This window comes from Carica papaya, chromosome 3 (assembly GCF_054855325.1).
Source record: "Carica papaya isolate Zhongbai chromosome 3, ASM5485532v1, whole genome shotgun sequence".
NCBI classification, from domain to species: domain Eukaryota; kingdom Viridiplantae; phylum Streptophyta; class Magnoliopsida; order Brassicales; family Caricaceae; genus Carica; species Carica papaya.
Window position 1 is genome coordinate 13,412,500 of NC_142311.1, and position 144,179 is coordinate 13,556,678.

General features: G+C 36.0%; 9 protein-coding genes, 1 long non-coding RNA gene and 2 pseudogenes across 18 annotated transcripts; 2 read left to right on the forward strand and 10 right to left on the reverse strand.

The window, feature by feature from the left end:
• Positions 1–293: 293 nt before the first annotated feature.
• LOC110821683 (isoprene synthase, chloroplastic-like) lies at positions 294–42,602 on the reverse strand (the record flags this gene model as incomplete). The annotated part of the gene is given in 8 exon segments (XM_088216041.1): positions 294–598; positions 3,223–3,476; positions 3,603–3,737; positions 3,949–4,170; positions 4,285–4,586; positions 41,750–41,823; positions 42,162–42,417; positions 42,504–42,602. Coding segments are annotated over 8 exon segments (1,647 nt in total), but the record flags the coding sequence as incomplete, so codon positions are not given.
• Positions 42,603–43,032: 430 nt separating this feature from the next.
• Positions 43,033–48,384, reverse strand: PAC1 (20S proteasome alpha subunit C1). Of its 4 annotated transcripts, none has more exons than XM_022051632.2 (3): positions 48,192–48,324; positions 44,136–44,182; positions 43,033–43,990 (listed from the first exon to the last, which is right to left on the reverse strand). In XM_022051632.2, exon 3 carries the CDS (start codon positions 43,977–43,979, stop codon positions 43,227–43,229), a length of 753 nt encoding a protein of 250 aa, XP_021907324.2. In that variant the 5' UTR covers positions 43,980–43,990; positions 44,136–44,182; positions 48,192–48,324; the 3' UTR covers positions 43,033–43,226. The 4 variants fall into 4 exon arrangements, with proteins under 4 accessions (XP_021907324.2, XP_021907326.2, XP_021907325.2 ...); XM_022051634.2 differs by lacking the exon at positions 44,136–44,182 and adding an exon at positions 47,386–47,421 and having other exon boundaries at positions 48,192–48,314; XM_022051633.2 differs by lacking the exon at positions 48,192–48,324 and adding an exon at positions 44,292–44,497.
• A 987-nt stretch (positions 48,385–49,371) lies between these two features.
• On the reverse strand, positions 49,372–50,550 carry LOC110821823 (uncharacterized). The gene has a single exon (XM_022051773.2). It carries the CDS (start codon positions 50,501–50,503, stop codon positions 49,664–49,666), a length of 840 nt encoding a protein of 279 aa, XP_021907465.2. The 5' UTR covers positions 50,504–50,550; the 3' UTR covers positions 49,372–49,663.
• Positions 50,551–52,632: 2,082 nt separating this feature from the next.
• LOC110821803 (uncharacterized) lies at positions 52,633–54,462 on the reverse strand. 2 transcript variants are annotated; one of them, XM_088215985.1, is made up of 3 exons: positions 53,749–54,462; positions 52,973–53,611; positions 52,633–52,861 (listed from the first exon to the last, which is right to left on the reverse strand). In XM_088215985.1, exons 1-3 carry the CDS (start codon positions 53,813–53,815, stop codon positions 52,830–52,832), a joined length of 738 nt encoding a protein of 245 aa, XP_088072111.1. In that variant the 5' UTR covers positions 53,816–54,462; the 3' UTR covers positions 52,633–52,829. The 2 variants fall into 2 exon arrangements, with proteins under 2 accessions (XP_088072111.1, XP_088072110.1); XM_088215984.1 differs by having other exon boundaries at positions 53,698–54,459.
• A 361-nt stretch (positions 54,463–54,823) lies between these two features.
• Positions 54,824–60,591, reverse strand: LOC110821751 (kinetochore protein). Its single transcript, XM_088215983.1, has 11 exons — positions 60,269–60,591; positions 59,900–60,118; positions 59,389–59,479; positions 59,138–59,317; positions 58,245–58,334; positions 57,031–57,138; positions 56,746–56,799; positions 56,207–56,321; positions 55,960–56,117; positions 55,772–55,867; positions 54,824–55,088 (listed from the first exon to the last, which is right to left on the reverse strand). The coding sequence occupies exons 1-11, from the start codon at positions 60,430–60,432 to the stop codon at positions 55,020–55,022; spliced, it is 1,344 nt and encodes a 447-aa protein (XP_088072109.1). The 5' UTR covers positions 60,433–60,591; the 3' UTR covers positions 54,824–55,019.
• A 1,039-nt stretch (positions 60,592–61,630) lies between these two features.
• Positions 61,631–62,497, forward strand: LOC110821840 (uncharacterized). Its single transcript, XM_022051792.2, has one exon. The coding sequence runs from the start codon at positions 61,818–61,820 to the stop codon at positions 62,385–62,387; it is 570 nt and encodes a 189-aa protein (XP_021907484.2). The 5' UTR covers positions 61,631–61,817; the 3' UTR covers positions 62,388–62,497.
• LOC110821839 (UDP-glycosyltransferase 71K1 pseudogene) lies at positions 62,470–64,142 on the reverse strand (annotated as a pseudogene).
• A 1,434-nt stretch (positions 64,143–65,576) lies between these two features.
• LOC110821724 (Tetratricopeptide repeat (TPR)-like superfamily protein) lies at positions 65,577–70,733 on the forward strand. Of its 3 annotated transcripts, XM_022051653.2 has the most exons (4): positions 65,894–66,033; positions 66,140–68,604; positions 69,951–70,149; positions 70,401–70,733. In XM_022051653.2, the coding sequence occupies exon 2, from the start codon at positions 66,149–66,151 to the stop codon at positions 68,159–68,161; it is 2,013 nt and encodes a 670-aa protein (XP_021907345.2). In that variant the 5' UTR covers positions 65,894–66,033; positions 66,140–66,148; the 3' UTR covers positions 68,162–68,604; positions 69,951–70,149; positions 70,401–70,733. The 3 variants fall into 3 exon arrangements, with proteins under 3 accessions (XP_021907343.2, XP_021907344.2, XP_021907345.2); XM_022051651.2 differs by having other exon boundaries at positions 65,577–68,604; XM_022051652.2 differs by lacking the exon at positions 69,951–70,149 and having other exon boundaries at positions 65,577–68,604.
• Positions 70,734–70,810: 77 nt separating this feature from the next.
• On the reverse strand, positions 70,811–72,361 carry LOC110821758 (anthocyanidin 3-O-glucosyltransferase 2 pseudogene; annotated as a pseudogene).
• Positions 72,362–73,019: 658 nt separating this feature from the next.
• Positions 73,020–76,065, reverse strand: LOC148266732 (uncharacterized). Its single transcript, XR_015817827.1, has 2 exons — positions 75,195–76,065; positions 73,020–73,263 (listed from the first exon to the last, which is right to left on the reverse strand). It is a non-coding gene; the product is annotated as an uncharacterized LOC148266732 (long non-coding RNA).
• Positions 76,066–85,154: 9,089 nt separating this feature from the next.
• LOC110821686 (zinc transporter 5-like) lies at positions 85,155–86,591 on the reverse strand. 2 transcript variants are annotated; one of them, XM_088215986.1, is made up of 3 exons: positions 85,793–86,591; positions 85,510–85,584; positions 85,155–85,294 (listed from the first exon to the last, which is right to left on the reverse strand). In XM_088215986.1, exons 1-3 carry the CDS (start codon positions 86,372–86,374, stop codon positions 85,184–85,186), a joined length of 768 nt encoding a protein of 255 aa, XP_088072112.1. In that variant the 5' UTR covers positions 86,375–86,591; the 3' UTR covers positions 85,155–85,183. The 2 variants fall into 2 exon arrangements, with proteins under 2 accessions (XP_088072112.1, XP_021907297.2); XM_022051605.2 differs by having other exon boundaries at positions 85,510–85,596.
• A 53,463-nt stretch (positions 86,592–140,054) lies between these two features.
• LOC110821850 (zinc transporter 5-like) lies at positions 140,055–141,789 on the reverse strand. 2 transcript variants are annotated; one of them, XM_022051821.2, is made up of 3 exons: positions 140,933–141,789; positions 140,534–140,683; positions 140,055–140,365 (listed from the first exon to the last, which is right to left on the reverse strand). In XM_022051821.2, the coding sequence occupies exons 1-3, from the start codon at positions 141,527–141,529 to the stop codon at positions 140,261–140,263; spliced, it is 852 nt and encodes a 283-aa protein (XP_021907513.1). In that variant the 5' UTR covers positions 141,530–141,789; the 3' UTR covers positions 140,055–140,260. The 2 variants fall into 2 exon arrangements, with proteins under 2 accessions (XP_021907513.1, XP_021907512.1); XM_022051820.2 differs by having other exon boundaries at positions 140,055–140,426; positions 140,933–141,775.
• Positions 141,790–144,179: the final 2,390 nt, after the last annotated feature.

Genomic DNA, 144,179 nt, shown 5'->3' on the forward strand with positions numbered 1-144,179 from the left:
CTCTTTCATTAATCATTTCAGATCAAAAGGACCAAGATCCAGAGCCCGATCCACAAGAGAGTTGCGAGTAGGACATTTCGTTTGTTTACTTTTAATTTATTTCTTTGGTTATTAGTTGTTCTTTTACAATGATTATTCCTATAAGTCCTATTTGGTACTTTCAGTTATTGTGTAAGGAATGTAAACCCTAATTTATTATTTCACTTCCGCATTCAATTCATATTTATTTCCTTTCAAGTTCACGGGTCGTTACAAATATAATATAAGATAAGATGTCAATTAGTAAGTTAATGTTACGTCGTCTGATTAATTAAAATTTGTTCAATTACGAAAGAAGCAATCAATTTTTTGGATATACTATTGGGACTTCTGTGCCCATCCTCGTATTTGTAATGACAATGTGAAATCCGAACTAGGTTAACTGCAATCTCCATGAATGGTTTATTGAAAATGGAATGGTTTGATTGATCTTTGTTCATCTTCTTCCAGGTTTCATCAATCAATTTTATTATGTGTTCCCGAGCAGATTCCATTGTGACTCCAACTTCATTCATGTAGCAATGCAATGCATTCACAAGTTCCCCACTTTCCAATTCAGCTTGTAATACATCACATATAAATTATTCTTTTCATGTATAACTTTTTACCAAATTATTGTTTATATAATATGAAATTGATAGAGATAGACGCAGCTGATCAAATCATATTACACATTTCTATATATTTTGTTTAAGAGATTGTATTATGATTAGATTAAATATAACGACCCCGAAAATTTAAAAAAAGAAATGTATATAAAGAATATAAGTGCGGAAGTGAAATAAAAAGTTCTGGTTAATATCCCTTATACAATAACTTAAACGTACTAGCAATACTGAAAATAAGTCCCCTAAAGAAAAATACTGGAAATGAAAGATTATAAAAGAAACTAATAAACATCTAGGTATCTACTCGCCGTCTTCTTGTAGATCGGACTCGGGAACCAAGTCTTCCTGATCTGAAATGGTTAAGTAAGGAATGAGCTACACTAGTCCAGTAAAGACATCATACTATATCACTGTCATAGAAGTAAAGGTTGGTAGAAAACCAAAAACAACCAATGGAGCACAAGTTTCAAGTAAATTTATTTATCAATAATCAAACCATTTACCGTTCACTTACCTCAGTGGGATTTATAAAAACGACCCATGGAAATAATAACATCATAGATATCAAAAGTTTATACATAATCTGTAACATAGTACATATCATACTTTTATATTTCAATCATCACACAACAGTTGCCCCCTTTTTATCAGTCTACTAGTATCCGTGGAGATCCATAGGGGTCCCCGCTACCCGTGAACCATTCCCTTGATAAACTTAATTTCCAGGGCTGTCCCCATACCCCATCCGGTATGGGTGCCAAACAATAAACCTCAATACCCCGTCCGGTATAAGTGCCAAAACATTTAAAGTCTCCATACCCTGTCCGGTATGAGACAACGTTCCCGGTAAGGTTCCCTATGGACCCGGTTCGTCCACCATCTCCCAAGATATCTAGTGAGATTGTCAACTTATCCATTTATCAATTCACATACATTTTCTACTTTTTTTCTTAGTTTTTTGTTTCTCACATAAACATGAATACTTAACCAAGTAACGAGTATCCAACAAGACAAGCATATCATCATATTCATAAAATCAAGCTATAATGAAGTAAACAGTGATTCATGCATTCAAAAATCATAGAATAAATAAATCACATACCATACTGCATATAGACTGTAAAATAAATTAAACAAGAACTGACAGAAAAATATATCTGATTCGGGCTCCATTCGCAACCGTAATAATTATATATATCTATTTAATTCGTACAAATACAGTTTTATCATTTATTAGACTTTAATCCCGTGATAGGAAATAGGGTGAGGGGTCCTTACCTGATTCGAAGCCAAAAATTAGATTTTCACTGCGCCTACGGGCAGTCCCTAGGTTCCCTGAATTTTTTTCCAGAAACTGAAACGCGCTTACGGTACCTACACATGTCCCAAATAACTCAAAAATCATACTCAAGGCCTATTCGGCCAATTTTAGAATTTCGGCACGACGACTCCGCCGTGCTCCGGCGACGGCAATCCGCCTCGGGTTGGCTGTTTCTGACCGTTTTCGGCTGAATTTGGCCAAACTTATATTGGTTCCTATGAGAAAACACCCCTAGGGCCCTCGGTGGGCTGAAAAAATACCGAAAACCAAAATTTACTGGCGGCGGGGCTCTCTGGTGCGACGGCTCCTCTGGCTTGAGTCGCGATTTGGTGTTTTGCTCTGGTCAACCTGTAGAGGAAGGAACGTTGATCACAATGGTGTAAAAATTACATCGAACAGGAATCGAGATGGGCATCATCGGAGACAAAAATTGAAAAAACCTGTGGCAGCTGGGCTTTGACGGCATTTTCCGGCCAATTGGCCGGTGTTTTAGCTCTGATTTGGCCACAGGTGGGTTCAGCATTGAATTCTGAGCCAAGGAGAGAATTTTTATCTCGTTTGGCGGCCGAAAATTGCTACGATGCGGCGGCGGGTGGCGGCGGTCGGCTCTTCGACAGCTGGGCTGTTTTCTCCGGTGAGGGGCTCTGGCGGTTAGGGTTAGGGTTGAGGTGTGGATGAGATTATTTATAACCTTCCACTTTTAATCTGAGCCGTCCATCGCAATTTAATCTGGATCGTCCGATTGCGATTAAAAAAGAAATAAATCTGGACTGTTCATCGCGATACAATCTGGACCGTCTGTGCGCGTGCAATCTGGGCCGTCCGTGCGCGAGGGAACGGATCTCAGCCATTCGATCGCACGCACGCGGATCGCCCACGTGGCTCCCTTTCGCGTGGCCTTTTGCGTCAGCGTCTCTGTCACGCGGCACGTTCTGGTTGGCCGGGGCTGCTGACCGGGTAGCTGACGTAGTGCAATTTTTTTAAATTACATTTTGACCCCCGATTTTTAATTTTTTTTTTTAAAAAACACCTACAGAACCTAAATTTTCACCATTTTTTCCCAAAATTACTTTAAATTAAATCTCTAAAATAATTTTACCCCTTATTATTATTATTATTATTGTTATTTCTATTAAATTAAATTAAAACCATATAAAAATTCATATATTCATATAAAAATGACAAAAAATTAAAATAAAATAATATTAATAATAATAAAAATAATTGGGGTGTTACATTAAATGTGTTACCCACTCACCGAGGCAGTAGCTAAATCATTACAAAGTTGAAAAACTACAGATGGCCAACGAATGATAGAAGGATAGGATAACAAGGAATCAATTTCCTTCTTGGAAAAATCTGGAGTTATAAAAAAGTAAGAATGAATTAGGAAAAGGGGTCCTGAGGATGACAATCATGCATTTTCCAAGTAGTCTTCAAATATGGGTATGGACTTATTATAATTCCATTTTGCTTCTTGTAAGAATGCTTTACAGATATTAGCCCATTGAAGAAGACAATGTATCAACCAAAAGTTATATAAATGTATATGTGTATACACCCATATAAGTTATTGGTTTCAGAAATGAAAATATTTTTGAGAAAAATAAATTGATTCAGGTGGGTTAGGTACCGCTTTTGTGAGATAAGGAAGAACAATTTCTCCTTTCTCAAGAATTTCATAAACCACATCATTGATGGTGTTGTAGAGTACTAAGAAAAACAACTTCATGTAATCAGGAAGGTTTTCAACATTCTTCACATCCCATCTGAAATCAAATTATCACAACTTCAACAATACAAAAAGCTAGAAAAAACATGTAATCATTTTCACTATTAATTTGTTTATTTAATTTAATTATATAAATATCGTACATTAATAGATAAAAAAATTGTTAGATAACTAATTAAATCAATTCTTATAGAAACTTAAATTGATAAAAAAGTAATTAAATTATTTATATTTTAACAAGAATAAACCTATTAACTACGTATGTGAAAAGTTCAAGTTCATCTAACGTGCCATAAACATCATAAATATCATCGAAGATGGTGAGAAGAGTAGCTACTTTTGTAAGTGCTTTTCGACAATTGCTAAGTTGGGGCTCATCATCCGCCATTCCAAGCAACCTAAAGAAGCATTCCATTAATCTATCTCTTGCAAATGTAAATTTATTTGATATCCCCAAAGTAGTCCACCACCTAAACACAAACACACATACATATATAGTACGCTTAGAATATAGTAATTTCATAATTATTGACAATTCAAATTAAATTATTAGAAATTAAAATATCATAAGTAACATATCTGACCTTAACATGTCTCTCAGATTTTTTTGAAGAATTAATTGTGTCATATTGAAATCTAGATATACGAGTTGAAGTAAGTCTGGTTTTGCACCATGTCTCTTACAATAAGCTTCAATACTCCATCGAGCTTCCAACCTTTTCATCCTGTGGTTTAGTGGAGTTTCTAGTGCATGATTTACTTCATCTGCAACTATTTGGTTCATGCCTTCTTTTTCCCTAACTTTCTTGAGACGATTTCTTGTGAATTTCTTAGTCTCGTCCAACATACTTTCTCCTTCGTTTCCGAAATAAGAAGCTTCGTAGAGTGTAATACCCAAAAATTAATTTGTAATATTCAAATTAATATATATAATTTTTATTTTTATAATTATTATTTAATATAAAAATAGAGAAAATTAAATGAATGATGAAACTGAAAATAATTTTGAGAAAAATGGGTGAAAATTTGGATTCTGATGGTATTTTAAAAGAAAATTCAGAAACTGATGGTCAAAATATAATTTAAAAAAATTGTGCTATGTAGGATCCCCAGTCAGCCGTCGCGACTAACTGGAGCGCACCGCGTGGCAAGGGACGCTAACACAGTGCCATGCGGGAGGCCACACGGGTGATCCGCGTACCCGCGATAGGACAGTTCAGATTCGTTCCCGCGCACACGAACGGTACAGATCCATTTTCAATTTAAACACGATCAGACGGTCCAGATTAAATCACGATGAACAGTTCAGATTCACTCCCTATTTAATCGCGATCGGATGGTCCAGATCAAACGCAATGGATTGCCCAAATTAAAAAGAAACAGATATAAATAATCGTATTTGCACCAAACCCTAACCCTAGCCGCCAGACCCCCGCCCCCCCCCCCCCCCAATCGGAGAAAAAGACCCAGCCGCCGGAAGAGAAGCCGATCGCCGTCGTCGTCGCGCCAAAACGACTTTCGACTGCCAAAAGAGGTAAAATTTTTCTCTTCTGCTTAGAATTTGATTTTAAACACCCTCACGGTCAAATCAGAGTAAAAAGATCGGTGGATTGGCCGAAAATCGCGAGCAAAGTTCGGCAGCGCCATCGTAGAAAATTACAAAAAATGCATTCGATGAGGCCCTTTCTGATTCCCATTCTGCGTAATTCTTCCACCATTGTAATCACCGTTTCCTTATCTACAAGTTGACCAAAGCAAAACACGCAACCACAAAGGTGAGCCGGCGGAGCCGCCATACCGGAGAACCCCGCCGCTAGTGAGTTTTTATTTTTTTCTGCCAATTGAGACCCTTAACGTGTTTTCTTATAGGAATTGATACAAAACCAGTCGAAAACAACCGACTCGAGGCAAACCATCGCCGGAGCACGACGGAGCTGCCGTGCCAAAATTTCAGAATTGGCCAAAAAGGGGTCATAACAATGATTTTGGATTTTTTGGGATATTTCTAGATACTTGAATCACGTTTTAATCCTTGAAGAAAAATTCAGGAAATCTGGAGACCGCTAGTAGGCGCAGCCAACAAGTTTAGCATTTCAGACATCAATTTGAGTAAGAATCTCTCACATTATTCTCTATTATAGAATTAAAGTCCAATTAATAATAATAATACGGTATTTTGGACAATTTAAAAAATATCCATGATTAATTATAAGTCACTAATGGAGCTAGAACCATGAAATTATTCACTGTTGATTCTGTTAAGTTATTTTACAATTTGAATGCATAATAATATCTGATTGATTGATCTTATAGCTCGAATGCATGTATTACTTGCTTCATGTGATTATGGTTGAATTGAGAAATTAAAAATTAAAAGAAATAAAAAAACTGTTTGATTAAGTGAATGGATGAAACAACAGGCTTACTGGATATCCTGGGAGATGGTGGATGGACCGGGTACATAGGGAGCCCTACTGTGAAAGTTGCCTCATACTGGACAGGGTATCGAGGTTTGGTAATTTGGCGCTCATATCAGACGGGGTATGGGGATGGACCGTTTCACTTTCATACTAGATGGGGTATCGAGGTTTAGTAATTTAGCCCTCATATCGGATGGGGTATGAGGACGGCCCATTAATTGGAAATATTAAAGGAAAGGGTTCGCGCATTGTGGGGACATCCCTATGGACCCCAATGGATACCAGTATGCTGATAAAAGAGAAAATTGTTATTCCAACCGATTGCATATGAAATTATAAAATGTGCTCTGTTATTGTCTCTATAGGTTGTTTTTAAAAATCTCGCTACGGTAAGTAGGCGATAAATAATTTTATTTATGAGAAACGATTTTGCTTAATTAAGAGCTCTATTAGTTATTTTTATGATTCTACCAACCTTCATTTCTGTGTCGGTGAGTAGAGTGATATTCTTACTGGCTATTGTAGCTCATTTTTTCATTAACTATTTCAGATCAAGAGGACCAAGATCCAGAACCTGATCCATATGAGGATTACAAGTAGAACGTTCAGTCGTTTACTTTTAATTTATTTATTTGGTTATTAATCGTTCTTTTAGAAGGGTTATTCCTATAAGCCTTATTTGGTACTTTCAGTTATTGTGTAAGGAATGCAAACTCTAACTATTTATTTTGCTTATGCACTAAATTTATAATTTATTTCCTTTAGAATTTCTGAAGTCGTTACAGTTGGTATCAAAGCCGCGTTCCTCGGAACCGTTCCTTACACAAAATCCTTAGGAAACACCAAAAATAATGAATTATCACTCAACTATTCCTTGTGAAATGCAGGTATAGATAGATGAGGAGATGAAAAACCCCACTAAACCGAGCACCTCGGGAGGGTTCGCTTCGAGAGGATGTTGACAAGTTATTTGAGATGTTAGAGAGACTCATCGCTGCCCAGCAGGCTTGGGAGAAAAGGAGGGAGTTACCTGACCCTCCCCCACTGCCACAGGTTGAGCCACCCCTACAACGAGAGGATTCTGAGCCACCCAGATACGACCCTGTTCCTCCATAGTACCACCCAGCACCACCACAATATGATCCGGGCTCCAGCCATAGTACCACCCGACACCACCACAATATGGGCCTATCCCCCAACCATATCACCCAACACCATCACAATACAATCCGGTGCCCCCACCGTATCATCTAATACCATCGCAGGACCATCTAGTCCATCCTCAGCATAGTCAAGTCCCTCTTTCACAGGACCCAATTCCTCCTATGATGTACCTAGGCTACATTGAGAGGTATAAAAGACTGAATCTGTATATTTTTGCAGGAGGATATTCCTTTGAAGAGGCTAAATATTGGTTAGCTGAGAAATAGAAGACCTTCACGACTCTTGGGGTGACTCCCGAATAGAAGGTCATACTTGCCACCTACATGCTGGTGGGAGAGGCAGGTCGCTGATGGCAACTCAAGCAGGCCACCTTGTCCGTTCTAGTCACTTAGGAACAATTTTGACGGCTTTCAATACATAGTATCTTTCTGAGCATCTCCGACATCTGAAGAAAATAGAGTTTTCATATCTGGTCCAGGGTGACATGATTGTATTAGAATATGCTCGAAAGTTTTTAGAGTTGGACAGGTATTCCCCCAAGAGCCTGACGAATGAAGACAAGAAGGCGAGAAGGTTCTAATGGGGTCTCCGTCTTGAGATCAGACAGCAGTTATACGTGTTCGAACTCAGTACTTACTTGGCTATTCTGGTCAAGGCACAGTTAGTGGAGAGGAACCTCTGCATTTTTCCTCTAACAGTAGGGAACCTCAGGCCCTCGGCTCCACACCGCAGACCAACACCTACTGTACCTGTTCAACAGAACAAGAGACCCAGGCTGATGACTCAGGCTCCTTATCAGATTCCAGCAACAAGACATGGTAGGACCTGTCAGCACTGTGGCAAGGATCATGGGGACCGACTCTTATATCGCCTCAACAATACTTGTCGCATATGTGGGAGTGCCCAACATTATGCGATGGAGTGCCCAAGGAACCAGAACCAGGTCAAATCTCTTATTTAGAGCAGAGCTTACAACCTCATTCAGCAAGATGCAGAAGCCAATCCAGATGTGGTACAGGATACGTACACTATCTGTAATCATCTTGCACATATTTTGATTGATACTAGTGTCTCACATTCATTTGTTTTACATGTTTTTACATCAAACTTGAACGTATTACCTAAAAAACTTGATTCTGTGTTATTTGTATCTACTCTTGGGAATAGGACACTATTGGGGGAGGTTATATACAGAGTCTGTGTCATAGATATAGCAGATAGAAAATTGATTGTGGACCTAATAGAGATTGACACAGGAGACTTTAATGCAATTTTAGGAATAAACTGGCTAACAACATATCACGCCACCGTAGATTATTTTCATAAGAAGCTTGTGTTCAACCCTCCTAATGAAGAGTCATTTATAAATTAATAGAATTCTTTAATATTTGTTCCCTCATGGCAAATTTTTCTATTATCAAGTGCTTTAACCCGACTGTTTTCTCTAATTAGGCAAACTCAAGAAAGAAATTTGTATTCAAGAGATTCTGATAGTCGGAGACTTCCTAGATGTGTTATCGGATGAACTACTTAGACTGCTAGTGGACAAAGAAGTTGAATTCACCACAGACCTCCAGCCAACCACCCAGCCTATTTCGGTTGGCCCTTACCGCATGAGCCGTGTTGAGATGGAGGAGCTGAGGAAACAGATCAATGAATTACAGGCCAGTAGATTCATTCGACATAGTGTGTCTCCCTATGGTGCTAGAGTCACATTTGTAAGAAAGGGAGATGGAACGTTGAGGTTATATATTGACTATAGAGGTCTGAACAGGGTCACAATCAAGAACAAGTACCTCATCCCCATGATCGATGACCTTTTTGATCAATTGCAGGGTGCCCAGGTCTTCTCCAAGTTATACCTGTGTTCAGGTTACCATCAAATAAAGATCAGGGTAGAAGACATTTTTAAAACAACCTTTCGAACCAGGTACAGACACTATGAGTTCCTGGTCATGCAATTTGGACTAATCAACACTCCAGCCATCTTCATGGACTTGATGAATAAGGTTTTCAGATAATTCCTAGATCAGTTTATCATTGTGTTCATCAATGATATCTTAGTTTATTCAAAAACTAGAGAGGAACACGTACGCCATCTGACTCAGGTTTTACAAGTTCTTAGAGAGAAGAAATTGTATGCAAAATTGAGTAAGTGTGGATTCTGGCTTGAGCAGACTACCTTCCTAGGGCACATCATATCAAAGGATGGATCCTTTATCCTGTAATTCATTGATCTATTTCCTCAACTCTTCCATCTCAACACGGGTAATGCGGTAAGGAGCAACCGAAATAGGCTGGGTGCCTAACTGAAGGTCTATGGTGAATTTGATTTCTCTATCCACTAGGAGTTCAGGTAGTTCATCCGAGAATACATACGGAAAGTCTCAGACTACTGGATTCTCTTGAATATAAATTTTTTTATTGGGTTTTCCTAGTTAGAGAAAACAGTTGGGTTAAAGTATTTGATAATAAGAAAATTTGCCATGAGGGAGCAAATGTTAAAGAATTTTATTAATTAGTAAATAACTCATCATTAGGAGGGTTGAAAACAATATACAGTGGCGTGATACGTTGCTAGCCAGTTCATTCCTAAAATTACATCAAAGTCTCCCATGTCAATTTCTATTATATCTACACTCAATTTCCTATCTGCTATATTTATGACACATGCTCTGTATATAACCTCCCATAGTAGTGTCCTACTCCTAGGAGTAGGCACAAATAATACCGAATCAAATTTTTCAGGTAATATATTTAATTTTGATGCAAAAATATGTGAAACAAATGAATGCAAGGCACCAGTATCAATCAAAACATGTGCAAGATGGTTACATATAGTGTACATACCCTGTACCACGTCAGGGTTGGCTTCTGTATCTTGCTGAGTGAGGTTGTAGGCTTTGCCCTAGATCTGACCTGGTTCTGGTTCCTCGGGCACTCCTTTACATAATGTTGGACAGTACCACATATATAGTAGGTGTTGTTGAGACAATAGTAAGGTCGGTCTCCATGATCCCTGCCACAGTGTTGGCAAGTCTTGCTACGTCCTGTTGTTGGAATCTGAGGAGGAGTCTGAGTCATTGATCTAGGTCTCTTATTTCGCTGAACAGGTGCAGTAGGTGCTGGACTGCAGTGTGAAATCGGAGGCCTGAAGTTCCCTACTGCTTGAGTTAAAATGCGAAGGTTCCTCTACACTAGCTGTGCTTTAGCCAGGATGGCCGAGTAAGTACTGAGCTCGGATACATATAGCTGGTGTCTGATCTTAGGACGGAGGCCCCATTGGAACCTTCTTGCCTTTTTGCTTTCATCAATCATGCTCTCAGGAGAATGCCGACCCAACATTAGGAACTTTTGGGCATATTCTGATACAGTTATGTCACCCTAAACTAGGTGTGCAAACTCCATTTCTTTCAGATGTTGGAGATGCTCTTGGAGGTACTCTGCATTAAAGGTCGCCAAAAATTGTTCCCAAGTAACTGGAACGGGTAGGGTGGCCTGCTTGAGTTGCCACCAGCGGCCTGCCTCTCCCACCAATATGTAGGTGGCAAGTATGACTCGCTGTTCGGGAATCACTTCAAAAGTCATGAAGGCCTTCCCTATCTCAGCTAACAAGTAGTCGACCTCTTTAAATAAGGATCCCCCTGCAAAAGCAGATGGGTTTAACCTTTTATACCTCTCAATATAATCTGGCCCCATCATGGGAGGAACTGGATCCCATGGAAGAGGGACTGGATTGTGCTGAGGATGGACCGGATGGCCTTATGGTGGTACTGAATGATACGGTGGAGGCACTGAATTGTACTGTGGTGGTGCCGGGTGATGCGGTTGAAGACCGAGCTATACTGTGATGGTGTCGGGTGGTACTGTGGTTAGGGCACCGGATCATATTATGGTGGTGCCATATGGTACTGTGGAGGAATAGGGTCGTACCGAGGGAGCTCAGGATCTTTCCGCTGCAAGGGTGGCTCAATTTGTGGCAGTGGGGGAGGGTCAGGTAGCTCCCTCCTTTGTTCCTAGGTTTGCTGAGCAGCAATGAGTCTCTCCATCATTTCAAACAATCGATCAACATCCTCTCGAAGTGAACCCTCTCGTGCTGCTCGGTTTAGTGGGGGTCTTCCTCTCATCTGTCTGTACCTGCATTTCACAAGGAATGATTGAGTGATAATTCATTCTTTGGTGTTTTCTAAGATTTTTGTGTAAGGAATGGTTCTGAGGAATACGGCTCTAATACCAACTGTAAAGGCCCGGAACTTGAAAGGAAGTAAATTATAAATTAAATGCGAAAGCGAAATAAAAGCTACACAATAATTCAGATAACCCAATAGGGTTACGAGAATGACCATTTTAAAAGAAATAACGAAAAATCAAAGAAATAATTGGAAAGTAAATAATTGGGCATCCTATTCGCAACCCTCTTGCTGATCGGACTCTAAATCTTGGTCCTCTTGATCTGAAATGGTTAATGGACGAGTGATCTATACCAGCCCAGTAAGAATGCTACACTACTCACCGACATAAAAGTAAACTTGTTTATCATAAATAAAATCATTTACTGCGTATTTACCGTAGCAAAATTTTCAAAACCCACTTATAGAGGCAATAATATAAACAATATCATAATCTCATATTTAATCAGTCGAAATAATAACTTTCGTCTTTATTAGCCTACGGTTATCCGTACGGTTCCATAGGGATGTCTCTACTACGCGTGAATCTTTATTCAATATTTTTTCCTAACAGACTGTTCTCATAACCCGTCCGGTATGAGCGCCAAAAGATACCATCCCTCAATATCTCGTCCGGTATAAGGATGAAACGGGTCGTTCCCCTACCCCGTCCAATATGAGCACCAAATTACAAATCATCGATACCTTATCCAGTATGAGACAACGTTTACGATAGGGTTCCCCATGTACCCGGTCCATCCACCATCTCGCATGATATCCAATAAGGCTACCATTAGTCTATTCACTTAATCAAATAATTTTTCGTTTACTTTTAATTTTTAATTTTTTAATTAACTGTAAATCACGTAAAATAAGCAATATATTCATCAATAAAACACAATCGAATTATCATACCAATTTCAGTGTATTATCATGTATTAGAAACTATAAAATTATCAATAAGTTAAATATTGCAAACAGTAATAAATAATCAGTTCCGGCTCTATTAGTAACCTTTAATTATCGATATTTTTAAATTATGCAAAACACCATATTATTTATAATTAGACTTCAATTATATAGCAGAGAATAAGGTGAAGAATTTTTACTCGAATTGATGTCTGAAATGCTAAGCTTTCAATTGCACCTATTGACGATCCCTGGGTTCCCTGAGTTTTCTTTCGGGGATTAAAACACGCTCTAAGTACCTAAAAATATCCCAAAAATCCAAAATCGATGTTTAAAACCCTTTTTTGCCAATTTTTTAGGTGTAAAAATCACCATTTTAATCACGAGCATGCAAGGGAGCAGCGAGGTGACTGAGAGGAAGCGACCGGGAGGCAAGCCGAGGTCAAATCGCCCAAGGCAAAAGGTAAAACTGTTATGTTTTCGTGTTTTAGTGATGGTTGAGCGGCGATGGGGCAACGATGGTGTCGGGCTTGCCCAGGCCACCCACCCGCGCGAGAACCGAAGAGGCTTCCTCGGGAATGAGGAAAGCTAACCCATTCGGGAAGCCAAAGGGTCTTCCTTGAGCATGGGAACCCGATCCACCATTTTGAGATTTCAATTCGCTGTTCGGGAAGCTGAAAAGCCTTACTTAGAAAACGAGAATTTAATTTGCCGCTCGGAAAGCTGAAAAGTCTTTCTCAAAAAACATGAATTCGATTCGCTGAACGAGGAGCCGAAATATTTTCTGGATACGAATTCCAATAATTTCGAGTATTTTGTTGGCTGGTTGATGGAACCCGTAATTCTATTAAATTAATTTTTAGTATTTTGAAGTATTTTAATTATATCGTGTGTACAGAAAAATTTAGACATTCAAGTAGATCTAGAAAGACGCATAGGAGAGTAAATATTTCTAAATCTCATCCAGGTTAAATTTCTAAATGTGCATTCATTTTATAAAAAAATATGAATTTTAAAATTGAACAGACATTGACCCAATTTCAATGGAAAAACAGAACCCAAATTATGATCAGTAAAGCAATTGGAACCCTATGAGGAGACGAAATAAGAAAACAGATCCAATAGACTGAAAGTTATTTGGACTGAATTATTTGGATTGATGAAATCTGAAATTGAGAAGGAAAATTTTCAATTAAGGAAAAATTGAAAAAAAAATAAAAATTTAAAAATAGAAAGAAAAAGAAATAATTGAGGTTAAAAAAATGATCATTTAAACAAATTGAGAATTTTGGAATGAGCATGTAGGAGTGAATAGGGTAGGGACCCTGAATACTTCTTGTTTAGTCTGAATCAAGGAGGGGAGTGTGTATGTGTGGATGAAGTTCAGCGGGCATGGTGAAACTACACATGGATAGAGTCTGAAACCTAATTTAGACGTGGATAGGCATTCGTGTGAGTGTGGGTCACCTAGCAAACATACCTACTGTGGCCATTGTGTGATTTATGTGTGTACTATCTATGCGATGGAGAGATCCATTTCGTCTTTCGTCGATAATGACATAAATGGCATCGCGTGATAAAACCATAGAAATGACCATTCGAGTGTATCTGTGATCTTTTGTGTATGTAATTATATTTCGAGATTATGAACGATATTCGAGTGTATCTGTGATCTTTTGTATGTGTGATTATATTTCGAAATGAGGATTGATATTCGAGTGCATTTATAATTTTCGAAAGTATGAGAATATATATTTGAGGTTTGTATATGATATTCGAGAGAATTCATCAGATCGATCAGGAACATGTGAAATAGTGAAGATAAGAACATGAATTTGCACTAAAATATTTTTATTACTTTTATTTCTTATCGTGTGTTTTGTATGAAGTTTTATTTGGGTTGATTGAACGAGAATACTTATTAAGTTGGTGAAACTCATTGAATTTCACTCTGATATTTTTCAAAGGAGAATGAAGAGCCAGCACCGCTGCCAGACGAATAGAACCTGTAAAAGATTCTTGTTTTTGTATATTTTGTACATATTCGAAATGTTTTATTTTGTTCTCTTAAACTCTAAATTCTGACATCATATTATATATATATATATATAGTTACTATACATATCATATAGGATGTTAGGTTATATTATATTTTTTAATCCACGCATGTATATATTTTATGGGTCTACTGCATGAAATAGATTGAACAGAAATTGCACCTTATATCGAGTATCGGAGTGTGATATTTTGGTCTAAATAAAATATTATTATATTTTTTACTAGTATCAAAAATATAATTAATATTATAGATAAATTGAATTTTTCTAATTTTAAAATAAAAATTAATATTTATATTTTTAAGTTATTATATTATTAATGTAATAATATAATATATGTTACTATTATAATAATTGAAATTATTATAAAATTTAATTTAAAATTAAATTGATTTATAAAATTATTTTATTAAATAATAATAATAGATTTGGACGTCTACAGGTAGAGTCCAAAAGAAATTTCACCACCCACGCCACCTATATATATATATATATATATGAGTGGGAGTTTGAAAAAGGTGGAATAAAAACACACAGATTGGATTTTTTTTATCTTTTACTGCATATAATACACGTTATAATTTTACAGTGATATCAGAGTTATGAGTTTTTGTGTTTAAATTATATTTCTAATTTTTAATATTTGATATTAAATCTTAAATATTTGAAGAATTTAAATATATGAATTGTTATTTAGTTATTTTTATTTTATGTTTGTTTTTTTATATGATGAATTAAAAAAAAGTTTAAATTAATTTGCTGTAAAATTAAGGTAGCTGCCGGAAAATTAAGATAGATGCAATATATATATATGAGATATATATATATATATATACATAATTTTTTGCAGTTGCTAAAAAATTAAGATAGCTACAATATATATATATATATATGAGATATATATACATAATTTTTCCAGCTGCTGAAAATTAGGGAAGCTATATATATATATATATATATATATATGACAACTTTTTGGGATTGTTGCAAAAATTAGAGCTGCTGGAAATTAGGCCCAGTAAATATATAGTTATATAATCTGAATGCAAAAAGAAAAAAAAAATTAGGCTGGGGCTGTAATCCTGCACCAATATATATATGTATATAATATGTATATATATAAAATAAAAAAAAGGGAAAAAGAAAAATTGGGCAGGGGCTGTACCCACTGCACCAATATATATACATGACATATATATAATATGTTAAAAAAAAATATTATTATTATTATTATTATTTTGGAGTTATATCCACAGCTGTAATGACCAAATTTAAATTTAATATAAATTAAATTTATCTAAATGTAATTTTTAATTTTTTTTAATTTTATTTTGGAGTGAAAATGAAATAATTTTGATGGAGGATGAAATTAAAAACAATTTCAAAGAAAATGTGTGAAAATTTAGGTTTTAGAAGTATTTTTGAAAGAAAAATCGGAAAACGGATGTTAAAATACAATTTAGAAAAATTTTACCACGTCAGATGACCGGTCAGTAGGCCTGATGAATCAGGACGTGCCACGTGGCAGCGAACGCTAATGAAGTATCACGCGGGCGATCCGCGTGCTCGCGATCGAACGACCCAGATCCATTCCCACGGGCACGGACGACCCAGATACGTTTTCTCTCCAAACGCAATCGAACGGCCCATATTAGATCTGGATGGATGGCCCAAATTAGATCGCAATGAATGGTCCAGATTCACTCCCTATTTAATAGCGATCGGACGATCCAGATCAAACGCGATGGACGGTTCAGATCAAAAGCGGATGGATATAAATAACCTCTATCCACACCAAACCCTAACCCTAGCCGCCAAACCCCCTCGTCGGAGAAGAAGTCCCGACCGCCAGAAAGGAGACCGCCACCACCCGCCGCCGCACCAGAGCCCTTTCCGACCGCCAAAAAAAGTAGAAATTTCTCATTTTGCTCGGAATTCAATTTTAAACATACCCATGGCCAAATCGGAGCAAAATGACAAACTGACTGGCCGAAAAACGTGGGCAAAGCCCAGCGACGCCACGACAGGGAATTTCACAAAACGCCTCCGATGAGACCCTTCCCGATTCCTGTTCTGCGTGATTTTTTCATTGTTGTGATCACCGTTTCATTTTCTACAGGTTGACAAAAGCAAAACACCCAACCGCAATGTGAGCTGGAGGAGCCGCCGCATCGGAGAGCCCCCCTGCTGGTGAGTTTCAGTTTTTTTATGTTTTTTGGGCCAACCGAGACCCTTTAACGTATTTTCTTGCAAGGATTAATCCAGAATTGGCCGAATTCGGCCGAAAATGACCAAAAGCAGCCGACCCGAGGCGGACTACCGTCGCGGGCGGCGGTGCCGTCGTCAAAGCACGGCGGAGTCGCCGTGTTGGAATTCAGAAATTGGCCAAGTGGGCATTGGGACTGATTTTGGGTTTGTTTGGGACATTTGTAGGTACTATTAGCACGTTTTAATTTCAGAAAAAAATTCAAGGAACCTAGAAAGTGCCCGTAGGCATAGTCGAACAATGTAGCTTTTCAGACATCAAACTGAGTAAAGATCCATCGCCCTATTCTCTATCATAGAATTGAAGTCTAAATAAATAATAATTCGGTATTTTGTGTGAATTTAGAAAATGTGCATAATTAATTATGGATTACTAATGGAGCCAGAACTGAAAATTATCTATTATTGTTTGTTGATTGTTTTTACAGTTTATATGCATGATGGTATCATATTAATTTATTTTATGACTTTGAATGCATGTATAGTTTATTCTATATGTTTACGGCTGAATTGGAAAAAAAAAGAAAGTTAACGGTAAAAAATTTGTGATTAAGTGAATGGATGAAACGACAGTCTTATTGGATATCATGGGAGATGGTGAACGGACCGGGTACATAGGGAACCCTACCGTAAACATTCTCTCATGTCAGACGGGGTATTGAGACTTGGTAATTTGGCGCTCATACCGGACGGGGTATGGAGACGGCCCGCTTCACCCTCATACTGGACGAGGTATTGTGGTTTTGTAATTTGGTGCTCATATCGGACGGGGGTATGGGGACGACCTATAATGGAGAATGTCAAAGGAAATGGTTCATGTATTGCGGGGACATCCCTATGAACCCCCATGGATACCAGCAGGCTGGTAAAAAGAGTGACAGATATTATTTGATTTATTAATGATAAATATAGAATTATAATATGTGCTATGTTGTTGATTATACATGAAATCATGATCTGCATAATATTATTGTCTATATAGGTTGTTTCTATAAATTTCACTACGGTAAGTGGACGGTAAATGGTTTTATGATCGGTAAATGAATTTGCTAAATTTAGTACTCCATTGGTAGTTTTTTGTTTTTTATCAACCTTTACTTCTATGTCGGTGATATAGTGTGATATCCTTACTTGGCTAGTGTAGCTCATCCCTTATTTAATTATTTCAGATCAAGAGTACCAAGTTTCAAAGCTTGATCCATAAGAGAATTGTGAGTAGATTCTAGTTTTCTTTATTTTCTATTTATTTCCTTATTTCTTGTATTTTTTTTAAAAGACTGAATTTCGTAGCACTGTTTGGTTCTTTAAGTTATTGTGTAAGGAATGTAAACCTTGAACATTTACTACATTTCCGCACTTAATTTATAATTTATTTCTTTTGATATTTTCGGGGTTGTTACAGTTGTCATCTTATAATATATATGTAGATGTATATGTATTTATAGTGTGTGGGTGGAAAAATTATTTCTTTTAAATATTTTATTTATATATTTAAAATAATTTTTGAAATATTTTCAACAATAAATATATATCATATTTAATTTTTTAATTATTACATGTGTGTTTATCCTTTATATAATTTTGAACTAAATGTTACATATGATGTAAATTTATTAAGACTAATTGCATGTAGATAATTTAAACAAAATTAATTTTATATTACTGATTTGATCATTATACTTTTTATAATTATTTTGATAATTATATTCTTTAATTTAAAATTGAGTTCATGATAATACATATATGATATTTTATTTATAGCTTGCCATCAAAATAAATAAATAAACATATTTATTTTTTGTTTACAAACAACGGTTTGACAATTAAGAAATTTGTAATTCGAGAATAAAATAAAGTTATTTTTTGCATAAGATGCATATATAAAAATAATTATTTTAATTTTATATCAATTGTCTGAACTACTCAGGAAATATAAAATTTTATTAATTGTTTGTCATTATAATGGTTGAACTCAACTATACCAATAAAAACAATCTGACGACCAAAAGTGTGACATCCCAAGTGCTAACTAAGGTAAATGGGTATCAGATACAGATTCAAAATAACGAGTGCACAATAATATTTATGCAGTGGAATCAGACTTTAACACATCTCTTATATATATGTATATAATATTCCAAATACATGCATCACTGAGGGCAGAAGTGGCAACAAAATACAAAATATATGAGTAACTTCTTTCACTAGGCTACTAGAATTCATCAGAGTGTAGGAACAGCTATGCACTCAGATTTGTGGATCTACAGGATCCTCATAGACTTCTAAAGGTAGGTTTGTTTGCAGTTCCTCATTTTCTTGCTCTTCTTGTGCGCGGGGGAGGGGGGATGGAAAAAGTGAGTTCCATATGCTCAGTAAGAAAAATAATATTAAATTAACAACGTAAAATTTCAAAGGTTTATTATTTCATCCTATCGTTTAGCTTTCTCGTTTACCTAACTCATCATTAGAAAAAATTATTTATTTGAATATCAAAATAGTACGTTAATATAGAAAATCAAATATATATGTATATCATGCCAAATAATAGAGAAAATTAAATAAATCATGAAATGCACAGATTTTTCGTCTTCGCGAATTTGTTACAAACTTCCATCTCTGAGGGTAAATACATATACAGATTTCGACCACGATCGTACTAACCATAGTGCTCTTAATAGATAGTCTATAGTCACAACATTATTTAGCCATAGGTGACCCCTACAAATAGTGTGATACCACTCTCATCAGAGGGCACGCCATCATCCACTGCGAGCAATCCTCTTACTTCTTTTCAGACTAGATAGAGGAGTAAAAAACAGATACCCTAAAGGGCAAGGGGAACAGATACCCCTCAGAGATAAAAAGTCTAACGAGATACTTGATGCAATATGCATGTTAATACAGATATACTTCGGACCATACAGGCTTCATTCCACTTTTTTCTTTTTCTTTTTCTTTTATTTTAATTTTATTATCATGTACTACATATTATATTTATTATATACAAATTCATCAAGTGTCAATAAATCACACAACATGCTCGAAAATCAAAACAATTTGACTCATTTGAATATAGAGGTATGAAAAACATGCAAAATAACTATCATATTAAATTTTCTTATCTAAAAATACTCCTTAAGACGTCGAAAGTAATACTAGATTCCTTATCGAAACCTTGATGTTTTCTTCTTCATCGTTTTTTCTTTCTTTCTCTTCTTCTCTCACTAATTTACTATATATATCTCTCTCTAGACCTTTGAAAAATGGAACAAATGGAACTGTGGAGAGTAAGGGAAGAGAAAAGGTAATTTATAGAATTTCAGAACCATTGGATTCGTACCAAGTGGCGAAATCCAGTGAAGAGAGAGGAGAAAAAAAAATTTTGAACGAAAAATGAGGGAGAAAATTTTCCTCCACTGGCGGCAGCAGCGTGCCGTCCAAGGCTAGCCTGCAGGTGCACAGGCCTACTGTCGCGAGTATAGGGGCTTGCCTGCGCGCGCACAGGGCTTAGACACACTGGGCGCAATGTGCGCAGGCTTACTGCGCGCAGGTCCCAGGCGTATAAGGCCTGTCCAATCAGGCCTGCTGCGCGGACAGCACACGCACAATGTGCTGCACCAGTCCATGCGCAAAGTGACGCGCGGACGGCCCCCCTGCGCATGACAAAATGCATGTGCAGGTCCTGACCCCGTGCAGTGCGTACGGATGAGTCATGCACACTATGCGCATGCCCTACAGCCATTGTGCGCGCGCACAATGCCTAGCACCCGCGCAGGCAATCGCTTTCTCTCGGGATGTTTGATGCGAGTAAGTTTTCTCCCGTTTCGGTGTTTTCTAATTTTTTGCTAAATTTTTCTTTTAAAATAAAATAAAATTAATAATATAAATTAAAATTAAAATTAAAATATATTAAAATCACTGATCTCAAAAACAACATAAATTAATTTAAATTTAAAGCAACCAAAGACCCGAATAAATAGAGTTTCCAAACTATTTTAGCACAGTGATAGGCGGGGTGTTACATCCCTCATACCTAAAAACATTTACTCTCCAAATTTGTCTCGAATAGGTCTAGATATTTCTTTCGCATTTCGTTCTCCAACTCCCACGTTGCTTCTTCCGGGGTGTGATGCTGCCAACGTACCTTCACCATGAGAATCATCTTATTATGTAAGGCCTTATCAGTCCACCCGAGAATTTCCACAAGAAACTCCTCATAGGTCATATAGGCCTGTACTTGTTCCTCATCTCGAGGAATAAGATGAGAACGATCAGGGTGATACTTTTTGAGCATCGAGACATGAAAGACATCATGTAAACCCCCAAACTCCCAAGATAGAGTGAAGTGGTAAGCCATGGGTCCAATGTGCTCGACGTTCGGAAAATGTCCCATATATCGAGGGCTCAACTTCCCTCTTTTTCCAAATCGCATTCTCCTTTGTAGGGATAAGCATTCATGAAAACTTGATCTCCTACGGCAAACTCCAAGGGTCGCCTATGATTATCAGCGTAGCTCTTTTGACGGCTCTGGGCAGTTGCCAAATTCTTGCGGATGATTGCGACTTTCTCAATGGTCTCTTGAATGAGGTCTGGTCCTAAGTGGCGCTGGTTCCTGAATTCACTCCAGCAAGTAGGGGAACGACAAGGCCTTCTATAAAAAGCTTTATATGGAGCCATACAAATACTGGAATGGTAACTGTTATTATAAGCGAATTCATAAAGAAGAAGATCTTTATACTAGTTATCACCAAAGTCGAGAACGTAAGCACGTAATATGTCTTCCAATATTTGGATCTGACACTCAGACTGACCATCCATCTGGGGATGGTAAGCGGTGCTGAAGTACAACCCAAACCCCAAGGCTTCTTGAAAGTTATCCCAGAAGTGAGGGGTGAAACGAGGGTTGCGGTTGGATACAATGGACGAGGGAACTCTATGGGGTCGAACAATCTCATCCACATATAGGCGGGCTAACTTACTGGTGGAGTCCTTAGTTCAAATAGGCAAGAAATGGACAATCTTGGTCAGCTTATCTATAATGACCCAAATGACATTTTGATCGGAACAGGTCCTGGGCAATCCGGTGACAAAATTCATAGTTACGTGCTCCTATTTTCATTTAGGAATTGGAAGACACTATAGCAAGCCACTGGGTCTCTAATGTTCTGCATTTATCCATTGATAAGTAGGGCATCAAGAGACGTAATCAACTATATCCTTCTTCATTCCTGGCCACCAATATTGTCGTTTCAAGTCCCAGTACATCTTGATACTTCTAGGATGGATGGATAATTTGGAAGCATGGGCAGTCTTAAGTACATTTGTGCATACTGCATTAGGCACCCAAATTCGGTTCTAGAATCTGAACAACTCATCATCAGAGATCCTAAAATCAGGAGATTCATTCGAAGTAAACTTACCTAGGCTCTTGATGAGTTTCGGATCCGTGGCATGTGTTTCCCAGATCTTCATGAAGAGACTTGGATCTGGGCTCGGTAATAGCTAAGGCGGAGTGATTGCACGGTGTCCATCATCTTTTAACTTAAGACCATGTTTTGGGCTAGCACAGCAGGCTCTCGTAGACCTAGAGTATCGGCGATTATATTCCTTCTCTTGAGGTAAAAAATGATCTGACAATCATAATCCTTCAAAAGATCCATCCAATATTTTTGCCTCATGTTTAACTCCTGTTGTAAAAAGATATATTTGAGACTCTTATGGTCAATGTAGATTTCAAAAATTTTGGCCATACAGGTAATACCGCCATAACTTCAGAGTAAAGATAATGATTGTCAACTCCAGGTCATGGATAAGGTAATTCTGCTCATGGAATTTGAGCTGTTGAGATTTAAAGGCGACTACTCTACCATGTTGCATCAAGATACACTCCAAACCAATATGAGATGCATCACAGTAAACTTAGAATCTTCCCTTATTAGTTGGGAGGATCAACATAGAGGTAGAGGTGAGACGGCATTTTAGCTCCATAAAACTTTCACTACATGCATAATTCCAAACAAAGGGTACACTCTTTCTGGTGAGCCAAGTCATAGGGGCAGTAATCTTGGCAAATCCGTCAATGAATCGTCGGCAGTAGCCTGCTAAGCCAAGAAAACTACATACCTCGACCACATTGGTGGGCGGACTCTAGTTGGTCACTGATTCCACTTTAGACAAGTCTACAGATACTCATTCACTTGAGATTACATGATTGAGAAAAGAAACTTGATCCAACCAAAAGGAGTACTTAATTTAACATATAGTTAGTTTTGGCGGAGGGCCTTCAGCACTTCAGCCAAATGCACAATATCTTCCCCATGGCTTTTGGAATACACAAGAATGTCATCAATAAATACGATGACGTCTTGATCTAGTGCGTGCTGGAAAACTCGATTCATTAGGTCCATGAAAGTTGTTGGAGTATTGGTCAATTTGAATGACATCACCTTGAACTCGTACAATCTGTATCTACACCAAAAGGCAATTTTTAGAATATCTTCTTCCTTCACTCTCAACTGGTGGTACTCGGTTCTGAGATCGATCTTAGAGAAGACAGTGGCTCCTTGTAGTTGATCAAAGAGATTGTCGATCTGGGGTAAAGGGTACTTACTTTTAACAGTCACTCGATTGGGTTCTCTATAGTCCATGCAGAGTTGGAGCGGACCATCTTTTTTCCTTAGTAATAACACCGGAGCACCCCAAGGAGAATAGCTAAGGCGAATGACTTTCCAGATGATAAGATTAGAAAGTTGATGTTTCATCTCTATTAGCTCAATGTGACTCATGCGATACGCAAGCTTTGAGATCGGTTGGGTTCCAGACAATAATTCAATCAGGAACTCTACCTTACGTGGTGATGCAAACAAGGCTAAAAATGCTCAAAATACTCAAAGAGCATCAAAAGGTGACTTGGAGCAAATTTCAAATGACGTAAACACAAATAGAGTTCCAAACCTGAAAAGTTTCAGCAGACTAGTAACAAGATCAAAGGTAAAGAAGCTTAAAGAGTTGCTCCAAGTTTTTACTCAAAAATATGTGGATGATGGGCTGGCCAATTGTGGAAAGTTCAAATATGAGCTTTTTGAACAACCAAAATTCGTAACTTTAATTGAGTTTAAATGATTTGGGATAATTTGGGCTAGATTAGTTGAGTTATTTTAAGTATTTTGGATTGTTTTATTTTAGTTTGAGTTAATTAAGCCCATATAGTCAAGTGTAACTCATTTGAGCTTAAGTCCTGTCTTAGTGTTATTACGAGAATGAGCTCATAACTATATGGTGCCATAAATAATTAGTGGTGTTGGTTAAGAAGATTGGAGTTACAAAGAGTCACATAACAATTACATGCCTATAATTAGCCAAGTTATTGTTGGAGTTACAATTGTAATTATCATATAATTAGCCTAGTTATTGTGGGAGTTACAATTGTAGTTATTGTGTTGTAACTTATCATTGATTTCTTTGGTTATAAATACCAAAGGAACTCTTTTTTGTGGACGTAAAGAGTGGTAATCAAATATTTCATAATTGAGTTAAGAGTGTTTTGGCTTGCTTTTCACTTTATGCACAAGGTGCTGATTTAGAATAAAATGGTTATCACTTGTATTCAATTTTGATTTCCTATTTCAATTGTTCTTTGTGCTTGTTTGGATAGGGTTCAAGGAATATCATTTATCTTTCTTGGGTTCTATTTAATTTCTACCATTTGGGTGATTGAAAAAATTTGCTTCCTTTTTACTTGATATCTAAATTCTGTTCTACACTAATTAAAGAGTTCTAAGGTTCAAGTAAGGGTCTTGGGGTTCCGCATCATTTGGTATCAGAGCAAGGTTCACCAAGTAAATTAGTCTATCCTTATTTTGTTATCTTTATTTTTATTATTTCTTGCTAAAGAAAAAGACAAATTTGCATTCAACAAAAAAAAAAAATCAGATTAGCCTAATTTGCTTAATTGTGCAAAACATACTTCAACCAATTCTACCTTGTGTAATTGAAACACCTACTATTATTTCCTTTTTATTTATCTCATATAACATTCAAATACATTTAAAATTTAAAAGGAAAACTCATTTCAAAGCTATTTGTTTGGTTGAGATTGTTTGTGTAATTTTTGGGGCTGTTTGGAAACAACTCATCTCAATTGAGTTTGTTTTCATTCAAAACTATTTGTTTCACTTAATTTGAGTGTTTGGGGTGATAATTTGTTGTTATATTAGAGAATTACAAGTTTCGTACATTAAATTTTAGATTCACCATTTTTTTTCTTGCATCTTTAGTTTTCATTTAATATTTCTGCCAATTTGCTTCTTATTATATCTTGAGGTAATAATATTGATTTGTTGTTGCCTAATTAATATAAAAATCATCATACACTTATTTCTATATCAAGTGTGTGCTCTTCATTGTTTAGATTTCTCGAGTAGAATTCGTGTATCTTGTTTCTTTAGGAATTTTTTGTTATCTCTAATTAAAATTGAGTACATAGTGATAATTAATGGTTGTTTGAATTGGCCATTTTGTATAAAGTTATAAAAGATTGCTTGAGTGGTAAAAAGCAAGAGAGTGTGAGCTCAAAAAATGGTAAAAGCCAAAATTGAGTGAAACACGAGTGCCTATACTACGAGAGTAAACACGTGAGGTTGTGCAATCTATTTTATTTGTCATTAAAATTTCATATTTGAAGATGGTGCCACAAGGGAGTGAAAGAACATCAAAAGATCAAGAATTCATTCTCAAAGCAATGCAATAACAATTTGAGAGGATTCAACTAGTTATTGGCAACATGAATGAGAAACTAGAAAAACAACAAAGTGAGTTAAATTCCTTGAGAGGGGAAGCTTCCCAAACCAATCCAAGGGCAAGAAGACTTCCAACACCACCTTTTGATGAGGAAGTGGAGGAAGAATTTGATGACCAAGCTACTTTGGTCAATGAAGATCGAAATTATAGTGGGGTCGAAACGATCTTGATAAAAACATTGGGAGTATCAAAATGAAAATCCCATCGTTTCTAGGCTAGAATGATCCAAATGCTTATCTTGAACGGGAGTGCAAGGTGGAGTTTATTTTCTAGTGCCACAATTATTCGGAGGAGAAAAAGATAAAGCTTATGGCCGTGGAGTTTGGAAAGTATGCCATTGTGTGGTGGGATCAACTCATTACAAGCAAAAAGAGAAATGGAGAGAGACCTATTTCTACTTCGCCCGAAATGAAGGCTATCATGAGAAGGTGCTTTGTTCTTACTCACTACTATAGGGACTTACATCAAAAATTACAAAGCCTTATACAAAGGAACAAGAGTATAGAAGACTACTACAGAGAGATGGAGATAGCCATGATAAGAGTTAATATTGAAGAGGATAGGGAAGCTACTATGACAAGGTTTTTAAATGGCCTTAACAAAGACATAGGCAATATTGTAGAACTTCAACATTATGTGGAGATTGATGATATGGTGCACATGACTATAAATATTGAAAGATAATTAAAGCAAAAGGGGAACACAAGGCAAGCGCAACACTTATTCGGCCTAAAATTTCAATTAGAGGCCTAATTGGAGGGGAGATAATAAGGCTGTCCAATTCGAAAGAGATGACAAAACCAAGCCAAAAGATGCTAATGATAATAAAAACAAAGGTATTTCTAACTCCCAAACTCCTAAGAATAGGGATATCAAGTGTTTTAGATGCTTGAATTTTGGTCATATTGCATTTCAATGCCGAAATAAAAGGGTAATGGTGATGCGTGGTGATGGTGATGAAACAAATGATGAGAGTGATGTGGAGGATGAAATGCCTCCTTTGGAGCATTGTAGTGTTGGGAAAACACCTATGGAAGGTAGATTGTTGGTTTCTAGGCGTGCTTTGAATACGCAAGTAAGGAATGATGATGAGGGGGTTAAGTTGCAAAGAGATAACATTTTTCATTCTAGATGTCTAGTGAATGAAAAATTGTGTAGCATGATTATTGATGGGGGTAGTTGTGTAAATGTGGCTAGTACCTTGTTTATTGATAAAATTGGGTTTGAAAACTACAAAATATCCTAAACCTTATAAACTGAAATGGCTTAACAATAGTGGAGAGATGGGAGTTAATAAACAAGTGAATGTGTCTTTTACTATTGGGAAGTATAGTGATGAGGTGACCTGTGATGTAGTTCCTATGCAAGCTAGTCATTTTTTATTGGGTAGACCATGGCAATGGGATAGGAGAGTTATGCATGATGGGTATCTCAATAGGTACATGGTAGAAAAAGAGGGCAAAAATTATACTCTTTTTCCTTTGACCCCTAAACAAGTTTTTGAAGACCAAATGCAAGTTGAGAAGTCCCATGATGAACTCGCACAAAGAGAGGTCGAGAGAAAAAGAAAAGAAAAAGAAAAAAAGAAAAAAAAAAGAGTGAGAGAAAATTAGAGTGGAAAAATGAAGATCAAAAGGAAAAAAAAAAAGAGGTACATTCGACCATATAAAAGAATGAGGGAAAAAAAATGAGCTTTTATGCTAAAATGAGAGATGTGAGAAAAATTTTATTTTCTAACAAGCCAATGATTGTACTCATGTACAAGAAAGCTTGTTTCTCAACTAATGAACTTGACCCTTCTTTACCAAGTGTTGTGGTTGAAGTTTTGCAGGAATTTAGCGATGTCTTTCTCGATGATCTACCTCAAGGTTTACCACTTTAAGAGGGATTAAGCATCAAATTGACTTCATTCTCGGGGCTGTCATACCAAATAGACCAGCCTATAGGAACAATCTCGAGGAGACCAAAGAGCTTCAAAGGTAAGTGGATGAGCTCTTACAAAAGGGGCACATTCGAGAAAGTTTAAGCCCATGCGCAATGCCCGTCTTATTAGTACCCAAAAAAGATGGTAGTTGGCACATGTGTGTTGATTTTAGAGTCGTCAACAAAATAACAGTGAAATATTGACACCCAATACCTCAACTTGATGATATGTTAGATGAGTTGCATGATGCTTGTGTTTTTTCTAAAATTGATCTTAAAAGTAGTTATCACCAAATAAGAATGAAACTAGGAGATGAATGGAAAACTGCTTTTAAAACAAAACAAGGGTTATATGAGTGGTTGGTTATGCCATTTGGCTTAACTAATGTGCCAAGTACTTTCATACATTTAATAAACCATATTTTACGTGAATTTATTGAAAAGTTTGTGCTTGTCTACTTTGATAACATTCTTGTTTATAGCAAATCTATTGATGAACATGACATGCATTTGAGGCTAGTGTTTAACACATTGCACAAGTTTCAACTATGTTAACATGAAGAAATATATATTTTGCATTGATCACATCATTTTCTTAGAATATATCGTGAGTGCAAAAGGAATCGAGGTAGATAGTGAAAAGATAAAGGCTATTCAAGAGTGGCCGACACCTAAAAGTGTAAGTGAGGTGCGTAGTTTTTCTGGTTTGACAAGTTTCTATAGAAGATTTGTAAAAGACTTTAGCACCGTTGCTGCCCCTTTAACTGAAATCATGAAAAAAGATAGGGAGTTTGTTTGGGGAAAAGAACAAGAACATGCATTTTCCTTATTGAAAGAAAAATTATGTAATGCACTTTATTAAGATTGCCTAATTTTGATTTAACTTTTGAAATTGAATGTGATACCTCTGAGCTTGGGATAGGTGCTGTTCTTATGCAGGATAAAAGACTCATTACTTACTTCAGTGAGAAGCTCAATGGTGCACAATTAAATTATTTCACCTATGACAAAGAGTTTTATGCTTTGGTAAGAGCATTAGAGACATGTTAGCATTATTTATTATTAAAAGAATTTGTGATTCACACTGATCATGAATCTTTGAGGCATTTAAAAAGGCAAGGCAAGCTTAATAAACCATAGGTAAAATAATAGAATTCATAGAGTCCTTCCCATATGTGATCCAATATAAGTAACGAAAAAAAAATATGGTAGCTGATGCGCTTTTAAAAAGGTACAGTCTTATCTCTACTCTTTCTATAAAGTTGTTGGGATTTCAGCATTTCAAAGAATTGTATGTGCATGATAGTGATTTTTTAAATGTTTATGTGGCTTGTGAACATGTGGCATTTAAAGAATTTTATAGGCATGATGGTTTTCTATTTAAAAAGAAAAAATTATGTGTGCCAAATAGTTCTATTAGGGAGTTCCTTGTTCGTGAAGCACATAGTGGTGGTTTAATTGGACATTTTGGGATTGACAAAACTTTGAGCATTTTACATGAACATTTTTATGTTGAGAAAATTTGTGCGCCGTACATCTCATGTAGGCAAGTTAAGTTTAGAGTTCAACCACATGGATTATATATGCCATTACCCATTCCTACACATCTTTTGGTTGATATTTTTATGGACTTTTTATTGGGTTTGCCTAGGACTAGAAAAGGTCGAGACTCAATATTTATTTTTGTTGATTGTTTTTCTAAGATGGCACACTTTATACTATGTCACAAAACAAATGATACCACACATATAACGGATTTGTTTTTTTGCGAAGTTGTTAGAATGCATGGCATTCCTAAACCATTGTGTCCGATAGGGATGTTAAGTTTTTAAGCCACTTTTGACGAGTTTTGTGGTCTAAATTTGGGACCAAACTTTTATTTTCTACTACTTCACATCCACAAATGGATGATCAAACTGAAGTAGTGAATAAAATACTTGGTACATTATTACGTGCTTTAATTGTAAGGAATGTTAAAACTTGAGAAGATATGCTACCAGTTGTTGAATTTGCTTATAATCGGAGTATATATTCTTCTACTAGGTTTTCTCCTTTTGAAATTGTGTATGGTTTTAATCCCTTAACTCCAATTGATTTGTTGCTTATTCTTATAAGTGACATTTCTAATTTGGATGGACATAAGAAAGCAAAAATGGTTAAAGCAATTCATGCAAAAACAAGGCAGAACATTGAAAAGAAAAATGAACAAGTAGTATCCCATGTCAATAAAGGAACGCATGAGATTTCATTTGAACTTGGAGATTCGGTGTGGGTTCATTTGCGCAAGGAACAATTTTCATCAAAACGGAAATCTAAGTTGGATGCTCGTGGGGATGATCCATTTCAAATCATAGTCAAAATCAATGAAAATGCCTACAAAGTGGACCTACCAGGTGAGTATAGTGTTTCAACTATATTTAACATATCTGATTTATCCCCTTTTAAAATTGATGCATGAATTGATTCGAGAACGAATCCTTTTGAGGGGAGGGGGAATGATGCAAACAAAGCTAAAAACACTTAAGATACTCAAAGAGCATAAAAAGATGACTCGGAGCAAATTTCAAATGACTTAAACATAAATAGAGTTCCAAACCTAAAAAGTTTCAGCGGACCAGTAACAAGATCAAAGGCAAAGAAGCTTAAAAAGTTACTCCAAGTTTTCACTCAAAAACATGTGGATGATGAGCTGGCCAATTATGGAAAGTTTAAATATGAGCTTTTTGAATAGCCCAAATTCGTAACTTTACTTAGGTTTAAATGATTTGGGATAATTTGGGCTTATTTGAGTCTTATTAGTAATTGGTGAATAAGACTTATGTATGGGCTAGATTAGTTAAGTTGTTTTAAGTATTTTGGATTATTTTGTTTTAGTTTGAGTTAATTAAGCCCATATAATCAAGTGTAACTCATTTAGGCTTAAGTCTTGTCTTAGTGTTATTACAAGAATGAGCCCATAACTATATGGTGTCACAAACAATTAGTGGTGTTAGTTTAGAAGATTGGAGTTACAAAGAGTCATATAACAATTACATGTCTATAATTAGCCTAGTTGTTGTTGGACTTACAATTGTAATTATCACATAATTAGTCTAGTTATTGTGGGAGTTACAATTGTAGCTATTGTGTTGTAACTTATCATTGATTTATTTGGCTATAAATACTAAAAGAACTCTTCTTTGTGGATATAAAGAGTAGTAATCAAATATTTCAGAATTGAGTTAAGAGCGTTTTGGCTCTCTTTTCACTTTATGCACAAAGTATTGATTTAGAATACAATTGTTATCACTTGTATTCAATTTTGATTTCCTATTTCAATTGTTCTTGGTGCTTGTTTGGATTGGGTTCAAGGGATATCATTTATCTTTCTTGGGTTCTATTTAACTTCTATCATTTGGGTGATTGAACAAATTTATTTCTTTTTTACTTGAGATCTAAATTCTGTTCTAAACCGATTGAAGAGTTTTAAGGTTCAAGCAAGGATCTTGGAGTTCCGCATCACGTGGGGGAGGTAGACCAGCGAGTTTGATGGAACAGATATCAGGAAAATTGCAAACAATGGGTATGGAACACACAGCAGGATTAACGTCCATATTCCTGTTCATTCAATTGTTAAAAAAATGATAACAACTTTTATTTCTTTTTCAGGGATCATAAAGTTACAATTTTACTTTCATAATCTATTATAGCTCTATAATTTTTCAACAAATCTATTTCTAATATTATATCAAATCCTACAAAATCTAATAGTATCAAGTTTATATATACTTATATCCCTGAAGTTTTTATCTTACAATGCTTATATCCGCAATGAGCCTCTAGTAGTCCCTTAGAGGGAGTTTCCACTACTAGCATTTTTCCTAAAGCATTTGATCTCAATTCTAGGTTATCAACAAATGCACGGGAAATAAAAGAATATCTTGAACCAGTATCAATCAAAGCTTTGGCTGGAACATTATGAATAGAAAGTACACCCGAGATGAGAACAGGAGCAGGAAGGACTTCTGTTTCATCTAAATGGTATACTCGATCTTGTGCTATGGGTCGGGCTACATCATTCGGTCACTGAGGGCAGTCTTTTATAAGGTGTTGGGTGCTTTCGCACCGATAGCAGACATGATTGATATGTTGGCATGGTAGGTCTCCATGCGAGTGACCAAAATGTTGACAAGGTTGGTTAGTTCGGGCAAGTGGGGCTGTAGATGGGGGCAAGGCAGGAAGTAGGGCAATTCTAGTTTGTTTGTATGAGATTTTACTTACTGGGTCAGATAATCTCTTTCTAAGCTTGGGACTATTCTTGAGCTTGAACTAGAGCAAAACGTTGGTGTTTAGCCGAGATAAGATCTTCAGCCAACTGGGCATGTTCAAGCACCTCTGCATATGAGTTGGGTCTCAGCATCGCGACCCGGTTATAAATATCGGCACGAAGGCCCTTGAGAAACTTCTTACTTTTTGACTTTCGGGGATAAAGGGGCAAATCTAAACAGTTGAATAAATCGGGTAGCATATTGGCCTACAGACAAGCTTCCTTGGTGGAGGTCTTGGAATTCTTCCTCTTTTTTTCCCGAACATAAGTAGGAAAAAAATTATCAAAGAAAGCATCCATGAAAACTTCCCAGGTAGTAGGGGTAAGCAGGACTTTTTCTTATGTCTCCACCAGTATTTGGCTTCACCGTTTAACATAAAGGCTGCAAGAGGAACTTTTTGTTCTTTGGTCAGGTCTAGTACAGAGAATAACTTTTCTATTTGTAGGATGCATGCTTCGACTACTAAAGGATCAGGGCCACCTTTAAAGTGTGAGGGGTTAAGTTTCTTAAACTCTGCTATATTATGGGAGATAGACCGATCTGGGTTTTGAAACACAAGGCAGAGGGTGGATAAAAGTTGGCCTGGTTTTGTCCCACGGCTGTAGTTAATCCTTGAACAACTCGAAAAAGTTTTACAAATTCAGTCATGGTCAAATAATCCGGGGCTTCAGGTTGTTCAGTACGTTATACAGATGGTCTTCTATGTGTCATTCCCACAAAAGAAAGGAAGACACGAGTTGGAGGTTTAATCTTTCAAAATAGGATATTTATCTTTCCTAGGTACTTTAGACGATTTATCTATCCTAGGCCTCAGTGTAAGAGATTTGTTCCGCGATATTCTGGCTCTGTACCACCTGTGACATTTTAGGTGCAAACTAAGGCAAATGGATGTGAGATATAGATTTAGAATAATGAGTGCATGATAATATTTATATAGCAGAATCAGACCTTAATAAATTCCTTACATATATATATAATATTCCAAATACATACATCACTAACACCAGAAGTGGCAACAAAATACAAAACATAAGAGCCATTTCTTTCACTATGCTACTGGAATTCATCAGAGTGTGGTCTGTGGATCCACGGGATCCTCATAGACTTCTAAGAGTAGGTTTACCTGCGGTTCCTTATTTTATTCCTCCTCTGAGGGGGGGAGGGGAGGGGAAAGAAAAGAGTGAGTTCCATATGCTCAGTACGAAAAATAGTATTAAATTAACATCGTAAGATTTCGAATGTTTGTTATTTTATCTTACCATTTAGTTTCCTTATTTACCTAATTGATTATTAGAAAAAACCATTTATTTGAATATCAAAATAGTACGTTAACACAGAAAATCAAATATACATATATCATGCAAAATAATAGAGAAAATCAAATAAATCATGAAATGCACAGATTTTTCGTGTCATGCTTCGTGAAGTTGTTACAAACTTTTATCTTTGAGAGCAAATACAGATACAAATTTCCAACTAACCCAGTGGAATGACTAGATCAGATATAGATACGACAATTTACTCAGATCCACTTCCGACTAGCCAAACCATGGTACGATCTATGACCACGGTCGTATCAACTATAGTGGTCTTAACAGATAATCTATAGTCACGATATTACTTAACCACGGGTGACCCCTACAGATAATGCGATACCACTCTTGTCAGAGGACACGCCATCATCCACTAAAAGCAGTCCTCTTACTTCTTTCAAGACTAGATAGGGGAGGAAAAAACAGATACCCCGAAGGGTAAGGAGAATAGATATCCCTCAGAGATAAAAAAGTTAACGAGACACTTGATGCAATATGCATGTCAATAAAGATACACTTCGGACCATACAAGCTTCATCCCACTTTTTTCGTTTTCTTTTTCTTTTATTTTACTTTTATTATCACGAACTACATATTACATTTATTACATACAATTCATCAAGTGTCAGTAAATCACACAGCATGCTTGAAAAGCAAAACAATTCAACTCATTTGAATAAAGAGGCATGCAAAACATGCAAAATAATTATCATATTAAATTTACTTATCTAAAAATACTCCTTAAGACGTCAAATGTAATACTTGATTCTTTACCGAAATCTCGATGTTTTCGTCTTCACCATTTTTTTCTTTCTTTCTCTTCTTCTCTCACTAAGTTACTATCTCTCTTTAAACTTTTGAAAAATGGAAGAAATGGAAGAGTGGAGAGAAAGGGAAGGGGGAGGGCAATTTATAATATTTTAGAATCGTTGAATTCGTACAAAGTGGCGAAATTCAGTGAAGAGAGAGGTGAAAAAAATTTTGGCATGAAAAACGAGGAAGGAAATTTTCCTCCACTGACGGCGGTGGCGCACCGCCCAAGGCAGCGACGGAGCACTGCCCAAGGTGGAAGAGCCCGGCCAATGCACTGCAGGCTAGCCTGCAGGCGTAGAGGCCTGCTACCTTGTGCATAGGGCCTAGGTGCACTTGGCGCAGCGCACGCAGGCTTATTGCGTGCAAGCAACAGGTGCAGAGGGCCTGTATGCGTAGGTCTGCTGCGTGGACGATGCGCGCATAGTATGCGGCATCAGTCCATGCGCAAAGTGACGGGCGGACGGATTGCTTGCGTGCGACAAGATGCACGCCCATGTCCTGACCCCGTGTCATGCGTGCTGTGCAAACAACCCATGCGTGCTGGCATACGGATGGGACGTGCACATTGTGTGCATGCTCTACAGCCGCTGTGCATGCATGTGCGCTCGCACAGTGCCCAGAACCCGCACGGGCATCCGTTTTCTTGTGAGATTTTTCCCAGGAGTAGGTTTTCTCCCGTTTTGCCGTTTTTTAATTTTTTTTTGTAAATTTTTCTTTTGATATAAAATAAAATAATAATAAAATTAATAAATAAATAAAAATTAAAATAAAATATATTAAAATCACAGATCTCGAGAACATTATAAATTAATTTAAATTTAAGGCGGCTAAATTCCCTAATAAATAGAGTTTTTAAATTATTTTAGTATAGTGATAGACGGGGTGTTACAAAGAGATTATTTGGTATAGAGCAATTTATGAAAGTTATATAGGAATACAATTAGTAAGACTACCTACCTTTAAAATATCTTTGAAAATCGACTTGACTATCAAGGGGCTCATTCATATTATTAGAGGATTCCTTTATTCCACTAAATTGAAATATATATTTCTTAAAATTGTTTGATTTATTTAGTGAAAATATCATTTAGATAAAAGTCTATTTCTTTATAATATATGTAAATGTATTCTTATATTATTGCATTTTCTTTTCTTAATTTTAGATTTCTTAATTTTAGATTTCTCAATATGTCTGTTATATCACTACGTGATATACTTGATGCCAACAAGTTGGTTGGACCAAATTTTGATGAATGGTACCGAAATTTGAGAATTGTTCTCATGCATGAAAAGCTTATTGATATGATCGATAAGTCTATTAAAGAGACCCCGCCTGAGATGATGTTGAGGTAGTTAAGGATTTTCAAAAATACTTGACAGATTGTCTTACCGTCAAGTGCATTATTCTTTCTTCTATGAGTTCTAAACTCGAGAGGAAACATGAGGATATGGATCCCAGTGCAATCATCGACCATCTTAAGAAGATGTATGGTGCACAAAGTAGGACAACTAGGTACCAATTATCTAAGTCTTTGTTTGAATCCAAGGTGAAATACTTTCTCAATATTTGATCTTGTAGTCACTACCTGAGTTTTTTCCCAATTTATTATTAATTTCAACATGAATAAAATGGATTGTGATCTTTATGAAATGCTCAATATGTTGATTGATTACGGGAATTAAATTGCATCTAAGAAAAAGAAAGGAACTGATATGTTAGTTAGCAACTCATCTAAGAAGAAATGTGAGGGTAAGAAAAAACACAAGAAGTCTGCTGCACCTAAGGGTGGTGTGACCAAACCTAAAGGTAAGGCAAAAACTGACCAATCTGATGCTAAATATTCCTTCTGCAAGAAGAAAGGGCATTGGAAGAGAAACTGTAAGGAGTATCTTGCATCTCTGAAAGATAAGAAACAAGGTAAGACCTTAATGAAAAGTGTTTTCATGATTTCTTTAACTTCTATTAATCCGTATATATGGTATTAGATACCAGTAGTCATTTTAACATTTTGAATACGTTGTAGAAACTACAGATTAACAGAAGATTGAAGAAAGGAGAACTTAATCTTCAAGTTGGGAATGGTGCAAAAGTTACAACCCTAGTTGTAGGATTAATTTCTCTTAGGATGCCTACGGGCAAAATACTTTTGTTGGAAGATTGTTATTATGTTCCTAAATTTATTTCAAACATAATATCAATAATTTTTTTGGACCAACATGGTTTTCGAATTATTTTGAATAATGGAGTTTGCTTTATTTATCATGGTGATGATTTATATGCAAATGGTTATCTCCCTCATGGTATTTATGTCTTACCTGATATGAATGAAAACTTAGTTTTGCATATTTTTAGTCTTAAGAGAAAAAGAGATTATCAAGTAAATTATATATATCTTTGGCATTATAAGCTTGGTCATATTGGAGAGAAAAGAATAAGCAAGTTGTACAAGTAAAGTTACCTTAACAAATATGATTATGAATCATATCCAACTTGTGAATTTTGTCTCAAAGAAAAATTGACCAAATCTCCATTTGTTGGAAGTGGAGAAAGAGCTTCTGAATTATTGGAACTAATTCATACTGATGTTTGTGTTCCCATGAAAACTCAAGTCAAAGGATGATATTCTTACTTTATCACCTTCACTGATGATATGTCAAGATATGAATTTGTGTATCTTATAAAATATAAATCTGAGTCTTTTAAAATGTTTAAAAGATTCCATAGTGAAGTTGAGAAACAGATTAGCAAAAGCATTAAAGTGCTAAAGTTTGATAGAAAAGAAGAATATCTTAGTGATGATTTTACTGGATATCTCAAAGAGAATGAGATTCTCTCATAATGGACCCCTCCTAGAACACCACAACATAATGGTGTGTTCGAAAAAAGAAATTGAACCTTATTAGATATTGTGATATCAATGATGGGGTTTACAGATCTTTCAATTAATTTATGGGGATATGCTTTAGAAATTATAGCATATTTGTTAAATAAAGTACCCACTAAGTCAGTCTCTACAACACTATATGAGATATAGAAAGGATATAAACTGAGCCTTAAGCACATTAAAGTTTAGGGTTGTCCAGCTTATGTTAAAAGATTACAAACTGATAAGCTTGACTCAAGATTTGATAAGTGAAGATTCATTAGGTATCCTAAATAAATAATGGAATATTATTTCTATCACTCATCTGACCATAAAGTGTTTGTGGCCAAGGGAGCAACCTTTTCGGAAAGGCAATTTCTTTTTGAAGGAAATTATGGTGAAAGAATTGAACTTGATAAAGTTTAAGAAACTAATGACTCAATAAAAGAAGAGGATCGTGAGAAATATGTTGAGCAACCTTTATTAGATATTTTGAAGATGATAAGGAAGTTGTCATCTCTAATGGTTGAGGTTCAAGAAACAAGTATTGTTCACGGACCAGTTAGTGAACCTGTTCAAAATCATATTAAGCAGTGACCTAATCTAGTACAAAGTGAACAAGTTGTACACAAACCTCTTAGAAGGTCTAGTAGACAATGTCGTGCACCAAACAAGTTAAATCTTTTAGTGCAAGATAATGTAACAAATGAGATTAATCATGATGATAATGACCCCAAGACCTATGAAAAGGCTAGTTCTGATTATGAGAAATGGATAAAGGCCATGGAATCTGAAATGGAATTCATAAAGGTCAATAAAGTTTGGACTTTGGTTGAAACTTCAAAGGATATAAAACCTATTGGTTATAAATGGGTTTCTAAAAAAAAGATTGGAGCAAACAGAAAGGTGGAGACTTATAAAGCCTGTCTTATTGCTAAAAGGTATCGTCAAAAAGAGGAAATCGATTATGACGAAACATTTTTCCCTGTAGCAATACTCAAATCAATTCGGATTCTACTTGCTGCAGCTGCATACTATGATTATGAGATATGGCAAATGGATATGAAAACAGTTTTTATAAATGGTGAGTTGGAAGAGGATGTGTATATGACACAACTTGAAGGTTTCATATCCCCATCTGATCATGATAAAGTCTGTAAGCTACATATATTTATTTATGGATTAAAGTAAGCATCTCGGAGTTAGAATATTCATTTTAACAAAATAATTAAAAAGTTCAATTTTGTTAGATGCGAAGAGAAACCTTGTGTGTACAAAAAGGTTAGTGGGAGAATGATTATTTTTTAGTACTGTATGTAGATGATATATTACTCACTGAGAATGACATACCAGTATTACAAAATACTAAGATTTGGCTATCTGAACAGTTCTCTGTAAAAGACTTGGGAGAAACAGCTTATATATTAGGAATAATGATCTATAGATATAAATATAAGAAGTTGCTTAGTTGCTTGAACTTTCCCAATCTATGTACATTGACACCATTCTAAAGAGGTTTAATATAAAAAATTCTAAAAGAAGCTATCTACCGATAGACAATAGAATTACTCTAAGTAGAGAGAATTGTACTAAGACCTCTGAAGAGAGAGAAAGAATTGATAGAGTCTCGTATGCTAACGCAGTGAGAGCTATCATATATATCATGACATGTACACGTCCTGATGTGGCTTATGCACTAGGAGTGACTAGCCGATATCAGACAAATCCTAGTGAGGAATATTGAAAAGTGGTAAAGACTAGTCCTAAGTACTTGAGAAGAACTAAAGATTAATTCCTCATTTATGGAGAATCTGAGTTAAAAGTAGAAGGTTATGTTGATGCAAGTTTTGCTTCAGACAAAGATGATAGCAAATCTATATCTGGTTATGTTTTCACTTTAAATGGTGATGCAGTGAGTTAGAAAAGTTCTAAACAAACTACGGTAGCTGATTCAGTGACCGAAACAAAATATATAGCAACAAGTTAAACTGCTAAGGAAGCTGTTTGGATGAAGTTCTTAACTAAATTTGGTGTGGTTCCTTCAATAGAAGGTCCAGTTCCATTATTGTGTGACAATATTGGAGCGATCATTTAAGCAAAGGAGCTGAGATCACATCAAAAGTCCAACCACTTGATTAGAGAAATCATTGAACGTAGAGACGTTAAAATTCAAAAAGTTAATGGAAATGATAATGCAGATGACCTGTTCACTAAGGCTCTTAGTGCAAAGGAGTTTGACCAACATAACGGGAAGTTAGGAATGAAGTACATGAAAAATTAGATCTAGTGCAAGTGGGAGATTGTTGGGGATATAAGTATTATGCTCACGATCCAATTATTCGTATAATATATTAAATACATTATTATTTGACAATTTATTTTAATATATGACAATAGTATTTTTATTATCTTATCGTTTAATTTTTGTAATAAAGTTCTTGATTAATTTATAAGTTTTACATCAAAATAGAGATCTTGATAATGAGAGTAAAATCTTCTATGATTTAATTTAAAATGTTATTAGTCATTAGATCATCAAAATATAATACTAATAATCCGGTAAGACTAATATACATGTAATAGTCTTTATAAGATAAAAATTAGTTGATCTTATTAATTAAATCACATATATAAATGATGCATATGGAAATATAATAATTTAGTCGACCCAATTAAGAATTTTTAATGGTTAATATTACCTTAAACTGTCAGTAGAGTATTCTCTTATTTTGATGAGACATAAGAATTTTCTTATATCTGAAATCATCATAATAATTTATAAGTCATTTATTATATTTTGATTCTGAACACTTATAGTCATATAACTGTAGTTGAAGGATATTGAGTGTGATTAAAAACTTGTAGAATTAATGATTGATCAAGATAGAATCTATCAACTTTGATAATAAGTTTAAGCTCTATGCTGTCATTTATTATAACGAGTAAATTAAGACCTTGGTCAGGGCAGTTGAATGAAAGAAAAAAATATTTTCTTATATCATTCATTAATCAATTATAATTGACATGTAGCATAGTCAATTACCTATTGAAATTTGAAAGATAAACCATATCCTATGGTTAATCCAGAGCAATAATGACAGAATGAAATATTACATCTTTCTTTAGCAGTTTCTTACGAGTAATTGTACATTTTATGTTATCCGGTCGTTGAAGAGTGTTGCTAAATGTTAACCTTAATTAGGAAATTAGTTTGACCAATTTGCTATCGGTTTAGTATTAAACCTATGGAGTCGCACACTAATGAGTGTTTTGACTTTCACTAAATAGATTAATTATTTGAGAATTAAATTAAAAATTTTAATTTAATCAAATAAATAAAATTTTTGGTCTAAATATAATATTATTATATTCTTTATTAGTACTAAAAATATAATTAATATTAGAGACAAATTAATTTTTTTATTTTTGAAATAGAAAATTAATATTTATATTTTTGAGTTATTATATTAATAGTGTAATAATATAATGTGTAGTTATTATAATAATTGAGATTATTATAAAATTTAATTTAAAATTAAATTGATTTATAAAATTGTTTTATTAAATAATAATAATTAAATAAAAAACATATATATATGTAAATAAAAAAGAAAAAAAAAGAGGTAGATCAATCCAAATAGATTTGGACGTCTAAAGGGAGAGTCCAATATACACAGACGAGTTGAGAAATTAGCCGCACACTAAAACAAAAAAATTAGAGAATTTTTTTGTTAAAATTTTATGAGAAAATTTGAACTCATATTGTTCATCTATTCTGTTGATCAAAAAATTGAATAATAAAAGTTAATTTTGGTATTAATACGCATAAAATATTTGTATTTTTAAAAAATTTTAATTTAAAAATTTACTGTCAAATATATTTTAAATTTAATTTTTAAACTGTAATATAAATTTTAAATATAAATAAATCAGATTGTACTACTGCACGTTATGTTATGGATATATTATAATTCTACTAGATGGCCAGTAAAGTGTGGAAAAATCTGGAGTTACAAAAAAGTTAGAATGAACCAGTAAAGTGGTCCTGACGATGACATCCATGCCATTTTCCAAGTAGTCTTCAAATCTGGGTGTAGAGTTTTTGTAACTCCATTTCGCTTCTGGTAAGAACGCGTTACACATGTATATACACCCATATAAGTTATTGGTTTCAGAAAATGAAAGTATTTTTGATTAAAATAAATTGAGTTCACGTGGGATAGTTACCGCTTTTGTGAGATAAGGAAGAACAATTTCTCCTTTCTCCTTGAGAATTTCATTAACCACACCATTGCTGGTGTTGTAGAGTACTGGGAAAAACAACTTCATGTAATCAGGAAGGTTTTCAACATTCTTCACATCCCATCTGAAATCAAATTATCACAAGTTCAAAGTTAGGAAACACTCGGTTAGTATTTGACCATCTGGATTCGTTTTACTTTGAGGATTTTATTAAAACATGATAATTTCCAGCATTAATTTGCTTATTTAATTAATTTTATACGAATATATATATATGTATATATATATATATTGTATTCCAAGGGACCAAAAGAAGCATTTCATTAATCTAACTCTTGCAAAACTCAATTTATTTGACATCTCTAAATTAGTCCACCATCTAAACACAAATATATATATATATATATATTTAGGTACACTTAGGAATTACAATAATTTTCTAATCATTGACAATTCAGTTTAAATCATTAGAATTAGAGTATCATAATTAATATATCTAACTTTGACATGTCTCCCAAATATCTTTGGAAAGATTAACTGCTTCATATTGAAATCCAGAGAAGCGAGTTGAAGTAATTCTGATTTTGCATCATGTTTTTTACCATAAGCTTCAGTACTCCATCGAGCTTCCAGCCTTTTCATCCTGCGGTTTAATGGAGTTTCTATCGCATGATTTACTTCTTTGACAATCATTTTGTCCATGTCTTCTTCTTCCCTAACTTTCCTTATATGATTTCTTGTGAATTCCTTAGCCTTGTCCAAGATGTTTTCTCCTTTATATTCCAAATAGGAAGCTTAATAGAGGCTCAAAATTTTCTTCACATCCTCGTATACACTTGACTTGAAACTATCATTTTTTTTTTTAAAAAAAAAAAATGCTAAACACACGTGTATTGGTACATCGTAAATTTAATTTTATTTATTTATTTTTTTTAATATTTTAATTTGATGAATTTATATAATAAAATATAATACTTAATATGTATTAAGTACTCTGTTAAATTAAAAAAATTATCAATATAAAAATTAATAAATTATAGTTTATAAATTATGGTTCATATATTTAAAATTTTGATAATTGTATTAATATGTATATCTCTCTCTATATATATATATTTGTTCTAGAAAATTTATAATGATAACCACAAATTTAAAAATTCAATCTTTATAATGAAATATAATATTTGATAATTATTTTATATATATAGTGACGTACCTTGGAAGACTTGATAGCCATGTTGTCTAAGGAGTCTAAAGTAAAGAGCAGTTAAATGTAAATTCTTGTATGAAATTCTTGATAAATCTTATCTGAGAACTTTTGCCATATCCTTCTCGAGACGGTAGCCTAATCCTAGCCGTTCAATGTCATCAATCAGTTGAAGTCTCTCCCACAGATCTGCACCTTCATCGTTGATCATCATGCACCTCACTTGCTCCTCTAACTTCCACGTCCTTTCTTTATAGACTTCAACCTACACTTCGTGTTATAGTAAATTAACATAGAAATTAAATGAAAAATAAATTAGAAAAGAAAAAAGAGAGTAAATATTGTAGTTACCGGCTGGTGAGAGGAGGTTAATGACTGCAAGAGCTTATGGCTCCACGTGTTGGGTTGGTAATTAGCAGTTACTGTTGTTTTCAAGTCAACAGCGAAGTGCCGGCGCAGTCAACGAACAGCGAGTCTTACAAACATGTAGACATTTTTTATTTTGTGTAGTGTAAGGAAGGCTGTAATTGGTCAGTTTTGGAGCCAAGGAGGAAGGGCATTGGGGCATTGTACGCAGAACTTTGCTTGCCATTAATTCCAAAACACCGTAGTTTTGATCATCTGGGATACTCTCCACGAGCAAAAAAAAGATGGAAAACTTTTTGAGAATTGAGATGGAAGCCTGGAATGCTCTGCGATAATGATTTTTGAGGAGGTAATAAGTTTGGTTTGGCCTTCTGGAACTTCCCACGTGTGTTCACCAAATCCAGAAACATGGATGTAAAAATTGTTATTTACTTACTGATATTTCAAATATTACGATATTGAAGATCAAAGCTATGATTATATTTTATATATCAAGTAACTAAAATATAAAAGATTTGTATCAAACACAAACAAATTCCATTGCTACTTGGAAGAAACTAGGACAAACAGAAACTTTCAAAGATCAATATTCAAGAATAACATCATTCTCTAGTATTTCAACACAAAGCATTTGCAATTCTATTTGGCTACAAAGCATCAGAAGAATAGATTTCCTATTGTTGGCATTAGAAATAGCATAGGACAATCTTAAGAGGTTTCAGCAGCAGACTGGGTCACTCCAGACTTCACAAGCAACTTGTTGAGAGAATCAGGAGGGCAAACCTGATACTTCACCTGCCCAGCTGGAGTGAGAAACACCTCGGCCAACTCAAGCTTTTCACCAGTAAGACTCGTGCTGTCCATGGTCTTGCTAAGGACCTTCAATGAAAGCTGAACCGCCTCCTCCCTTGTCATATCATCCTTGTAGTCCTGTTTAAGCATTGATTGTGCAGCTGCATTGTTTGCTCCAATGGCTGCAGCTTTCCATCCACTGTAGTTTCCACTGGGATCGGTCATATACAGTTGGAAGCCATAGTTTTTGTCCCATCCAGCAAAGAGAAAAGAAACGCCAAAGGGACGCAGACCACCAAACTGAGTATATCCTTGCTTGGTGTCACAGAGAGATTGAACTAGCTGCTCGACGGGCATTGGCTCTTGGTAGGCATAGGTGTAGCGTTGGGCTTGGACCCTAGCCGTGTTGATTAGGATGTTGGCATCAGACATTATTCCAGCAACAGCACAAGCAACATGATCATCGATCTTGTACATCTTCTCGGTGGATGTTGAGGTTTGCAAGAGTTTGGATGTAACCTTCTTTTCACCGACCAAAACAACACCATCTTTTGCTAGTATTCCAATAGCAGAACCAGCATTTCCTATGGCCTCCATGGCGTATTCAACTTGGTATAGGCGACCTTCTGGGGAGAAGATTGTTGTACGGCTATCATATCTTCGGGACATATTTGATTACCCTAATTGATCATAAGAGAAAAAGGAACGGAAGTATGCATCAGTAGGAATAGAAAATATCATAGAAGTTTGGAACTAGTGAAAGGATCCAAGAAAACATGAGACTGAAGATTAGAAAGTCTTGACGTTTTCAGGGGATCATACAACCTAAGTTAACCTCCAGCTAATATGCATAATTCGAGCTTCTTTCCTCACTAAAAAATTTTAAAAGAAAACATGAAATTAGCATGAGAATTAGGGTTGAAATCTTCACAAGAAATGAATATTTATTATTTAAACAACTTTTTAAGAAAGATAAGCAACCTTAAGGTCACCTTCTACTTTGAACTCCCAGACCCTTGTTATTCATAGCCAGGAAAATGAGATGTCGCACCACCACAGACCAAACATTAACACAAGCTCATGAAAATTCAATAGTGTGATTTTCAAGGTTTTTAACAACGAAAACCCAAGCCCCACTTCAATGATAATGCAAGGGGGCAGCAAATTCCTTACTCCAACAACTACTCCACCTAGCAAACCATTTTGAATGCCAAAAGGAAATTATAAGCAAGGGAACCAAGGAGGTAGCACCATGTACAAGAGAGAGAAAACAAGATTAAATGAGCCAAAATGTCCTCGAGGTCCCAAAATGTTCTTCATAAACAATAGAATGACCTTTAACAAAATATACAAGGTTTAGAACAAGAAGTCGCGATTCTATGTAACAGGAATTAAGGAACAAATATGCTAAAATTACAAAAACCAAGTGAATGAAACACCAAGAAACCAGAGTTCCGAATCTCTCCATAGGCCCTTTAGAGCCACAGCTTGGATCGGTCCAAGGGCATTGTGAACTAGAAATGGCCAAATTTCTCTCAACCATTAGACGTAGGAGAGATTTTTTAGTCAACAAAGAAACTAAAGAAAGAATAGGGATTCTAGATGCAAGAGAAAGAGAGATTAAAATTAATCATTCTAGATGCAAGAGAAAGAGAGATTAGAATTAGTCATTCTAGAAGCAAGAAGAACAAAGTAGTTCATAACTTATTTCACAATATTAACCACACTTGCAATGCGAATTGTACAGGTGCAAATACCTGAACCATCATTAAAAAAAAGTAGTCATTTCTAGATGTAAAAAGAGAAGAAAGTAGTTCATAACTTATTCCATAATATTAACCACACTTGCAAATCGAATTGTACAGGTGCAGATACTCGTTCTACCATTAAAATTGTTGTAAAAGGCAATCTCCTAACATACTACATTTAGGGATATATGTTTTTCTTGTTCTATAATGTCCCTAGACGGTACAAGCCACTAAGCTTACCACAATCACACTGTTCAATAAGTTTTTTTTTTTAAAAAAAATACTCTCCTTAGTAGCTAGAAAGCAAATTTCAGCCAACTGTGTGTCATACACAATAATAATGGGCTACGAGTAGAACCTGGTTGGTTTATTCTTGTTCTATGGTTTATTCTTCCAAAGACACAATCTCAATGGACAAATCTCTTGGAAAAAACTGCTGCTGCATGTGTTCACAAACAAACTGTTTATCCCTTCATACTTTTGATGTAATGTGAAGCACATTAAAACTGATTATTAGATAAAAAAATTTATTGTTTAAGAAACAAGAACTGCTAACTTCATTACAAGCCATCATCTTCCCCATGTAATTCTTCACACTTCTTTCATATTAGCAGAAAACCAGAACAACTGCCTCCAAAATAATCAAGCCTCCTTCAGTTAACCTCATAACCAAGCTCTAGAGAGTCTAAAGACTATACAGAATAAACAGTAGCAAAGCAGTAACAAGACAATGTTATGAGTACTAATAACTTGTGAGACTTAAAATATGATAAGCAGAACACAGAAAATCCTCTAACAGGAAATGAAATCTTCCTAGATAACAATCAAATTGCCTCCATTAGCAGAAAACAAGAGTAACTTGCTCCAAAATAATCACAGCTCCCTTAGTTAACCCCATAACCAAGCTCTAAAATCACTGAAAATTAAACAGAATAAACAGTAGAGGAGCAGTAACAAGACAATGCTACGGATACTAATAACTTGTGAGACATAAAATATCATCAGCAGAGTTAAAACACAGAATATCTTCTACCAGGAAACAAGATCCTCCTAGATGGCAATCAAATTGCCTCCACTAAAGGTTTTCATACAAATTACGTACGGCCTAATTTTCAAACTGAGTAAGGAACTTGGACAAATTGCATGAAGGAAATGAATTCTCATGAATTTAGGAACTCCAAGGAAATGCACAAAGGTAGTAAATCCTCATTGTTGACTCAAGACAAGGTGAGGCTATCCAAGAATCATGCAATACCACTGGCCCTTTGAGGTATATGCCGGAACCCTCTTGATGGTATAGGCTAAATAACAACGCGAGGTACTTGCTATCTATGTTCTAAAGACTCAGGAAAGAGAAGACTTGCAAAAGAGTGATAAACAGTAGAAAATAGAAATGTAGATGTAGTAGAACGCAATTCTAACAAGCTAGCAAAAGCTAAAGCAACACCCCGTAGCTTATGTATGAAATAGCAATATATTAACGATGGTGGCTGTAAAAAACAAAAAGGAATTGAGAGGACCATAGAACTTGAACCAAGCATCTCAAGAGCAAAAGGAAAACAATAGCTAAACAGAAGATCTAAAGACGAACTAATAAATATAATGAAACCGATTTTGGGCTGAAAATCACCCAAGAGCTAACCATGCAGTGGTAATTAAAAAGAAAGAAAAAAAAAAGAAAACTTGAAACCTAGACACTCATTTCAAATACACAAAGCTATTCTTTTGGTTTCACCAGTTTGGACTCAAGGAGAAATAGAATCCCTCATGAACAAAGTCAAACAGCAAGTAAAAAGATTGAAAAGAAAGGGAACAACTGCAATGAAAATATAGCATATAAATAGTGATAAAATAAGTAAAATCAGATGCAATAACCAAAGTGTTAAGTGCCTTGGACAGAACATCTGTCTACAAACACAACAAGATATGAAAGATCAATTGTTTAAAGTATTGAAACAACAAGCAGTTAAAACATGATTAAAAGAAGAACATGGGTGGCTATACAATACAAACAGAATTTTAGAATTAATAATAACATGTCTGGGTACATAAAAATATAATAAAACTGAGAAAAAAAGATGCAAATACATGTTTATGACCCAAGACATATAACTGCATAAGGATATATTTACATATATATGTATGTATGTGTGAAAACATGTTTTACACAGTTATACACCATTAAATTCAGAAGCGAAAAGCAAACCAGAGAAGTAAATATGCACAAGATGAAGTTTAAATCTAACTCAAAAGCATTGTATAAAATAGCATACAAAAACGTTATCTGGTACTTAGACCAGAAAGCCGCAAAGAAAGACGTAGCCTACCGTCGGGTGTGTACATATACATATATGAGATGGTACCTACGCTAACAGAAAACCGCAGAAACTTTAGGGGAAAAGATAGAACCAAAGTAAAGAAAGCAGATGTAAGGAGCAAAAAAAGATCCAGCACACAGAGAGGGCATATCTGTTCAGGTAATCAACATACTCGATCTACATTCACGTAAGGGTATGTACGGATACATACATATATATATATATATATATATGTATGTATGTATTGGTGTATATACGCGCACGCAAATATATGGTCATAAAACCACATAAACAATAGAATTAAGCTAAAATATAGAAAGATATTTCATGTTATCAGAATCAGCATATAGAAATGAAAAAAAAAAACCCCCCGAATCTGCTTTCATCATCTAGGAAATCAAGGACCTGTCATAGCTGCATAGCAACATAGGTAAAAAAAATAATTTTTTTTAAAAAAAACAGAGGATTGTACTTATATGCTATAATTTGCTTAGTCAAATCAGTTAAGAAGGGAGAAAGATGACAGGGCGTGCTAATTTCCCTTGATGGAGAAGATATGATGATAGAAGCCATTAGGGTTTCGATTTTCCAAAGAAGAAAAATGGTGTCACTAACCAAGGAGCAAAAACTCTTGGATCTTTCAGAAACCCTGATCTTCCAGAAACTATTCCACTCCATTTTCTCACAAAATAGAAATCTCATAAACAAAAATGCAACAGAAATTTCAAAAAAGAAAATCAAAACAACAACAAGAACAACAATAGCGATGATAAAGTCGACGAAACAAGAACGGATAAATGCAGGATCTAACTCACCTGTAAATTATTCTCACCAAAGCAGCTAATGCTCCGTCTAAGAAGCTACAGGGATTATATTTCAGCTGCGAGTGTACTAGACTTGTTCTTCAAGAAAATTGTTGACGCTTATAAATAATGATTTTATTTTCTTTTCACATTTCCTTTAGAAGTTAATGAATCGAAGCTCTCGGCCCAATCCAAAAATTGAGATCTTCCTCATGGGCTAATTGTTAAATAAATAAATAATAAATTCAGTAGCCAAGCTTAATTGTTAAATAAATAATAAATAATAATAAAATCAGTAAAATTGTGGAAATAATAATAAAAGTTTTTTAAAATATAATATATCAATAAAATAAATTAAATATTAATAGTAGCTAATGGACCAATCCAAACCCGATCCATAAGGCTTGCAAACGAAGTTCGAGCCAGACTGCCCCTATATTGGGCCGCGCTAATTTGCTAAAGCTTGGGTCTGACGGCCCATCTGTAGAAAGGCCGCTCATCGTCTGGCCTGTCTATTTTTTATATTTATTCAAAAAAAAAATATATATATATATATATTGTTTATAATAAAATTCTAGTTTCAATATTTTATAAATAGTAACTGAAAATGCAATATGCATGTTGATATTGTTTGAAAGTAAATTCTAAAACTTAGTTTTTTTCTTACGAATGAGAAAGAAAACCTAGAACTGAAAGAGACGACCCATGGTCTACATATGGTAAGTGGTTGTGCTAATTCGGAGCATAGGTAAAAGAAATGTATCCCACAGAAAAATCATGTGCCCGCAAAGCAAGATGATCGGCATAAGAATTGTAGTCTCTATGAATATGAAATATCTAGATTTTTCAATCAAGAGCGAGCATAACCTTAAATTGTATTTCCAGATCTACGGTGAGGCAGATGCTGTGCGGGCACAGGGAGAGTCAACTTCAACAATGAACTTACGAATGCTACGATCCCACTAAGTTTGAGGCGATTAAGTACCCCATTAACCTCAGCAGTTAAGGGATGATTAACGTCATGATTAAAAATTTAAACCATTTTTTTTAAGTGTAACAGTTCAGACATACAAAATTTAATTAATGTGGATTTCATATTTATTTTATATGGTATAGTACCCAAGAGTACTACAAATACATCCATACATACATACATACACACACACACACACATATATGCGCACTCCATACATTAATCAAAGGAGGAAATTCTCATTTATAATGATCAGAAAGAAAATGACACAGTTTTTGGTAATATCAAACCTTGAAACATGTTTTTCTGTCTAACTGGGTTTAAAAGAGAAATATGAACTCTACAAAGTTACAAATAAAAAGATGATTCACGGAAGCTGAAGCTTCTTTTTCCTGGAAACTTGATCCAAACACCCTCAAAACAAGCACAAAAGCCATTTATTAAGATACAAATATATAGATTAATCTCTTGAGTTCTTCAAGTCGTTCTACCAAAATGATGATCGATCAAGTCAAGCAGGGCACTTGAATCCTGGCGGCGGATACTTCCCGCAGTCAATGAGAACTTCAAGAGCAATGGGTAAAATAATACTGATATTAAGAAGCTTTGCCTTAATGGTGGTGCAGAGACAAAGGGCAGCATCCAAATCCACCAGTCCCTGAAGCACGGGACAGCACGTGTCCTTTGCACTACTGCCGATCCCAATATGCACCAGGCCACCCAAGACATCAACGCATGCGCCCAGTTTGAGGGTGTCAATGGGGCACGTTTCTTGCTTCGGCGGCGGAGGCGGACATGGTGTCTCCGGGGTGGGAGTAGGCGGTGGATTGACAATGGGGGGACTTGGATGGTAAGGGGGTGGCAATGGTGGGTTTATGATGGGGGGTTTGGGGACAATGGGAGGTGGCTTTGGCACGTAGGGAGGGTTAACAGGGGGCTTTGGCACGTAGGGTGGGTTGACTGGGGGCTTTGGCACGTAGGGAGGGTTAACAGGGGGCTTTGGCACGTAGGGTGGGTTAACAGGGGGCTTTGGCACGTAGGGTGGGTTAACAGGGGGCTTTGGCACGTAGGGTGGGTTGACTGGGGGCTTTGGTGGCTTAATGTGGGGGGGAGGGTGGACGACTGGAGGCTTTGGTGGCTTAGGGTGCGGCGGTGGCTTGACGACAGGGGGCTTTGGTGGTTTAGTGTGCGGCGGTGGCTTGACAAACGGGGGGTGTTTAGGTGGGAACTTGGGGGGATGATGGTGTTTGGGTGGAGTTGGGTATGGGCAGTAGGGACAAGCAAGTGAAGTGAAGAGAGTTGCTAAGTTCAAGAGAATTACAAGGTGGTTGACAAAACCATTCTTCCCCATTCTCTCAATGGATGGATTATGACATGCCTATGGCCTATTCTCTCACATTTAACCTCCTTTTATAGACCAATAAAATTTTAAATAACTCAATTTTCTTTCTTCTAAAATTAAAGACCACCTCAAATATTAATCCATTATTATAACTATTTTAATTAAATAATTTATTAAAATAAAAATATAACTTATTAAGTACTAGATCTATTAATCAAATATTTTGATAGATATATTATTAATCTATAACATATTCATAAAATAACGTGTTCTGTGTTATCAATAAAATTAAATTTTTGTTAAATTTACTACAGTCTTAATTCTTTTAAGAATAATCTAATAATATAATTCTGGGATGACATTAATTTCAAAGATTTAAACTTTTGTGAAAATAATTTAATTTTTTTTAATAAAATTGAGCAAATTACTCTTGTACAAATGCAGTGAATCAGGCTTTGATTTTGACATGTCCATCTACGGACTCACTGCATTTTCTGAGTCATAAATTCTTTTGTGAAGAAAAAATTAAGAATATTTTTGTCTGGATTAATTGACTCGATAGCCTCCATTACAGAAATCCTCGAAGCTACCGACCAGGCCTCGCCTCGTGACAAGTTTAGAGCAAATTTAGGGTTTCACTGTCAATTTTCTGCAACTTGGATAAGAATTTGTGGTAATAATTGGATGATTTGCCTTTTTTTTTTTTTTTGTTTTGTTTTGAAGATTTTGAGCCCGTGATTGAACAAGACAGACCAAGCTGCATGTGACTCTTCCGTGATCTACTGTTTGGCTCTTTTTCTAACTTTTATAATGAACGCCGTAGTAAAAGAATCTTCGCAAGAAAGTGGTCTTCTTTTAAGCAAGTTTTGTTTATTTTTTTTTTTAATAAATTTTAAATTTTTATTTTACATTAGGATTTAGATAATCACAAATTAGAGTCCGTTAATTATGGTGTTCAAATTTAGTATTTACCTTTTTTTGGTGGTGGAATCAAGATAATTTTTATCGCATATTTAGGTATAAATAAAGAATGCAAAATTTTATTTTTTAAATTTTCTTATATTGAATGAACATTTGGTGTTGATTATCAAAAATGTTATCATTTTAAACCAAAAAACAAAGATTATGTATTCAATAAAAATAATTTTTAAAGACTTGAAATGTAAATTTTTAATTATTTTTTTGTTTAAATTATAATTTTTAAGTTTAAATCTATTAAAAATAAATTTTATTTCTTCAAAAATTAATAATTTAAAATACTTTTAAATAAATTTACATCAAATTTAAATTTTTAAAAAATAATGTACTACTATTTAAAAGATAAAAATAAAGTAAATTTATTAAAAAATAAACTCTCACTAATAATATTATTTTAAAAAATAAAAATAAATATGGATTAAAAATAAAATTTTATTTAAATTTAAATTAATAAATAAAATAAATAATAATTTTTATATTTATTTTAAATATAATAAAATTTAAATATGTATATATCCAAAATATGAAGAATATGGGCATATTGGGTTGCAGGTAGTGAAGGGATATCACTAAATATTTTATTGAATAGAGAAATTGTTCTGTCATTGGCTTTTTCCTAATAAGTCCAACGTGTCGGCCATGCACGTCCAAGAGACTGCTTGTACGAGAAATTAAATTATTGCCAGTAAAATATGAATATACGTGCCGCTGAAACTGTGCAGAGATTTTTTTTCTTTTATGATATAATCTATATAAATATATATTAGTGTAAGTAATATATGGATTATTCAACCTTTTGTCTTTTTTTTTTTTTTTTTTTTTTAATTTATTCATCTTGTCGGGTTCTTAGATATTTGTAGGTTCTCGAAAAACATTTAAGCAGAAGCGGACACAATAAAGATGGATGCAATTTGCCTCCTTATTTCTTCATCTCCACTAATTAGATCAAAGGCTAATTGAAATATTTTGTTTTCTAGTAGGACTTTTGCAATAAACTATAACAAAGAATTCTTCGTTTTATCTTCTTTCAGAAAATAAAAAAATTAGATCTGATTCCGATCTACTATTATTACTCTTCAAGTAAAAGAATTTAATTATTTTAAATTTTCTGGAGTAAATATGATTAATTACTAATTTGCCTGATTACTACGAACAAATAATTCAATGTAAATGGTGGGTTTTAAACAAATGGAAGACCTCAAAAATCCTTCCTTTTTACAGAATATAATATAAGGAAAATGAAAAGAGCAGCTTCAAATTCTTGACTGATTTCTGTATAATACATAGCTGTAAACAGACATTAAAATTGGGTTTGGGGTCATATGCTTCTTTTCAAGATTTGCATACATTAGCATCATCAAGTATAGATATACTGGCATCCATAAGAACCTGACAATTACGTTTGAAAAGAAAATCTTTGATTAGGTAAAATAATCACATAATTAAATAAAATAATTAACCAGAAAAGATAGATGCAGACATTTCATGATTTGAACTTACTGGGATCAATGGCGACAAGCATGGCGGTCCCACCAAAATCACAGGTACCTCCGGTCACCTTTCTGCTCTGCCAGTAGCTATTAAAGGCATAAGAAGCGTGTGAAACCAAAGTGTTGGGCTGAAAACATTGCCCATTGGGCTGAATAGAATTGCAATCTGCGCCCGATCCACACGCGTAATCCATGGCCTCTTGGATTATTGGATCGGGCACCGAAGGCTTCGCCACGCACCATACGGCAAACTGGTGGACCTCGTGCGACGGAGGTGGTGGCAGAATTGGCGCCGGGTATACTACAGGTGGTTTGTAAATGGGTGGATTTGGTGTGCGCTTGGGTGGGCTGGGTATGTATTCAGGTGGGTTGGGAATTGTGATGGGTGGGTTGATTATGTAGTCGGGTGGGTTTGGACCGGGCGACATTGTTGGTCCAGCAGAGGGTCTGGAAGGTGGGCTCTGGAAATGAAAATTGGGGGCGTAGGGTGGTGGTGGTGTGTTTTCGGGTAATGGGTGTGGTGAGAGTGATTCAAATGGTGGGAGAGAGAATGGAGAGCTTAAACCATACGAGTCAGCGTTTAAAGGGTGCAGCCATGGATGAGTAATGGGTTCTTGAGAATCCAACAAGTCTGCAAAATTTCTTGCGTCTGCACGAGAAGGAGAAGCTAAAAAACATGTAAGAAAAACTGAACACAGAGTTAGAAAAGCACTAAACAAAAACTTTTACAATTACCAGTGATGATAGATGCTGACAAATGAAAAACAAAGATGAATGCATTCATACTATGAATCCTTCTTGATTCCATTGCCGGAAAGAAAAAAGAGCTGTGTAATCTAATTGGAGCAACCATAGTTTCAAAGTGGATCCTCTTACTTCATCCATCTTATATACCAGCATTTGTCCGGCAGTTTGAGTAAGCAATACAGGCAAGAACACTTGGTGGGTGAAAAGTGGATTCGTTTAGCAATTCTTTTTAGCTAAAGTAGCGAGGAAGAGGGAGTATTAATTTGCTGGAGATTTTGTTTGATTCTTGGTTCATCTTATTAGGAATATGTGCTTGCTTGGCTTGGTAGAAAGACTGAAGAGAAATAGAAATTTCTGCACTTTTTTTTTTTTTTCTTCTTATTTTACTTGCTTCGTACTCAAAGGTCTCACTTCCCATTCTGCTGATTTATAACACTAATAGGCTACTGTCCAGTCCGTACTGTTTGTAGCTTGAGTGTCCAAAGTCCTAGATGTATTTATTTTAGGGTGGGAGAAATTCTGAATTTTGGATCAAACCACAGCCGGATATATTGTTTAAATCATTTTGACCAAGTTTTACAGGGCATCTCTAACAAAACCAATTTGTCTGTTGTGTTTATAAATGTACCTAAGGAAAATATATGCAGAATAACCAGGTAAAATTTTTTCTCACCATATCTTCTTGGGGTATAGATTTCCCATTTGTCATTGTGGTTATAAATCAGGATGTTGAAATTGCTTAGTTATATTAAAGTATTTGAATTCAACAATATTACATTAATTCTATTAGTTAAAAATATAACCTACAGGTGATCTATTATTTTTTTTTTTGTCATAATATTCATTTCACTCCTAAACGTAATAAACTCATTAACATTAAATCTAACTTTATTATTGCAGTCTCACCATATTAATTAAATAATTTTCCAATGTCAGTGAATCAAATATTATAAATTAATCATTACTAATACATAATATATTCACAAAATAACAAGTTCAACATTCTCGGTGAGATTCAAAAATGCGACTTTCAATTAGAGGAATTTGTCAATTTATTTGATGAAATATTGATAACTATAATTTAATAGAAATAAAAGAAAAGAAAGCTTAATCATGGTGAAAAAAATAACAACGAAAATATAAAACATCACAATAACACAGATGCTACATGCTGGTGCATAGTTAGAATTGTGGCATCTCCTATGTCAGTAAACACTATTGAAATCACATTTACAGCAAGATGCATTTTGCAGTCAGAGATGGATCCAATCAAGCTCAATTCTACTAAAATTTCCAACTGTACCTGCCTCTCAAACAAGTTTCGGATCCACCTCCATTACTGGAACCGTAGCCCAGACAGAGCTGTTGTATAGCTGAAACTGCAAAACATAAACCAATTTATACATTTGAACAGATTTTCAGTTCAGCGCTAGAGAAAATTTTAAAGCTGCTAATATCTAATAAAACATACATATGTAACTTAGAAGACAGTACTTCTGTAAGGATAACAAGTATCTTGACAGCTTAAAATATAGGAGCTTATAGCCCTTCAATTAAGTCTTTTCTAAAAATGAACTGTTGAATTATTTAGGACTACACAAGCTTATAAACTGTTTAATTTATTTATATGTTTGATAAAGATATAGTTATTGAGCTCTTAATATAGATATAGTTATTGAGCTCTTAATATATAAAATGACAAAAAAACCAACAATTTTGTCATGTTTAAAATATTAGAACTTGAGAGTGGAATTCGTACAAATTACTTGAGAGCATTATAGACACTTGGTGAATACAAGAATTTTTAGAAACTTCATAGGCTCTTTAAGATAAAAGCTGCTCGCTACCAATTTTGTAAATATACTATTGCATGCCTAAGTTGTTTACCTTATAAAATCTTAGATATTTATCAAATACTTCAAGAAATTAAAATAATTCATAGAAAGTTTATAAGTTTTCGTTAGCTAAAAAATAAGTTGAACTAAACAACCTCTAAGAAGCCCAAACTCAAAATCAGTTTTTGAGGAGTACAAGTAGAAATCATTATTTGACAAAGGCACACCTCTTTCACAATCTCATCGCATTTACGAGCCAACTCTTGCAATTTAGCTGCTCCAGACTGTTTTTCCAGGTTAGCCTTTGATGTAATAGCATCCACCTATTGATGAACAAAATAAGAAACTCAGAAATCTCACAAATGAAGAGTAAAAACTACTTTCACTAGTACAAAATCTTACAAATGGGAAGTACCTCTGCCACTATCGACTCAACTTTCCCTTGTCTTATTTGAAGATCCTGCCTCCTAGATTCCACCTCCAACTTGGCATCATTTAATTCTTTAGCAGCTATCTCAGACTTGAGATCTCTTTCTTTTACTAACTGCTTTCTTAACTCATCCAACTGCTCGACTGAAGCAAGCAGGAAATATGGATTTAGGTAAAGATTTCAGGATAATATGTCAAGTATAATACCATTGGATAGGATGCAAGGAACAGGCCTTTCCCCTGTCGTTCAACCAATTTGGCCTCATATGACTTGTCCAACACTCCATCATCACTCAACTTGGCTTTTAGAACCCTGCAGTCTTTTTCAATGGATTTCACAGAGTTCACCTAAGCAGTGTCAAGATTACAAAATAAGATGATTCAGCCAGATATGTGAACACTTAGATGCCTTTTTGTCAAAGAAATTATTCATATTGTATAGATCTAATTTTAAAATACTTCATATTCTTCACAGAGACTTCAAATTAAGTAGGCAAATCATGATAGACAATTTGCAAAGGAAAGAAAAGGACTTTGTGAAGAACTCTATAAGCTTTTGTATGTTTCATTTTTTCTTTCTGATTTTAACTCAAATATAATACACATATATACTCTTAGACAGAGTGAGAAATAGTAAGAGCATTAAGTTCTCAATTACTAAGTCCTTGATTTTAGGCAGAGTTAGTGATTTAACTTTGACAAATCTCTTTCTGATTTTCAGGAAAGATCTTTTCCTTTTGAAAAGTTTGTTTCCTTATCACTTTACACTAACCTGTTCATTTATTGCCTGCATCTGAGCGTAGTGCTTTGACATTTTCTTGTGAGTCTGTGGAAAAGAAACCAAAGGCACCAGCTATCAACTATTCTCTCAATGGAATGAACATATGAAAATCTGACACAAGCTCTATTTGACACCCACAGTTGAGGTGATAAAGCATAAATTCAACTTCTTATATGAATTTAAACACTACTTTAGCCTAGCCAGTCAACAGAAAAATGACAGTAAAATGTTTAAGTTTTTTACAGAAGTAACTACAGTAAAATGGACTTAATATACCTTCATATAAACCTCCAGAGTGGCAGTTTTCTCCTGGAAAGATTGCATTGCTGATCTTTCAGCATTCTTTGCCTGCTCACGAACAGATTTTTTCTCCTCTAAAGCTCTCTTGGATGAAAATTTTAAAGTGTCAGCAGAAAAAAGAAGTAAATATGAAAAAATTGTGCGAGTAATGCAAACAAACAAGCAATGATAGGAGTGAAATAAGTAATAATTTTGTTATGCTCTCTAATCTACATGGTCGCATGCACATGAAATATTGTCTCCTTATATGTTATGAAATAAATTTAGATAGAGTCACACAAGAAACAGTAATCTTTGCTTTCATAAGAAATATTAGTGGTTGTTTAAAGTTGGATACCATCTAAGCCCAATTCTTTTGAGCCGTCTATTTTCCACCTCAGAACAAACATCACAGTTTTTCTGTTAAACTTAATTAAAAGTTATGCTTTTTTTCCCATAAATCATTCTAACACCGGAAGAAAAAAAAAGTAAGCTTCAGCTGTTAAAACAAAAAAGCTGTGTAAGTTAATTAAATGATAAACAAGTGTCTAAGTTGCTTATAGGCACTGATGCTGCATTTGGTTCATTTCCCATCTAATTCCTCGTCAATACTTAGTTTTAGTTTTCATATTAGTCTTAATATATATAATTAAATTCTCGTGTTTAGGTTATCACTAAACCCAATTTTTGTTTTTAAATCTTAGAAATTCAACTCCTAACTTCAAAGGAAGGAATTGAATTTTTGCTATAAGGGAATTCAAGGTAGGTATGATGGAAGCTAAACATACAACAAATTATGTTTTAGTTATGCATGTTAAGACTAATATAAAATTTTAGAAATTCAAAAGAAATTAAGACGAAAAGGAACCGTATGCAACCTTTAGCATTTTAGACACCTTTCTTTCACTAATCTCAGACACTTGTTAATCAACCATATTTCAATTACTATATTTTAACATTAAGAATCAAATGGATGATTATTACTGCAGTCGGGTCCCACCATTCCTATACCTTTGAGAAAGCAAGATCTGGTGTTTTCTCACCAAAGCATCCAAAGTTTTATATTTACATTAAAAAATATAAAACTACCTTCATTCCTAGTTAACTACTGCCTAAACATGAATAGCTTCCCTACCCTATCATATCTCAACAGTAACATTCATGCTTATGAGGTGAATTTCTTAATGCTAAAATAAAAACAAAGAAGGTACCTGCAATTTATCCGGTGACTGAACAATTTTTGAGCGCAAATTAGCATTTTCTTGGACATTTTGCACCAGCTCAAACTCTGCTTTGGAGATCTTGAGAAGCAAAGGAAAAGATAGTTGTTACTTGTAATTTAAATAAAAACTAGGAAACAAATATTAAGTAGAAATGCTAAATAACGAACGTGTACAAGATTACATCATGAACATGTAGAGTTAGCATTTAATGGTAGCCTAAACAGACAAGAAAGCAGCTCAAGTTTAAGCATGTGGGAGAAACATCAAACAAATTGTAAGCCACATATTCAAGATATCCTTTAGGTATCAGGAAGGATTTATGGGAAACAAACAAAAAGTGAAGACAAAATAGTAAGAAAGGATTTATATGGGAAATAAACAACTGTATTATCATTCCAAAGCTTCATCAGGCCACTAATAGGATAACCTCTCCATATAAGACTCTAGCTTTATACATCTTTCTCTTGTCCCTTCTTTGAGTTTTTCCAGCACAGACAAAATCCTTGCAAACAAGCAATAGAATAGAGCAGCTAACAAATAACAGACTGGACAGACAAGTAGAACAGACAGAAAGTCCACACCACCATGGCATGTGAGTCATTAATTAAGGTGATAAAAAAGATAAAAGGCCACTTCCATTATGTTAGAGTGAATTTCTCTTGTGTATTGATGATAAAATACTGGCTTCTAACCGAACAAATCTCACATCAAATAGCTTTTGCCAACTAAAATTTGCAGACTCTCTCTAACATATAAAAGCTCTTTCAATATCAATGTCCTGATATCGCTTTGCTAATCAAGCCGACAATATTGTACCACCAAGTACAATTATTTAATTTGAGGATCCAAACATAGGCATAGTAGTTACAGAAAGACATTACCTCCTTATCCATGTCTGCAGTTTTCTCCTTCAACTTTCTTAAAGAAGCTCTCAGAGACATCTGGTGACTGTTGAGGCCTGCAATGTTCTGGTGCAATTCTTTAACTTTTGCATCTAACTCTTGAACAAGTGGCAAATCCTTTTCTTTCATTTCATTATAATTGGCAATCTCAGCATTCAACTACAAGGCAAATATTTGGTGAAAATCAATCCTTATTCTTTTTACAGCACGAACTGTCTATTCTCCAATACCTGAGAAATCTTAGCCTCTAACTCTTTTTGCTGGTCATAATGGAGAGTCAGTTCCTCCACAATTGGTCTTAGAAGATTCATCTTGGAATCTCTGAGATTGAAAACAAATAGAAAATTAGTCTATGACCCTTACAATGAGAACCCTTGCTCTAAGGTCCCCACAAGCAACATTTTCCAAGTTCCAAGTGAAGAAAGAACCATTTCTCTCTTCATAGCAAGCAAATACTCGGAACAGATATTATCACGATGACTCTATCCAAAAAGTAAATCCATAAGCCGTAGAGGAAATTCCTGTTTACGCATATTTTTAAAGTGTCTGCCACCATAAAGTGAGCAGTAGTTTAACTCAGCATTGCAAACACGTTTGTCACTACAAATGAAATAAGCTACAAAACATGCGGTTACCAGAGCAGCATCAATATTCTATATGTTTTCTGCTATTTTAATTCGACTCCATAGCAAAAAATCTGGAAATAATTCTCATTAAGCAATTATCTTCTGCAATACATACTTGTGAAGACAGAAATTCAGGATTGCACTGAAAAAAAATTCAGTCCGAGCTGCATCTGGCCTTATCAAATCCTTAAGAGTAAATTTGATCGGGCAATCCACTGAAGCCACCATCTCCTTAACCTTGCTGTACAAATTCATGATCTGGATTGACCCGACATGAAGATCCGGGTTCTCAAGCTGCTCCAAAGCAGAAAAATCAACTTGCCCTTGATCTTCCCTGCAGAAATTACAAACCCACAAAGCAGAATTAGGAACACCTTTAGTAAACTCAAAACTAATTTCCACTAACGAGGAAAATTTGAAGGCATAACAGAGAATAGAGCCCGATTAAGAAGCAAAGACAAAGTGAAAGATACTCAATGCATACTCGTGGAGAGCGTCGAGGTAGATGAGAAGTCGGGTGTAGAGATCCGAGACAAAATCCGGGCTAGGGTTCTTGAGGTCGTTTTCAGAGATGGTGGCAATCTGCGACTCGGCCAGTATCGTCATTATGTCGGCACGAGACAGCCTCGGGTACTCGTATTTGGACATGGCTTGCTGCTGCAAATTTTTTCCACGACGAAGGAAGCTAAATTTTCGCGAGAGAGTGGTAATCGACGGAAAAAGTTCTGGATAGAGTCAGGTGATTGAAAAGCTTTTCCAGAATCAACAAAGGAGATGAAATGTTTCCCGCCTAAAAAGCTTGCCTAGACCGCCTTTCAACATGTACATTTAACGTTATATTTTGAATAATTTTAACTTTTTTTTTTTTTTGTAAAATTAACTTAAAAGTTCATACTTATTTTAAGTAAAATATTATGATAGTTATATTAAACAAACAAAAATTTAATTTATGTAAAATTTTCTGTTTATTCAATTTTTTTATCACCATATTTATATATTATTTTAATTAAACTAAGTGTATATTTACAAATAAATTACACAATTTTATTCCAAATATAATCTAAAATTTTATAAGGAAACTAATGTTGATTATGTTTTAAAAATCAGTTATACGAAATAAAATGTAAGTATATTAAAAAAATAAAATATATGAGAAATTTTGAATGCAATAATGTTATAGTCATAAATATATTCTATATTGGACTAAAGTTATCTATTTTTCCTATTTAAAAGAATAAAATGTTTATCATTTTAATTGTAATCACAACTAACATATATATTTTTTATTTTTTTATAATTTATGAAATTTATATTTATTATTATGTGTATTTTAGAGAGAATGAAAATTTAAAAAAAATGTTGAGAACAAAAAACAAAAAACAAAAATTCTTAAAATAAATTAAATATTATTTAAAATATAGTAAGATTTGATATAAAAAATTAGGAAATGCATATTTAATGTAAGGTAAATTAATTCGAATATTTTTTAAAAATATAAAAATTAATTTAAAGCAAACTTAAGATATAAATGAAATCAAACAAAATTAAATTTTATTGAGATTAAAATGTCATTTAGCCTGTGTGCGTGTGTGTGTGTATATATATATAGGGTCTCAAATCAGTATTACTATGCTTATTCTTATTTATTATTTTTATAATAGTACTAAAATCGTTATTGACGATTTTACAATAATTAATCATTTTATTAACTCCAAGAAAACAAAATGTTATAATAATTAATCAATCAAGAGAAAATATTTTATTTTCCCCAAAAACCTAAAGGACAAAAAGGGAAAATCATAAAGCTGCACAACAGCTATTTTAATTTTCAAGTCACGAAAAAACATTCCACGAGAAAAACACCCCAACGGCTACTTTGCCTCTTCGTATATTCCTCTTCGCCTCTTTCCTACCCTGATCAACGAGAGAGACGGCCGTTGCAACTCTAACCAGTCAACAGGCTTCAAGGAGACGCAAACACGTTCAGCAACTACCAAAAAGGAAGAGTTCGAAGCAGCAAAAAGTGATATTCGATGAGGTTACAAAAGGAACAAGATGAAGAAGAAGAGGTCCAGGTACTCATCAGCCAATCAAGGGCCAAAACCATCGAGTATTTGGAGCCAGTAATGTCGAAAGAGCTTCTCCAAAAATTTCCCGAAAGTTCTGCTTTCGGATTCGATTACTCACAGAGCTCGATATGGTCTCCTCTGGTCCCTTTCCCTCACGACGCCTACGCCGTGGACATGGATTCTGTCACGCCGAGAAAACTCTACTGCGAATTTGATCAAACACTTGGCGTGCACTTTGAAGATGGTACCGTCAAGAGAAGTCGCGAAAAGAAGCGGACTCCTAATTTGAAGAAGAAATTGAACGACGTTGGGATTAATTTGAAAATTCTTAAAGGGATAAAGAAGAAGAAGACGCCGATGATGGCGAGAAAAGGTTATGGCTTCTCCCCGGTTCCAGCAAAGGCTGTATCTTGTGCGCCTGTTATCGCCAAGAAATGGAACAAGTTGTTGAAAGCTGCATCGAAAAGTTTCAAGAAGACGAGGAAAGATCCGACGGTTCATGTGAAGCTTTCCAGTTATTTGAAAGGTGTCTGAGAAATTTGCCTTACGAATTTCTTTATGTTTTTTCTTCAGCAATTATGAGAGACTAAAAAGAAATTGTTTCATTTTACACGAGTAATAATAATTCATTTTTTTAATTTTAATTTTAGTTTCATCTTCGTCTTCATTACTGTTTACAGAGCTTTGAAAGAAACTTTCTTCTGTACTCGCGAAAATCTAGTCTATCTGAAACTTTTCTTAAGCAAGAATCTCGAGAAAAAAGAGAAATTAATCTCAATTAATTGATCCTACCTAACATAACCCGGATCAATCTCCCAAGCGAATCAAAAGAAGATCCATTCTCCGTCAAAACTTCTCTGCTCTTCACGCTCATTTCTTTAACCTTTCTTCTCATCTCTTCGCTCTCACTGCTCATCACACGCACCACCGCTTTCTCTATCTCATCCGCCATCACAATCTCACCATCGTTCTTCAAACGAAGCTCCACTGGTCGATAATCCTCCTTCCGGTAATCCAATCTCATCTCCATTGCCAACCCAGCTTCCTTCACCATCTCAAAACTATTAATCTGCTGCTCTGCGTACATCGGCCATGTCACCATCGGCACTCCGCACCACACACTCTCCAAGATCGAATTCCACCCACAGTGCGTCAGAAAAGCTCCAGTCGCTCGGTGGGCCAAAACCTCCGCCTGCGGCGCCCATCCCTCGCACACCATTGCTCTATCTCTCGTTCTCTCTAAGAACCCGTCTGGTAACATATCGGCGAGAACGGCGAGTTGGTTGCTCGACTTGGGCCGACGTATGGGCCACAAGAAACGGAGCCCACTTCGCTCGAGCCCGATTGCGATCTGTTTCAGCTGCGATTCATCGAAGATACCAACACTCCCGAAACATAAAAACACCACTGACGATGGAGGTTGAGCCTCAAGCCATTCCATGATTCTGTCTCGTTGGTTTCCTTCTTCGGAAAACCCTGCATGAATATGAGTTTGACCTTCGATGTCAACAATAGGACCGACGGTATAAACCGCCGGTATAGATCCATCAGAGGACAACGACTTCATTGCATGTGGCTCAAGATCTGCAAACGTATTAACGATGATTCCCTTGGTTCGTTTGAACTTTTTTCCCCGATCTACTGAAATGGTGTATCCATATTTTTCAAACAAAAATGACGGTAAAACGGAAACTGGTACTGGGTTGGAGTAACTCGGGACGACTACTGACTCTGACTCGTTCAATTTTTCAAACTCTAGGCCCGTCTGGTCATGCCAAGTCGAAAGACTAAGAATAAGACCAAGAATAGCAGCACTAGAAGTATAGAAAATATAACAAGGAATATCAAGTTCATTCGCTAACTCAATCATGGGACTGCAGAACATATCAACAACGAGTCCAACAAGTCGAGCTGAGTTGGAACCCAGAAATTCTGTAACCAAAGCTTCCTTGACGTAAGGTTTGTGTCTCTCCACGAAAAGATCAAGAAACAAATCCGGGGACTTATTGAGATCGTAGGAAGAAGACTCAACAGAAGGCAGAGTTATATATCGTACTCGTGAATCTAATGCAGCTAGTGATTCGGTACTGTATTTATCAGAGGCAAACCATGGCTTAATAACGAGAACAGTTACAGAGAACCTGTCGTCTCTGTCGAGCAAACGCTTGACGAACCCAATGGTGGAGACAAGGTGGCCGATGAGTCCGGGTGTTGGGAGGAAGACGAGCTCGGCTTTCTTTGTGTTGTCTTGGTCAGCCATGGGTGTTTTCGTTGGTACGAATTGTAGAATTTGACGGGGTATATATGTGTATATATACAAACGGGAGAACTAAGACAGCTGTGGTGGTCAAATGAGACGGCTATGACTGTCGTATCAAGTGTATAATATGTCAAAATGAGAATTTATTGACATGATTTATTTAATATAATATATATTTGTAATGCAGTGAGTAGTTTGAGAGTACTTCATTTTCTTGACTTACTTGTATCCCTCTTCCTTATAAAAATATTGAGTGAATTCAATTCGGAGTACGTTTTCTCATATATATATATATATTAATTTAAAATTATTTATTAATATAATTGGTATATTACAATAATGATAATGGTTCTTGAATGGCTTCTAGAACCATGAGGGGTCATCAGTATCACATTATTCATTCTTCTTCTGTAAACAGGACGGGCATTCTTGTTTATAACTAATACTCTTCCGTCATTCGACGTTGTTCGCTAGTTAAAACCTTATTAAATTCATAAATTGTCATTTTATAACTATACTATAAGCTAATTAATTTTTGTATGTAATATCTAATCCAGTGTGATTTAAATTTGTCAGTATATTTGTTGAATTACAGTAATTAAGTTCTATCATATTGAAATGTAAATAAAAATATAATGGTTAAAATAGTCATAATAGTCTAAAATTCTCAACATATTTTTTTAATTATATATTTTTTTGCTTGTAATATTTTATATTAACTATTTTTCATAAATAAATTTTATTGAAAACAATACTATTTTTTTTTTTGAAGGTTCTATTAGTTTAAAAATATTTTTAATATTTCAAAGAAAAAAACACTAATTTTACCAACCAAACATGTGTAAAATACTTTTCAATTGAGAACAAATTATGCATAATTTTTATTGTAAATAAACAATATTTTATCAGCTGATATAAATAAAATATTATTTATACACCAGTATGTGTGTGTATATATATAGAAACTTGCCCGTGGTCTGAAACCATTTTAAACTCGTCGGGGTAACGCAAATAATATTAAATAAAAACGCCCAACTACTAAATAGCACATCAGTGAGTTTATTTAATTTCGACGTTATAATACAAATTTTATAGATAACTGGGATTCAAACAGTGTAAACCGTCTATAGGAGTAGAATTTAGAATTTATAGTTGACTGACTTGCTAAGAAAATTTGTCCTTAATGTTTTAACGAGTGCAAAAAAAATATATATATATATATATATATAGAAATTAAATTACGTGGTTTTCCTTAATTTATTTAAAATGAAATAAAATTAATTAACATAATAAGTAATAATAATTTACAGTATTTATAAACATTTAATAAATTTTTTAATATAAATATTTGGATAACAGAAAATATTAATATTAAGCGATTGGAATAAAAAATTAATATTGAATATAATGAATAATTAATTTTACTTAATGTCTCTCTCGAAATAAAAATAAATTTCCGTGCAAGGAATGAAATGGATACATTTAGGCGCCACTGTGAGCCACACACTCTGTCAAGGTCTGCACTAGCGAGTTTACTTCATTTTTCATGGCCGTAGCTTCTTCAGCTCTATCTCTTCCCCTTCCACCACCTTCAACAACCAATCCTTCTCACCACCACATTCGTTCCTCTTCAACAATTTCTCACCCCAATCCCAAACCTCAAACACCCACAATCCGTTCCCGGCTCAGCCGTATTTGTCAGGAAGGTCAACCCCATCTCGCCCGCCAATTGTTCGACACAATTCCTCGCCCAACGACAGTCCTCTGGAACGCCATTATCATCGGTTTCATCTGCAATAACATGCCGCATGAGGCGCTTCTCTTCTACGCCCAGATGAAGAAATCGTCTCCTGATACCAAATGCGACGCCTACACCTACTCTTCCACCCTCAAAGCCTGCGCTGAGACTCGGGACTTGAGGTTGGGTAAAGCAGTGCATTGCCATTTTCTTCGGTGTTTATCGAACCCCAGTAAAATTGTGTATAATTCTCTTTTGAACATGTATGCTACCTGTTTGAACTCGCAGGATATCGAAATGGGTTATTCCATGGGTTCTGAGTATTCCAAGAATGATTTAGTACGTAAGGTGTTTAATAGCATGCGTAGTAGAAATGTGATTGCTTGGAATACTATGATTTCGTGGTATGTAAAGACGGAGAGGTATATGGAGGCAATACGGCAGTTCAGGATGATGATGAAAATGGGGATAAGACCGAGTCCTGTTAGTTTTGTAAATGTTTTTCCAGCCTTATCAAGGTTAGCAGACTATAAGAATGCTAATGCTCTTTATGGGTTGCTTCTGAAATTGGGGCCTGAACATGTAAATAACTTGTTTGTCGTGAGTGCAGCCATATTTATGTATTCTGAGCTTGGTTTCCTTGATTTTGCTAGAAAAGTTTTTAACTCCTGCTTGGAGAGAAATACTGAGGTGTGGAATACTATGCTAAGTGGGTATGTTCAGAAGAGCCACCCTGTTGAGGTTATAGAGCTTTTTCTTCAGGCTATAGAATCAGAACAGACTGTTCTTGATGATGTAACTTTTCTCTCTGTTCTAAATGCAATTTCACAGTTGCAGCAGTTGGATTTGGCTCGGCAGTTTCATGCGTACATCGTTAAGAATTTAGAAGTAGTACCTGTAATCATACTAAATGCAATTATTGTCATGTACTCAAGGTGCAATTCAATCCATACATCGTTTAAAGTTTTCGATAAAATGGCCGAAAGAGATGTCGTTTCTTGGAATACTATTAGTTCTGCTTTTGTGCAGAATGGATTAGATGATGAAGGACTGTTGCTGGTATATGAGATGCAGAAGCAAGGTTTTGTGATTGATTCTGTGACAGTGACTGCTTTACTTTCTGCAGCATCAAATCTTAGGAACATTGAGATTGGAAAGCAGACCCATGCTTTCCTTATTAGGCATTTCATTCATTTTGATGGCATGGATGTTTATCTTATTGACATGTATGCAAAGTCAGGTTTGATTAGGACGTCACAGCGACTGTTTGAAACAAACTGTTCAAATAGTAAAGATCAAGCCACCTGGAATGCAATTCTTGCTGGATGCACTCAGAATGGGCTGATTGATGAAGCCTTTGCTTTGTTTAGACAGATGGTGGAGCAAAAGGTGATTCCAAATGCTGTGACAATGGCATCTGTTCTCCCAGCATGCTGTGCAATAGGTAGTATAGATTTGGGAAAGCAACTGCATGGGTTTTCCATTCGTAATTCACTGGATCAAAATGTGTTCGTGGCAACTGCCCTAGTTGACATGTATTCCAAATCGGGTGCAATTCATTATTCTGAGATGGTGTTCGTTAACACACATGAGAAAAATTCTGTCACATACACCACAATGGTATTGGGTTATGGTCAGCATGGGATGGGGAAGAAAGCTCTGTCTTTATTTTATTCAATGCCAGGATCTGGCATCACACCTGATTCTATTACATTGGTTGCAATCTTGTCAGCTTGCAATTATTCTGGTCTGCTTGATGAAGGTCTGCAAATATTCAATTCAATGGAGAGTGATTATGAAATTCAGCCCTCAGACGAGCACTACTGTTGTGTTGCAGACATGTTAGGGAGAGCGGGGAGGGTTGCCGAAGCTTATGAGTTTGTTAAAGAATTGGGAGAGAAGGGTAATATCTCAGAAATTTGGGGTTCACTTCTCGGGGCTTGTAGACTTCATGGGCAATTTGAATTAGGAGAAACAATTGCAAAAAGGTTGATTGAAATGGATAGGGGAAACAACATTACAGGTTATCATGTTTTGCTATCAAATATGCACGCAGAGGAAGGAAACTGGAAAACTGTTGATAGACTGAGGAAAGAGATGAGGGAAAAGGGTTTAAGAAAGGAGGTTGGATGTAGTTGGATTGAAATAGCGGGTTGTGTCAACTGTTTCGTGTCTAAGGATGAAGAACATCCTCAATTTGGAAAAATAAATACAGTCCTGGAAGGATTGGCCTTGGAGATGAAATATTCTTTATCTGCATCCTGCTCAAGTTCAGGTCTAGATATTGGGATCGCTAATTTTGATGAATGAAGACAAATATATCTTATAGATTTTATGGTATTTGGAAAAATTGGCTAATTAATTAGATTTCCGGAACTTTTTCTTTTATTTGCTTAAGGGTCTTAGCCCTCGTGAAATTGGGTAAAGAATGTATGGGCTCACCCACTGAAACTCCTAAAGTGGAGAGAAGATCATCAGAGCTAAAGGCTTTCGGCAGATTTGGAGAACTTGGAAACTGCTTGATACACCATATCTTGGCTGATAACTGGCAAATACTTTGTCTCCTATGCAGATGGTATGAATTGGACTTAACAGCCAAAATTTGACATTTCGGGTTGCAGGTTGGCTGGTTTGATGTCTCAAGAGATCAATAATTTGTTTCAAGTGTTACTGTTTTGTTGGTGTCAAGCTTGGGCAATGAGACTACAGTGAAGCAGTCAGACTGGCTAACCCAAAAGTGCTATTTCCTTCAGGTTGGTTCTGCTTGCACTTCTTTTTTAAAATTTTTTGCATCAAGATCTTTTCCTTCTCCTTAAACGAATTTTTTTCTGGTCATGATTAAGGTCAGAGTTTAAGTTCAAATATTAATGTGTCCAAGTAATGCCTAAGTGATGGGACAGAGACATTCTTCTGCACTTTTGCATTAGTAAAGCTATGTTTGGTGCAAGTCTAGAATATTTGTGGAATTTATTTCTTTATATTGATATTTAGTTTAGCTAGAAGTTGTTGAAATTTTTTCCTAAAAATAATAAAAATTGATCTTGTAAGAAATATTATCTAGAATTAGAGAAATAAATTGCAAATTCATCAGAATTAATAGTATTTGGAATGTATTGCATCAATTTCATATGAAATTTCACATGAGATCAGTTTTTATCATCTTCTAGTAAAATTTATGATCATTACTGATTGAGTTAGGAGTAAATTCGCAAGTAAACTACACAAAAGTCCTTGATTTATTCAAGCATAGCTTAATTAATTGGGTTTGAATTGCTTTTTTAAGGTTAAATGATAGACATGTCGGATTAAATCTTATCAACTTAACTTATACATGTGTCTTTTGTTGGTTGGATTGCAAGATGGATTTAATTTTGGTAACTATTATCATTGTCATCGGGATTCTTTTTTCACTGTGGACAAGGACTATAAATCAAATCTAGAAGTTTCCATTTTCTTTTTGGATTGATCCTAGGAGTTTTATGGAGGGATATAGATACTCAAATAATAAGTTTAGAACTTTTCTTTTTTCTTTTTCTTATCTTGAATTAATATCCAGAAGTCGCATTTTTGAGTTGTACCTTGTTCTCTTAATTAGCAATGAAAGGAGAACTTAGACAATTTCAATCTGACAAATCCCCCCCTAGCTACAGGAACCATTTAGATTCGTGTTCTTGATTTATGCGCTAATTGCTGGCTGTCCTCCCACTCTTTTTTTTTTGGGGGGGGGGGGAGTTTAAGGAGAAACCAGAGATGGTTGATTCTGACAAGAAGCACAAGGTTGAATTTTTGACAATAATCTCCACATAACCTTGTATATATGGATAATATTTAGGGAACCCACTTAGATCCTACGAGTTATTAAGTTTTAAATATGGATTTATTTAGCTATCGAAGTCCCCAAATTTATCTCGTTAACCTTCCAAACTTGGGGATTGGCATCAAATATTTCTTTCTTCTCTTGCTTAGGCTTGTTTTCAACCTAAAAGAGAAACATGTTATTACTTTTAACTTCTTCTAATTTTTATGATAATTGGGAAAATTTCCGTCACAAATAACAAGAGCTTGCCTGAGTTTTATCAATTGGGTTCCTGATGTGCAGCCTCGTTAAAAGAAATCTCGAAGTACACACGTGCTGGAGTACTTATGGTGCCTACTTGCCATGAATTTGGACTCTTATTCTCTGGGGATTTTACTCTGGCAACAAGTGATATGTAGTTTATGTATCCAACGCCAATATATGGGAGGAAGAGAGTGAGAAATTGTATGGTTCTATTCCACCCAATCAAGGTCTAAAGGAGGTACTACTTTACAAGAGTTCCATTCTACGACTCAAACTTATAGGTTAAACACAAATGTTTTAACTGATATATTATAGTTAAAAATTGTTATTCTTTAAATATAAAAAATATTAAGAGCTAAAAATCTATTACTTATAATCGGTAGTCAATCTTTCTGTTGTTATTGTCTTTGAGAAAAGGTAGAATATATGGATCTCAAAATTTTTACATTGAGTTTGCTGAAACAACAAACGCTTGCTTAAACAATGCAGGCAAAGAAGAAGAACCAATTAAAGAACAATGTTGTTGCTCTCTGTTTCAAGAAAGTTGAGAGAAGCTTGTTGTAGATTCTTCAAGTCTCCGCAAGTAGAATATATGGATCTCTCTTACTGGCTCATCGCACAGGAACACTTCAGACGAGGGTGGTCAACTGATTTTATAATCTTCAAGTCAATGTTTTCCATCTTCAAGTTGATAACAGATCCTACTCGTAGATGGGAGGGTTGTTTTTAGAATCCTCCAGTAAGGGTATAATATGGCTCCATAAACATGTTCACCATATTTCAAAGTAAAATTTTCATATATTCCAAATACATTTTTAATAAGGATGGTTAATGGGCGGATGGCTCCTGACAATTAATTCTTGACAGTGGATATTAATTATAACAAGATAAAAAAATAACATTCAAATAGAGATAAACTGAGAGTAAAATCCTATTCAAACCCACAATTTCTTGAAAGTTTTTATATTTTAATGTCAACTCAGAATTGGTAATCACTTTCCTTCGGTAAAAGGACATCATTCATCTGGACTTGCTATCCTACAATATCTGCATTAAAACGTGACAAGGCTAACTGTGAAGATCCGCCGTCCATCAAAGCCTCCTTGTTCTTTTCACTCACTCCTTCCTCACCTCGTTATCCTGCTCCATCAATGGCCTTATTCCTCTCTCTAACTCTCCTGCTTTCACAAGCATGTTATGAGGAAAACCAAACTGCCTCCTATAATCCATTTTAATCTCCACCGTTAACCCCAACTCCACCACCATCTCGAATGCGTTCATTTGCTGCTCTGCGTACAGCGGCCACGTGGCAGTTGGTACCCCGAACCATAGATTCTCCAACATTGAATTCCACCCGCAATGCGATCCGAATCCTCACACGGTTGGGTGGCTCAGGACCTCAACCTGTGGCGCCCATCCTATGATCTTCCCCTTCTCAACCGTTCGATCAAGGAATCCTTCTGGCAAGACCTCCTCCATATTTGCGTAATCAGTTGGGTTTATTTGGCCGTTTGATGGGGCTTTCCGTAGGGACTACAAGAAACGATGCCCACTTTGTTCTAGCCCGTAGGCAATCTCTCTCACCTGCTCGTCAGAAAAAGTTTCCCAGGCTCCCAAAGCACAGGAACACCACCGACAGGGATGGTTGACCGTCGAGCCATTTCATGATCCATAAGTCGTCTGTATCCACATTCAGGTTGATAATAGGTCCCACTGGGTCGATGGAAGGGTTGTCGTTGCAGTTCTCTAAGGAGCGTATAACATGTGATTCCAGCTTTGTAAACGTGTTCACTATGATCCCCTTGGCGTTCTTTATCCCTATCGCGCGTTCGAGCACAACTCCGGCACAATCTTTGTCGAGCATGACGGAAGGCAAGACATTGCCAGGAACTGGATTGACCAAACAGGGCAAGACCAACTCAACACCCTTCAACTCAGTCATGTCAACTTTTTGCGTTTCACGGAGAGTCCGAATATAGAATTGAAGGCCAAGAAAAGCTGCACTTGATGTGAAATACAAGTAACTAGGCACCCCAAACTCTTCTGCAACCTCCGTCAATGGTGTGCAAAGCATATCAAAGACGAACCCAGCCAGTTGAGGTGAGTGGGGTCGTCCCCATTTAGTTCGAGTGAGCTCATTAATGGCTTCTCTAACATGAGGCGTTTGGGATTTGACGAGGGAATTAAAGAAGAAGAGGAGATTGTTGTACGTGTCTGAGGTGGGTTGCACGTGAGGGAGGTCAAGAAATCTAATAAGATCAACGACAAAGAATGAGGTTTTAGGATTAATGATGGTGTTGGCAATATAAGAGCCGTAAGATAAAGGGATGACAAGTACAGTGATGGAGAGGCGAGGGTCGTGATCCAAAAGGCGCTTTGCGGCGTTCGTCATTGATGCAAACATGACCAGCAGCAGGTGTAGGGATGAAAAGTAGCTCTACCTCACCCATTGTTTTTCACCCTTGACCTCTACTGACAGTCAAAGAGGTAGATGTGGTGGTTTATGCCTTTATATCTATTACTGTCATTTATTTACTTCTAAATGTAGACACTCAATTATGGCACGTAATTTATTTCAAGATACCATAATTAGATAGCAGTTACTTCTTCCATTTTGAGATAAATATAGGATGAGTATTTCCATTTTTGCGCCCATACCATCAGTATTCTCATTTTTGAAGTGGCTATTAAATTATTTTATCTGTTGTCCACTATATAAAAAAAAAAAAAAAAAAAATAACGAATATTCTTTACATTTACCTAATTTTTTTTTTCATTTTAAAAGTTTTTATTAAATATTCTAAAAAATAATTTAATCATTAATCAAAATAAAATAATATATCTAATAATAAATATAAAAAATATTATAAAAATATAATGTTAGTGTAATTAAAAATATGTTAATTACACATATTACATAATATGATAAAATTAATATATTATTTTATTTGAATAGAATAATCGAATTAACATATTTTTTTCTATTTATTTTTTTAATGAGAATATAAACTCAGATTCAAGTTATATGTAACCTTTTCATAAGCATCAATACACAAGATATGTAATATTTAGTTGCAAACACAACGTAAAATCCAAAACAAACAGCAGTTACATAAATGTGAGATTTAATAGTCATTGGTTATGTATGTATCTTTCCGATTGGTACACACACTACTCATCTCATCAAGTGAGTCCCACCACTGTTATTTACTTAGAAACGTGGTTTTTTTCAAAACGCGTAAAACAGAATTGAAAACTACCAAACTTCAGCACCTGGTTAGGTAGGTTGGTACATCGTCCGGGTCATTCCTCAGCTCTGGAAGTTCTTGTGGGGGTTCCTGCTTTATTATTTCTATACAAAAGTTACAGGAATGAGCTAATATAGTTCGGTAAACTAAAAAAATTAAAACATAAGTAAATAATTCTTCCCCCCCCCCCCCCCCCCGTACTTCCCTTCCCAAACTCTTACAACCCGTCACTGTTCCCCAGTCTCTCCAGGTTCATTTCACGGTCCTGCACTTTCCTTCCCCCAACCTCTCACAATCTGTCTCTGCTTCCCAGAACAGAACCGTTTTTCCATTTTCTGCATATGCCTCCATCAGATTTCCCATTTCCAGAAAAGTCTGCATTCTACCCAACACTATACCCCCACACTCGCCTCCATTCCAGAATACAATAGGCTTCCACTTTCTGTCTAACCCTCCATCAAATTCTCCATTACTATAACCTTCAAAAACGCAAACACGCAGAACAGAGTTACTTAATCCAACACGCAGATTTACTCTCACTTTCATTTATTTCCCACTGTTATTTGATTTAGACAATTCAAAATTTGTCGACAATAATATCCCCACCAAACAGTACACACATACACACACAACGACCTCAAGGGCCACGCGCGCACACGACTTGCATTCTGTATGCCAGACACGGCCCTTCCAGCCTTCCCTTTCTCGGCCACACCTCTGGCCTCTTAAACAGCATACATTCGGGAGATTTACTCCCCTTCGGACCCTCTGTTTCTCGGTCTAATCCGCAGACAGATCATTGGTCAGCTAAATCACATCACCACGACCAACACTGGCCACCCACACAACCAAGAGAAATAGCAGCGTAATAGTAACCCAACCATGGATCGGTTTACACTTAATTCCATTTCCTATTTATCCTCTAATCTTTGCCATCTGTCCTATCTATTTTTTGTCAGACCACTATTCAACCCCACCCAAATCTCTAAACCTAACTCATTCATGTTCTGCCATCATTGTTTCACCTCTGTTATCACTCTCAAAACAGCTTTGCCGACCTAAGGAGGTGGACTACCTGGGGGTACTTCAACTCAGTTTTTTTTCCTTTCTTTTTTTTTTCCTTCTTCTTTTCTTTTTCTTACTACTCCACTTACTCTTCAGTCACGCCCCTCTCTTCTGCACTGTCAGGAAAACAAATAGCTTGTTTACTCTCTCTACTTGTCTCGACCCAAAGGCCTACTCTCTCTCTCTAAAGGTTCCCGTCACCTAGCTTCTCTCGTCACCCACAACTGTCCCAATTCTCTCAGTTGCTCCGAATCCCCACCTTCGTATATATGTTTTTATTTTTTGGTTTTACCTCATCAACACATATTACATCCGGAACCTCATTACCCGGTTACAACGTACACACGTCATCTAGACCATTCACAAATATAGAGTTCAGCAGAAATCACATGCAGCCATTTCCATTTCCCATCATACCAACACACAAACATAAGATATTAACACAGTACTAACTCAGTGCATTACTTATGCATGTCATCGCAGAATTCATGCCGGAATTCGATATTCCACGGCCTCACGTTGGCCACTCTCAATCACACGCACAGCTTCAGAGTTACCGATTTAAAATACTAATAACTACAGAATGTTGTTTTACTTATACTGTTACATTTTTCTCTCTTTTTTTCTTTTCTTCTCAAGTTTCTCTCTGATTCACTCCCAAGGGATATACTGTTTTAAATCTCTTACTGCTCCTTTCTATGGAAATTTGGGGTTTAGGTTCTTCTGTTCTTCCCCCCTGTTCCTTACCACGAATTATTCTAGTCACCGTCATTCCCTGTTGTTTCAGTTCCTGATTTATTTAGTTTCTCTCCAACTTTTACCTACTATAATTTACTCAAAACGATTTAGTAGTTAAATTGGACCTTCATGCTTTCGCGTCAACACTTCCTAAAGGTGAATTCACCTTGTTATATTCAGAAAATTAATTCAACTATTTTAAAATTCGGGTTTAAGTTCAGCTTGAACTTACCTCTGTCTTCGAATACAGCGTCTGCTTCCCCGCAGAAAGCTCTTCTCTGATCGCCCCCTGTCTGGCCATGAAGACTCCAATCTTGTCTTCTCCCCTTTTCCTTTCCTCTCTCCTCCTCTCCTCAGCATTCCCCTCTTCTTTACTTACAGCCCATGAAACCCAATCTAGACCGTTGTTTCGTTTCCTTTCATCTGGATTGTCCACGTATGAAGAGCGTTATACGGGTCTCTGCTTCATCCGCATCGTGTGTCTCCATCATTGTCGTTCTTCTGTAACAAGACATGGTAGCCTCACCCTCCGTTTAACGTGCCTCCATCCATACCGTTTTTCTGTAACAGACTCCTGCATCTACCTAGCATGAGTTAATTCGTTGTTGTTTGATTGTAAATACCTCTGTTTGTCTATATTGCAATTGGACCCCATGGTTTTTCTTCCCCCCTTTATTTCATAATTGTACTCTTAATATGTATAAAACAAAACTTGCTGAATCTCATATCGTGCCATGTTATCCTGGAGATGGATAGTGGCATTATTGTCCAACTTTGGAACAAGATGATTAATAATGAGACGGTAGACAAAAATGCAAATTTCAGCCTCCTACTTGCAATCGGGAATTAGCTTATGAAAGACTGGATTGTTGAGATACAACATACATACTGGGAGGGTAACAGAACCGCTAACTACTTGGCAAACCTTATTTATGATGGATCCATAGGGGATCATTCCTTACTGCAATCCCCTCCTGAGCTCCTGAACATCTTCCATGAGGATGTATTTGGTGTTTTTTGACTCAGATTATGTAATAACTATGTTTGATTGTTTTTATTAGCTCTTTTGTTGCTTTTCTCTTGTATTAAAAAAAAAAAGAAACTTGCAGGTTTAAATAATTCAATAATGATAAAATTTTATTAATATTATATATAAACCCAATGAAGTGATTTATGTGTTAATACATCATCTACATATACATAAATAAATATTTTATATCCCTGTAGCTGTCATTTATACTTACATTAATATTTAGGTATACAAACATTTTTATATTATGATATAATTGTATTAATATTTTTGGTCATAGATGTATATCTATATAAAATATAGTACAGTTACATGTCGATGTCACGGGACTGCATAAGTTAATGTAGGAACCATTTTCAAAACCCTGCCACATAAAACTAATATTATTAATGTTATATATAAAACTAATCAAGTCATTTAGACGTTAAGATATTATCTACATATATATATATATATAAATATATATTTATAATATCGTAATCTTCCTCCTCAATAATCACTAATAGACAAGTTTTCCAGCTTATTCGGGTTACGGATTCTAATAAACTCAATGAAACTAAAATTTAAAATTTTAATTTATTAGTATGTTTGTAGTACTGAGTTTATTATTTTTTAAATTTAAAAAAAATTCTGCAGTGACTCAATAAACATTCAATCTAACCTTTTATTAATATATAATAATAATAATAAAAAAAAAAAGTGATGAGGCTTTATAATTAGAGAAGTAATTGTAAATTATTTTATTAGAAATGTCTGAAAATTCCTTTTAGGGCTGTTAAAATCTCGACAATTTTATTGTATTCGTTCAGGCCTGAAAAGTAAATTATTTAAAGAGAGAGCGTGGCCTGGGCCTGATCTATTACAAAGGCTAAGTTGGACTGAGGTTAAACGGGCACTACCCAGGCCGTTTAACTTGGTTAAGCTATATATATATATATGTATGTATATATATACATGCAGAAGACTTGTATATGTGTTTAGGTCAAGTAAAGTCAAGAAAGTGTATCAAAAATGTCAATTGTCATTGCAATCAGTTCTCGTCCATACAATAATTTCGACTACTTTTTTAAGAAAATTTCTCAAAATTTTGTTTGAGAAACCTCTTAGAAGGTACGTTTAAAAATAAATTTATGTATTTAATTTTTTATATTCATTTAAATTTTAGAAGAAAAAAAAAATGAAGTAAAGAAGAAATTAGGGAGGAACACGAATAGGGGGAGAGAGAAAATCAAAATTGTCTTTCCAGGAAGAAACCAATTTACATAACATCAATGTGAAGATTTAATATTTAAAATTTAATACTTTGTTACATACATTATGGTAGAATTATAGTATTTAAATTGAGTTTTATATTAGTTATGTTCTTTTGCTATAGTTCGCTATAAGAATTAGTCTAAATTAATTTTCACTTTAAATTTAAATTTGTATAGCCTTTAAATTTATATATATATTTACGATTAGAATTAATTTCAAGTATTTATATTAAAGTTCATACACCAACTAATTTATTAAAAGAAAAGAAATTAGATTATTGTAAATTAAAAAATCACATCAAGGGAAACAAATTTTATATCTATTTTTTTTTTCAAAGGAGAACAATGAACAACAAAGATGATCTTATTAGTAATTCAAACCGAGTTTCAAGCCCATTTTGCCATGATGGACATAAAAGCCACTCCCATAAGCAGCGTATTAAAATTAATTAGTGATTAAATTAGATAAAATTAGTATGTTAATTGTAACCGTTTTTTTTTTTGTCTTTTCTCTTTGCCATTGTACAACAAGCTGCATATAGTTTTTGTTGTCCATGCATACTATTAGAAAAATCAAAGTAATTTTTCTCAATTGTTCTCTTTCTTCTCCTTTCCAACATGGTATCAGAGAACCTTTTTTAATCAAACAATTTTTAGCTCAGTGATTGAGCTTCAAACTTTAAATCTTCAATGGCTAGAGAGCAATCAAGTGATTCCCAAAACCCCTTCTTCCTTCACAGTGCCGACCATCCTGGGTTGGTCTTGGTATCCAACCTCCTCAATGGCAACAATTACAACACATGGGAGAGAGCAATCAGAATAACATTGAACGCCAAAAATAAATTGGGTTTCATAAACGGAACCTACGATCAACCGAGCAACACTGATTCCACTGCCAGAGCTTGGTCGTGTTGCAATAGCATGGTAACTTCTTAGTTGTTGAATGCTGTAACGAGGGAGATAGCTGATAGTTTGTTATACCATGAAAATGCACAATCTATCTGGACAGACTTGCGGCTCCGTTATCAGTAAAACAATGCTCCGCACATCTACCAACTGAAACAGAGCATGAATAACCTTATTCAAGGGTCACTCAACGTCAACGCCTATTATACGCGAATGAAAACAATTCGGGACGAGCTCAAAACTTACCAACCAGCTCCAACCTGTCATTGTGGAAACATGAAGGCATGGAATGATTATTAGGAGCAGGAGTTTGTGATGATTTTTTTGATGGGTTTGAATCCTTCCTACGCTGCTGTTAGGGCTCAAGTCCTGATGATGGAATGTTCGCCATCCATTTTGAAGGCTTTCTTGATGGTAGTGCAAGAAGAACGGCACCGTGCGATCAACTTCGACGTGTGCGCAGAGGCGGCTGTGGGGTCTGGTTCTTCTGTTGCCCTAACTCAAGGTCGAAGACGACCCACCTGTTCACACTGTGGGCTCGGGGGCCACACTGTGGACAGGTGTTACCGCTTACATGGGTACCCACCGGGCCTCAAGCCCAAGCCAAAAATGCACTCGCATGTTTTTAATGAAGGACACGTCCAAGCCCAAGCCCAAGCCCACAATTCATCTCAGTCTCGACCTGTAACGACCCCGGAAATTTAAAATGAAATGTGTATTAAAAATATCAAATACGAAAACGAAGTCAAAAATTCGATTAACATCCCTTACACTAAAATCAAAAACGTGCTCACAAAATATAAAAGATCCAACTACCTAAAGGAGAAACTCGAAAGTAAAAGCTACGAATATAACTATGGAGTCTTTAGGCATCCCCTTCGTCGTCCTCCTGCGGAACGGGCTCGGGAACAATGTCTTCCTGATATGAAATGATTAAATAAGAAATGAGCTACACTAGCCCAGTAAAGACATCACGATATCTCACCGTCACGGAGGTAAAGGTGGGTAGAAAACACAAAAAGACCAATAGAGCATAATTTACAACAAATTCTTTTATCAATAATAAATCCTTTACCATCCACTTACCTCGGTGAAATTCATAAAATAGTATACGAAAGCAATAACATTATCATCGTCATGAAATCATATATAAACTGTATAACATAATACTTATCACGCCTTTTGTAATTCAATCATTACACAATATATTTTCCTCATTTACCAGCCCACTAGTATCCATGGGGATCCATAGGGGTCCCGCTACCCGTTAACCCTTAACACTTGAAACTAGATTCCAGGGCCGTCCCCATACCCCGTCCGGTATGGGCGCCAAAACTATAAACCCCATTACCCCGTCCGGTATGAGGGTGAAACGGGCCGTCCCCATACCCCGTTCGGTATGGGCGCCAAAACACATAAGGTCTTCATACCCCGTCCGGTATGAGAGACCATAATCCCGGTAGGGTTCCTTACGGACCCGGTCCGTCCACCATCTCCCAGGATATCTAGTCAGGCTGACCACATTATACAATTACCAATTTACATAATCTTTCATTCTCCTTTTCCTCAGTCAGCATCATCAATTCACATACAGACAAGCAAAACAGTAATTTATGCCAAACAGACAACATACAGCATCAGTATCTCAGTCATTCAATCCATAATCAATAAAACAGTAAAATATGCACACGAAACTATAAAATGAAAACATCAAACCTCATACTGCATTTAAAACTGTAAAATAGGCCAAATAACAGTTAACCGACAAACACACTAGACTCGGGCTCCATTAGCGACCTTAAGAAATTTCACACATTCGTTGATTCAAGAAATACCGTTTTATCATTATTGAACTTTAATACCGTGATAGGAAATAGGGTGAGGGGTCCTTACTCGTTTCGGGATCCGAACACGGCTTCACAGTGCGCCTACAAGCTGTCCCTAATTTTCTCTGAATTTTTCTCGGGGAACTGAAACGCACTACTGGTACTTGCACGTGTTCCAAAAAATCCCAAATTAGGCCCAGGGCCCCTTTTTGTCCAATATCGCAATTTCGGCACGGCGGCTCTGCCGTGCTCCGGCGACGGCAAGCGGCGGCGATTCACCTCGATTTGGCTGTTTTCGGCCGTTTCTGGCCGAATTCGGCCACACTTGCATCGGTCCTAGCGATAAAACAACCCTAGGGCCCTCGGGGGGCCAAAAAATTATGAAAAATCGAAGCTTACCGGCGGCAGTGCTCTCGGGTGCGGCGGCTCTCCGGTGAGGTTCGTGTTTTGGTGATTCGGCTTCGATCAACTTGTAGAGAAAAGAATGGTGATCACGGTGATATAAAAATTGCATCAAACGGAGGCCGGAAAGGGCCTCATCGGAGGCAAAAACCGAGGAGGGGCACGGCGGCGCCGCTGGGTTTTGGCCGTGTTTTCTGGCTAGGATTTTAGCTCCGATTTGGCCACAGGGGAAATCAGCGTGGAAAAACGAGTCGGGGGTATGAAATTTACCTCGATCGGCGGTTGGAAATCTCCCCGGTGCGGCGGCGGGTGGCGGCGACCGGCTTCTCCGGCGTCTGGTTTGTCTTCTCCGGCGAGGGCAGGCGGCTAGGGTTTTTGTGGTCAGGTGTGGGGGTTTTATTTATACCCTTTTGCCTTTTGATCTCAGCCGTCCATTTTGATTTAATCTAGGCCGTCCGTTTTTGATTGAATCTGGGCCGTCCGATCGCGTGTACTCGGATCGCCAACGTGGCCCGTCCCCGGTCGACGTGGTTTTGCCACGTGGCAGGTCCTGGTTGGCCAGGACTGCTGACTGGGTCTGCTGACGTGGCTGCTGACGTGGCGGCGCTTTTTTTTTTAACCTAATTAAAATATTTAAAATAAAAAAAATCAATTTTTTTTTCCATATTTTCCGGGTGTTACACGACCCACTCCTAGAACTAGATCACTTAATCCATCAAGCTCTGAGTCCAGGCCTGTTTTTTGTTCTGCCCGCTAGGTCTTGGCCCACGAACAGGCTTATCTATAGCACAATTCTTCTTCTTCCTCGGGCACGCACCCGACTGTGCGACAGGCGCAGAACTTCACCTCCACCGTTGCCTGCTTACCAGCACTTGATTCCGCTGCCTCGGTCGATGCTCTAAGCACATCGCAAATTAAAAATATTATTGCCCACCTAAGCGCACGGCTTCACCAACCGCACTCCAACATCTCGCCGAACAGCTTCTCTCCTTCCACCAATAACACCATTTTTGGCCTTCACGAGGCAGGTATATCATCCATACCCTTATGCCTTTCCAGTTTCACAAAGACACTTACTTCTAAATGCTGGATTATTGACTCTGGAGCCACACATCACATATGTTGCACACCCACCATTTTCACCTCCCTTAAGCATGTTGAATCCATCCCAGTCACTTTACCAAATGGTAGTTCAGTGCTATTCACTCAACTTGGAAATGTATTCCTCATCGACACCCTAACCCTACATGATGTTTTATTTGTCCCTCATTTTTTCTTTAGTCTTGTCAGTGTAAGCATGTTGACCACCACCCACAACTATACGGTTAATTTTTCTCTTCATTCTTGTGTCATCCAGGACCACACTCGGGACTTATCGATTGGGAAGGGTAGATGCATTGGCAACCTCTACTACTTAATTACTAGACATCTTCATTTTTCCGCTGTTAATTATGTATCTGCTGATTCTAAAAGTAGCCTATGACACTTTAGAATGGGTCATCCTTCCTATGTAAAACTTCAGTACATTAATAAAGATTTACAGACTTTGAATATTTTTCATTACAAAATTTGTCATTTGGCTAAACAACGTAAATTGCTTTTTGTTTCTCACAACAAATTATCTTATCGTCCATTTGATTTAATCCACATTGACATTTGGGGTCCTTTTTTTATACCTACTATCGAGGGATACAAATATTTTCTTACCATTATTGATGATTGCACTCGCACTACTTGGGTGTATCTTCTTCGTCAAAAGTCGGATGTTCTTACCATTTTTTCTCACTTTTATACTCTCATCCTTACATAATATAAAACTCCTATTAAATCTATGAGATCTGAAAATGCGTATGAGTTGAATTTTTATTCATTTTTCACCCCAAAAGGCATTGTTTCTTATCATTCCTGTGTTGATACTCCCCAACAAAACTCTCTTGTCGAGTGCAAACATCAACATATTTTAAATGTGGCACGTGCCTTACTATTTCAGTCCCCTGTCTATTGGGGCGACTGCGTCTTAACTGTTGTTTACCTGATCAACCGTACACCTTCCCCCTTGTTATCTAATAAAACTCTATTTGAACTATTAACTCACAAAAAACCATCTTATGATCATTTGCGTATCTTTGGTTGTCTATGCTATTGCTCCACTTTCGATAGTCATCGCCATAAATTTTCACATTGTTCTTGGACTTGTATCTTCCTCGGTTACCCTTCGGGTTACAAATGATATAAACTTTTTGACATCGAGAGCAATCAAATCATCATCTCTCGAAATGTCATTTTTTTATGAACGTATCTTTCCATTTCTTTCATCCCACTCACCTAGTCCCATTCACAATGACCTTTTTCATGATCGTGTTTTACCTCTCCATACACATACACACTCACCAGCTTCTCTTGATTCACCTACTCACTCACAGCATGACTCTTCACAAACCCTATCATCTCGACCTCTACGTGTCATACGATCACCTCCTTATTTGTTTGACTATCAATGCTACCATACAAATACACATGCACTTTACCCCATTTCCTCATTCCTTACTTATACAAAGCTTATACCTCAATATCACAACTTTATTTTTGTCATTTCCTCCCACACTGAGCCTACCACCTTCTCTGAGGCTGTCCAGTCCGATGTTTGGATGACCGCTATGAATGTGGAGCTACGTGCTTTAGATAACAATAATACTTGGTCTGTTGTTTCCCTTCCACCTGGGAAGAAACCTGTTGATTGTAAGTGGGTTTATAAAGTTAAATATCAAGCCGATAGGACTGTAGAGAGACACAAAGTCCGTCTGGTTACTAAGGGCTACACACAACAATTTGGCATTGATTTCATTGACACTTTATCTCCTGTTGTAAAATTGGTTATTGTAAAAATTTTGCTTTCACTAGCTGCTATTCATGGTTGGAGTCTGACTCAGTTAGATGTCACCAATGCTTTCCTTCATGGTGACCTTCACGAAGAAGTTTATATGAATATTCCTCCAGGCTATTCTCCTTAAGAGGGGGAGACTCTTCCACATCAACCTATTTGCCGGCTATACAAGTCAATCTATGGGTTGAGACAGGCTTCCCGATAATGGTTTCACAAGTTCTCATAAGTATTACTTCAAGAAGGTTTCCATCAGTCACAATGTGACCACTCCTTGTTTATCAAGCACCAAGACAATGTTTTTCTAGCATTGTTGGTGTATGTTGATGATATTGTTATTGCTGGTAACGATAATCATGTCGTCCAAAAACTTAAGGTTGCACTCAAATAAAAATTTAAAATGAAAGATTTGGGAACTCTCTGATATTTTCTTGAACTTGAAATTGCAAGAAATGACACATGAATTACCTTATGCCAAAGAAAATATGTTTTGGATCTGTTAACTGAAACTGGGTACCTTGGTTGTAAGCCCTCATCTACTCCCATAGAACCCAATCTTAAGATGTCCCAAGATGATGGAAAACCTCTGTGTGATATCACAAGTTATCGGTGACTGATTGAAAAAATATTGTACTTAACCATCACTTGTCCTGATATATGCTATTCTGTAAATAAACTGAGTCAGTTCTTAGCTGATTCTAGGACCAGTCACCTTCAGGCTGCTTTACCGATTCTTCAGTACATCAAGAGAATACCTGAACAAGGTCTCTTCTTTCCTTCATCCTCTACCATTCAGATTAAGGCTTTTTCTTATGCTGATTGGGGCACATGTCCTGACACTAGAAGATCTCTAACTGGTTATTGTGTTTTTCTTGGATCTTCGTTAGTCTCATGGAAATCAAAGAAACAACAAGTTGTATCTCGGTCATTTGCAGAAGCCAAGTATCGTTCCATGGCCAATACTACATGTGAAATAGTGTGGATTCTAAATTTGTTGCGAGATTTAAAGGTGTAACATCAAGGTCCTGCATTGCTTTACTGTGATAATCAGACAACTCTACACATTGCTTCGAATCCAGTATATAATGAGAGCACAAAACATATTGAACTTGACTGTCATTTTGTCCGAGAAAGAATTCAAGATGGTACCTTAAAGACAATGCATATATCCACTCAGAATTAACTGGCAGATTTAATGATAAAAGCTCTTCATCCCACACAGTTCGACAATTTATTGAACAAGATGGATAAAATAAATTTGTACTCTCCATCTTGAGGGAGAGTATTAAGATTAATTAGTGATTAGATTAGATAAAATTAGTATGTTAATTGTAACTGTTTTTTTTTGTCTTTTCTCTTTGCCATTGTACAATAAGCTGCATATAGTTTTTGTTGTCCATGAATACTATAAGAGTAATTTTTCTCCATTGTTCTCTTTCTTCTCCTTTCCAACAATATGCCCCTCACTCCTTCCCTTATTTTTCCGTTCAACCGCATCATGTTCAGAATGATGTATGTGATCTTCAGAATGATGTTTGTGATCTTTGACAGGGAACCTTGGCCTCTTGATGGGATGACATTCGAGACTTTGAAGGAGCAGCATGCAAAAAGAAGTCCTGAAGATCTTGAAATCGACTATGGTACAACTCAGTGGTCCATATGTTTAGATATGATGCATGTACTGACATTATTTTCTACTAAAAAATTTCTGAACCATGGTAATTAATTTATAAGTAGCTTTTGATCTTCACAGAGGACCTAATGAAGTTACAGACAGTTGATGCACCATATGAAGAAGTGGATCCAGCTATACCGATTCTCCTTTCCAACACAGCGCTCCACTAGCTATTAACTGAAAGCTTTCCATTACTCTGCATTCTTGGGTTCATGAAATCGACAAGCGACATGTATATCAAGATTCCCTCAACTATGGTGTTGGTTTCTTCGTACACATTTGATATTCCGATTCCAATTGGAGTGGCCAAAGAGAAAAAAGATTGTTATGATCGTGACAATTCCGCACTTGAATTTTGCCTACCATAAATTATTAAATAATTTAATTAATTTATATTTTTTAATAAAAAGTGCAAATTAAAAATTTATTTCTACATTAAAAAAAATAAAAAATAAATAAATACATGTTATTTTTAAAATAAACAAAAATGGTTTTTTGGATTTCCTGAGAAATGCAGCCTGCGAGTCCCATTCCTTTGTGATTGAAAGCTCAAGACTGGTAACAGTGTTCTTACTGTCTCGACTTCTTGAGAAGCACCCAATAAAATTCCAATTATCGCCGAGTGCAGAATATTTCCCAATTCTAAAACCTGCGTATCCAACTAAAAAAATATAAATTAAAATCCAAATTTTTATCCCACTTTCTTTAACCTTTTTTTATTCAGAAAAAGCAATTTTATTATTGACAATCAAATCTGGATGATTAAAATATCAAATATACATCTCATCAACTTTAAATTAAAGATAATGATTCAAATAAAACAATAAAAAGTCACTAATTATAATTAATTAACCCACCTGTGAGATGACTCGTTGACGAAGAAGCTCTGACTCAGACTCTGCAGTAAAAGAGATCGAGCTATGAGCTTGACTGTGAGTTGCACGAGCGTGAACCGAGCTTCCACTTCCCTCTCCGAGTTTCTCGTCGTTTCCGGCATGAGTTCTAGTGCGCTTGACCACTGACTTCTGATAATAGCTGGTGGCAAAAGCGTCGATTATCAGAGTTACAATCGTGGACACCATGGCAATGAACCCAGTGAAAGGAAACTCCCATGCACTCCCTTTTAAGCACGGAGACGTGAGAATCATATAAAGCTTCGGGAAGAACGTGAATAAATCCGGTTCAGAGTATGACGGCTGCAGCAAAAGTCTCAATAATGAAGAAGATGTTATTTTCCGGATGCAAAGCTGGGATGGTTTTGCCAAGAACCGGGAGACAAACTCCGACTGCACCCGCCACGATAACTGAGAATATGGCTGCAATTTTGTATTTAAAAACTGTATTTCGGTTCCCAGTGTAATCTTCTTGGTAGCAGTAACATTCTGTTCCGACGTGCATTGAAACTTGAAGCAGAAGAAAATTAAAAGCTTAACGTTCATGGCTATTATTGATATTTTTAGTTGCAGAAAAGAAAAATAAAGGAAGAAGATGGGGAGGGGTTAGTGAACGAATTTTCTCGTTATAGAGAGAGAGAGAGAGAGAGAGAGAGAGAGAGAGAGAGAGAGAGAGAGAGACGATTAGCCGTGTGAAAAGAAATAATATGAAGATAATGTAGATGCATGATTCAACTGCTTTGAAGGAGTATCTCGTATATGATTGAACTGTTTCGAGCAAATGACGACGCCATATACATATATATATATATATATATATGATAAGAAAATGATTTTTATGTATTGAAATAAAAATCAATGTTTATGTACCGTTAATTAGAAAGATTAATTATAATCAGCTTATTTAGACTCGTAAATTTTGATATATTGTAATCAGCTTAATTAAAATAAAAATTCTTAATTAAAACAAAAATTAATTAAGTTACATAATAATTTTTGTGTTGAAATAAACGGGACCAAATTGATCATATCACGTAGAAACAAAGAAGTTATACTAATGTGTTAGAATGTCTCATCGCTTCACTTTTTGCAGTAAACTAAAAAAATAAAATAAAATTAGATATTAAGTGAATGTAAATGTTAACTAACATTTAAATTCGGTTCTATATAAATATTATGATCAATGTGAAATTACTTCTATGATTAATCTATGTATATCATGTAAATAATTAATAAATTTACTATATGTTACCCATTTTTCCGTCATTTTCATAATTAATATTTAAAAACTTGCATGTTTAAATAATTCAATAATGATAAAATTTTTATTAATGTTATATATAAATCTAATCAAGTCATTTAGATGTTAAGATAGCATCTACATATATATATATATATATATATCTATATATATTTATAATCTTGTATTCCTTCTCATCCTCAATAACTGCAGATTTAAGTTTACTTTGGTTATGAATGTGAACCTCTTTGAGAATGTGCATACATATATATATATATATATACATATTTTTATGGCTTATTTTACCACATACGTGTATGTATATATATAATTGTTCTGAAATAGAAAGGGTGCTTCCCATAGCAGTAATTCGGCCATCTTCTTTTGTTCTTGATTCAACCTCTTTTCCGGATTGAATTAAAAGTTAAAATTGAAGTTTATCATAAAATAAAAGAAAATTAAAAATATTAAATTAAATAACAAATCAAAATTGATCCAAATTCTACAAAAAAAAAAAAAAAGGTAGAATACTAGTTGTTGTAATACCCTGGGTCATATGTCTCTATCTACATACAAATTATATAACATAATACAACAAAAATCTGATATGATCATATAATCTCCAATAAACCAAATAAAATATTTTTATTAATTACGAATTATATACTTTTTGCAAGTGATTTAAGTGAATTGTAAATATATTTTGAATATTAATATATAAAATATAGTAACAAAGTGATTCATATTTATTATAATAAAAAGATGAGACAAAATGTAATAATAATTTATGAAATGTAATAGTTTTTAAATTTAACTTCAACATTTAAAAGTGATACATACGTGATACAAAAAAAAATATATATATATATATTTCTTAAAATTTTAATAACTTTTTATTGTGCAGTAAAATATTTCTGTTAGTTCCAAAGAGAGAGTGTAAATTTTTTGAGATTTTAGCACTCTTATAAATATTGACATATATTTTTTAACACGTTTAAAAAACGTATTTTATTGTTGAATAACGGTTAAAAAATTTATTTAAGATTAGTCATAATAAGTTAAAAATCTGATATAAACTTTTATTACTACAGATATATGTCTGTGATGGTTTTGTAATTGGAATTAGAGATGTCTAAAAATTCCTTTTGGGCCTATTAAAATCTAGTCCAGTTCAGCTCACCACAATTTTATTGTATTCGATCAGGTCTGACAGGAAGGGCATGACCTGGACCTGGGCCTGAATTAGTACAAAGGCTAAGTTGGACTAAGCTTAAACGGCTCTATCCAGACCATTTAACTCGGTTAAACTATATATATATAAATATATATTCTCACAAATATTAAAATAATTAAAAATAAAAATAAAAATAAAGCGATATATATTCCTTACTTTACAGAAAAGAAGAATATTTTTTAAAAAGAAAGAATGCTCCAAGAAATATATATATATATATATGTAGCTAATGCATATACAATATGGTTCTTCTAGAAACAAATTCATCTCTCCTTTAATTTTTTTTTTCAATGTTTTTTTGTGTTAGTTTCCAATATAAGGTTCATTATTCCTATATAATAAAGTTTAATTTAGGATAGGTAAACATAAAAATCAAACAACATATGAAAATACCCCGAATACAATAATCCAATGGTAAGTATTTATATTTTTCTTAAAGATTATGAGTATAAATTTTTATTGGGGATATAAATTTTGTTATATGTATATTATAAATTAATAGTGAATGACTTATAATATTTAATTTAATATGACTAAATATTTAATTAACTAGTATATTGATAATATTGTAAAAGCCCACAATCCCTATTAGGGATTCCGAGTGTATAACTCAGTAATAATCAAATAAATAATATTGAAATCTATAATTTAGCGGAAGTAAATAAAGTTTAGGGTTACGTTCATTGCACAGTTTACTTAAAATGCCTAATATAGATATGAGAATGCCCTTAAAACTTAAATAGGAAAAAACATAAAAGAAAACAAATATGATTAACCTTTATTCGAAACGGACGAAGTGGAAGAGACAATCTCTTAACTAGTTTCTTGCTGTTTAGGATATGAGTTTTGGTCGTCCTGATATGAAATGGTTAATAATAAAAGGGTGAGTAGCTTAGTAAGAATATCAACGTCTTACCACTGATACGAAAAAATCAAATAGTTGTAGAAAATATAAAACAATCAATGGAGCATATTTTTAATAAAACTCGAATGCTAGTACATTTATTATTTGTTTCACTGAAATCGTTAGTATTTCCTCGGGTCCATAACAAGAAATTCATAATGCTCATACCGGATCCTAAAAGCTGTCTTAAGAATGTTTTCTACCTCGATCTTCACCTCATAGTATCCTGAACGTAGGTCAATTTTGGAGAAAATCTAAGCACCCTACAACTGATTAAAAAGGTCATTAATCCTGAGAAGGGTGTATTTATTCTTAATTGTGGTCGTGTTTAGTTCTCTGTAATCTATACACAATCTTATGGACCCACCACTCTTTCTTGCAAACGTAACTTCGGCACCCCAAAATGATATGTTATGTTGGATGAATCCATTATCCTGTAACTCTTTGATATATTTTCTCAGTTCTTCCATTTCGATACGACTCATTTGGTATGGGGTAACTGAAATGGGTTGGGTGCCAGGCTGAAAATCAATGATGAATTTAACTTCTCGATCTACTAGAAGTCCTGGTATTTCATCAAGAAATATATCCGAAAACTTTCAGACAACAAGGATATCTTGAATGCAAATCTCTTCCTTAGGTTTGCCTAATATGGAAAAGAATAGTTAAATTAAAAGCATTTGATAAATAATACAGTCACTATGTGTCAACAATATCTAAGATTTTATTAATTAGTAAAATACTCTTCATTAGGAATATTGAATAGAAGCTTCTTGTGATAACAGTTCACAGTAGCGTGATATGCCATTAACCAGTTTATTCCCAAAATTATATCAAAATCCCCCGTATCCACTGCTATTAGATATACGCTCAATTCCCTACCTGTTATCTCTATGATACAAACTTTGTATATAACATTCCCCAGTAATGTTTTATTATCAAGTATAGATACCAACAATACAAAATCAAGACTTTTAAATAACACATTTAAATTTTGAGTAAAAACATGGGAAACAAAAGAATGTGAAGCACCAATATCAATTAAAACATGTGCAAGATATTTTCAGATAATATACACACCCTGTATCACATCTGGTTTGGTTTTGACATCCTATTGGGTGAGTGTGTAGACTCTATCTTGAACTACAGGTCCGGTATGATTTTGATTTTTTGGGCACTCGCTCGCATACTGTTGGACACTCCTGCATATATAACAAGTGTTCTTGAGGTGGTAGCAAAATCGGTCTCTATGATCCTTGCCACAGCACTGGCAGATCTTGCCGCGTCCTGCTATCGGGGCCAGGGGAGGAGCTTGAGGTGCGGGTCTGGGTCTCTTGTTCTGCTGGTTCAGTGTAGTATGTGTTGACTTGCAATACGAAACTTGGAGCTTGGAGCTTGGAGTTCCTGCTACGGAGGAAAAGATGCGGAGGTTCCTCTCTATTAATTGTGTCTTGGCCAAAACTATCGAATAAATGTCAAGCTCGAATACATATAGTTGTTGTCCAATCTCAGGACGAAAACCTCATTTAAACCTTATTGCTTTCCTACCTTCATCTGTTACGCTCTCATGGGAGTACCGACCTAACTCCAGGAAGTTCCAAGCATATTCTCATACTGACAAATTTTCCTGGACCAGATGTGTAAACTTCATTTTTTTTTCAGATATCGGAGATGTTCTGGAAGATATTCAACATTGAAGATTGCTAAAAACTGTTCTCATATGACTGAAGTGGGTAGAGTAGCTTGCTTAAGTTGCCAACAATTCCCTACCTCACCTATGAGCATATAAGTGGTAAGGACAACATTCTATTTAGGAACCACCCCAAGGGTCACGAAGGCATTATCTGTCTCTACTAACCAGTACTAAGTTTCTTTAAAAGTGGATGCCCTTACAAAAGTAGATGGATTAAGTCTCTTGTACCTCTCAATATAGCTTGGCTCCATTATAGGCGGAGCTGGGTCTTGTTGAAGGGGAATTAGATTATGCTGGGGAGGAACTGGGTCGCCTTATGGCAGCACCGACTTATACGGTGGAGGCCCTGAATTGTACTGTGGTGGTGCAAGATGGTACTACAGAGGAGTTGGGTTGTACTGGATCCTCTCGGTGTGGATGTGGCTCATATTGTGGTAGGGGTGGAGGGGAATCAGTCAACTCCTTTCTTTCCTCTCTGGTCTGCTGGACAAAAATGAGTCTCTCAAACATCTCGAAGAGCTTATCAACATCCTCCCGAAGTGATCCCTCTCAGGCTGCTTTATTTAGTAAAGGCCTTCCTCTTCTCATGTTCCTTTGCCTAAATTTCATAATAATGGTTTGAGATTTGGGTTGCATTAAATTTACTTTAATCCTATGTATAAGGAATGGTTTCGAGAAACATGGCTTTGATATCAACTGTAAAAGCCCACAACTCCTACTAGGGATTCTGAGCATATAACTCAGTAATAGTCAAATAAACAATACTTAAATTTATAATTTAGCGGAAGTAAATAAAATTTAGGGTTACATTACTTACAAAATTTACTTAAAATGCCCAATAGGGTTACGGGTAATGCCTTTGAAACTTAAATGAAAAAAAACATAAGAGAAAATAAATATGATTAACCTCTACTTAAAACTAACGAAGTAGAAGAGACAATCTCTTAACTAGTTTTTTATTGTTCAGGATTCGGGTCTTGGTTGTCCTGATCTGAAATGGTTAATAATAAAATGTTGAACTATATTAACTCAATAAGAATATCAACATCTTACTACTAATATAGAAAATTCAAAGAGTTGTAGAAAATATAAAACAACTAATGAAGCTCGTTTCTTAATAAAACTCAAATGCTAGTGCATTCATTATCTATTTGACTGAAAACGTTAGTATTTTCTCGACTCACATGTAAATCCTCAAATACTATTTATTAAGATAAGAATTAGAATAACAATCTGACAGTGACATATAACAATTAGCCCTTCGTTATTTTCCAAAATTAAATTCCTCACCCTATTCATCTCTATCATTTTACTTTTTTCCTATCGGTGTTGTTGGGGGTGCATAGGGATCCCCACTAAAGCCTTGTACGACTGAGGGTAACATCCACAGTAAGGTTCACTATATGTACCAAGTCTATACACTCTTTTCCAAGACACTCAGTAAACCCCTTTTATTTAATACCATTAATTCATGCATATCTTTTCTTTTATTTACTATTTAGCCTTAAAAGGCACATATATATGCATCTCAAGCAACACATGAGTACGAAATTCATATTTCAAAGTACTTGAGTGAAATATACATGTATTATGTAGACAGAAATGTATTATGTATATAATAGAATGACATAACAACATAGATTAAGAGACCTTATCACAGTAGTCATATATTTAAAATGAATAAATTAAAGTAATTAGAACAATAAATAAATAAGCCTAATAAATGACTAAAGAAATAACTAATACAATTAAAACTCAAAACAAGCACAGACTAACCGATTATTGGCTCCGTTGGCAACTTGTACTTAATTAATTAAAGGACTGTCAATTATCTAAAATTTTCATTTATTATCAATTTGGCTTCAATCTAATTGTAACAGGAAAAATGGGTGAGGGATTCTTACCTTGGGTCGGTGTCTAGAATACTGCCTTTTTTACTACGGTTTCAGACAGTTTCTAGTTCTTAATTTTCTTAGATTTTTATGTTAAGATCGAAACGTACGTCAAAATAGCATGAAAATACACAAAAAAGTAAAAAAAAGGACAAAAATCTCGTCAGGGGGTTTGGGTTAGGGTTCTGACACTGCGATGGTGCCATGCTCCACTGCTTGGTCCTCCTTATCCGGTGGCTCCTCCTATCGGTCAGGCCAGTTTTGGCTGGTTCTTGGTAAAAATTTGTTTAAATCATGGTTAATAGGTGTCTCTCGGCGAAAAAATCGAAGCTTACCGGCAGTTTCAGCCTTCTGGTGCAGCGGCTCAACCAAACTCCATCGTTCCTTCCTCACGGGTTGCAGTTGTAAAGGCTTGGAACTTAAAAGAAATAAATTTATATTCTAAATGCGAAAACAAACAATAAACTAGAATGTCATTTATACAGCAGTTCATTAAACAACAAATAAATGATTGAAAACAGATAAATAAATGTTCTAAGGGGTTAACCTCTACTAGCACTTCATGGGGTCCGAGAGGTAAATTACTCACAACTCTCTTACTGATCAGGATCTGAATCTTGATCTTCTGGATCTGAAATGGCTAATAAAAGAGTGAGTTATACTAGCCCAGTAAGAATATCACACTAATCACTTATACGAAAAATTGAAGGTTGGTAAAAATTATAAAATAACTAATGAAGCCCTACTTTAAGTAAACTTATTTAACATTAAATTATTTATTTCATACTTTCTACTACGAGTTTACTAAAATCAACCTAATAACACAAATACTCATATAACATTATGATTTTTGTACGAGTGAACGAGATCAATAATTCTCCTTTTTACCTACTCACTAGAACCACTGGAGGTCCATAAAGATATTTTCCTGCCTTGAACCCAATATCTAGATTTATCAATTAAACCACTGTTTTTCATACCCCGTCTGGTAATGGGCACTAAACATACCATTGCATCGATATCCCATTCACTATGAGGGTAAACCAAATCTCCCAAACCCTTTCGGTATGGGACTTCTTAGCTCCGTCCAACTAAGGTAAAATCCACAGTAGGGTTCCCTATGTATCGGGTCTGTCCACCTTTTTTCAGGGTATTTAGTAAGCTTTTCTTACATGGAATCTCACTATAAACCAATTACTAGTTACGTGCTAATATCTTATGTTTTCAAATTAATGATAAATTATGCAAAAAAAAGAATGTGCAATGAGGTAAACCAAACAATCGACAAAATAATTAAAACTATCAATTTAGTACACATAATATAACAGTAAGCAATTTAAGCGGTATGAAAAAATAAATAGTGAATCAGGACAAATATGAACTAACCAGTTCTGATTCCACTAGTAACCTGTAATTATTTTTAGAATTTTTTTAATTTTCACAAAACAGAAAACTTTCAATTTTTTAAGCCTCAATTTATCGTAGCAGAAAATAAGGTGAGGGTTCCTTACCCGGATTTGATTTTGAAACACCGTGCTATCTACTGCGCCTCCTGACGGTCTCCAAATTTTTTAAATTTTTTTTGCAAAAATTAAAATACCTGTCACGTACTCAAAAATATCCCAAAAAGTCAAAATCGATGTTGGAAAATCTTTTTGGTAAATTTTAGGGTTCTGAGACGACGATACCGCCGTGCTCCGGGGTTGGCTCCGCCGCCACGGCGGTAATTTGCCTTGACCTTGCTGATTTTGGCCGATTTAGGCCTTTTTGGCTTATTTTTTCATATATCCCTGCAAAAGACACGTTAGGGAACCTTGGTTGGTCCAAAAATTGAAAAATCGAAACCTACTGGTAGGGGGAGAGGGTTTATGGGTGCGGCGGCTCCGTCAGTTCTTCTTCGTGGCTGGAGTTCCTCTTCTGCTAACTTATAGTAAAACAAATTGTGAACACGGTGGTCAAAGAATCGTGTAAAACGGAAAACGGAAAGGGGGTAATTCTCAGCTCACCCATCGATTCTTTGGCTTCAATATAGCCATAGGGAGGCTCAGGATTGATTTCTGAGCGGGAACAGGGAACAAAGTACCTGCTTTGGCGTCGGTGGTGGTTCGGTGTGGCGTGATGGTGGTTGGTTTCTTTTCTGACCGCCCTTCTTCTTCATCTCCAGCAAGGGCTGGTGTGCCTATGTTAGAGTTCCTTAGGATGCGATGCTTAAATATCCTCTCCGTGATGATCTGAGCCGTCTGTGCGGGGACACGTGGCCATCTCCCATCCGTTTGGATCCCTTTTATTCAGAGAATAAATTTGGTTCGTACGATTGGATTGAATTTGACCGTTTGATCACGCATGAAGGAAAAATGTATCTAAGCCGTTTGTGCACGCAGGACGTGATCTCGACTGTTGGATCGCCAGACACGTGGATCGCCCGCGTGGCCTCTTGTGTGGTGTCGATGTCAGCGTGTTTTACACGCGGTGTACCAGAGTTCACCGTGGCCGAATTTCCCTTTTTTGTAATTTTTACCCCCTATTTTAAGTTCTCTTTCAAAACACCTCACTGATTTAAAATTTCACCCATTTTTCTCAAAAATATTTTTAATTTCATCCATAATATAATTTTTTGTCAAAAATTTAATAAAATTTAAATTGAAATAAATTTTTTTAATTACTTATATATTTAATAACTGTAAAAAAATTATCCTGAGCCAATCTCTGGGCCTGAGTATTACAGCGGTTGTCTTCGGTTATTTTGCATCGAAATGTGTTAGTCGGCTAAAGAGCAAAGAAATGGAGAGAACGAGAAGATAAATCGTGCTCACCGGTGCATTTTGGGTCTCCGTTGCAGTGACACCGACGTCCTCCGGTGCTTGGGCTTATCCTCTGGCTGCCCTTCTTCTTCTTATTCTCTAGTGATGTGCGTGCGACTAGGGTTAGGGTTTCGGTTGGAACATATGTTTAAATACCCCCCCCTCCCTCGATCTAAGCCGTCTATCCAGGCCCGTGTGGATCACCCTCAGTGGTCCGATCACGTTTATTAGAGAAACAAATCTGAACTGTTCGATCGAAAATGCATCGGCTCTCCGATCGCGCTTATCTAAGAAATCAATCTAGACCGTTCATACGTGCAGGAATGAACACGAGTCATTGGATTGACCTGGCACACAGATCGTTTATATGGCTCCTGCGTGGAACCCGTGTCAGCGTGTCCGCCACACAGTATGTTTTGACTCGTCATGTTGCTGACATGGTCGTCCTACATAACTCATACTTTTTTTTTTTACGATTTGACCCATGTTTTCAAATTTTTCTTTCAAATATACCCATCTTTATTTATAGTTACGCCTTACTTTCTAAAATTATTTTCAAATTCATCCAAAATCTTTATATCTAGAACAATAATTAAAACTAAACCTACAATTATTATTATTATTTTAAAAATTAAATTAAATTATTCCGAGTCTAAGTCTCGGATTTGGGATGTTAGAAATATTGTAGATATTATGTTGTGTCAGGTATAGTAGTTGATTTATAATATTTTATTCAATTAGTAACATAATTATATTATAACTTATAAAATTATTAATTAAATAATTTTTAGTCAAAATATTTATTGTAAAAATCTATTATATATATATTTAGTACAAATAATTATAAAAAATAATGTCGTTTTGAAAAACATAAGCCGTGGTCACTATAAGAAAAATAACCTATGGTAATGACCAAAAACCATTACTATATAGTTATTTTCTGGAAGTTATACTAATCATTTTTTGCTAGGTTTATAGGACTTACACCAATAGTCATTAATTATCGAAATAGATTTTTAAGTGTAACGCCCCTTTTTTTTTTTTCTGGCAGCGTAGTCTCAAATAGATCAATATGCAGAACACTTGTATCTCATTTCAAATTAGTTACACACATAAAGAAAAATATCGCAACCAATTACTCAATATCAAATAGAAACCCTCAACCGTAGACGCATCAATACAGTAGAGTACAAATTCATACATCCTTGGTTTATATACGATTTACATTTCTACCAACTATGTAAGTGTCCAATTCTATCGGTAGTAACCCCTGCTCCATTTCCTCTATATGCTATGTTCGGAAACTGACAACTCTAATCCCAACTTCAATCCTACTTCATCTATAAATAATAGAGAATGAGTACATATAACTCAGTATAGTAAATTTAAATCACAACTATAGCATAAAAACCCAATTAAAACTCCATTCTTATATGTTTTCCCTTCCCGTTACCTAAGTCATGCTTTCTTCCTACTCTCTAACTCTACAGTATTACTACGTCTCCCTAGTAATTAATCGTCGTTCATACTAGGTGTAATCACCCCCCTAACATCACCCCCTTAGCCCTGACTCGGCCACTCACCCACACGGTTACCCCCATCCGTCACCAATATTGGCGACCATTATTTACCTTTATATCACTCGACTCTTAGCTAGCCACCCACACACACCAGTATTGTTTCCTTCTGTCACCAACATCGGCGACTCAACACATTATCCGTCGGGAACCTCCAAACATCACCACTATCGGCGATCGACTTACCCTTTTCAGGTAACGACAACCAATATCGGCGTCCCCCAGCTCAACCACCTCTAAGGCAATCTCACCCCATCCCTACTCAATATGCCCCGCATACTCGCATACTTAACCCCCACGCCGGGTATTCCAACATAAGCTATTACTAAACCATCAACATTATCCTGAAATTCTCAAATTCCCTAACATATTTATAAAACATACACTACCACATCCCCATACAACACACACTCACACCTAGCACATTTACACAAATACACCTCTACACTAAGTACTCACCCATAGAATTTATAAATTTATAGCATATACACCAATACACATTCCCATACAACACACACCCACACACAGCACATTTACACAAATACACCTGTACACCAACCACTCACACACATAACCACTACAGGCTACATTTACTACTACCTAATTTTTAAAATACTCATACCCCACACCTATATGCCTACACTCACTGTTACCAACCAATCCACTCTCCGTCCCTCTCTTCCCTTCTCCTTGTTCGTCTCGGCTTCTTGTTCTCTTCTTCCTATCAATACCACTCTCTCACAACACTATGCCTCTCCTTATCTTCCTCTTTTAGCATCTCGCCTCCTATCCTCCTGTACTTATTCTACCTCTAACTGTTCCACTCTCAGTACCTCTCTTTCCTCCTCTTCGTTTGTCTCGGCTTCCAGCACTCTTCTCCTTATCCTTACCAATCCCTCACAACCCTTCGCTTCTCCCTCTCTCTATCTTTTGACATTTCACCTCACCTCCTCCCATGCGCGTTCTGCTCCTCCAAACTCACTCCAATTCACCTCACCTCCCTACGGACTCTCTTGCACCTTTTCAATCACCGTATTCCTTCCTTTAGCAATAACTGAAACTCAGCTTCACTCACTCACCGTACTCATCGATCTCTCTTCCCGCAGCTTCCTCCATTTCTCTCCACTCACAGCTCCAACCAACGTTTCCGCCACTCACAATCTCTTTCCGCTCTCCTATTCCATCTATCATTGTTTCCTACCTCCATTTCCTTAGCTAGTTAGACATTTCTTCAACACTTATAATCACAACTCCACATTTCATCCTCATCCTACACTCGAAATTTAAATTTACTATACCTCCAGTCTCCATCTTTTCTTTTTGCACCTCCGTAGCTCGCACCGTTACCTTCTTCCTTCTCCCGCTATCTCTTTTCGTTCCTTCCCGCTACGACTTCCCTCTCTCTCGAATCTTCTCTTCCTCGTTTCCTCCTCTCTGTTTTTTCTTTTTTCTTTCCTTCTTTTCCTTTTTTTTTTCTTCTCCTTCCTCCTATTTATATCTCACCTACCTCTCATCCTGACCGTCCATCCCATCTCACCACTCATCTTAACCGTCCACTCCATCTCCTCCAAACAACATCGTTCGCTCCTCTCCCTCTCCCTAAATATATATATTTATGTTTATATATTATTATTATTATTATTCTTACCCCATATATATATATATAAATATATTTTTTCATCTAAATATCAGCTACTACATTTAGTATAAGTATAAGCCATTTTATTTGCAGCATATATTGACTGTTAATACTGAAATAATAAAAAATAATATAAGAAAAGAATAAGTTAAAGCATAAATTATTATATGTAATGAAAATAATTTATAGGCTCAAATAATACAAAATTAATTAATTACATTTCCAGTTTAAAAGATATTTGAATATAATAAATATAAATTAAAACCTAAAAATTTACTAATATATTTAATAAATAAATCACATATATATAAAAATTAATTTATATTTTATACGAATTGAAACTCGTTATAAGCATTAATCAATATGATTTGATTGACGTGATTAAACTATATTTCAACAAATACAATTGGAAGTCTGTTAGAAAAACATCAACCTAAGTGTTTTTTTACCTATATAAATTAAAATAATATCAATTGGTACTATTAGTTGTCACTATTAATTGGTATGAATTTTATCCTACATTAATAAATAAAAATATAATATATTATGTATCCGTTAATAATTATATATATATTTGAATTTCTATTCTGAATAAATTATAAATTTATTAATAATATAAACCTATTTTCATTATTATTAAATATCTTAAATAAATATACTATAATTAAAATATTATGAACTAAAATTTTTATTCAAATTATGATTAAAACTACAATATTGTAGATATTAATAATTTTCATTATATGTTACTGTTTTACAATTAGCAGAGACAAATACTTAAAAATTAATTTTAAGATTAATTATATGTTTTAATATATTAATTTTATGCACAAACATTATATATGTATATAATAAAAAAGATATCAACATGCGGCTATTGTTGTTTTCAGTCACCAGAAGTATGAAAGTTTGGTAAGAGGCGCGAGCCTTGCTTCTTGTTATCAATCAGAGTCGAGCTAAATTAATAATAAAAGTTTTACCTATATATGTCTAATAAACATAATTACAAAATTAATAAAAATAACTGCAAAATATTAAATTAATATAGAATCAATAAAAGTTAATTTAAATTATTATTTGTAGTGTAATATAAATAAATAAAAAATTAATTGATTAATTACTTTTTCAGATTTAAAATATTTGAATAATAATAAATATAAATTAAAACCTTAGCTTACTAATATATATAATAAATCATATAATGACGGTACATAAACATTGATTTTATTTTAATACATAAAAATCATTTTCTTTAATATATATATATAATGACGTCATAATTTGCTCATAGTTGACAAGCCAACAATTCACTGCAAACTTTTTCGCCCTACTCCTTCGAAAGTAGTTGAATCATGCATCTTATTATCTTTACATTGTTTCTACTCGTCCCTCTCTGTATATAATAAGAGAATATATAATATCTGAGCTTGAAATTTAGGTAGAAATAATTTTAATATTTAAATATATAAAAAAATTATTAAAAAAAATAGATTAGAGATGAAATTAAAAATGAGTGAAAATTTAGGTTCAGTGAGTATTTTTGAAAGAAAAATCGAAAATTAGAAGTCAGAGTACAAATAGGAAAAAATTTGCTATGTAGGACCGCCCAGTTAGCAAACCCGATGAATCGGAGCATGCCGCGTGGCAAGACACGCTGACATCGATGCCACGCAGGCAATCCGCGTGCCTTATAATCGAATGGCCTAGGATTGATCCCGTGTGCGTAGACGACCCGGATTTATTCTCTATTTAAACGCGATCGGATCATCGAGATCAAATCGCGATAAATGGTTTAGATTTATTTTTTCTTTAAATACGATCGGACAGTCGAGATCAAACGCGATGAACGGTCCAGATTAATGCGATATGGGTATAAATATTTTGTATCACACTGAATCCAAACCATAGCAGCCAGCCTCCCGCTAGAGAAAAAGAACCAGCCGCCGGAGAAGGGAGCTGACAGTCGATCGCTGCTGCATCAGAGCCACCTCTGACCGCCTAAAAAGATAAAAATTCTCCTATCCGCTCGAAATTTGATTCCGAGCACCCCCATGGCCAAATCGGAGGAAAAAGAATGGCAGGTGAGTCGGAAACTGCGGGCAAAACCTACAACCTCCTCCGATGAGCCCCTTCTCGTTTTTCATTTCGTACGATTTTTTCATTGTTGTGTTCATTGTTATGTTTTCTATGGGTTGACTGAAGAAAAACTCCCACCTGCAAAGGTAAGCTAGCAGAGCCTCCGCATCTAGAAAACTCCACTGCCGGTAGATTTCTATTTTCTGATTTTTTGGGCCAACCAAAGTCCCTTAATGTGTTTTTTCATAGGGATACGTATAAAGCCAGCTGAAGCCGGCCAAAATTGACCAAAAGCGGCCAGGCCGAGGCAAACTGCCGTCACAAGTGGTGGTGCCGTCACCAGAGCACGGTGGTGCCGCCGTGCCAGAACTCTGAAATTGGCCGAAAAATATATTTTTACACCAATTATGGATTCCTAGGGTATTTTTAGGTATGTGACAAGTGTTTTAGATTCCACATGGATAATTCAGGAAACCTAGGGACCATCAGTAGACGTAGTAGAAAGTTCAGTATTCCGGACACTGATTCAGATAAGGATTGCTCACCATTTTCTTCGTTAGGAAAAATTGAGGCTTAATAATTAATAATTGCGCATTTTTATGAAAAAATTAGAGAACCTTAAAAATAATTACAGGTCACTCACTAGTGGAGCCGAAACTAGTTAGTTCACAGTCATTTCGATTTCCTGTTTATTTTTCTGTGTTGCCTATATTTGTTTACTATTATACTGTGTATAACTCAATTTATGGTCTTTAGGATCCTTTTGGTTATTTTGTTATTTGTTTTCCCTGTATTGCGTGCCGGTATTCCGGTCATTGGTTATTTAGTTGTGTTAAACTGTATTGTTATCTAAATAAATTGTGAGTATAAAATGAGATATGATTATTGCATGGTTGATTGTTATGCTGATAGAAATCTGTATGGAAAAGACTTACTAGGTATCTGAGAAAGGTCGGATGGGCCCGGTATATAGGGAACCCTACCATGAACGTTACCTCAGTCGGACAAGACTAAAAAGTTCCTTATCAGTAAGGTTTGGGAGATATGGTTAGCCTTCATATTGGATGGGGTATCGAGGTGGTGGAATGTTTGGGCCCATTACTGGACGGGGTATGGGGACGACCGATTAATTGTTTAATTGAATATTAGGTTCACGAGTAGGAGGACATCCCTATGGACCCCCAAGAGTACCGACAAGCTGATAAAAATGTAAAATGATTATTTCTTATTATCTTCTATGTGATAAACAATATTGTATGAATATGAGTTTTCATAAGTTATTGTTGGAAAAGATTTGTTACTCAAAATGGAATAAATGAATTTCTTTATAGTAAATGAATTTACTTTAAATTAAGGGCTCAATTGGTTGTTTTTCTAATTTTTATCAATCTTCAGTTTTTTATATATGTGATTAGTGTGATATTCTTACTGAGCTAGTGTCGTTTACTCATTCATTAACTATTTTAAATCAAGAAGACCGAGATCCAGATCCCGATCAATAAGGGGTTGTAAATAGTTCACTACCTGTACTCCCTTTAAGAGCTAGTGAAGGTCATCATAGGATTACTTAGTTATTTACTTTTCATTTATTTATTTGATTTTCATTTGTTATTTTAGAAGGACATTCTCATAGCCTTATTGGGCGTTCTAAAGTCTTGTATAAGGAATGTAAACCCTAACTCTATTATTTCATTTTCGTATTTAATTTATGACTTTATTTTCATTTAAGTTCCGGGTCTTTACAGTTGGTATCAGAGCCGCGTTCCTCAGAACTATTCCTTACATAAAGATATAAAGAAACACAAAAAAATGAATTATCACTCAACCATTCCTTGTGAAATGTAGGTACATATAGATGAGGAGAGGAAGACCCCCACTAAACTGAGCAGCCCAAGAAGGTTCGCTGTGAGAGGATATTGACCGACTATTTGAAATGCTGGAGAGACTCATCACTGCCATACAGGCCTGGGAGGAAAGGAGGGAGCTACCTGACCCTCTCTCGTTGCCACAGTTTGAGTCACCCCAGTACAATCCTGCTCCTCCACAGTACCATATGGCACCACCACAGTATAATTTGGTGCCCCCATTGCATCACCCGATACCACCACAGTATAATTTGGTGCCTCTACTGTATCATCCAGTACCATCACAAGGTCATCCGATCCCTCCCCAGCACAATCCAGTCCCACTTCCACGGGACCCAGTTCCACCCATGATGGACTCAAACTATATTAAGAGGTATAAAAGACTAAACTCATCTACTTTTACAAGGGCATCCTCCTTTGAAGAGGTTGAGTACTGGTTAGCTGCGACAGAGAAAGCTTTTATGACTCTTGGGGTGGTTCTCGAACACAGAGTTATACTTGTAACTTATATGCTAGTGGGAGAGGCAGGTCGCTGGTGGCAGCTCAAGCAGGCCACCCTGCCTGTTCCAGTCACTTGGAAACAGTTTCTGATGGCCTTCAATGTAGAGTACCTCCCAGAGCATTTTCGACATATGAAGAAAATAGAGTTTGTACACCTAGTCTAAGGTGATATGACTGTGTTAGAGTATGCTCGAAAGTTCTTCGAATTGAGCCGGTATTTCCATGAAACATGATGGATGAAGGTAGAAAGGCAAGGAAGTTCGAGTGGTGCCTCCGTCTTGAGATTACACAGTAGTTGTATGTGTTCGAGCTCAGTACCTACTTAGTCGTTCTGACCAAGGCACTCTAGTGGAGAGGAACCTTTGCATTTTTCCTCCAGCAGTAGGGAACCTCAGGCCCTCGGTTTCATACCACAGACCACCATCCACTGCACCTGTTCAGTAGAACAAGAGACCTAGGCTAGTGACTCAGTCTCCTCCTCAGATTTTGGTAACAGGACGCAGTAGGACTTGTTAGCACTGTAGCAAGGATCATGGGGATCGACCCTACTACCACTTCATCAATACTTTCCGTATATGTAGGAGTACCCAACACTACGTAAGAGAGTGCTCGAGAAATCAGAACTAGGCTAGACCTCCTATTTAGGGGTAAGATGCAGAAGCCAACCCATACGTGATACATGGTACGTACACTATCTGTAATCATCTTGCATATGTTTTGATTGATATTGGTGCTTTACATTCATTTGTCTCACATACTTTTACACTAAACTTGAATCTATTACCTGAAAGACTTGATTTTGTGTTATTCATGTCTACTCTTGAGAGTAGCACACTACTAGAGGAGGTTATATACAGAGCCTGTATCATAGATATAATAGATAAAAAATTAATTGTGGACCTAATAAAGATTGACACGGGGTACTTTGATATAATCCTAGGAATAAACTGGGTAGCGGCGTAACACGCCACCGTAGATTATTTTCATAAGAAATTTGTATTCAACCCTCCTAATGAAGAGCCATTTACAAATTAATAAAATTTTTAAACATTATTCTCTCATGGCAGTTTTCCTATTACAAAGCGCTTAACTCGACTGTTTTCTCTAACTAGGCAAATCTAAAAAAAAATTTGTATTCGAGAGATTCTGGTAGTTCGAGACTTCCTGGATATGTTTTTTGATGAACTACCCGGACTGCTAGTGGACAGAAAAGTTGAATTCACCATAGATTTTTAGACAGACACCCACCCTATCTAGGTTGTCCCTAATCGTATGAGCCGTATGGAGATGAAAGAGCTGAGAAAATAGATCAATGAATTACAAAATAATGGGTTCATCTGACATAGTGTGTCCCCTTAGGGTGTTGGAGTCACATTTGTAAGGAAGGGGGATGGGACATTAAGGTTATGTATTGACTACAGGGGATTGAATATGGTCACAATCAAGAACAAGTACCATCTCTCCAGGATCGATGATCTTTTTGATTAGTTGCAGGGTACCCAAGTCTTCTCCAAAATAGACCTCTGTTTAGGTTACCATGAGGTAAAGATCAAGGCAGAAGACATTCCCAAATAGCTTTTCGAACCAGATACAGACACTATGAGTTCCTAATCATGTCATTTGGACTAACCAACGCACCAGTCATCTTTATGAATTTGATGAACAAAATTTTTAGACAATTCCTAGATAAGTTCGTCATTGTATTTACCGGTGATATCCTAGTTTATTCAAAAAGTAGAGATGAACACGCTCACCATCTAACTCAGGTTTTGCAGGTTCTTAGAGAAAAGAAATTGTACGCAAAGTTGAGTAAGTGTGGGTTCTAGCTCGAGCAGACTACCTCCCTAAGGTACATCATATCAAGAGATGGAGTGTCAGTGAACCCTGAAAAAGTTAAGACAGTGCTTGGTTAAGAGAAATTGACCTCGAGAGATTTGTAGCTTTCTAGGAAGGACAGGTTATTACTATAAGTTTGTAGAAGGATTTTCTAGTCTAGCTGCTCCTTTGACTCGGGTCACAAAGAAGAACATTAAGTTTGAGTGCAACAAGGACTGTGAAATGAACTTTTCAGAATTAAAGAAGCGGTTGACTACTGCACCTGTGTTGGCTTTACCGAGTGAGACAGACAGATATACAGTTTATAGTGATGCCTCATACCTGGGGTTGGGTTGTGTTCTGATACAGCATGGGAAGGTCATAGTCTATGGGTCTAGGTAGTTAAAGAGTCATGAGAAAAACTACCCCACCCACGACTTAGAACTTGCCACGATTATCCACGCCTTGAAGACTTGGTGCTATTACTTATATGGGGAGACTTTTCAGATCTATACCGACCATAAGAGCTTTAAATATATATTTACTCAGAAGGATCTCAACATGTGTAAGAGATAATGGATAGAACTCTTCAGGGACTACGATTGTAACATTTTATATCATCCGGATAAGGGTAATGTAGTAGTCGACGCACTCAGCAGAAAAAAGTATAGGTATGTTAGCTCACCTAATAGTTTCAGAATACAGAGTAATAGGGGCCGCACAACATATACGACTTCAAGAACTGAAGAGAATTACATGCTTGGCCCACCTGACTGTCTAACCTGAGTTGATCCAAAGAATAAAGGAAGCCCAATTCGTCGATTTTACCCTAGTAGTTCTTAGGAAAGATGTGGAACATGGAGTAAATTCAAAAATTTGAGTCTTTGTCGATGGGTTGCTCAGATTTCAGGAAAAGGTGTGTGTTCCATGTGATAGTGAGTTGAAAAGGGATATCATGATAGAGACTCATAGCTCAAAGTTTGTCATGCATCTTGGAAACACTAAAATATATCAAAGTATGCGACCCCAGTTTGGTGGAACGGGATGAAAAGAGAGTTAACTAACTTTGTTTTCAAGTGTCTAGTGTGTCAACAGGTAAAGACAGAGCATCAGCACCCAAGCGACCTACTTCAGCCATTACCGATTCCAGAATGGAAGTGGGAATACATCACAATAGATTTTGTGACCGGATTACCTAGGGCGCGTTAGGGACATGATGCTATTTGGGTAATTATTGACTAGCTCACAAAGTCTTCTCACTTTTTAGCCATCAAGATGACTGATCCCTTAGATAAGTTGGCAATAATGTATATCCAAAAGATAGTCAGGTTACATGGAGTGCTGGTGACAATAGTATCCGACAGGGACCCTAGGTTCACTTCTCGATTATGGTCTAGTTTTCGGGAAGCAATAGGAATAAAATTGTCTCTTAGTATCGTATTCCATCTTCAAATCAATGGACAATCAGAAAAGACGATCTGCACGGTAGAGGACATGCTCCGAGCTTGTGTTCTTGACTTGGGAGCCATTGGAATGATCATTTACCCTTAATAGAGTTCGTTTACAATAACAGCTACTAAGCAAGTATCGATATGACTCCGTACGAGGCGCTATATGGCCGCCCATGCAGATCGTCGATCTGTTGGGAAGAGGTGGGTGATAGAAAATTGTTCAGCTCATATCTTGTGGAGGAGACTACAACCAAAATAATTAAGATCAGGAAGAACATCCAGATGGCTCAGAGCAGAAAAAAGAGCTATGAGAAAACCCGGATGAGGGATTTGAAATTTAAGAAAGGTGATTCAATATTTCTCAAGGTCACCCCTTTCAAGAGAATCAGTATGTTTAGTAAGAGAGGGAAACTAAGTCCTCGGTTTATTGGTCCATTTGAGATCTTAGACATAATTGGTACCGCCATCTACAGACTGACATTACCTCTAGAACTATTCAGAGTCAATAATGTGTTTTATGTGCCATGCGCAAGTACAACTTGGACCCTTCTCACATCTTGGCCCATGAGCCCCTTTCACTTCAGGAGGATTTGTCCTATGAGGAGGTATCAGTGGGCATTGTAGACCGAAAGAGTAGGGTACTCCGCAACTAAAAAATTCTCTTTGTTAAGTTCTTATGGCAGAATCACACACAGAAAGAGGCCACATGGGAGCTAGAATAAGACTTCAAAGCCTAGTATCACCAACTATTTGATTGAGTGAGAGGAAGACAAATTTGAGGAACCAAATTTCTTTTAAAGGAGAAAGAGTTATAATACCCGGGACCAAAATTTGGTGCAGGAATAATTTTAACATTTTAAATATATATAAAAATTATTATTAAATTAATTTATTTTAATTTTTTGTTGAATTATTGGAAAAAATAGATTAAGAAATAAATTGAAAATAATTTTAGAAAAAATGGGTGAAAATTTAGGTCCGATGGGTGTTTTTGAAAGAAAAATCAGAAACTAGAGGTCGGAGTGCAAGTAAAGAAAATTTTACCATGTAGGACCGTCCAGTCAGCAACCTCGACAAACCGGAGCACACCACGTGGCAAGGCACGTTAATGTCGATGCCACGCGGGATATCTGCGTGCCCCGCGATCGAACGGCTCAGGATCGATCTCGTGTGCGTAGATGGCCTGAATTTGTTCCCCCTTTAAACACAATTGGATCATCGAGGTCAAATAACGATGAACAGTCTAGATTCATTTATTCTTTAAACGCGATCGGACGGTCGAGATTAAACGCGATGAACGGCATATATTAATGCGATATAGATATAAATATTTTGCAATACACTGAACCCAAACCATAGCCGCCAGCCTCTCGCTGGAGAAGAAGAACCAATCGCTAGAGAAGAGAGCTCACCTCCGACCGCTGCTGCACGGGAGCCACCTCTGACCACCAAAAAAAGTAAAAATTCTCTTATCCGCTTGAAATTTGATTTCGAGCACTCCTATAGCCAAATTGGAGCAAAAGGAATGATGGATGAGTCGAAAACTGCAGGCAAAGCCCAGCTGTACCACCATGGGCAAAACCCGTAACCTACTCCAATGATCCTCTTTTCGTTTCCCATTTCGTGCAGTTTTTCCACCATTGTATTTATCGTTCTGTTTTCTACGGGTTGACTGAAGAAAAACTCCCAATCACGAAGGTGAGCCAGCGGAGCCGCCGCACCCAAAAAATCCCACTGTCGTTAGGTTTTTATTTTCTAATTTTTTTGGCAAACCGATACTTGATAACGTATTTTTTTGCAGGAATACGTATAAAGCCGGCCAAAATCGGGTAAAACTAGCTAAAAACAGTTAGGTCGAGGCAAACTGCCGTTGTGGGCGGTGTCTCCGTGCCAGAACTCTGAAATTAGCTGGAAATGATTTTTTACACTGATTTTGGATTCCTATGGTATTTTTAGGTACATGACCAACGTTTTAGATGTCGCAGGTTTTGGAAGCCCGAGGACCGCCAGTAGGTGCAGTAGAAAGTTCAGTATTCTGGACACATATTGGGTTAGGATTCCTCACTATTTTCTCCGTTATGGCACATTGAAGCTTAAAAATTAATAATTGTGCATTTTTATGAAAAATAAGAGAAGCTCAAAAATAATTACAGGTCATTAGTGGAGTCATAACCAGTTAGTTCACTGTAGTTTTGATTTCCTGTTTAGTTTTTTGTATTGTCTATATTTGTTTACTATTATACTATGTGTAACTCAACTGATGGTCTTTAGGGTCTTTTTGGTTATTTTGTTATTTTTTTCCCCTGTATTGCATACCGATATTCCGGTCATTGGTTATTTGGCTATGTTAAACTATATTATTGTCTAACTAACCTGTGAGTATAAAATGAGATATGGTTATTGCATAATCGATTGTTATGCTAATAGAAATATGTATGCGAAAGACTTAATAGGTACCAAAAAAAGGGCAGACGGGTATAGTATATAGGGAACCCTACCGTGAATGTTACCTTAGTCAGATAGGGTTGGAAAGTTCCTTATCAGTAAGGTTTTGGAGATATGGTTCGCCTTCATACTGGACGGAGTATCGAGGTGGTGGACTGTTTGACGCCCATTACCAGATGGGGTATGAGGACAGTCGGTTAATTGTTTAATTATATATTGGGTTCACGAGTAGTAGGACATCCCTATGGACCCCCAGAGGTACCGGTAAGCAAGTAAAAATATAAAATGATTATTTCTTATTATCTTATATGTGATAAAAATAGTGCATGAATATGAGTTTTCATAAGTTATTGTTGGGAAAGATTTGTTACACAAAATGGAATAAATGACTTTTTTATAATAAATAAATTTACTTTAAATTAAGGGCTCTATTAGTTATTTTTATGATTTTTACTAATATTCAGTTTTCCATATCTATGATTAGTGTGATATTTTTATTGGTCTAGTGTAGCTCACCACTTCATTAACTATGTCAGATCAAGAGGACCAAGATCCAGATCCCGATCAACAAGGGAGTTGTGAATAGTTCACCACCCGGACTCCCTTCAAGAGCTAGTGAAGGTCGTCCTAGAATTTCTTAGTTATTTGCATTTCATTTATTTCTTTGATTTTCATTTGTTCTTTTAGAATGGATATTCCCGCAGCTCTATTGGACATTCTAAAATATTATGTAAGGAATGTAAACCCTAACACTATTATTTTACTTCCACATTTAATTTATGACTTTATTTTCATTATGGGTCTTTACAGAATATGTTCTTTAACCCCCTCTCATCTTCTTCCTTAATCTCTTTAATAGCCATGAACACCGAGCTTCTAATTATCTTTTGCTGCATTTTTCCCTTGGTTTCAATGCACATTGGAGCAAAATGTACTTGCAACCAAGAAGAGAAGATCAGAGATAGAGATACAACTTTGAAATACAAAATTAGAGCCATATTCTTAATACTCGAGGAGAATGCAATCACAATTTACCTCCCGATTCTCGGCAAAACCATCCAGGCTTTGTATTATGAGAAAAACATATTTTTCATTATCAAGACTTTGTTGCCAACGTCAGACTCAGACCCGATTCATTCACGTTCTTTATGATACTTTTAAGAAACTCACATATTTGTGTTTGAAGGGGTGGAGTTTACTTTCACTGGGTTCATTTCCATGGTTTCTGCGCAACGCTTTTGCCACCAGCTATTACCAGAAGTCAATTGTCAAGCACACTGGAGCCCACACTGGAGACGAAGAGAATTTTACAAATGGAAGTGGAAACTACATGCAAGTTCACACTCATACTACTCAAGACTAAACTCGTGGCTCGATCTCCTTGGTTGCACAGTCTAAGTCAAAGCTTCTTCGTCACCAATTTAAATAGAGTTTCAAGCCCATTTGACCATGATAGATATAGAAGCGGTTCTAATAAGAGACACTTTATTGGCCATTGACTGAAGCTTTCCATTACTCTCATTTCTTGGGTTTATGAAATCGACTGTGAGGAGATCAATGAACGATATGTATATCATAATTCCAGTCGATGTTGCACTGAAGATTCCCTCAACAATGAGTGCTGTAGTACTAGCTTTCTCTATTACATTTGATACACCGATTCCCACTTTGATTCCAACTAGAGTTGTTAGAGAGAAGAAGATTGTCATGTTCGTGACAGCTCTGGAATTTTGCCTACCACAAACATGATAATCTTCTTTTCTCTAACAACTCCAGTTGGAATCAGAGTGGGAATCTGTGTATCAAATATAATAGAGAAAACTAGCACTACGACACCAATTGTCGAGGGAATCTTCAACGTAGCATAAGTTGAAATTATGATATACATCTCGCTCATCGATCTCATGGCGGCCGATTTCATGAACCTAAGAAAGCATAGTAATGGAAAGCTTCAGGCAATGGATAGTAAAGCGCTCTTATCGGAATGACTTGTATGCCCATCATGGTCAAATGAGCTTGAAACTCGGTTTAAATTGGTGATGAAGAAGCTCTGACTCAAACTATGCAACCAAGGAGATCGAGCCATGAGTTTGGCCTTGAGTTGCATAAGGGTGAACCTGCATGTAGTTTCCACTTCCATCTGCAAAATTCTCTTCGTCTCCACTGTGAGCTTTGGTGCACTTGACAGATGACTTTGGGTAATAACTGGTGGCAAAAGTGTTGATCATTGAAGTTACAATCGCAAACACCATGGTAATAAACACAGTGAAAGGAAACTCCTCCCATTTAAGCACAGAGATGTTGGGGGGGGGGGGGGGGTGGGGGGGGGTTAATGAATGAAATCTTTGATTATATGCAGAGTGAGACGAGTAAAAACAAAACTATAATGGCTAGGAAATCCTTAAAGGATCTTTCCAGAAATGTGAAACAAAAGTTTTTTTTTCAGTTAAACGCCAGCAAATACAATCTCTCAGTGTTGGAACTTTCGCTGGTATGTGAACCATTGCACTAAAAAAGGTACTAATGATAGTGGGACTCCTGCAGGTAATGTAACACCCGAACCCAGAAATTTGGTCTGAGTTGATTTTTCTATTTAAAAAAATATATATATATATAAATAATTAAAAATTTCATTTTAATTTAATTTTATTTAAATTATTAAGAAAAAAATAAAATAGGGACGAAATTAAAAATAATTCTGGAGAAAATGGGTGAAATTGTGAATAAGATGGTATTTTTGAAAGAAAATTTTAAAACAGGAGATGAAATTGCAAAAAAGAAAAATAGGGCCACGTGGGACGATCATGTCAACAGACACGGCAAACTAGGAAATGCCACGTGGTATAGACGCTGACGTGGGAGGCCATGCGGGTGATCTGCGTGTCTAGGCATGTCTAGGCAATCTGATGGTCCAGATTGCATCCCACGCGCACGAATAGCTCAAATGTATTTCCTCTTTAGATGCGATAGAATAGAAGAGGTTAATCGCGATGAACAACTCAGATTCGCCCACGCAATCGGCCTAAACAGGCAACGATTGGATGACTCTCCTCGCTTCATGTGGACGTGGATGGACAACTAAGATCAGAGGTTTAAATACCTCTCTTCAGTTGGCCCCAAACCCTAGCCGACATCTAGCTAGAGAAGAAGAACAAGGAGGTAGCCTGAGGGAATACCAGCCGCCAGAGGGACGCTGCTACCACCGCCGACCGTCGAGAAAGGTAAAATTTTTCCCTTCCCACTCAAAATACAATCTCGAGCCTCCATGTGGCCATATCAGAGCAAAAGGGGCAATGAGTCAGCCAAAAACTGCGGGTAAAGCTCAACCGAGCTGCCATGGCCAAAACTCAAAACCCTATTCGATGATCTCCTTTTCGTTTTTCATTTTACGTGATTTTTTTACTACCGTATCCATCGTCTTTTTCTGGTGCAGGTTAGCCGAAGAAGAATCCCAGCTGCTAAGGATAGTCGGCAGAGCCGCCGCACCCGGAGGTCCCCCCATTGGTAAGGTTCAGTTTTTTACCTTTTACGACCAATCGAAGCTTCCTAACTTGTTTCTTTGCAGGCTTACACGTAAGATTGGCCAAAATCGGCCAAAACCGATCGAAATCAGCCAGGCTAAGGCGAACCACCATCGTGGGCGGTGGAGCTGGCGCCGAAGCACGGTGGTGTTGTCATGCTGAAACCCTAGAATTTACCGAAAAGATTTTAAAATGCCTATTCTGGCCTTTAGAGGTATTTTTGGATACTTAATGAATATTTTAATTTTCATAGAAAAAATTTAAGAAACCTGGGGACCGCCAGGAGGCGCAGTAGATAGTACAGTGTTCTGAATGCTAATCCAGGATAAAAATATCTCACTCTATTCCTTGTTACATAAATTGAAACTTAATAATCGATAATACTGTATTTTATAAAAATTAAAAAATCCTAAGAATAATTACAGGTCATTAATAGAGCCAAAATTGGTCAGTTCATATTTGCCCTATCTTACTATTTATTTTACCTATACTGCTTAAAATACTTACTATTATATTGTGTGAAGTTAATTGATAGACTTAATTGCTCTCTCGGTTATTTGGTTTACCTCACTGCATATCCTTTATTTGTTGGTTCATTTTATAATAAATGTTTCAATTATGCTTCCTGATGTACGTATCCCCTATTTGTATGACTTACTATTGATATGTAAATATAAGTTATTGGTATGTAACTAATAATCGATTTATGCTTTGAATCTATGTAAGAAAGGTTTACTAGATACCCTAGGAAAGGATGGATGTACTTAGTATATGGGGAACCCTACTATGGACATTGCATTAGTCGGACAGGACTGAGAAGTCCCATGTCAGAAGGGTTTGGAAAATCTAGTTCACCCTCATACCGAATGAGATATCGAGGTGATGATGTGTTTGGCGCCCATTAGCAGATGGGGTATGGGGACGGCTGGGTTAATTGATAAATCTGGATATTGGATTCACGAGTAGGGAAATATCCCTATGGACCCCCAAGGGCTCCAGTAAGTAAGTAAAAAGAAAATTATCGTTCTTGCTCACTTGTAAATGAAATCATAATGTTATATGAGTAATTGTTTTTATAGGTTGATTTTGGAAAATTCATAATAGTAAGTATGGAATAAATGATTTTTTTTTATGTTAAAGGAATTTACTTAAATTAAGGGCTCCATTAGTTGTTTTATATTTTTTGCTAACCTTCGATTTTCGTATTAGTGATTAGTGTGATATTCTTACTGGGTTAGTGTAGCTCACCCTCCTATTAAATATTTCATATCAAGAAGACCAAGATCCAAATCCTAATAATTAGGAGAGTTGTGAGTAGGTTTCCTCTCGGACCCCCATCAAGTGCTAGTGGATATTTATTTACTATTTTTAATTATTTATTTCATTTTTTTTTACAAACCATTGTAAAAGAGACATTCTCATATTCCTATTAGGCACTCTAATTTACATTGTAAGGAATGTAAACCCTAACATTATTGTTTGTTTTCGTATCTAAAGCATGAATTTGTTTTCTTTTAGTTCTGGGCCTTTACAGCTGGTATCAGAACCGCGTTCTTCGAAACCATTCTTATACATAGATTTAAAAATACTGGAATATATCCCAACATTCAACCCTCTATTGTAAAATAGAGATACAAGGATATAAGGAGAGGAAGACCCCCACTAAATCGAGCAGCTTGGGATGGGTCACTTCGAGAAGAGGTCGATCGACTTTTTGAGATACTGAGGAGATTTATCTCCGTCCAGCATACCTAGAAAAAAAGGAGGGACCTGTTTGACCCTCCACCCCTGCCGCAGTTTGAGCCACCCCTGTAACATGAAGATTCGGTGCCACCTCGATACAACCCTACTCCTCCATCATATCATCCAGTACTACCACAGGGCTGCCTGGTCCCTCCCCAGCATAATCCAGTCCTCTTCCACGGGACCCAATTCCACTGATGATGGACCTATACTACATTGAGAGGTACAAGAGACTAAACCCATTTACCTTTGCAGAGGCATCCTTCTTCGAAGAGGCTGAGTATTGGTTAGTAGAGACGGAAAAGGCCTTTGCAACACTTGGGGTGGTTTCCGAACAGAAGGTTTGTAATGCCCCAGAACTTGATATGAGGCACAATTCCTACTCATGCCTTTTTCATGCAATGGGCCCACAATATACATATACACATCAAAATTTATCATATAATTTAGTGTCCCATGTGATATATACAGTAATTATATATACAGAACATAAAGTCAAATTTTAGAGTTTAACAAAATAAAATAAAAATTTCTCAAATATGCACAAAATATACAAAATATGAACCCTTTTTGTAGTTCTATTCATTTGGTAGCAGTTCTGTCTCTTCTTTCTCATCTGAAAAATATCAGGATGAAATTTAATTTGTTTTACCAACTCAATAAGTATTTCTGTAAACTTAACCCAAATAAGATTTTATACAAAACACACAGTATAAGACAAATGTAATAGTGATGTTTCAATGCAAAATTCATTTATTATTTTCACCACTTCACAGTTTCTGATCGAATTTCTGAATTCTCTCGAATATCATATACAATTCTTAAATGTATATCAAAATACTCTCGAAAGAATATAGATACACTCAAATATCAATCATCATCTTGAAACATAATCACATACATATGAAAGATCATATATACATCCGAAATGTCATTTCTAAGGTTTCATCGCACTATGCATTTATATCGTCATCAAGGAGAGGCGAAAAGGATCCCCCCATTGCATGGATAGGATACACAATCTCACATTAGTCATAGCAGTTACGTTTGCTAGGTGACCCGTTCACAAATACCTATTCACGTCTAGACTAAATTTCAAACACTATCTATGTGCAGGTTCACCATACCCGCTGAACTTCAGCCACACATGCACTCTCCCCTCCTCGATTCGGACTAAACAAAAAGATACTCAGGGTTCCTATCCTATTCACTCCTACCCTTTCATTCCAAAATTCTTATATACTTACCTATTATTCCATTTTTCTCTGAATTTTATTTAATTGATCATTTTCACAATATAAATTATTTCTTTTCCTTTCTATTTTTACCTTTTTATTTTATTTCCTTTTTTTCAATTTTACTTAATTAGAAATTTTCTTAATTTTCAATTTCGTATCTCATCACAGTCCAAATAAATTTTCATTCTTTTGGATATGTTGTCTGATTTTATCTCCTCATAAATTTCCAATTACTTAGGTTCACTGGTCATAAATTTGGCTTTTGTTTTCTTATTTAAAATTGAGTCAGTATCCGTTCAAATTTCAAATTCATAATTTAATGAAATGCATGCATTTCTTCAAAATTCAAACCCGGTTGAGATTTAAAAATACTTGCACTCCCATGTATTTCCGGACCCACCTAAATATCCTAATTTTCTTGTACACATGACATGAATTAATTAATATGCTTTTAAATACTATAAAAAATAATTAGAACCACAGACTTCAATGATAACCTGACGGAATACCCAAAATTTTTGGGATCTGTACCTAAAAATACCTTTTGGCGAATCGGATTCCTATTTTTGAGGAAGACTTTTTAGCTTCCTAAACGACAAATCGGAATCCTAAAAGGTGATTTCGGCCTTCATTCCCTCAAAAGACCCTTTGGCTTCCACAGTGGGTGGGTTTCCCCATTCTCAAGGGAACTTCCTCGGTTCCCGCGCGGGTGGGTGGGTGGCTCGGTTGCGCGGCCAGCCCAACACCGTTTTGCTCCACTGCCACTCAAACCACCACCAAAACATGAAAACATAGCGGCTTTACCTTTGGTGTGAGCAATTCGGCCTCGGCTTAGCTCCCAGTCATCTTCTCTCAGTTATCTCGCGGCTCTTTAGCTTTCAAACCTACACACACACACATGAATACCCGTTTGGTCAAAAACACACACTGAAAGAGGAAAAAGAACGCACTTGGCTCGGGTGCGATGCTCAAAAAAAAGAATAGCCTCGATTTTGGATTCCATCATCACACGATGCTCCTCAACCATGATTTTCCTTCCTTCCTTTCTCTTTGGCTTTCTATGTCCGCAATTCTCTCTCTCTTCTCTCCTCTTCCAACTCAGCCACACTCTTTTTCTTCCCTTCCTCTCCTTTCTTCTCCCTTTTCCTCTTCCTTTCTAGCCTCTGTCTTCTTTCCTCTCTCATTTCTCTCTCTCAGCTTCCCCGCACGACGCCCTCTCTTCCTTCTCTCCCCGATCGCCCTCTTTTCTTCTCCCTATTTCTTTTTCGGGTTCTCTCCCAAATGAAGAAAACCCTAATCTCTTTTCTTTTTATACCCGTTCCCCCCAACTGTTGGATCTCACAAGCTCGATCTAAGTCATTCGTTTTCTTTTAAATCTCCTCTATTCGATCTCCTCTAGCGCTCTGATCTGGGCCGTCTATTTTCCTAATTACCTTTATCCCCTTCCACTTCCCTTTATTTATGTTTTTACTTTTTTTTTTCTCATTTGTTTTCATTTAAGTCCTTCAATTTAAATAAACCTCCAAAATTCTTAAAACTCTTTTATTTAAATCCAATTTCTAATTTTTATTCATTTTCTTATTTATTTAGGAGTGAATGTTACAAGGTTGTACTTGCCACCTACATGCTCGTGGGTGAGGCAAGTCGCTGGTAGCAGTTGAAGCAGGTCACTCTGCCCATTCCAGTCATTTGAGAACAGTTTCTGGTAGCCTTTAATGTAAAGTACCTTCCATAACATCTTTAGCATTTGAAGGAAATGAAGTTTGCATACCTGATCCAGGTCGATATGACAGTGTCAGAGTATCCCTGAAGGTTCCTAGAGTTGGATCGGTATTCCTTTGAGAATATGATGGATGAAGGCAGAAAAGCAAGAAAGTTTGAGTGGCTTCCGTCTTGAAATCAGCAACAACTGTATGTGTTCGAGCTTAGTACCTACTCAGCAGTTCTGGCCAAGTACAGCTAGTAAAGAGGAACCTTCATATCTTTCCTCCAGCAGTAGGAAATTTTAAACCCCCGGTTATACACCACAGACCAGTACCTACTGCACCGATTTAGCAAAACAAGAGACCTAGGCCTGTGTCTCAAGCCCCTTCTCACGCCCTGACAGCAAGACGTGGTAGGACTTGCCAGCATTGTGGTAAGGATCATAGAGACTGACTCTGTTATCATCTTAATAATACTTGCTGCATATGTAGAAGTGCCCAACACTATACGAAAGAGTGCCCACGAAATCAGAATTAGGTCAGACCTCCCATTTAGGGCAGAGCTTACACCCTCACCCAACAGGATGTTAAAACCAACCCAGATGTGATACAGGATACGTACACTATCTGTAACCACCTTACATATGTTTTGATTGATACTGGCACTTCAAATTCTTTTGACTCACATGCTGTTGTAAAAAATTTGAATGTGTTACCTAAAAATTTTAATTCTGTGTTGTTTGTGGCTACTCTTGGGCATGAGACACTTTTAAATGAGGTCATATGCAAAGCTTGTATTATAGACATAACATATAAAAAATTGAGTGTAAACCTGACAGAAATAGACGTTAGATTTTGATGCAATTCTAGGAATGAACTGGTTAGCGGCATATCACGCTACTGTAAACTTTTTCCATAAGAAACTTGTATTCAATCTTTTCAATGAAGAGCCATTCACAAATTAATAAAAGTGTTAGATATTTTTTCCCTCATAGCAATTGCATCGTTATATGTCGCTTAACTCGGTTATCTTTTCTATTTCAGATAGAGCTAAGAAAAAAATTTACATTCAAGAGATCTCTATGATCCAAAAATTTTAAAATGTATTTCTTGATGAACTACTCGGACTGTCAGTGGATAGAGAAGTCAAATTTACTATAGATTTTCAGCCTAGCACCGAGCCCACCTCAGTTACCTCTTACTGCATGAGTCAATTAGAGATGAAAGAGCTGAGAAAATGGATCAAAAAATTGCAAGATAGTGGGTTCATCCGACATAGTATATTTCGTCTTGAGATCAAAGTTTGAGTGGGGCTTTTGTTTTAAGATCATGCAACACCTATATGTGTTTGAGCTTAGCACCTACTCAATAGTTTTGGCCAAGGCACAACTAGTAGAGAGGAACTTTCATGTCTTTCCTCTAGTAGTAGAAAATTTCAGACCCCTGGTTCCACACCACAGACCAGCACCTACTGCATCGGTTTAGCAGAACAAAGGATCTAGGCTTGTGATTCAAGCCCCTTTTCAGGCTTTGGTAGTAGGACATGGTAGGACTTGCTAGCACTATGGAAAGGATCATGGAGATCGACCCTGTCATTGCCTCAACAATACCTGTTGTATATATGAAAGTGCTCAACATTACGCGAAAGAGTGCCCACAGAATCAGAATCAGATCAGACCTCCCATCCTGGTCTATTCAATGAGCAAAAAGGAACACACTCATCACTTGACTCAAGTTTTACAAGTTCTCAAAGAAAAGAAGTTGCATACAAAATTGAACAAGTGTGGGTTTTGACTTGAGCAGACTACCTTTCTAGGGCACATAATATCAAAGGATGGAGTGTTAGTGAATCCTGAGAAGGTTGATGTAGTACTCGGTTGGAAAAAATTGACTTCGATTAAGGAGATTCATAACTTTCTGTTAATGATAGGATATTACTGCAAGTTTGTGGAATAGTTTTCTAGTCTAACCGCTCCATTGACCGGACTTACAAAAAATAACGTCAAGTTTAAGTAGAACGATAATTGTAAAAGAAGCTTTACAGAACTCAGGAAACGGTCAACTACAGCACTCGTGTTGGCTATACCGAGTGGGACAGGTAGATACGCAATGTATAGTATGCCTCCTACTTGGGGTTGGGTTATGTTCTGATGCAACATGATAATGTTATAGCCTATGAGTTCAAACAGTTGAAGAGTCATGAGAAGAATTACCCCACCTACGACTTGGAACTTGTCGTTATTATCTAAGCTTGAAGACCTAGCGTCACTACTTGTATGGGGAGACTTTTGAGATTTATACAGATCATAAGAGTTTAAAGCATACATTCAGTCAGAAGGATCTCAACATACATCAGAGGCATTGGATAAGACTCCTCAAAGACTAAGATTATAAGATCTTCTATCACCTAGGTAAAGGCAATGTGGTAGCCAACACGCGCAGCAGAAAAAGTACAAGTATATTGGCTCACTTAATAGTTTCTGAATGTAGGGTAATAGGAGTTGCACAACATATATGGCTTCAGGACTTGAAGAGGGTTACATGTCTGACTCATCTAACTATCCAACTCGAACTGATTTAGAGAATAAAGAAAGCCTAACTGACCGATTCCACTCTAGCACCTCTTAGAAATGATAAAGAACAGGGAGTAAATCAAGAATTTCGAGTATATGCCGATGGATTGCTTAGGTTCTAGGATAGGGTGTGTGTCCTAGATGACAGTGAACTAAAAAGGTACATTATGACAGAAGGCTATAACTCAAAGTTCACCATGCATACCGAAAGTACTAAGATATATCAAAGTATTCGACCCCGTTTTTAGTGGAGTAGGAAGAAAAAAAAATTGTCGATTTCGTCTCCAAGTATATGTCAACAGGTTAAGATAAAGCATCAATGCCCAGGTGGGCTTCTTCAGTCATTGCTGATCCCGGAGTAGAAATGGTAACATATCACCATGAATTTTGTGACAAGGCTGCCAAAGGCACATTTGGGACATGATGTTATCTGAGTAATTATTGATCGACTTACTAGATCCTCTCATTTCTTGGCTATCAAGATGACTGATCCCTTAGAAAGTTAGCAAGAATTTATATCCGGAGATAGTCAAACTATATGGAGTTCTGGTGACGGTGGTATCCGACAAAGACCCCAGGTTCACCTCTCAGTTTTGGTCTACTTTTTAGTAAGCAATGGGAATGAAACTATTCCTCAGCATCACATTCCACCCTCAAACCGATGGACAATCAGAATGGACAATTCGCACACTTGAGGATATGATCTGAGCTTATGATCTAGACTTTAGAGGCCATTGGGATGATCACCTACCTTTGATAGAGTTCGCCTATAATAACAGCTACCAAGCAAGTGTCGGTATGGCCCCCCCCATATGAGGCCTTGTATGGCCGACCTTGTAGGTCGTTGATTTGTTGAGAAGATGTGAGTGATAAAAAATTATTTGGCCCAGATCTTGTGGAGAAGACTACAGCCAAGATAGTTAAAATTAGGAAGAATATCCAGATAGTTTAGAGTAGACAAAAGAGTTATACAGACACCTTAAGAAGAGATTTAGAATTTGAGAAAGACGATCATGTATTTTTTAAGGTCACCCATTTCAAGGGGATCAGCAGGTTTTGTAAGAGGAAAAAATTAAATCCCAGTTCATTAGACCGTTTGAAATCTTGGACAGGATTGGTATGTCTGCCTGCAGACTATCAAGAGTCCATAATGTGTTTTATGTATCTATGCTACAAAAGTATAACTCGGACCCTTCGTATATCCTGTCTCACGAGCCCCTTTCACTTTAGGAGGATCTATCCTATGATGAGGTACCGGTAGGCATTATGGACCGGAAGAGCAATGTACTTCGTAACAGAGAAATTTCATTCGTCAAGGTCTTATGTTAGAATCATGCGAAGAAAGAAGCTACTTGGGATGTAGAATCGGACTTCAGAACTCAATACCCCCAACTGTTTGATTAGCAAGAGGGTAAGAAATTTGAGGGACCAAATTTCTTCTCAAGATGGGAGAGTTGTAACACCCAGACCCAGAAAATTGGCCCGGGATGATTTTTTTATTTATAAAATATATATTAAAAAATTAAAAATTTTATTTTAATTTTATTTTATTTAAATTCTTGAGAAAAATAAAATAAGGATGAAATTGAAAATAATTCTGGAGAAAAATGGGTGAAATTGTGAATAAGTGGGGTATTTTTGAAAAAAATTAAAAATAAGGGGTGAAATCGCAAAAAGAAAAAATAAGACCACGTGGGACGGCCACATCAGCAGCCACGGGAAACCAAAAAATGTTGCGTGGCAGAGACACTAACATGGAAGGCCATGCAGGCAATCTGTGTGCTTGGGTGATCTGACAGTTCAGATTACATTCTGTGCGCACGAACAACCCAGATGCATTCTCTCTTTAAATGCAATCAGACGGATGAGATTAATTGCGATGAATGGTACATATTTGCCTATGCAATCATCCTAAAAAGGCAACAATTAGACAGCTCTCCTCGCTCTATGTCAGCGCAGATGGACAACTAGGATCAAAGGGAATAGAGGTATTTAAACCTCTCTTCAGTCGGGCCCCAAACCCGACCCTACGCCTAGCTGGAGAAGAATAAGAAAGAGGCGGTCGGAGGGAAGACCAACCGTCAGAGGGAAGCCGCTGTCGTCACATTGGAGCCACCGCCGACTGCCGAGAAAGGTAAATTTTTTTTCTTTCCACTTATAATTCAATCCTGAGTCTCCCTGTGGCCATATCAAAGCAAAAGGGGAGCCGGGTTAGCCAAAAACTACTGGCAAAGTTCGGTTAAGCCACCGTGGCCAAAACCCAAAACCCTCTCTAATGACCCCATTTTGGTTTTTTGTTTCACGTGATTTTTTGACCAACGTGTTTACTGTCTTTTTTTGGTGCAGGTTAGATAAAGAAGAACCCCAGTCGCGAAGGAGAACTGACAAAGCTACCACACCCGAAGACCCCCCTCGGTAAGATTTAAATTTTTGCCTTTTTCGGCCAACCAAGGCTTCCAAACCTATTTTTTTGCAGGTTTATGTATAAAATCAGCTAAACCAAGGTGAATTGCCATTGTGGACGGCGTAACTGACGTCAGAGCATGGCGGCGGCGCCGTGCCGAAACCCTAAAATTTGCCATAAAAGTTTTAAAATGCCTATTCTGGCCTTTTGAGATATTTTTGAATACTTAACGAGTGTTTTAATTTTCACAGAAAAAATTCAAGAAACCCAGAAACCGCCAAGAGGCGCAATAGATATTACGATGTTTTGAACACATATTTGGGGTAAGAATCTATCACCCTATTCTCTGCTACATAAATTGAAGCGTAATAATCGATAATATTGTCTTTTGTAAAAATTAGAAAACTCTAAGAATAATTATAAGTCAGTAATGGAGCCGAAACCAGTCACTTTATATTTGCGTTAGTTTACTATTTATTTTTCTTGTACTGCTTAAAATGCTTACTATTATATTGTGTGAATTAAATTGATAGATTTAATTGTTCTCTTGGTTATTTGGTTTACCTTACTGCATATCCCCCATTTGGTAGTTCATTTTGCAATAAGTGTTTTAATTATGTTTCTTGATGTACGTATCGCCTATTTGTATGATCTACTATTGATTTGTAAATATTAGTTATTGGTATGTAACTAGTAATTAGTTTATGCTTTGAATCTATGTAAAAAAAGGTTTACTGGTACCCTGAAAAATGGTGGACGAATCCGGTACATGAAAAATCCTACCGTGAATATTATCTTAGTCGAACGAGGCTGCAAAGTCCCATACTGGAAGGGTTTGAAAAATTTTGTTCACCCTCATATCGGACGGAGTATCAAGGCAATGGTGTGTTTGGTGCCCATTACAATATGAGATATGAGGACAACCCAGTTAATTGATAAATCTGTATATTGGGTTCATGAGTAGGAGAATATCCTATAGACCCTCAGGGGTTCCACTAAGCAGGTAAAAAAGAAAATTATCATTCTTGCTCACTTATAAATGAAATCATAATATTATTTGAGTAATTGTCTTTATAGGTTGATTTTGAAAAATTCTTAATGGTAAATATAGAATAAACAGTTTTCTTTATTTAAAAATAATTTACTTAAATTAAGAGCTTCATTAGTTGTTTTATATTTTTTACCAACCTTCGGTTTCTGTATCAGTAATTAGTGTAATATTCTTACTGGGCTAGTATAGCTCACCCTCCTATTAATTATTTCAAATCAAGAAGACTGAGATCCAGATTTTGATAAGTAGGTGGGTTGTGAGTAAGTTTCCTCCTAGACCCCCATCAAGTGCTAGTGGAGGTTGATCCCCTAGGACATTTATTTACTATTCAGTTATTTATTTCGTTTCTTTTTACGAATCGCTGTAAAAGGAATATTCTTATAGCTCTATTGGGCACTTTAATTTACAGTGTAAGAAATGTAAACAATAAAATTATTATTTGCTTTCGCATCTAAAGTATGAATTCATTTTCTTCAGTTTTGGGCCTTTACAAGCAATAAAAAGCTTTAAAATTTGAGCCTTTTTTTCTCTAAAATCCCACTATAATAATGAGAAAATGACTTAAAACTATGAAGCCATAATCGTATCGTATACTGGAGATTTTCTTCCTCTATTTTTAGTAACAAAATGAATCAGAAGTAGGACCAAATTGATAAGTATCAGTTTGGTGATCTCCACTTAATAACTGAAAAGAGATAAATGGAGTAGCTGTAGCATGCTTAACTTTTTCTTCCCATAAGCAATAGTTTGTTTATCTTCTTTCGTTCTTTTTATAACCAGTAGTTTATTCATCTTCTTTCATTCTTCTCATAACTAGTAGTTTGACATCTTCTTTTAATTTTCCCCCAACCACTATTCTTACTGTATTTTACCAGACCTGAAAAATAAATTGTCTAATAGGAAGGGCATGGCCTGGGCCAGATATAGTAGAAAGGTTAAGTTGTACTAGAGCTTAAACTGCTCTATCTAACTTGGTTAAACTATATGTATTCACAAATATTATAATAAATAAATAAATAAAAGCGAGACATATTCCTCATTTTACAGAAAATAGAATTTTTTTAAAAAAAGAAAGAATGTTCCAAGAAATACCACTATACGTACACACGCATACAGATATAAATGTAGCTAATGCTTATACTATATGATTTTTCTAAAAACAAAGTTAATCACTCGTTAATTTAGCTGCTAATATGAAAATTTTAATATAAAGTTTCTTTTTTTTTGTATTTAAAATTGAGATATTTTCAACTTAATTTTTTTTATTTTAAACTTAGTTTTTAATAAATCCTGATAACTTTATACATAAATTAGGTAGAAAAAATTCATAAAAGAAATGATCACTGCCTTACTTTCAAATACTTGAACTTCAAAACTTCCCTAACAAATTAAACAATTATTTTTTTCCATTGTTTTTTTATTATGTTAGTTTTCAATATATAATCAAGTTAATTTATGATAGGCAAACATAAATGATAAGTACGTTTATATTTTATCACGTGTATGCCTTACGACGCTAGGGGAAGCAGCCTTCGGTCTATCTATAAACAAAACCAAGCATTCCTGATAAAATTGGGCTTTGCTATGGTTGTGAAGCCTGACCTCCTATGGATCCAGGTCTTCACCCACAAGTACAGATGATCTGACTCATCACAGAACTACAAGTCGATGGGACTGATCTCCCATCTTTAGTGCAACTTTAACTATCTCTAGACGGACCTTCGAGTTAGCATCAAATAGTCCATTGGTTTGGGAAAAAATGTTAGGTTTTGGGAAAACTACTGGTTAGGGGACCTGAGACCGCTTAAGCTTTTAGCTTTCGCATTTATTGAGGAGCAATATCTCCATAGATGTGTCAGGGACTACATGGTGTCGTCCAACCAATGGGATTGGGAGGCCCTACACTGGGTGTTTCTGATGGGTACGTTGCTCCAGATGACAACAGTACCGACTCCTAAAGATGACAATATTCCATACTCCTACTTTTGGGGTATGATGAGCTCTGGGTGCTTCTCGGTTAGCTCGGCTTGTGGCCTCCTAGAGAGCGATCATTAGCACCCGAAGGATAGGAACTAGAGAGACATTTAGCGTTGGCCAAGTGCTCAACAGGTGCATACGTTCTTCTGATTGGTTGCTAAGGGGAAGCTTTTGACGAATTAAGAGAGATACCGACATCACATGTCCTCTATTGTAGAATACAATAAATGTGGTGGCCCTATTGAGGATGTGGACCATATTCTCTGTAATTGCAGTGGCCAAGCTACTATGGTTGAAGATTATACCTGTTGAAGCCCAATCAACTTTTTTTAGTGGTGCTATGGATAAATGGTTTATACTGAACCTTAAAAACAATTGGCCCTGGTGCAAAACATTTCAGGATTAGAGAGTGACCTTTAGCCTTCATTGTTGGAGCTTGTGGAACCATAGAAATAAATGTGTTTTCTAAGATAGTGAAAGCAGTACTGATGAGCTTGCTAAGGATCTGTCCCTCATGACTGATAATGTAATACCTGGAATTAATTTTAGAATTTTAAAATTAATGTATAAAATATAATTTTTAAATTTATAAATTTTTATTTAATATAAAAAAATTAAGAAAAAATAGGTGGATGATGAAATTGAAAATAATTTTTGAGAAAAAGATGTGAAAATTTGGGTTCGAAAGGTATTTTTGAAAAAAAAGTCAGAAACTGGGGGGTTAAAACGTAATTTAAGAAAAATGTGCCACGTAGGACCGCTCAGTCAGCAGCTCCGACAATCCAGAGCACGCCGTGTGGCAAGGCACGTTGACTCGGTGCCACGTGGGAGGCCACACTAGCAATCCATGTGCTCGCGATCGGATGGTCCAGTTTTTTTTCCATGCGCATGGACTGCCTGGATCCGTTCCCTCTTTAAACGCGATCGTACGATCCAAATCAAATTGTGATAAAATGTCCAGATTTATTTTTTCTTTAAACGCGATCGGACAGTCGAAACCAAACGTGATGAACGAGTCAGATTAAAGGAAGATGAGTATAAATATCTCACTTCACACCGAACCCTAACCCTAGCCGCCAGCCCCCCGCTGGAGAAGAAGAACCAATCGCCGGAGAAGGGAGTTGACTGCCGCCGCACCATAGCTACCTCCGACCGTCAAAAAATGTAAAAATTTTCTCAGTTGCTCGAAATTTAATTTTGAACACCTCCATGACCAAATCAAAGCAAAAAGGCCGGTGGATGAGCCAAAAATTACAGGTAAAACCCGGGGACGCAACCACGGTAAAGTCCTACGACGCAACCGCAGGAAAAACCAGAAATGCCTCCGATGAGGCCTTTTTCGATTCTCGTTTTGTTCGATTTTTCCACCATTATATTCACCATTCTATTTTCCATACGTTGACTAAAGAAAAATTCCCAATTGTGAAGGTGAGCTGACGGAGCCGCCGCACCGAAAAACTTTACCGCTGGTAAGCTTCTGTTTTTCAATTTTTTTAGGCCAACCGAGGCCCCTAAACATGTTTTCTTCCAATGATGAGTATAAAATTGGCCGAAATCGACCAAAACTGACCAAAAATAGCCAGTTCGAGATAAACTGCCGCTGCTAGTGGCGGTGCCGTCGCTGGAGCACGACTCGCCGGAGCACGGTAATGCCGTCGTGTCGGAATTTTGAGATTGGCTGGAAAAATTTTTTAATACCGATTTTGAATTTTTTTGGAATATTTCTAGGTACTTAAAGCGTGTTTTAATCTCTTGAAAAAAAATCAGGAAACCTGGGGATTGTCAGTAGGCGCAGCTGAGAGTTTAGCATTTCGGACACCGATTTGGATAAGAATCCCTCACCCTATTCCTTGTTATGGAATTGAAGTTTAATTATAAATAATACAGTATTTGCGTAATTTAGAAAACTTTGGTAATTAATTACAGGTTATTAATGGAGGCAGAACCGATTATTTATCACTATTTATCCTATTTTAATTAATTGATTAATTTTGTAGTTTTAAATGCATGATAATACGCTGGAGTTGATAAGATAATTCAATTGTGTTTCCTTGATGCATGTATTGTTTGTTTTGCGTGATTTAAAGTTAAATTGTGAAATTAGAAATTAAATGTAAACGAAAAATTGATTGATTAAGTGAATAAGTGAATGGTAGCCTTACTAGATATCTTGAGAGATGGTGGACGGACCGGGTACATAGAGAATCCTACCATGAACGTTGTCTGATACCGGACGAGGTATCGAGGATTGGTATTTTGATGCTCATATCGGACGGAGTATGGAGACAACCCATTTCACCTTCATACCAAACAAGGTATTGAGGGATGATATTTTTAAATATCATATCGGACGGAGTATGGAGACGGTTAGTTAGTTGACAATAGTGAATGAGGGTTCACGCATAGTGGGGACATCTCTATGGACCCTTATGGATACTAGTAGGCAGATAAAAAGAAAAAGTTGTTGTTCTGGTTAATTGAATATGAGATTATGATGTTGTTTGTGTTATTGCCTCTATAGGTCAGTTTTGAAAATCTCGCTACGGTAAATATACAATAAATGATTTTATTTATGATAAATAAATTTACTTAAATTAAGAGCTTCATTAGTTATTTTCATGATTTTAATCAACCTTCATTTCTGTATCAGTGAGTAGTGTGACATTCTTACTGGGCTAGTGTAGCTCACTCTTTCATTAATCATTTCAGATCAAGATGACTAAGATCTAGATCTCGATCCACAAGAGAGTTGCGAATAGCATGTCCAGTTATTTACTTTCAATTTACTTCTTTGATTTTTCGTTGTTATTTTAGAATGATCATTCCCGTAGGCCTATTGGGTATTCTAAATTATTGTATAAGGAATGTAAACCCTACCTTTATTATTTCGCTTTCGCATTCAATTTATAATTTATTTTTTTTAAGTTATAGCCCGTTATAGATTATACTGTTATAACTAATAATATGAATCTTTGTTTTCTTTCAGGTATGGTGCATAGGTCAGAATAACTTGTTGCTTGGCAGAAACCACGCAAGAGTTGGTTGAAGGTGAACACTGATGGTGCTTATCGTACTGCAACCAATCTCGCTTGCTGTGGCAGACTTATTAGAGATGAGGATGGTACTGATCTGAGAAGCTTCAACAGAAAAATTGGCAGATATTTTGTTCTTTAGGCCGAGCTTTGGGGTACCTTCGATGGTCTTCAACTCGCTTAGAATATCGGGTTCTGTAGTATTATTCTAGAAATAGATAGTGCTCTGGCGATGCAGTTACTCACTAAGGACGATTATGGTACAAATACGCATGCCGCTCTCATTTGTGGGATCAAACACTTGTTATTGCAAGATTGACAGATCTAGATCCAATATGGTTATCGCGAAGGGAATAAATGTACTGAATGGTTAGTGAATGTTGTCTTGTCTCTACCGGTGAGTCTCTTTTATCATGTTCAATTGCCGCATGATCTTCAATAATTTTTCATTGACGATATCTCGGATGTCTCTTGGTTTAGGATATACATGACGATTTCTTAATTTTTTATTTTTATCTTTTTTTGTACCCAAAAAATATTATTTTTTAGAAGTATATTATTGATTATTAGTGGTCTCATATAATTTTTGATTTAATAAATTTAAAATTTAATTAATTAATGTGTTAATAGCACTTTAGAAATTAAATTAAGTCTGGTATATTATGAATTGATAATTTTCGGTTATAATATTTAATTTAATAAGATTAGAAAATTAATTCATTGGTTTATTTAGGGTGTTAAAAGAGATTAAGCTAGGATAAGTGTAAGTGAAATAAACTCTCTCTAATTAAAACGTATATATATATATATATATATATATGTATGGACTTTTGTCTGTGTTTAGGTCAAGTCAATAAGCAAAATATCGTCTATCAATCTTGTCAGTTGTCATATCAATCAGCTCTCATCCATACAATATAATTTTGACTACTTTTTTAACAAATTTTCTCAAAACTTTTTAATATATAAATAATTTTATATATTTATTTAAATTTTGGAAAAAATTTCGAAGATCAGAAAAAAAGAGTGAAGTAGAGAAGGGAGTTAGGGAGGAACATGAAAAGGGGGAGAGAGAGAGAGAATCAAATGTCTTTTCAGGAAAAAAAAAAAAAAAACCAAATTAATGTTCGAATGGAACCATCTAATACCTGATTAAGATTTTTGTATTTATTATTAAAAGTTATTTATTTCAAGACTCATTTAATACTTCAAAATTCCACATTTTATGGGTTACATTATTTAAATTAAATTTATTATCGAAAAAAAATATTATATAATAATTACATTCATTTAATTTTGATAATTATAGTGATCTATTTAAATTCAAAATTTGTATAGCTTTAAATTTCTATATATTTACTTACTATCAGTATTTCATACTAAAATTTACACACACAAAAATATGATTTAAACTGAGTTTTAAGTTTATTTAACCATTACGGGTATACAAGCCGCTCCGCTCCGACAAGAAGCGCTGCCCTGGCCATTGATTGAAGTTTTCCATCGGTCCGCATTCTTGGGTTTATGAAATCAGCAGCAAGTATATCAATATTTTGTCTTGTGCTGCATTAAAAATTCCCTCCACTATGAGTGCTGTGGTGCTATTTTCCTTGTACACATCTAATATAACGATTCCAAACCCGAGTCGTTAAAGAGAAAAAGATTGTCATGATCGCAGACAACTCTGCACTTGAAATAATAATTAAAAAAAAAGTGTTTCTGTAGATTATCTGAGAAATGCATAAGCACCCAATGAAATTCCAATTATCACTCACTGCACAATAATACCTGCGTGCCCAAATAAAATAAAGTTAAAATTCAAATTTTCTCCACTTCATATTTCGATTTTTTTTAATCAGAAAGGCTACTTTTAATCAAACCCAGATTATTAAAATACCAAATACACATCTAATAATCTTTATATTAAAGATAAATAATCCCAATAAATCAATAATCAACTTTTAACATTTTTTAAAAAAGTAATTAATTATAACTAATAACCAATCTGTGAGATGACTCGATGACGAAGAATTTCTGACTCAGATTCTGTAACCAAAGAGATCGAGCCATGAGCGGGACCGTGAGTTGCATGAATGTGGACCTGCAAGGAGTTTCCACTTTTATCCCTGACTTTCTCTCTGTGTCTGGCGTCAGCTTGACCGCTGACTTGGGATAATGACGGTGATCATCTGCGGACACCATTGCAATAAAAACCCAGGGAAAGGAAAGTCCCGTGCAGTCTCCTTTAAGCAAGGAGATTTGAGTTTCTCAAAAGCATCGGGAAGAACGTGAATGAATCCGGTGGAGAGTATGACACCGGCGGCAAAAGTCTTCATCATCAGAATTTAGTTTACTAATACATTAATGGTATTATAATAATTAAATTTGTTAATTATCAATTAACATATTATTTTTTAGATGAAAAAAATCTTTAGTCCTTAAACTTGGTTAGACTATATATATATATATATATATGCTGTATACATATATATGTATATATACATGTGCAGACAAAAGTGGTTGACACATACATAGACTTTTGTATGTGTCTGGTCTAGCCCAAGGCAAGACGCAAAATATCGTCTATCAATTGTTAATTGGCATATCAATCAGCTCTCATCCATACAATAATTTCTAACAAAATTTCTGAAAATTTTGTTTGAGAATCTTTTGAGAAGATATGTTTAAAAACGTATTTATTTAAATTTTAGAAAAAAGAAATTGAAGATTACAAAAAAAAAAAAAAAAGAGTTAAGTAAAGAAGAAGATAAGGAGGACTATGAAAAGGGAGAGAGTGAAAATCATGTCTTTTTGGGAAGAAACCAAATTACATAATGTTAATGTTTAAATACTACTAAGAATCAATTAAGGTTTTTAAGTTTTATTTAAAAAAAATATTGTTTCAAATTTCATTTAATACTTCAAATTTAACACTTGTGAGTGTACTATAGTAAAATTATGGTATTTATGTAAATGTCTAGAACTTAAAAAGTAATAAAGTCATAAATTAAATGCGGAAGCAAAATAATAGAGTTTAGGGTTTACATTACTTACACAATAATTTAAAATGTCTAATAGGGTTACAAGAATAATCATTCTAAAAGAATAAACAAAATCAAAGAAATAAATAAAAGACTATATACTGAGCATTTTAGGACGATATTCACTAGTTTTTCAAGGGAGTACAGGTGGTAAACTATTTACAACTCCTTTATTGATCGGAATCTTGGTCTTAGTCCTCTTGATACGAAATAGTTAATGAAATGGTGCGTTACATTAACCTAGTAAGAATATCACACTACTTGCCGATACAAAAACTGAAAGTTGTTAAAAATCATAAAAATAACCAATGTAACTCTTGATTTAAGTAATTTCATTTATCATAAGGAAAAATCATTTATTGCATATATTTACTATTGCGAGATGTCCAAAATCGACCTATAAAGATACAATAATTCAAATAATATTCCAATATCATTTTTAAGTGAACAATAGCAACTACTTTTCCTTTTTATTTGTCTACTGGTATCATTGAGGACCCATAAGGATGTCTCACTACACATGAACTAATATTCAACATTGTCAACTAACCGATCATCTCCATACCCCGTCCGGTATGAGCGTCAAAAATACCATTTCTCGATACCCCGTCCGATATGAAACAACGTTTATGGTAGGGTCCTCTATGTACCCGATAAGTCCACCATCTCCCACGATATCCAGTAATGCTATCATTCATCAATTCACGTGACCAATCAACTTTTCATTTACATATTAATTTTTAATTTCAAAAATTAACCGTAAATCACGCAAGATAAGTACCAATGAAGCATAACTAAATCATTCAACCCTTCTGTATATCATCATGTATTTAAAGTTATAAATTCAACAATTAGTTAAACAGAACAAATAAAGAACTAACCGGTAATTATTCTCAAAGTTTTCTAAATTATACAGAATATTATATTATCAATTATTAATCTTCAATTCCATAACAAAAAATAAGGTGAGGGATTCTTACTCGAATCGATGTTTGAAATATCGAACTTTCTACTGCGCCTATTGGCGGTCCCCAGATTTCTTGAATTTTCATGTTGAGATTAAAACACGTTTCACGTACCTAAAAATCTCCTAAAAAATCTAAAATCGGTGTTAAAAATCTTTTTCGGCCAATTTCGAAATTCCGACATGGTGGCACCACCGTGCTTCGGCAACGACACCGTCACCTGTGGCAGCGGTTTGTCGTGGCCTGGTCATTTTTGCCCAGTTTTGGCTAGTTTCGGTCGTTTTTATACCCATTCCTACAAAAACAAAACATGTTAGGAGCCTCGCTTGGCGGAAAAAAGTCAAAAAACGAAAACCTATCGGCGGCAGAATTTTTCGTTGCGGCAACTCCGCCATCTCACCTTCACAGCTGGGTGTTTTTCTTTAGTCAACATATAAAAAACAGAACAATGAACACAATGGTAGAAAAATCGCATGAAATGAAAAACGGAAAGGGGCTCATCGGAGGCAATTTTGGGTTTTGCTTGCGGCGGCACTGCCAGACTTTGCCTGCAGTTTCTAACTCATCCGCTATTTCTTTTGCTTTGATTTGGTCATGGGAGTGCTCGGAATCAAATTTCGAATGGATAGGAGAATTTTTACTTTTTTTGGCAGTTGAAGGTGGCTCCGGCGCGACGCCGGGTGGCAGTCAGCTCCATTCTCTGGCGACTAGTTCTTTTTCTTCGGTGGGAGGCTGGCGGCTAGGATTTGAGTTCAGTGTGATACAAGATATTTATACATGTCTCACTTAAATCTGAATCGTTCATCGCGTTTGATCTTGATCGTCCGATCATATTTAAAAATAAAATAAATCTGGACCCTTCATCGCGATTTGATCTCGACTTTTCAATCGCGTTTAAAGAAGTAACGAATCTGGACCGTTCATCGTGTTTAATCGCGACCGTCCGATCGCACCTGAGAAAGGAATGGATCTGGACCATCCACGCACGCAGGAATGCTTCCAGGCAATCCGATTGCCAACATACGGATTGCCAGCATGACCTCCTGCGTGACACCGAGACAATATGTCTTGCCACGCAGTGTACTCCGATTCACCGGAGCTATAGACGTGGCAGTCCTACATGGTGTAATTTTTTTAATTATGTTTTGACCCTCATTTTCTAATTTTTCTTTTAAAAACACCATCCGAACCTAAAATTTCATCCTTTTTTTTCAAAATTATTTTTAATTTCATCATCAACCTATTTTTTTCCTAATTTCACATTAAATAAAAATTTATTAATTTTAAAATTATATTTTTATATATTTTTTAAATTTGAAAATTAATCTCGAGCTAAATTTCGGGCCTAGGTATTACAACTCTCTCCCCTTAAAAAAATTTGGTCTCTTAAATTTGTCTCCCTCTCACTCAATCAAACAATTGGGGATATTGAGCTCTGAAGTTTAATTCTAACTCCCATGTGGTCTCTCTCTATGTGTGATTCTGTCATAGGACCTTAATGAATGGAATTTTTCAATTGCGGAGTACTCTGTTCTTTCAGTCCACAATGCCCACTGATACCTCCTCATATGACATATTCTCCTATAGTGAAAGGGACTCGTGGGTCAAGATGCGAGAGGGATCCGAATAGTAATTACATAGCATGGACACATGAACTACATTATGGACTTCAGATAGTTTTGGAGGTAGTGCCAGTGTGTAGGCAGCGATACCAATTATGTCTATGATTTCAAATGATCCAATAAACCGGAGGATTTAGTTTTTCTCTCTTGCTAAACCTACTAATTTCTTTGAAATGAGTGACTTTAAAGAACACTCGATCACCTTTCTTAAATTCTAAATCCCTCCTCCGGGTGTTCGCATAACTCTTCTGCCTACTCTGAGCCATCTGGATGTTCTTACTCATCTTGACTATTTTGGTTGTAGTCTCCTCCATAAGATCTGAGCCGAATAATTTTCTATTAGCCACCTCTTCCCTACAGATCGGCGATTTGCACTGACACTCGTATAATGCCTCGTATGGAGCCGTGTTGATACTTGCTTGATAGTTGTTATTGTAGGTGAACTCTATTAAGGGTAAATGATCATCCCAATGGCCGATGAAATCAAGAACACAAGCTCGGAGCATATCCTCTAGTGTGCATATCATCCTTTCTAATTGTCCATCGGTTTGAGGATAAAATGCAGTACTAAGAGACAGTTTAATTCCCATAGCTTGCTGAAAACTAGACCAGAACCAAAAGGTGAACTTATGGTCCCTGTCAGATATTACTGTCATCGGCACTCTATGTAACCTGACTATCTCCCGCATATATATTTTTGCTAGTTTGTCCAATGGATCGATCATCTTGAAGGCCAAAAAGTGTGAAGACTTGGTGAGCCGGTCAACAATTACTCAAATGACATCATATCCTTAGCGTGCCCTAGGCAATCCTGTCACGAATCCATTGTGTTGTGTTCCCACTTCTACTCCGGAATCGATAATGGCTGAAATAGCACACCTGAGCGTTGATACTCTGCATTGACTTGCTGACACACCAGACACTTAGAAATAAAGTTGGTCACCTCTCTTTTCATCCCGTTTCACCAAAATCGAGGTCGCATACCTTGATACATCTTTGTGTTCCAGAATGTATGACAAACTTTGAGCTATGAGCCTCTGTTATGATGTCCATTTTCAGTTTACTATCACATGGAACACATACCCTGTCTTGAAATCTGAGCAACTCATCGGTAGAGACTCGAAATTCTGAATTTACTCCCTATTTTACATCTTTTCTAAGGGCTGCTAGGGTGAAATCAGCGAATTGAACTTTCTTTATTTTCTAGATCAACTCAGGTTAAACAGTTAGGTAGGCCAAACATGTAACTCTCTTCAGGTCCTGAAGTTGTACCTCTTGTGTGGCCCCTATTACCCTGTATTTTAAAACCATTATGTGAGCTAATATACCTGCACTTTTTTTGCTAAGTGTATTGACTATCATATTACCCTTGTCTGGGTGATACAAGATATTGCAATCGTAGTTCTTGAAGAGTTATATCCATCGTCTCTGACGCATGTTGAGATCATTTTGAGTGAATATGTGTTTCAAACTCTTATGGTCAGTATAGATATGAAAAATCTCCTCATATAAGTAATGACACCAAGTCTTCAAGACGTAAATAATTGCGACAAGTTCTAAGTCATGGGTAGGGTAGTTGTTCTCATGACTCTTCAACTATCTGGACCCATAAGTTATGATCTCCCCATGTTGCATCAGAGCACAACCTAACCCCAGGTAGGAGGCATCACTATAAATTATATATCCACTTATTCCAGTCGCTAATGCCAACATAGGTGCAGTAGTCAACCGCTTCTTTAGTTTTAAAAAGCTTTTTTCACAGTTCTCGTTCCACTTAAACTTGACGTTCTTCTTTGTGAGTCGAGTCAAAGGAGCAACTAGGCTAGAAAATGTTTTCACAAACCTGTAGTAATAACCTATCATCTCTAAAAAACTACGAATCTCATTGACCAAAGTTAATTTCTCCCAACTGAGAACTGCCTCAATTTTTTCGAGGTTCACTGACACTCTATCTCTTGATATGATGTACCTTAAGAAAGTAGTCTGCTCGAGCCAGAACCTACATTTATTCAACTTTGTATACAACTTCTTTTCTCTAAGAACTTGCAAAACCTGAGTCAAATGGTGAGCGTGTTCCTCTCTATTTTTTGAATAGACCAGGATATCATCGATAAACACAATGACAAACTGATATAGGAATGATCTAAAATCATGTTCATCAAATCCATAAAAATGGTTGGTGCATTGGTTAGTCCAAATGGCATGACCAAGAACTCATAGTGTCCGTACTTAGTTCAAAAAGCTGTTTTGGGGATGTTTTCTATCTTGATTTTTATCTGATGGTAACGTGAACGCAGGTCTATCTTAGAGAAGACCGGGCACCCTGCAACTGGTCAAAAAAATCATCGATCCTGGGGAGGGGATACTTATTATTGATCATGATCCTGTTCAGTCCCCTAAAATCAATACATAACCTTAACGTCTCATCCCCCTTCCTTGCAAATGTGACTCCAGTACCCTAAGGGAACACACTATGTCGGATAAACCCATTATCCTGCAATTCATTGATATGTTTTCTCAGCTCTTCTATCTCAACACGATTCATGCAGTAAGGGACAACTGAGATAAACTGGGTGTCTGACTGAAGATTTATGGTGAATTCAACTTCTCTGTCAACTGCCAATTCGAGTAGTTCATTCAGAAACACATCCGGAAGTCTCAGACTACCTATATCTCTTGAATGTAAATTTTTTTCTTACGTTTGCCCAGTTAAAGAAAACAACTGAGCTAAAGCACTATTTAATAAGGAAATTGCTATGAGGGAATCATATTTAAAATTTTTATTAGCTTATAAATGACCCTTCCTTAGGAGGCTTAACTACAATTTTTTTCTCATAGAAATAATATACGGTGGCGTGATACACCACTAATCAGTTCATTCTTACAGATACATCAAGGTCCCCCATGTTAATCTCTATCAGGTCCATCATGGGTGAAATCAAGTCCTATGGAAAAGGGGCCAAATGTTGCTGGGGAGGGACTGAGTGGCCTTGTAACGGTGTCAGATGATACGGTAGGGGCTCTGAATTTTACTGTGACAGTGTCGGATGATACAACGAAGGAGCAAGGTTGCATTGAAGTGGCATTAGATCCTCTCGTTGTAGGGGTAACTCATATTGTGGAAGTGGTTGAGGGTCAGATAGTTCCCTCCTATCTTCCCTAGCCTACTGGGCAGAGATGAGTCTTTCTAAAATCTCGAAGAGTCGATCAACATCCTCTTGAAGCGATCTGTCTCGGGCTGCCATGTTTAATAAGGGACCTCATCTCCTTGTGTCTTTGTACTTATTTTTCATAAGGAATGATTGAACAATAGTTCATATTTGGTGTTTTTAAGTTTTTATGTAAGGAATGGTTCCGAGAAACGCGGCTCTGATACCAACTGTAAAGACCCAAAATTTAAAAAGTAATAAGGTCATAAGTTAAATGCGGAAGCGAAATAATAGAGTTTAGGGTTTACATTTCTTATACAATAATTTAGAATACCCAATAGGATTATAAGAATGACCATTATAAAAGAATAAACAAAATTAAGGAAATAAATAAAAAGCAATATGTTGAGCATTTTAGGACGACCTTCACTAACTTTTGAAGGGAGTTCAGGTAGTGAACTATTCACAACCCTCTTGTTGATTGGGATCTGGGTCTTGGTCCTCTTGATATGAAATAGTTAATAAAAGGGTGAGTTACACTAACTCAGTAAGAATATCATACTACTCACTGATACAAAAACTGAAAGTTGGTAAAAATCATAAAAACAATCAATTGAGCTCTTGACTTAAGTAAATTCATTTATCATAAGGAAATATCATTTACTGCATATATTTACTGTTGCGAGATTTTCAAATTCAACCTATAGAGATACAATAATTCAAATAACATTTCAATCTCATTTTCAAGTGAGTAATAACAGCTACTTTCTTTTTTTATTTGCCTACTGGTATCCTTGGGGGTCCATAAGGATGTCCCACTACATGTGAACCAATATTCAACATTGTCAACTAACCGACCGTCTCCATATCCCTTTCGATATGAACACCAAAAATACCATCCCTCAATACCATGTCCGGTATGAGGGTGAATCGGGTCGTCCCCATACCCTGTCTGGTATGAGTGCCAAAAATACTATTCCTCGATACCCCATCTGATATGAGACAATATTCATAGTAGGATCTCCTATGTACTCGGTTCGTCCACTATCTCTCAGGATATCCAATAAGGCTACCATTTGTTAATTCACGTGACCAATTAATTTTTCGTTTACATATTAATTTTTAATTTCATAAATCAAATGTAAATTACACAAAACAAGCAATATATATACCAAAGAAGCACAACTGAATCATTCAACCATTCCAGTATATCATCACGTATTTAAAATTGTAAATTCAATAATCAGTTAAAGATGACAAATAAAGAACTAACTGGTTCCAGCTCTATTAGTAACCTGTAATTATTCTCAAATTTTTTTAAATTACACAAAATACTATATTACCAATTATGAAGTTTCAATTCCATAACAGAGAATAAGATGAGGGATTCTTACCCGAACCAGTGTCTAAAACACAGAACTTTCTATTGCGCCTACTAGCGGTCCTCGGATTTTTTAAATTTTTCTGTGAAGATTAAAACACATTTCATGTACCTAAAAGTATCCCAAAAAATCTAAAATCGATGTTAAAAATATTTTTTGGCCAATTTTAGAATTTCAGCACGGTGGCATCGCCGTGCTTCGGCAACGGCATTACCGCTCGTGGCTGTGGTTTGCCTCGAACTGGCCGTTTTTGCCTAGTTTTGACTGGTTTCAGCTGATTTTATACCATCCATGCGAGAAAACACGTTAGGGGCCTCAGTTGGTCGAAAAAAGTTAAAAAACAGAAACCTACTGACAACGGAATTTTTTGTTGCGGCGGCTCTGCCGACTCACCTTCGCGGGTGAGCATTTTTCTTCAGTCAACCTATAAAAAACAGAACGATGAACACAATGATGAATAAATCGCACGAAACAGGAAACGGGAAGGGGTTCATCGGAGGTAGTTTTGGGTTTTTCCCGCGACGGCGCTGTCAGGTTTTGCCCACGGTTTTCGGCTCATCCATTGTTCTTTTTGCTCTGATTTGGCTGTGGGGGTGCTCGGAATCAAATTCTGAGCGGATAGGAGAATTTTTTACAATTTTTGACGGTTAGAGGTAGCTCTGACGCGGCAGTGGGCGGCGGTAGGTTCCCTAATACGGTGAGTGGTTCTTCTTCTCCGGCGAGAGGCTAGCGATTAGGGTTTTGGTTTGGTGTGATGCGAGATATTTATACTTGTCTCGTTTAAATTTGAACCGTTCATCACGTTTGATCTCGATCGTCTAATCACTTTTAAAGATGAAATGAATTTAGACCGTTCATCACGATTTGATCTCGACTGTTCCATTGCGTTTAAAGAGAAAACAAATTTAGATCGTTTATCGCATTTAATCACGATCATCCGATCGTGCCTGAGGAGGGAACGGATTCAAACCGTCCACGCGCGCAGGAACGCTTCCGGGCCATCCGATCATGGGTACGCGAATTGCCAGCGTGGTCTCCCGCGTGGCACCGAGTCAGTGTGCCTTACCACACGGGACACTCTGGTTCGTCGGGGCTACTGACTGGGCGATCCTACGTGATGTAATTTTTTTTAATTGCGTTTTAACCCCCCAGTTTTCGAATTTTCTTTCAAAAACATTATCTAAACCAAAATTTTTACCTATTTTTTTAAAAATTATTTTCAATTCATCATCAACTATTTTGTTCCTAATTTCACATTAAATAAAAATTTATTAATTTTTAATTATATTTTTATACATTTTTAAAATTTTAAAATTAATACTGGATCAAATTTCGGGACAGGTATTACAATTTAAATTAAATTTTGTGTTAAATAACTATAATAGTTATGTTTTTTTTTTTTTTAATAGCTACAGCAATTAGTTCAAATTTATAATTTATTAAATTTAAAATACTACTATTTAATTCAAAAATCATCAATTATATTTTACTTATGATTGTTAAAATTTATATTAAAATTTAAAATTCAGTACAGATTGAGCCAATCATATAACTCTGCTATCAAAAATTGTTCAGCACTAATAACGTTAATTAATTTAATAATAAATTTCTATATATTTAAGATTCCAACTATGTGAAAATACTACCGTTTACGTAAAAGATAAAAAATTAATTCACATCGACTAATTTAAATTTAAAATAAAAATAAATAAATTATCATAAATTCAAATATCACACAGATAATTTTGTTACTAACTTTCAAGCCCATTTGGCCATGATAGACATACAAGCCGCTCCTATAAGAAGTGCTGCACTGGCCATAGATTGAAGCTTTCCATTGCTCTGCATTCTAGGGTTCATGAAATCAGCAGCGAGGAGATCAACGAGTGACATGTATATCAAGATTCCAGCCGAGGCTGCGTTAAAGATTCCCTCGACAATGAGCGCCGTGGTGCTGTTTTCTTCGTACACATTTGATATTCCGATTCCAATTGCGATTCCAACTGGAGTAGTTAGAGAAAAAAAGATTGCCATGGTTGTGATAGTTCCGCATTTAAATTTTGCCTACAACAAATTACTCTTTTGGTTTAATTTTTTCTCAAACAAGTTAAAAATTCATGTTATTTCTAAAATAATTATAAAAAGAATAAAAGATGGGTTTTGTAGATTACCTGAGAAATGCAGCCACCGAGTCCCATGCCTTCAAAGAATTGGTGGAAGGTCAAGGCTCCCAACAGTGTTCTTACTGTGTCGACATCTTCAGAAGCACCCAGTGAAATTCCAATTATCACCGAGTGGACGATAATTCCCAGCTCCAAAACCTGCGTACCCAATTAAATATAAATTATACTTTGATTTTTTTTTTAATCAGAAAGGCTACTTTTGGTTTTGTATTTTTGTTTTTTTGAAGTTTTATTTTCCCAAATGATTAAAATAATCAAACCCAGATGGTTAAAATATCAAATATACATCTCATCGACTTTATATTAAAGGAAATAATTCAAATAAATCAATGAAAGTTTTGAGATTATAAAAAAAAAGGGGGTAACTAATCATAAGTACTAACCAACCTGTGAGATGACTCGGTGACGAAGAAGCTCTGACTGAGAGTCTGCAACCAAAGAGATCGAGCCATGAGCGTGGCCGTGAGTCGCATGAGTGTGAACCTGCACGGAGTTTCCACTTTCATCCCTAACTTTCTCCTCGTCTCCTGCATGAGTTCCGGCGCGCTTGACCGCTGACTTCTGGTAATAGCTGGTGGCAAAAGCGTCGATCATAAGAGTTACAATCGCGGACACCATGGCAATGAACCCAGTGAAAGGAAACCCCCATGCAGTCCCCTTTAAGCACGGAGATGTGAGTTTCTTAAAAGCATCGGGAAGAACGTGAATGAATCCAGTCGAAAGTATGACTCCGGCGGCGAAAGCTTTGATGATGAAGAAGATGTTCTTTTCCGGATGCAAAGCCGGGATAGTTTTGCCAAGAACTGGGAGACAAACTCCAATTGCACCCGCCACAAGAATCGAGAATATGGCTCCGATTTTGTATTTCAGTGCTGTACCTTTGTCTCCGGTGTTCTCCTCTGGGTCGCAGGTGCAATCTGCTCCGACGTGCTTTGAAACCAGAAGTAAAATCCAGCAGAAGAGAATTAGAAACTTGGCGTTCATGGCTATTACAAAGACTTCTAGTTGCAGAAGAGAAAATTGAAGGAAGAATATGAAGGGTTAAAGAATGAGTTCTGTGGTTATATCCAGAGAGAAACGAGTAGCCGTGTGAAAAGAGAGAAAATGTAGATGGTACAGATACATGATTCCACTTTTTTGAAGGAGTATCTCGTACAAGTTTGCAGTGAATTGTTGACTTGTCAACTATGAGCAAATTATGAAGTCATATGTATAAAATAAGGAACCCATATTTTATGTATTTGGAAATTTACGTACTATTAATCAGACAGATCAATTGAAATCAACTATAAATGGTAGAAGTAAGCTAAATATCAAGAATGAATAAAAAAATTTCGATCAATTCCAAGTTTAATCACATTGGGTTCTACGAACCCATTTGAAAAATTTCAAGACCAATTCTATTTATATAAAAATACAGGATGTTAGAAAGATCATAATGTCGACATAATGACAATTAAGAAAATTTCCACAATTAATCCTCATCTAAATGCTCTGTTTTTTTTTTCCATTTAAGGCTAATCTAGCTAAATAGTCAATATAGTTTGGTCAATCAATACATCACTCTATATCGACAAGTATCACCACAAATATGGATGCCAACTGGAAACTAGCGACAAATAAGGATATCCATCAATGTACATATGCATATATATATATATACATATACATATACATATACATATACGTACATATATATGTATGTACGTACGTTGAATAGGTTGGAGGGAGAGAGAGAGAGAGAGAACAATATTTATTCCGAAAATTGAGACTTATAATTGTTTACAATAGTATCATGCATACATTCATATTATTATTAAAATATGATATTATGTATTTTTCTTAATATCATGTGCCTTATTGGATCAAATTGTGCTAGAGGGCTCGAAGCCTAAGTCTAGTATTTATGTCCACCAAAAATGCAGTGTTTCATTAAAGCTGCTTATGTTTTGTTCCTCTACTACGGTCGCACGTGAACTCGTCCAAATGGGTATAAAAGCATCGCTTCTGCAATGGTTGATTATTTTGAAAATTCATCTTTGAAACCTAACAGGGTTTCTAGTGTTGCAGCTTACATTCTTTGTTTTCTTCACTGATTCAAGGTTCTTACCAGCTTCCTTTCTTCATATTTGTGATAAATCTTGATTAGATAGGAAGTTTAATCGATGAAAGTTTTATATTTTATTACATGGTATCAGAGCAAACTTATATATGGAGAGTGAAAATTCAAATCAAACTACTGCAAACCGAAACCCTAGCCCATTGAACAGAACAAACTTAGATTTTATGAATCCTGATAGCCCGTACTATGTAGAGAAGAATCTGAACTCTAGTACTATTCTGGTTCCTCAACCCTTAGAAGGAAATAATTACTACACATGGGCTCGCTCTATGAAACGAGCATTAAGAATTCAAAACAAGCTCGTGTTCATAGATGGAACCCTTACCGAGCCAATGGATCCCACTGATCCGCTCAAAGAATAGTGGTTACAGTGCAATGACATTGTAATCACTTTGATGCAGAACACCTTATCCCCAGAGATTAAGGCTAAAACCTTTTATGTGGACACCGCCCATCAGCTATGGCTTGATCTTGAATAAAGGCATGCTCAACAGAACACACCTAGGATATTTGAAATCAAGCAATCTCTTATAGAGCCAAGACCCAGTTATGGTTTATTTTGCTAAGCTAAAGAATTTAATTGATGAATTGGTGAACTATGAACCAATGCCCAACTGCACTTGTGGGGAAATGAAGACTGTGGTGGGATATCAGGATAGAGACTATATAATGAAATTTCTCATGGGTTTAGATGATTCCTACAAAGGAATGATAGGACAGATCCTCAAGATGAGACCCTTTCCTGGCATGAATGAGGTCTTTTCTATTATTCAACAAGAAGAAAAGCGAAGGCAACTCTCTCTGGATTTTATAGCTAACATGGCCATGGCTTTTAGCATTAAGGAAAATAATAAACCTGTTAAGCCCACAATTTTCAATAAAGGGAAATACTTTTGTAGGCACTGCAAGATGACTGGGCACTCGCTAGAAAGGTGATACAAAGCCAACCCAAATGCGCCAGTATGCTCCCATTGTAATAAATTAGGCCATACAGTTGAGACCTGTTACAAGTTGCAAGGTCAACCCAAGGGGCAAAAACAACAATCAAGAACTAGACAAGTAAATGTTAACCAAGTTTTTATTAATGAATCAGTTGAACAACAAAGTGAAAATGAACCTCCCTCACTAAAGAGGGAACAGTACAGCCAGTTGATGTCCCTCGTCCAACAAAACAGACCCATTGTTAACATGGTGCATTCCACTAGCGAGTCTTCTCAAGATCCTAACATGACAACTTTCATTGGTAAGCCTTTTTGGTTTAATACAAGTTCAATTAACATGGATGAAAACACACGTACTCCTTGGATTATAGACACAGGGGCTTTAGATCATATCATACATGCACACACCTGTACACTCAAATAACTTCAAATATTGAATCTGATGTAGTTTTACCAAATGGGGAAAAAGTTAAACTATCACACATTGGGATAGTAAAACTGAATGATAGATTACTGTTGAATGATATGTTGTGTGTTCCCACTTTTAATTTTAATCTGATATCAGCTAGTA

Excerpts from the sequence above, each read along its gene's own strand:
- LOC110821850 (XM_022051820.2), bottom strand. The coding sequence starts at position 141,529 with ATGAACGCCAAGTTTCTAATTCTCTTCTGCTGGATTTTACTTCTGGTT. Across the intron at positions 140,684-140,932 it reads GTCACCGAGTCATCTCACAG|GTTTTGGAGCTGGGAATTAT; the intron begins GTTGGTTAGTAC and ends TTGGGTACGCAG. Across the intron at positions 140,427-140,533 it reads TCGGTGGCTGCATTTCTCAG|GCAAAATTTAAATGCGGAAC; the intron begins GTAATCTACAAA and ends AATTTGTTGTAG.
- LOC110821803 (XM_088215984.1), bottom strand. The coding sequence starts at position 53,815 with ATGGTTGCTCCAATTAGATTACACAGCTCTTTTTTCTTTCCGGCAATG. Across the intron at positions 53,612-53,697 it reads GTCAGCATCTATCATCACTG|ACGCAAGAAATTTTGCAGAC; the intron begins GTAATTGTAAAA and ends CTTCTCGTGCAG. Across the intron at positions 52,862-52,972 it reads GCTTGTCGCCATTGATCCCA|GTTCTTATGGATGCCAGTAT; the intron begins GTAAGTTCAAAT and ends CGTAATTGTCAG.
- LOC110821724 (XM_022051651.2), top strand. The coding sequence starts at position 65,660 with ATGGCCGTAGCTTCTTCAGCTCTATCTCTTCCCCTTCCACCACCTTCA.
- LOC110821823 (XM_022051773.2), bottom strand. The coding sequence starts at position 50,503 with ATGGGGAAGAATGGTTTTGTCAACCACCTTGTAATTCTCTTGAACTTA.
- LOC110821840 (XM_022051792.2), top strand. The coding sequence starts at position 61,818 with ATGAGGTTACAAAAGGAACAAGATGAAGAAGAAGAGGTCCAGGTACTC.
- PAC1 (XM_022051631.2), bottom strand. The coding sequence starts at position 43,979 with ATGTCCCGAAGATATGATAGCCGTACAACAATCTTCTCCCCAGAAGGT.
- LOC110821686 (XM_022051605.2), bottom strand. The coding sequence starts at position 86,374 with ATGAACGTTAAGCTTTTAATTTTCTTCTGCTTCAAGTTTCAATGCACG. Across the intron at positions 85,597-85,792 it reads GTCAACGAGTCATCTCACAG|TTGGATACGCAGGTTTTAGA; the intron begins GTGGGTTAATTA and ends ATATTTTTTTAG. Across the intron at positions 85,295-85,509 it reads CTTCTCAAGAAGTCGAGACA|GCAAAATTCAAGTGCGGAAT; the intron begins GTAAGAACACTG and ends AATTTATGGTAG.
- LOC110821751 (XM_088215983.1), bottom strand. The coding sequence starts at position 60,432 with ATGTCCAAATACGAGTACCCGAGGCTGTCTCGTGCCGACATAATGACG. Across the intron at positions 60,119-60,268 it reads TACCTCGACGCTCTCCACGA|GGAAGATCAAGGGCAAGTTG; the intron begins GTATGCATTGAG and ends TAATTTCTGCAG. Across the intron at positions 56,118-56,206 it reads GGTTGAACGACAGGGGAAAG|TCGAGCAGTTGGATGAGTTA; the intron begins GCCTGTTCCTTG and ends TGCTTGCTTCAG.